The sequence below is a fragment of the Cnephaeus nilssonii genome (assembly GCF_951640355.1).
Source record: "Cnephaeus nilssonii genome assembly, chromosome: 3".
NCBI classification, from domain to species: Eukaryota; Metazoa; Chordata; class Mammalia; order Chiroptera; family Vespertilionidae; genus Cnephaeus; species Cnephaeus nilssonii.
In genome coordinates, this window is record NC_137074.1 from 1029246 (window position 1) to 1170696 (window position 141451).

Consider the following 141451-nt stretch of genomic DNA (forward strand, 5'->3'; position numbering starts at 1 on the left):
TAATCGCAGGGATTTCATCATTCTTCATTATTCTAACAATCGTAAAACGTTTCTAAAATGTCACAGGAGATCTTGCATTGAGATTGAAGCACTGTTTCGGAAAAATAAAGTTTTAATCCTCACCCAAGGATGTTTTACTTAAATCATTCATTTGAGACGGAGAGAAACAGCGACTGGCTGCCTGCTGCACGCGCCCCCACCAGGGCGAGAACCGTCCCCTTTGTGGCGTAAGGACAACGTTCCATCCGACCGAGCCGCTCAGCCACGGCTGCTGCCTCCTGGGTCGACGCTCAACCACTGAGCCACACCGGCCGGGCTCTGTAAATGTTTTTCTAAAATATATTTTTATTGGCTTCGGAGAGGGAGAGAGAGAGAGACACATCAATGATGAGAGAGAATCGTGGATCGGCTGCCTCCTGCACGCCCCACACTGGGGATCGAGCCCACAACCCGGGCCTGTGCCCTGACCGGGAATTGAACTGTGACCTCCTGGTTCATAGCTCAATGCTCCACCCCTGAGCCACGCCGGCCCGGCCTGTATTTTTAATGCTCAATAAACTGCTTAAGAGGCGTGACGTCACCGTCATTCTGCAAGTGTCCTTCCTCCCCTGACGTGACCCAGCAGTGCTGAGGGCTGCCCCGCAGGGATCGGCGAGGTCCGGAGGGCAGGGCGGGGTGTCGCTGCTCAAGCCCCTGAAATGATTATCCATCCATGAAACCTGCCCTGAAAAGGGTACGTCCTACAGCGGAACAATAACCACACTTTTCAATAACCGCGTCCCCCCTGCCTCCGGTGGACTACCGATCTGCTCCGCTCACTCCAAACATCTGGAACACGGCCTCCCGAGGGCCCAGTCCTCTGCCGGGGGCCGTCCTGGTCTGTGCTGGGTGACAGCCACGTCCCGGCCTCGCCACCCCGGTGTCAGGTGTCTCCTTGTACCTGGACAGATGCCAGCAGACCGCCCAGGTGGCAACCAAAACGCCTCCCGTCCCTGCCAACGCCCCGGCCAGGAGCTGCCGCCGGCGAGGAACCGGCGTCCTAATTTAACACAGAATGTCACCCGGCAGAGAGCCGACACCCAGCCGCCGACGCCGACTCGGCCACTTCCCAGTTCCTCCCGGACGGCCCTTCCGGAGCTCTGACCAAGGACCGCCGAGCCCCTCACTCCGCCTTGAGGAAACAGGCATGACCCCGCCTCTTATGTCAAATCAGCTTAAAACAACGTGTGGCCCGAGTGGTGCCGCTCAGCGGTCAGAGCATCGGCCCGCAGAGGGAAGGTCAAAGGCACAGGCCCGGGTTGCGGGCTGGATCCCCAGTGTGGGGCGTGCAGGAGGCAGCCGATCCATGATTCTCTCTCATCATGGATGTTTCTCTCTCTCCCTCCCTCCCTCTCTGAAATCAATAAAAATATTTTTTTTTAAAAAAAAGACTGAAGAATAACCAATGATTGAGCTGTAAATATCATCATCAGAAGCTGGAGAAGGAGGGAGGGGGGTGAGGGCAGTCAGGAAGCTGAACTACCGTTTATCGCAGCAGGAGGTCGGCCCCAAGTGGCCCAGGCACCTCAGCTTTCCAGACGGGACGATTCAAACCACAGGGACGCAGCGAGGTTCCCGGAGCGGGCCGTGGCGGGCCGTGGCGGGCCGTGGTGGGCAGTGGCGGGCCGTGGTGGGCAGTGGCGGGCGGTCGCCAACCGGGGTCCGCAGGCCACTGGGGGTCCGTGAGGTCCGAAAGGCTGGAGACCGCTGGTTTAAGACATCATCAGGGTGACAACTGACCCTCAGGGCTCAGGACTGCAGGCGGGCACACGGCACTTTTGAGAAGGGGGGGGCGGGGGGGCGGAGCACCGTGACAGCAGGCAGGACCGCGTGTCCCCGGAACGAGGGCTGGGCCTCAGGTGGGAAGGCGTGCTCTCAGAGCCCAGCGGCCGCCGCACCTGAAGGGCTCGCCTCCGGCCCTCGGGTCCAGCCTGGGTCCCAGGAGGGGGCGGGATGCACATTTCCCAAAAGGCAACACTGACGCCTCAGGTGGGTGAGGTGGGGCAGGCTCCTATTGAGTAAAGAGAAAGCCACATGGGGGGTCACGGGGGGGGGACAAACACAGCTCTGAGCTTCGCAAACTCGGCCGAGAAGCGAGTGGGAGTGAACCGGTCCGACTCTCCGGACTCCCGAGTCTCCCGCAGGAACCTCCGCGGGCCCAGCAGGCGGCCATGTACCCTCCACGCACCCCGGGGCACAGCTGGGTCACCAGAGATCCCGTCCCAGGATGTGAAGGCATTCTGAGCGGCCAGGTTGGAACGTCGTCCCCAAAACCAGGGGGCCCCAACAGGGTGTGAGGAAGGGGAGGCCAAGCGGACCCCTCCTCAGGGCCCCTGGGCCTCCACCTGCAGACCTGAAGCCACGTGCACCGGGTGCCAATTCCACGCTCCACTTCCAAGCTGCTGACACCATCACAGGGCGCACCCCACACCCGCACCCCCACTCTCACACCTGCACCCCCACCCAGACTCACTGACCTCCCACCACCCACCCCGTCGGGGCTGCCTGGGGCTCCCCAGGGCTCCCTCACCTCGGCAAAGGGCAGAGGAAGCCAGGAGCAGGAGCAGGAGGGGATCCAAGGCCAAGGTCAGCAGCTCCTGGCCAAGGAGAGGCCGCGGGCAGGAGCGCCCTGGGCTGGAGCAGCCGTGGCCGAGGGGCCGAGCACGGTGTTGGGAGGCTCTTTCAGAAACGCAACCTGAGCCCCGGCCTCACCTCCAATCCCCCCTCACCCATTCCACTGCCCCCCAATCGCATCTCACACCCCGACACCAATCCTTCAGCCCAAGGGGGCAGAGGCTGCACTTAATTTTTTAAGTTTTATTTTAAATATATTTGTATTGATTTCAGAGAAGAGAGGCAGGGGTGGGAGGTAGGTGGAAACATCAATGATGAGAGAGAATCATTGGTCGGCTGCCTCCTGCACACCCCCTACCGGAGATGGAGCCCACAACCTGGGCATGTGCCCTGACCGGGAATCGAACCCTGACCTCCTGGTTCCTAGGTCGATGCTCAGCCCCTGAGCCACAGCAGCCGGGCCAGGTACCTTCTTTTTTAAAGGAACCCCCTTCCCTCCCTTTCCTTCCTCTTCCTCAGGCGCTCAGAGCCCCGCAGACACCTGAGTGCCTTCCTGTCCCGCTGGTTTCGCTGGGGTTCAAACTGGCAGGCGGCCTCCCGCACCTGCGCAGAGAGGGCGTCCCTCTCGGGAGAGAAACTTTGTAGCAGCCCAGGGAGCCCGGGATGCGCGGGGCTGAAGGCCGCCTCCCACGGAGCCGCTCTGAATCATCCCTCTGTTCACACTCTCTGAGAGCGCCCCCCGAGGGCCCCCCTCCATCACCAGGTCGGGGGCCCCGGCTGGCAGAAGCAGTCTCTCAGCGCAGCCTCTGGTGGGACCTCCTCCCCCGACAGAGAGCGCCCAGGTCTAGAAGGATCGTCCATAGCACCCAGGCCTTTGTGAAGTTCTCCATGAGCCCCCCCCCGCCCCCCCCCAGGCCAGGGGACAGGCAGGCCCGCCGCCCAGGGGGTGAAGGGAGGGCGGAGGGCGGGAGGAGGTGGGCCGGGTGGGAGGGAGGGAGCGGGCGCCTCTTAGGAATATCTCGTTCCACTGGCGCATTGTTCCATCTTCACAACACCCCGTTCCTGGCTGTTCCTGGCTGTTCCTGGCTGCGGGCGCTTTGCTTCTGGAGCCTCCCCCGTGTCACAGTGAAAACCGTACAGGCAGGGCCCGGGCTGGAGCACAGGGTTGCTGTGTGCCCACAGCGGCTCCGTTAGACGTGAAGAGGTCGGAAGTTTGGAACTGTGGAAAGCACCACCATCTGGCTGGGGCCCGGCACACCTGCTTGTTCTGGTCCTACCCTGCAGGGAAGACAGACCTCAGAAACAGGCCCTCTACCCACGGGCTAATTTAGAAAGAAACCGTGTGAGTGCGCCCACACACGCCAGTGAAACTGTTTTAAATAAGGAGACAAATGACTGGAGGCACAAGCCGGGCCCTCTGGGGCTCAGGAATCCCACCGGATTCGAACGCGGCCCACGGGAACCAATTCCGCCTCCTCCTCCGCCTCCTCCGCCTCCCACTCCTCTCCCATCATCACTGCCTTTTAGGCGTGCTCTTCCCTGCGGTTCCCTGCGCTCCTCGCTCCCCGCAGGAAAGCAGGGGCTGAGCTCTCACCGCACCGCTCGCAGCCATCTCACAGAACGCTTCCCCTCAGGCTGCGGGCTCCGAGGCCCTGGGCGACTTTCGGACTGGCCGCCCCTCGCCAGGGTTCGGCTCAGCTGGGGTTGGCTCAGCTGGCGGCACTGCAGGAATTGGGGGGGGGGGGGGGGGGCGCGGACAGGCCCAGGGCTGCCAGTCCCTCCAGGTCCACAGGGGGGTCGGGGGACGGGCAGGAAGCCTCGGTTCCTCTTCGGATGGGCCTGGGAGTGGAGTCCAATGTCAGCTAACGAGGTTTCCTAACCGGCCCTCCTTTCAAGTCCGGGCAGCAACTGCCTCGTTCCCGACAGCACGGGGGGCAGCCTCCTTCCCACCCTCAGGGCCGGGCACCCCAGAACAAGTGCAGGAACTGGAGCCGGTGTCAGAGTGCTGACGCCCAGCGGGACCCACGCGGGCCGGCTGGAGTCTGCCCCGATGCCACGCAGGCTGACGAGGCAGGTCTGGGAACCCAGGGGTGGACAGGGGGCAAGGCCCTGCCCACTTTGTGTGTGTTTGTTTGCTTGTTTTGGCCGCAAAGGCCTCTGGGGTCTGCAATCCAAGGATGTGTTATGGACCCAGCTCAGTAATTCGCCCCAGCGGTCAGGAGGCGTTGAAACAGGAGTTTCTCCCCCAGTGACATCTTCCTCGGAGGCGAGCGGAGAGGGCCGTGTTAACCACCTCTCCGATGGCGGTTAGGGAGTTCCCTTTCTGCTTTCCCTGTAGGGAAGGCTGTCTCTCAGCCTGCAGACAGTCGGCGGGTGGGGCAGGCGCAGAGGAAAACAAGTCTGCACAGGGGCAGGCAGCACGGGGAAGCCGGCCCAGAAACCAGTTCTCCTCTCCCGGCCCCCGTTACTCCCGCCATGCCATGATTATTACTTAGCAACTCATGTTCACCACGCCAAGGCGACCGGCGACCGGCGACCGGCGACCTCCGACCTCCGAGGGGCAGGAGCACCTCACTGGGTGCAAAGAGCATATTCCAGAAGCCAGCGCTCCCCCAGCTCTGCGCGCCCCAGCTCTGCGCGCCCCAGCTCCCCGCGCCCCAGCTCCCCGCGCCCCAGCTCCTGCTCAGGCTTCTGCTCAGGCTTCTGCTCAGGCGGCTCAGATTCCACTTCCGCCAGGAAGTGCTCCCTCCCTGCCTCCAGGTGTCCCTTTGTTCAAACCTCCCTCCATCCAGGCCTGAGTCACTGTGCGCGGCTGCCATTGGTTCCCGGAGCTGCTTCCACCTGGACAGGCCCGCCCACCCCAGGCCTGGCCGCAGCGGGGCCTGAAGAAAGGGGAAGAGGAGAAACAACTGGAACCTGGAGGAAACGCAAAGGGCAGACGGAGCTGCCGGGTTAGGTCGGCCACGGTTAAACCTGAGGCCCGTGAGACGAGCCCTGTCCGGAGCCGAAGCAGCACGGGCGGGCGTGGGAGCGGGGGGAGCCGCGTCCTCAGTGAGAGTCCCTCTAGCCCAGCGGGTGGCTCCGTGGGTGAGCATTGACCTATGAACCAGGAGGTCAAGGTTTGATTCCCGGTTGGGGCTCGATCCCCAGTGTGGGGCGTGCAGGAGGCATTCAATCAATGATTCTCTCTCATCACTGATGTTTCTTTCTTTCTTTCTCCTTCTCCCTTCCTCTCTGAAATCAATACATTTTTAAGAGTCCCTCCAGCAGGAAAACCGCGGTATTTATTCCAGGGAATCCTGTGCCAGGCACCGTGCTCAGCAGATGAGCAGCCGTTCTAACCCTCCCCACCTCGGCACACCAGTGGGGCGCCCGGCTCTCCGGACTCTGACAGGGCGGGTGGGGAGACGGAGTAGGCGGCCTGGATCACGGGGACTGGAACCCAGGTGGGTCTGACCTCAGCGCCCAGCTTCTCAACCTCCACTCCAGCCCCGTCCAAGTACACCCCGTCAGCAGGCGTGGCTGACCCGACCGGCCCGCGCTGGCTCAAGGATGCCCCACAAGCTCCGCGGGCGCGTGGGTACCCCGGAGGCGGGCACGGATGGGCCAGCGTCCCGCAGGGCTCACGCGCGTCCTTCAAGCCCCGCCAGCACACGGCAAAGGCAGGCTCGGCGCGGCCTGGGCAGGTCCGGGGCCGCGGACAGAAACCGCCCTGGGAGGGAGGGGAGCGCGGCTCAGCCATCGCCCCGACGGCCGCACGGCCATCCATTGGAGAGGGACCGCAGCCCGGGCGCGGCGCCTCACGGTGCAGGGACCAGGGGCGCCATGCGCAGCGGGGACCGGAGGGAAGGCGCAGCCGGGCGTCCTTTCCCTTCAGCTTCTCGCCGGGAGGCCGGGGGAGGGGGCGTCACCTGACCGCGCGCACCAACTTCTCCCGGTTCGGAGGGGCGCGCGGCGGCCAGCAGCCGGGCAGGGGGAGCGCAGCGCTCGCCCCATGGCGAGGTCTGTAAACAAAAGCGGGCCCCACGCGGGTCCCCGGCCCGGGCGGCGAGCAGCGCGGCACGGCAGCATCCCAGCGGCCGAGCCTGCGATCGCGCGTGGAGACTCCCCTCCCCCGCCAGCCTCCGGGACCCCGCGCCCGGGCCCGTCATTGTCTGCTCGCCCGCAGGAGGCGGCTTCCAAGGCCCCCTCCCCGGCCGGCCGCGGGTCTCCGGCCCTGCGGGTCGACCCCCGCTCTCCTCCCCGCGTGTCCGATCGCCAAGGTGAGCGCCCAGGCAGCGTCACCGAATCCCCGGCCTGGAGGTGCCCAGGGCGCAGACAGAGACAAACGGCCACACGCACGCACATGCACTCCCGCTCCGAAGTTGACAAAAATCGGCCGACAGAGACCAAGTGCCGCCACCGCCGCGAGCCAGCGCTGACCTCCTGCCGCCGGGAAGACCGACCGCCAACGCCCGGACACTGTCACTTCCATTCGGCGCCAGCCACCTGGACGCCGCTGCCTCGTCTCCCTCCTCACGGTCCGAGCTCTCGAGACGTCTCCCCGCCTCCCGAGTGTGCGAACGCGAAAACAATACGAGCAGCGAGCAATCGGGGGGAGCTAGGACCCGCCGGGAACCCCGGGGTGCGGGAGACGGGGTCGGGACGTGCCCAGAGGAGCGGAGCGGCTCGGGCATCCTCTCCGCGGCCCCCGGGGTGGCTCCAGCCAGCCGGCCCGCGCACCCAGCCCGCGGTACTCACTCGCGACGCTCGTCCCGGGTGTCGGCGACGGGGACCGCGCCGTGCGGGGACGCCGGGATCCCGGGGCTGCAGGGACCGAGGCGACCCCGGCTCTGCAGAGACGCGCGCCCGACGGCGGCGGCGCTGCTCCGCCCGGCGCGCTCGGCTCTGGCGGGCGACCAATGGGAGCCGTCAGGCTGCTTCCGTGGGCGGTCCTGGGGGCGGGGCCGGAGGAGCGCGTGGGAAACCGGGCTCCGATTGGTCCGCCTGACTATCGCTCCGCCTCCGGCCGGCCAATCCGCGACGGGTGACACAGGAGCGGGGCGTTCGGAGTTGGGCTGAGACTGACAACAGGCGCACGCTGGGTGCGCGGCTGCGTCCCGGCCCCGCGCGGCGGGAAGGGTGCGGGGCCGCGCGTCCGGGGCTGCCTTCCCTCGCGGCTTTGGCGGCGCGGCGTGGGGGGCGCTGGGCAGGCCCAGGAGGCCCGGCCGGCGGGGGGCGGCCACGGCGCCCCTAACAAAGCGACTTGGGGCGGGCCGAGCGGCCTCCGCCTCCTCCCGCCATAGGCCCGCGCAGCTGCCAGTCAGCCCTCCGGGCGGAGCCGGCCTATGGTGCGCGGCGGAGGGGCTCCGCTCGGCGCGCGCGCGGCTCGGCCTCGGTGGGATTGGTCGGAGGTGGAGGGTTTTCCTGCCCCCGCGGGCCCCGGACCGGGGGGCGGACGGGGGAGGGAGCCGCCAGCCACGCCGTACCTGCGGCACGTGATCTGGGTGGAAGCTGGGGTGCCGGGAACTTTACGAGAGGAACCCCCGCTGCTCCCTCCCGGGGATGACGGGCGTGTCGGCGCCAGCCGGGCTCCGGGGAGGGCACGGCGGCCGGAGCAGCCCGGAGGCCGCACGCACGGCTGACTCACCTGCCCAGCCGGTGAACTTGGACCGGCCGGGAGCTGGGGCCTCGCGTTCGCCTCCGGGCAGAGCAGAGACTCCGCGAGCTCGCACCGACCTGGTCTCCGGCAAAATGCGAAACGACGTTGGCCGTTGACCTCCGTGAGGTCGTGGGGGACGCGGAGCCCCGACGCCGGCGGTGGGAATTCCCAGGAAAGCCCCCCTCCCCGTGAAGAACCGCCTGCTCAGGGCGCGGTCACCCCCGGGGTGCAGGCCTGGGCTGTCGGGTGGAGAGAGAAGGAGCCACTGAAGGAGGTGCCCGTGCCATGGAGGTGAATCTCAACGGGAAAACCAAGCCACGCTCGGCTCCCCTCGGTTGTCGCCGGCCCCCCGTCCAAGCCCCCTCCATCCTCACCTCACCTGCCATAAGGCCCTCCGGTCTCCCACCCCAGGCCTTCCTGCGCCTGGTCTAGTCTACACTTTGCAGAATCATCCTTCTAAGCAGAAAAACCTTGGTCTCTTCCCTCCGCCCGAACACCACCCCCGTACTTCCTCTTCACTTAACCGACCCCCCCCCCCCCCATTCCTGGGGACCCGGTGCACAGTCAGGGCTTCACCCTAGGCATTTCTTGGGCTACACTGTGCAGCGGTCTGTGGCTCCTCGAAGCTCCGTGTGTCCCGTCAGGGCCAGGGACGGACGCCCGCACCCACCCTGTGTCACATCGGGGGAAACGGCCTTTAATGATGCCTCCCGGGTCCAGGACCGCCTCCTGCTCTCCACTGCAGCCGAGGGCCTAACACAGGGCTTGGCGCTCAGAAATACCACCAGCGAGTTACAGAGGGGCTCTCAGAGGCGAGAGTACTTTAAAACATCAGTTTGCCTGGAGGACCAAACAGAAACAGGCATGGGTCCATGGGACAGACTGACAGCTGTCAGAGGGGAGGCAGGGGGAGGAGGAGAGAAGGTGAAGGGATCAGCCCAAGAACAGACATGCATAATCCACAGACAGATAACTGGTGCTGGGCCCGGCCAGTGTGGCTCAGGGGTTGAGCATCCACCTATGAACCAGGAGGTCACGGTTCAATTCCCGGTCAAGGGCACATGCCCAGGTTGCAGGCTCCAACCCCAGTGTGGGGCGTGCAGAAGGCAGACAATGATTCTCGTCATTGATGTTTCTCTCTCCCTCTCCCTTCCTCTCTGAAATCAAATAAAAAATATATTTGAAATATATATATATTAAAAAAGAAAGAAAACTGATACATAGTCACATGAAATAGCATTTGTTATGTAAACATCTGCTGGAGGCACCTCAGGCAGGTCCTGGAAGTGAGAGCGGAGCACAGTGCTCTAGACCCACACAGTCAAGTTCACATGTAACTGCTGACCCCCCAGAACTTGACTGTAGCCTGCTGTCGCCTGTCGGCCTTACCAGTGCCATACACGGCCGGTGAACACACGTTTTGCATGCTGTGTGCATTGTAAACTGGATTCTTACAGAAAGTAAGCTAGAGAAAAAAAAACTGATTAAGAAAATAATAAGGAAGAGGAAGTACATTTACAGTACTGCAGATATTTATCGGAAAGAAAATTCCGAGTATAAGCGGGCCCACGCGGTTCACACCTGTGTTGTCCGAGGGTCGCTGTGGCTGAGTCTCCGGCCTCCCTCAGCACGGCGGCGTCAGGCCCTCCCGTGAGGCGGTCACGTGGTTGTGTTAACGGCCGAGTTGGACCTCGGGTCCTCGAGTTCTGCTAGGAGAGAATTCAGAGCCAGGACCTCCAGTGCGAAGCAGCTTATCTAGAAAGTCGCAGACGCCGGAGCAGAGAGCCGGCTGGGCTGCGTGGGCTTGGGAAACGGGTTCCAGAGGCCAAAGAAGGGCCCTCGGCCACAGAAAGGAGGAAAATGTTCCCCTTTCGACAGCGGCAGCACGGACGGACCTGGAGGGTGCTAGGCTCAGTGAACTAAGCCAGAGTAAGACAAGTACTCGTACGCGGAATCTAATGAACACACTGAACTAACAAGCAAGAGAGACAGACTCAGAGATCAAGCAGACCGCTCTGGTGGGGGTGGAGCGGGTGTTGGGGTGGCGTGATTGAGCAAAAAAAGAAAGAACTCGGGGACACAGTCAACAGTGTGGGATTGTGGGGGGAGGGGCCTGGGTGGATGTGGAAGAGGATATGGGGGGGGGGGCTAAATGGTGATGGAAAAATAAAATAAAGGGGGAAAATGTTTGAATAAAATGCTTGCACCATGCACTCAAAACACACAGAGCCCTGGCCGCTGTGGCTCAGTGGATAGAGCGTCGGCCTGCGGACCAAAGGGCCCCGGGTTCGATTCCAGTCAAGGGCACGTACCTTGGTTGCGGGCTCCTTGGGCCCTGGCCCTGGTCGGAGGCAACTCACATCGATGTTTCTATCTTTCCCTCTCTCTCTCCCACTCTCCCTAAAAATCAATGGGAAAACATCCTCAGGTGAGGATTAACAAAACACACACACACACACACACACACTCACACACACGGCGGAGTTTAGGAGAAAGAAAGCAAAGGGAAGGCCTGGGACAGGAAGGGGGGAGGGGGTGGCTGTAGAGAGAGGCTTGTACTGGGTCCCTCGCCTCAAGGGTTTTTACCTGTTCTCTGCCCTTTCTTAGGGAAGGAGCTCCACAGAAGACTCACCAGCCTCCCAGGTGGGCTCTTTCAGAGCGGAGGTCTCTAAGGATGGGTTGGCACAGGGCGGGGGGGGGGAGGGGGGGGAGAGGGGGCGCGAGGGGGGGGGGGGGTCGTTACTATTGCATCTGGTCCTGAGCCGCCCTGGCATCGCTGCCGCTGCGGAGGCTGCTTTTCTGGGCCGACCGCTGGAACACGACTGAGCCTAGATGGATCTCTGGTTTGACCAAGACTCTGACTCTGTGGCCAAGAGACGGGGAGGGTCCGTCCCTAAGAGGAGGGGAGGCAGGTCAGACAGCCTCGCCCTGAGGGCCGAGCCTACGGGAGGGTCGCCCGGGGCTGGGGATCCTCCAGCCCCTTCTCCTCCTCCTCTAAGGCAGGTCTGCACGGACACACAACTGGCCGAGCGGGAGGAAGGCCACCCGGGAGAGGTCCAAGCCTAGCCGTTGTCTCTAGTTGTGCGCAGGGCTAGGCCCCGGGACCTCCCGCCCGGGAGACGCCTGCACCTGCCCATCCTCCCGCTGCCGGTCCCAGGGCCACAGGTGAGCTTCCAATGAGTCCTCGGTGGCCATCTGACCCCCTGACCCCCTGGGGCAAAGCTCCCTCTGCTCCAAAGAAATCCGGAAAGCCGTCAATACCTGGGGCTAGACGGGCTGGTTTGAACCCAGCCACGCCAGCTCTGGAGCCGAGCAGGTCCTCTCATCTTTCCTGAGCGCCTGCTCGCTCTGCCTCGGGGGTATCACCGCCTCCCCACAGGACCCGGAGAGGACTGCAGAGGGCACACACGGCACACGGCGTGCACCCACTCAGGTTCGCTGTTGGGGTTGGCTAAGTCCTGCACCTCAGTGTCCTCATCTTTAAAATGGGGTAACAGCCCTGACCGGTGTGGCTCAGTGGATAGAGCGTCGGCCTGCGGACTGAAGGGTCCCAGGTTCGATTCCGGTCAAGGGCATGTACCTTGGTTGCGGGCACATCCCCAGTGGGGGGTGTGCAGGAGGCAGCTGGTCGATGTTTCTCTCTCATCGATGTTTCTAACTCTCTCTCCCTCTCCCTTCCTCTCTGTAAAAAATCAAAATATATTTAAAATAAAATGGGATAACGCTTTGCCCAGCTGGTGTGGCACAGTGGTTGAGCGATGACCTATGAACCCAGAGGTCAGGGTTCAACTCCTGGTCAGGGCACATGCCTGGGTTTCGGGCTCCATCCCCAGTAGGGGGACGTGCAGGAGGCAGCCGATCCAGGATGATGTCCCATCATGGATGTTTCTCTCACTCCCTCGCCCTTCCTCTCTGAAATCAATAAAAATGTATAAATAATAATGATAAATAAAACTTAAGTGGCTGAAAACCCTGACTGAGACGTGTGAAGGGAATGCTCAGCCCCGCCCACAGAGCACGGGAGACCCCTCAGGCTCTCTCTGTGCCTCACCCCCACCCGCAGCAGCACGCCAGGACGCGGCCTCCGAGACTCCGCGCAGGGCAGGAGCCGCAGCACTGCGCTCGCACCCAGGTCCACGGGTCCCGCCGAGGGCCTCTGGGCCCACTTCCTGACCTCAAAAACCCGAGAAGCTCAGGCCGCCTCCCGTCTGTTCTGCACAGCACGTGGCTGCTGCACGCGGCGGCCGGACACGGCGCTTGATTAAAGCACAGCCAGTGCCATCTGGCAGTGGGCTCTGGCGCCCCGTCTCCCCAGGGCACTGCTGACATCGGGAGAGAAAGAGCTCGGACACAAGAGGAAGGAGGCACGCCAGGGAGAGCAGGCCCAGGGCCGGGCTCAGGGAGCCGGGCCGCCGAGATTCCTTCCCAGCCCGGCCGGGGGCTCGGCCGCTGAGCGTCGGCCCCACGCACCAAGGGGTCTCAGTTCGGCTCCTGGTCAGGGCACGAGTCCACGTTGTGGGCTCGATCCCGGGTAGGGGGCGTGCAGGAGGCAGCCCATTCATGTTCTGTCTCTCCGTCTCCCTTCCTCTCTCTCTCTAAAAATCAATTAAAGAAACAGATTAAAAAAGAGAGAAATTACATTCCTGGAACCTGCCCTCAACCTCAGCGATGAGTCAGCCCCTTCCCCACCAGGTGCTGAAGCCGCACTAAACAGGGTCCCGGCTGAGTCTCCTGGTCCAGCAGACACGCCCCCACACACCCCCGCCCCCCCACCCCCACCCCCCGCCCCCCGGGGCTGGGCCCTGGTCTGAGGCTCACCGCCGTCGCTGTGTCTGCAGCAGGCCCGGCACGGGGTGCGTGCAGCCGGAGCTGTGGGACGAGCAGAGGGGCCCCCTGCGCTGCCCGCCGCAGGAGTCGGGCATTTTCCGTTTCTCTCTCCCCCTTCTGAGCACGGAAAGGAGGCCGCTTAGGAAACACCAAGTCTCTGTCTCCCGCAGGGCAGGGCGCGGGCCGCGTCCCCTCCTCCCCAGGGCCGCCCCGAGGGCGCTCTCTGCCTCTGGAACGCACACTGAGCCCAGGGCTTACAGCGGGGCCTCCACTCGGACCTAACTCTGTTCAAGGGGCCATTTGTTCGAAACCCGAGTCGTTTCCCCCTTTAGAAATCATGCAAATGGAACGGACCCGTTCCCGACCCCAAAGGGCTCCGCCTTAACCTCTTACACACACACACACACACACACACACACACACACACACACACACACGGCCTGTCTCCCCGCTCAGTCCCTAAACCAGCACTCCTCCCGCGCCCTGAGGGGCTTCGTGCTGCTGAGGTTCCGCCTGCGAGGGTGGCGTCTGGGAAACAAGGTTGGCGGGACCCCCGAGACCTGCTCTCCGTGAGCCGCGTGGTCGGGAGCCGGCTGTTCAGAGGGGACGTGGGCGCCGAGGCCGGGCCATGTGGGTGCCGGAGGTGGCGGGCCAGCGGCCACGGCCAGGGACCAGGCAGAGGAGAGAGGCTTCCCATCGGCTGCTGGGGGTGGCTGACTCTCCTCACCTCCTGCCCCTGTTCCTGCCCCGGGGACCAGGGACAGGGGACCAGGGACGGGGGACAGGGGACCAGGGATGGGGGACAGGGGACAGGGACGGGGGACAGGGGACCAGGGATGGGGGACAGAGGATGGGGGACAGGGGACCAGGGATGGGGGACAGAGGATGGGGGATGGGGGACAGGAACGGGGACAGGGACAGGGACAGGGGACCAGGGATGGGGGACGGGGGACGGGGGACAGGGACGGGGGACAGGGACAGGGGACCAGGGATGGGGGACGGGGGACCAGGGACGGTGACAGTCCGGGCTCCAGGCGGAGAGAAGCGCCGTTGGGCACGCCTTCCCCTCAGGGCCTGTGCCCCTCACGTCCGGAGCCCGTGGCTCACAGGGGCCGGGCACGCGAACTCGCCGAGGCCGGGACCACAGGGGCAGAGGGAGAGGTGAGCTGCACCTGGTGGGCCGGTCAGCCACGCCGGGTCGGCTTTCCTCCGAGGTCCGCCTGTCTGGCCCTGAAGGAGGAACCGCGAGGCCGAGCGCGGTAAGGGCTGTGCGTGGATGGGGTCACCTGGAAAACCAGGGGGCTGCGCCCACAGGAGAGGGTAAGGACTCGAGGGGCTTTCCCAGCGGGAATTCTCTGGGCGGGTCCGGAGGGGAAGTTACTGGTCTTAGCAAACGGAATGTGGTCTGAGCGAAAGGAAATGTCCGTTGCAACATTATCTAAAGGTCAGTCTCCCAGGGAAGGGCAGCGATCCGCTCATCTTGTCAGACCTCACACACTCCTCTCGCGCTTCCTATGGGTTCTGAGAGACAGCGGGCGGGCGGGCCCTGGAAAACCCCCCCTGGCCTGGGTGCCCCAGGACCCGCCCACTCTGACTGCCACACCCCCTCCCTCCACAGAGGGACTAACCGTCTACAGACAGGACTCCAGCACTCGCCACCGCTGCGACAGGACTTAAAACTGGTACAAAGCACCAGGCCGGCTGGCTCAGGGGCTGAGCGGCGACCGAGGAACCAGGAGGTCACGGTTTGATCCTGGGTCAGGGCACAGGCCTGGGTTGTGGGCTCCATCCCCAGTGGGGGGCGTGCAGGAGGCAGCTGATCAATGATTCTCTCTTATCATTGATGGTTCTTTCTCTCTCCCTCTTCTCTCACATTGATGTCTCTCTCTCTCTCTCTCTCTCTCTCTCTCTCTCTCTCTCTCTCTCTTCCCCTCCCCCCTCCCTTCCACTTTCTCTAAAAATCAATGGAAAAAGTCAAAGGAAAAGAGACCGAGCAATCTGCCCAGGGCAAGAGACTGAGTCGTGCTCCTGACACCTGGGACTCTGCCCAGCCCTGCTCCCCGCCTCCTGGCAGAGCACGCAGCCCAGGTGCGGGCCCGCGGGCTGTGCTAGCCGGACCGGCAGCTCTGGGCGCACCTGCAGGCTCCGTGGCCACCCAGTGTCTGCCCGGAGGCGGGGAGCCGTCAGCTCCGAGGACTAAGAGGTGGGTACAGCGTCCCAGGAATCTCTGAGGAAGGCCCGGCTCCTCTCCCGACCCCCGTCCCACCCACAGAGGGCGTGCGGCCCCGTAGCACCTCCGGACGGCTCTGACGCACCTGCTTCTCCGCGCCTGACCCGCCTCCGAGCTCCCCGTGGCTGCGAAGCCCCTACCGCCCCCGGGGAAACGAGGGGCCGCACCGGGCGCTGGGTCAGCAGCAGGCGCGGCTCAGCGACCGTCCAGGAGGCTCTCGGGACCACCTGTGTCCCCTCTCCCGGCTCACGAAGGCCGCCCCGCAGGCCTCGCCTGGGTCCCATCCACCCTGGAATCGGCCGTGGCAGTCAGGTCTCCTCCTGCGGCCTCACCCTGACCCTGACCCTGACCCTGTCTGGGGCCCCCCACGCCTCCCCTTTCAGACCCGCGTGATGACACTGTGCCCACCTGGTACCACAGAGAAGGGCCCTGTTCCTCCCTCAGCCCATCGGCAGCATGAGTTCCACCTGCCCCTCGGCTCCTCCTGCCTCTCCCCGGACACCCCCACATCCCGGGGCGCGGAGCGGGGACATCTTTGGGGGCCGTTCTTCCCACCACCCCTGCTTCAAGGCAAGGGATGGAATGAGGTGTTTCGAGAGTGGGATGTGTTTTGTTTACTTATGAGAGAGAAACATCAATCAGCTGCCTCCTGCACGCCCCCTACTGGGGATGTGCCCGCAACCAAGGTACATGCCCTTGACCGGAATCGAACCTGGGACCCTTCAGTCCCCAGGCCAACGCTCTATCCACTGAGCCACACCGGCCAGGGCAGGTTTTATATTTTTATGGCAAGTGACGCTCCACTGCATAGAAACTTCTTTGTCCGCTCCTCTGTGGATGGGCACCGGGTTGCTTCCACCCGAGGCTATTACACATGACCTGACCTGAGCACAGAGGGGCCAGATCTCTGCACGCTGGTGCTTTGGATTTCCCCGGGTGAACACCCAGAGCGGAATCACGGGTCACAGGCAGGTCTGCTTTTTATTTTTTGAGCAACCTCCACACTGTCTTCCACAGCGACTGCCGTGTCACTCTTAAAACTCAGTCCCCCGGTAACAGCTCCTTCTGAGTAACCGCTCCTTCCCGCTGTCCCCCTGACAGGAGACAGGACCTATCACACCCCCAGTTCTAGGAGGTTTCCACCCCGAACTCACACCAGGCACAGAGCGGCATCTTCTAGGTCTTGGTGGGAACCAGACGGCCTAGACACGCCTCACACATGAACATCGCATGTACGGGCTCTCGTCCAGGCTGTCCCTCTTCTCCCCGAAGGGCTCGTCGCTGAGACCTGTTTAAACACCGTCCCGTCGAGGGCCCTGCCACCTCCCATTCCCGCTCCGCGAAGGGACTTCCTCCTCCAAGAAACCATCTGCTTTACCGTCTATTAAGTCACTGCAGCCCGCTGGGCAGTAACCACCCACACTCAGGCCACAGCGCTGCAACCGTCACCTGTTCACGCTCACCACCGAACTCCCTTCCCTCCACCCGCGTGGACCTGACCCGGGGTTACCCACCGGCCTCCTCTCCCGCCGCCGTGACCACCGCTCTGACGTCTGTCTGTGAGCTGCTTCTCGTTTTGTTTTGCAAAATTCTGAGGTGGATGAGCGGCCGGTCCTGGACGCGGGAGGGCTCCCACCGGCGCCCACAGCAGCGCTTCCCGCCCTGAGACCACGCGCACGGTCTGCTGGCCTTGGCCTTGGGGCGGGGCAACCTCGTGACAGCTCTGGGGGCAGGGGGGCCGGGAGGAGCCCCAGAGATAACTGGGGCCGCACACGTGTGGGATGGTCCCCTGATGAGATATCAAGTCCTCCCACCCCCTCAGGGATGTCCTCAGGATGTGACCGGTCCGTCCAGAGGGGTTGGTGCTGCGGGGCCTGGGCTGCGTGAGGAAACAATGTCTGCAGAGCCCGCGCCTCTCGGATCATCGTGTCCAAAGTGTGTCCGTGTCCGTGTGGCTGCGGAGAGTTCATGCCAGAAGGACCAGCATCCGCCCCGCCGGGGGGGGGGGGGCACAGCCCAACAGCCCACACCTGTTCCTGCAAAGGGGGGGCTGCCCCGCCCGCTGGAAGACGGCTGGGCGCTCCAGGCGGGTCCTCACGGTCGCGCACCCTCTCCGCACTGGACGAAACACCCCCCTCCCGGCCCCGAGAGGGAGGACCGTGGCCCTGGAGACTCCTCAGCAGCAGGCGACGCAGGAGAAAGCCCTCTGGACATCAGCCACGGGGACATGGGGGCCGACAGGTCTGTCACACTTTCAACAACGGAGACAATTTAACCATCGAACCACAGCCACTGCGCCGAGCCCCTCTGCCCGCCATCACCCAGGGGAGACCCGTCCCACCCTGAGCCCTGCACAGGCGCTCGCGCTCTCTCTGTCCCTCTCTCTCCCTCCCTCTCTCCCTCTCCCCCCCCCCCAGTCTCTCTCCCTCCCTCTCTCTCTCTCTCTCTCTCTATCTTTCTCTTTCTCCTCTCTCTCTCTCCCTCCCTCTCTCTCTCTCTCTCTCTCTTTTTCTTTCTCCTCTCTCTCTCTCTCCCTCCCTCTCTCTCTCTCTCTCACTCTCCCCCCCCTTCCTCTCTGAAATCAACACAAATTAAAAAAACAAAACAAAAGCTCTGAGAACCACCCTCACTGGCCCTGGTGCTGTGGGTGCGAACACCGAGGGGCTGACGGACACTGAAGCTGTCAAAGCTCCTTTTGGCCGAGTTTCGGGGACCCCCTGGGAGCCCCCACCTGGCCCTGGGGAGCCACGGTCCCACAGGGACTCAGTGCGCTGCTGTCACCTGCTGGCCGGGTGCGGAGGGACACGTACGCTCTGCACAGATGGGGGAACTGGTCTGGAACCCCAACACGGGGGTCTGGGGCACCTGGGCTGGGGAGCCTCCAGGGAGCGAGCGGGAGAGGGACTCAGACCGCAGCGTGGAGGGCCCGCCGGGAGACGTGAGGCTCAGAGCGTGTTCTGGAAGGTGTGCGCCAGTGACAGGCTCAGCAGAGAATTCCAGAGAGGGAAGCTGCTGCAAAGCGAGAATCCTCCAAGCATTTGGAAAGTTAACCCCCCCGAGGACACTTCCCGCTGCTTTTAGAGAGCGGAAGGGAGGGCGGGAGACTGGGTGAGAGAGAGACATCGACTGGTTGCATCCTGCACGTGCCCCAACCCGGCCAGGATCAAACCTGCAACCCAGGTGTGTGCTCTGGACTGGAAACCGAACCCGAGACCCTTCGGTGCGAGGGCCTGCGCCCTAACCATTGAACCACACCGGCAAGGGCTAAAGCAGTAATCATTTAAATACTGAAGACCCGGGGGGGGGGGGGCTTAGCCTCCTGTGACCTGGTCCCGCCCTCTGCCCCCCAGGAGCCACCCCCCCCAGGCTCTCCCATCGCTTTCCTCCTGCAGCTTTGTCGCCGCAGGCAATCATGAACCGGCCCGAAAACAGGCTCCTGCACAGAACATTGGTTCATGTCTGGTTTTGAATTTACCATCTCCGGGTCCTTGGCTGCGAGCAACAGCCGTGGATTCTGGGAAATGGGAGCCCATCACTGGGTGGACGTGGGGGCTGATGGTCCGAGGAGAAGCTGGGCCCGGGTCCCAGAGAGGAAGCAGGCCGGGGGCCCACGGAGCCGGCACCTCCAGGGCAGTGCCTTGGGGACCCGTCGCGCCCACCGTCTCAGCCTGCCTGTGCCACGGCTGACGGGCGAGTTCTCGGGTGGAGGTCGGGGGGCCGGCTCGGCTCGGGCGTGGCCCCTGAGGAGCCAGGCCGGTCCCTTGGCTTCCAGACTCACCGGGCGGAGGCGGGGAGGGCGTGTCAGCGCTGCTCCGTCAACATCCATTCTGATTGGCCGGCGGGTAAGACCCCCGTCATTCCAGTGGCTCCATAGTTTGACTTCCACCCGGAGAAAAAGGGGTGTTTTAGCTGGAAAAGAGAACGGAGCCCGGCCAGGGTGGCTCAGTGGTGAGCATCGACCTATGAACCAGGAGGTCACGGTTCCATTCCCCGTCAGGGCACAGGCCCGGGGTGTGGGCTCCATCCCCAGTGTGGGGTGTGCAGGAGGCAGCTGATCAATAATTCTCTCTCATCATTGATGTGTCTATCTCTCTCTCTCCCTCTCCCTTCCTCTCTGAAATCATTAAAAAATATATATATTTTTAAAAAGTTAAATTAGGGAAACCAAGATGGCGGCATAGGTTAAACACCTAACCGACAGCCGGGCACAACAATATCAAAAACACAACTAAAAGTCAAAACGGACTTCATCCAGAACCACAGGAAAGCTGGCTGACTGAAATGCGCACAATTAGAAGGAAAAAGAAAACCACAAGGAAAATCAGAGAAGCCGTAAAAGCTTGAGGTATGGAGACACGGGCGGAGAGGCGAGCCCGCGCGCGTGCGGGGAAGCCGGAGCCGGAGAGGAAGGGGCGGCTGGCCGCCTGGCTGGCGTTCTCTGGCGGGAAGGAGATAAAAGCGCCAGATTGTGCTGAACCCCAGCTCCGACTGCACTGAACCCCAGTGCCCGGCGAAACCCTGGGAAGCCGGGCTCATGCTGGGGGAGTCTGGGCTGTGGGACAGAGACACAGAGGAGCTGCGCCGGAGCCGCGCACGGGAATGTGCGCAGAGGAGGGTCTGTTGCCTGTGCCGCTGGATTGCCCTAGCGGGAAGGAGACAAAAGCTCCGGACTGTGCTGAACCCCCAGTTCCAACTGCACTGAACCCCAGTTCCGGGAAAGACCCGGGGAAGCCATGCTCATACTGGGGAAAGCTGGGCTGTAAGGCAGAGATGCAGAGAGGCGGCGTAGAGCAGAGCACCGGAGGCGCACACAGGATTGTGCGTGGAGGATGGGCTGTTGACTGTGCCGCTGAGTCGCCCTGGAGGGAAGGAGACAAAAGCGCCAGACTGAGGTGAGCCCCAATTCTGACTACACGGAAACCCAGTTCCGGGAGAGAATCTGGGAATCCAGATTCATTGGGGGAGAAACTAGACTGTTTGGCAGCGCGCGAAACTCCAGGGCGCTTTTCTCTCAGAGGTGTTTGCTGGGAGTACAGAGGGTCACTGAGACACAGGAACCTCATAGGGCGGGGCTGACGGGAAGCCAAGGCGGTAGGCTCCGCCCTGTAACTCCGCCCCATCCAAACTGAACACAGAGGCTTTTACAATTTTGCAAGTCTAGTTGAATGGGGCTGTCTCCCGGCATAGACACAGCTGATCCTCACAGCCAATTGGACTGGAGGTCACATCCTTCCAGTGTACCAACAGCAATCAAGGCTTAACAACACCAAGACTTTGCACTCAGCCCACAAAGGGGGGTATCAAGAGCGACCACCTAGGGAGATTGGGGAAGCTGAGCGATAGGGAGGCAGCCAAAAGGGCAAGACACCGAAACAGGTCACGAATATAAGGGATGCTGTAATTCCTGCTGAGGGGCCACAGGCAGTAGCTGACCTACACTCCATTGGAGACCCAGAAACGAAGGCATCTAGTGGTCGGTGTGAGATGACATCAGATTGCGACCACTCCCATAAGGGACACATTCAAGAGGCAGACGCAGTGAGCGCCGAAGCCTTGCTGCACCAAGACCCGGCACATAGGCGTGTCTCCCGCACAGCAACTCTTCCTTTATAGACACAGAGGGTCCGCACGGCCAATAGGCCTGGAGGACAATTCCTCCCAGTGACACCTACAACAATCAAGACTTAACTATACAAACAAGGACCAAGATGGAGGCATAGGGCAGAAGCCTGATTGCTGCCTACCACAACGGTTTTGAGACTACAACGGGAGAGCGGAGCGGACACCATCCAGAACCACCGGAGGGCTAACTGAGCGGATGCTATACAACTAGAATAAAAGAGAGGGGTACGCGGGATGAAGCTGATGCCGGTGACCCACAGACCACACTTTAAAAACTACGGCTCAGGCGACACAATGGCGGCCTGGAACGTGCTCGGCGCAGTTCCCCCAGCGGTCTCCGGCTGAGGGGAAGGCTTCACTCGCTGCCGAGCACGGACAGACGAGCCCCTGGGAGACATGGGGCGGGAGACTACGCGCTTGCTGACCTCCGAGTCCTTCAAGAATCTCAATGCCCCGGAAGCGGCCAGGTGCGCACGCTCGGCGACCGGCCACCGCTGCAGACCCAAGGGCCGACGCAGCCACCCCGGACCAGCCCGCCGCCGCGCACCGGGCACACCGGAGCTTCGCCGAGCCCGCCGCCCAACGAGTTCTGCGGTGGCTGCCCTGGAACTCTGAGAAAATGGCCGAAGGAATTGCTGAGAGGGAATTGACCAACAGGAATTGGGATCAAGAAGACGAAACTCCGCTGGGTCCCGGATCCGGGTGAAGCCGCGTGCCCCTGGGTCCGGGTGAGGCTGGGAACTGGGTCAGGGTGAGGCTGGGCCCCGGGTCCGGGTGAGGCCACGTGCCCCTGGGTCCGGGCGAGGCCATGCGCCCCTGGGTCCGGGTGAGGCTGAATCCCGGGTCTGGGCGAGGCCGTGCGCCCCTGGATCCGGGTGAGCCTGGGTCCCGGGTCCGGGCGAGGCCGCGGGCCCCTGGATCCGGGTGAGCCTGGGTCCCGGGTCCGGGCGAGGCCGCGGGCCCCTGGATCCGGGTGAGCCTGGGTCCCGGGTCCGGGCGAGGCCGCGGGCCCCTGGATCCGGGTGAGCCTGGCCCCGGGTCCGGGTGAGGCCGCGGGCCCCTGGCTCCGGGTGAGCTTGGGTCCCGGGTCCGGGTGAGCCTGGCCCCGGGTCCGGGCGAGGCTGTGGGCCCCTGGATCCGGGTGAGCCTGGCCCCGGGTCCGGGCGAGGCCGCGGGCCCCTGGATCCGGGTGAGCCTGGGTCCCGGGTCCGGGCGAGGCCGCGGGCCCCTGGATCCGGGTGAGCCTGGGGCCCGGGTCCGGGCGAGGCCGCGGGCCCCTGGATCCGGGTGAGCCTGGGTCCCGGGTCCGGGCGAGGCCGCGGGCCCCTGGATCCGGGTGAGCCTGGGTCCCGGGTCCGGGCGAGGCCGCGGGCCCCTGGATCCGGGTGAGCCTGGGTCCCGGGTCCGGGCGAGGCCGCGGGCCCCTGGATCCGGGTGAGCCTGGGGCCCGGGTCCGGGCGAGGCCGCGGGCCCCTGGATCCGGGTGAGCCTGGGTCCCGGGTCCGGGCGAGGCCGCGGGCCCCTGGATCCGGGTGAGCCTGGCCCCGGGTCCGGGTGAGGCCGCGGGCCCCTGGCTCCGGGTGAGCTTGGGTCCCGGGTCCGGGTGAGCCTGGCCCCGGGTCCGGGTGAGGCCGTGGGCCCCTGGATCCGGGTGAGCCTGGCCCCGGGTCCGGGCGAGGCCGCGGGCCCCTGGATCCGGGTGAGCCTGGGTCCCGGGTCCGGGCGAGGCCGCGGGCCCCTGGATCCGGGTGAGCCTGGGTCCCGGGTCCGGGCGAGGCCGCGGGCCCCTGGATCCGGGTGAGCCTGGGTCCCGGGTCCGGGCGAGGCCGCGGGCCCCTGGATCCGGGTGAGCCTGGGTCCCGGGTCCGGGCGAGGCCGCGGGCCCCTGGATCCGGGTGAGCCTGGGTCCCGGGTCCGGGCGAGGCCGCGGGCCCCTGGATCCGGGTGAGCCTGGCCCCGGGTCCGGGTGAGGCCGCGGGCCCCTGGCTCCGGGTGAGCTTGGGTCCCGGGTCCGGGTGAGCCTGGCCCCGGGTCCGGGTGAGGCCGTGGGCCCCTGGATCCGGGTGAGCCTGGCCCCGGGTCCGGGCGAGGCCGCGGGCCCCTGGATCCGGGTGAGCCTGGGTCCCGGGTCCGGGCGAGGCCGCGGGCCCCTGGATCCGGGTGAGCCTGGGTCCCGGGTCCGGGCGAGGCCGCGGGCCCCTGGATCCGGGTGAGCCTGGGTCCCGGGTCCGGGCGAGGCCGCGGGCCCCTGGATCCGGGTGAGCCTGGGTCCCGGGTCCGGGCGAGGCCGCGGGCCCCTGGATCCGGGTGAGCCTGGCCCCGGGTCCGGGTGAGGCCGCGGGCCCCTGGCTCCGGGTGAGCTTGGGTCCCGGGTCCGGGTGAGTCTGGCCCCGGGTCCGGGTGAGGCCGTGGGCCCCTGGATCCGGGTGAGCCTGGCCCCGGGTCCAGGTGAGGCCGTGGGCCCCTGGATCCGGGTGAGCCTGGGTCCCGGGTCCGGGTGAGGCCGTGGGCCCCTGGATCCGGGTGAGCCTGGCCCCGGGTCCGGGTGAGGCCGTGGGTCCCTGGATCCGGGTGAGCCTGGCCCCGGGTCCGGGTGAGGCCGTGGGCCCCTGGATCCGGGTGAATCAGTGCCCCTGGGTCCGACCGAGACCAAACCAGAGGGAGTCGGACCTGCATTACCACCATTTGTCCACCATCCAGAGCTGAGGGGTCACTGCCGACATGTACTCATAGGGAACTGGTGGACATTGATATTGGGTCTCAAAAGAACTGTTGGTCCAGAAAGAAACTCACTACAGACTGATTCATTTGCCTGTCAGCATAACTATTATTGCTCGTCGCACATTCAATTCTTATAAGTATATCTCTAGTGACACATGATTTCGCTCATCTAGGGGAAATGATGAACAACATAGACTGATGAACAAGAACAGAACCAGAAACAAGGAGGCATCGATCGGACTATCGGGCCTCAGAGGGAGGATAGGGGAGGGTTGGGGGAGGGGGGAGAGATCAACCAAAGGTCTTGTGTGCATGCATATGAGCCTAACCAATGCTTAAGTTCAACAGAGGGTTGGGGCATCCAAGGGGAGGGGTGTGGGATGGGAATGGGGGGATGAGGACAAATATGTGACACCTTAATCAATAAAGAAATTAAAAAAAAAAAAATAAAATAAAAATAAAAAGTTAAATTAGCCTTGGCCAGTGTGGCTCAGTTGATTGAGCACCATCTCATACACCTGAGAGGCCACTGGTTCAATTCCCGGTCAGGGCACACGCCTGGGTTGTTGGCCTGATCCCCAGTCGGGGGGGGGGGGGGGGGTAGGCAGCCGATCAATGTTTCTCTCTCACTGATGTTTCTATCTTTCTATCCCTCTTCCTTTCTCTCTCTCTAAAAATCAATAAAAAGCGGACGCTTGTCCGCTTTTTTAAAAAAATGTTAAATCAAATTTAGGCAAATCAAGAAAACTTTATGACAAGTAGCAAAGGGTGTTTTTTTTAATCCTCACCTGAGGATATGCTCAGAGAGAGCGGGAGAGAGAGATGGAGAGATAGAGACACACACAGAGAGAGACAGAGAGAGAGAGAGAGAACATCGAGTGGCTGCCTTCCATATGGGCCCCAACAGGGACTCGAACCTTCTGGTGGATGGATGATGCTCACCAGCGAGCCACACCTGCCAGGGCAGCCGGTGCGTGTTTGTAGATTCCGACGATGGTCACGATATTGCGTCAGCTAAACTGGGTTAAAATATATTTAAAATAACTTCACCGACTCTGACCCTGTGCTCCGCCTGGAGAGCCGCGAGGAGCAGGATAACCATCGAGCTCACCTGAGCCCGGCAGAGAGGAGAGTGAGAGGGTTCCGACCAGCCGGCCTATCTCCCCTCAACCTTCCTGACCCCATGCCCGCTGTCCCCGCGCCCGGGAATCCAAGGTCAGTCCAGTGCAGGGAGGCAAGTCCCTCCTCCCCAAACCCCAACATCTTCTTCCCGGGGTGACGAGGCTCAGGCGTCAGCCTGGGGTCTGAGCTCAGCTGGTGCTGCTTGGGGCGCCTTCGCCTGCCTCTGGGAAAACAGGATCCGCATTGACCCAGGGCTGACCCTCAACTCCGCCCCAGGCCCATCGAGTCCTGCAGGGGGAGGTGGGGGATGGCTCACTGTGCGGGGAGTGGGCCCGCTTAGCCGCCGCCTCTCCTTCCCGTCCCTCAGGCTCCCCAGCCCTGGACCTGCTGCGTCACGCACCGTGTCCTGACCTGCCAGGGGGCAGGGAACCAAGGTCCTCACCTCGGGATTACCACAGAGAGGGGGCCCCACCCACTCACTCTGGGGGTTACTACAGAGGGGGCCCCCACCCACTCACGCTATTGCGTCTCTAACACGGTGTGTCTCCCGCCCGAGTTGTGACAAAGTACAGTAACACAGACCCAGAGTCCCAGACGGCAGGGAGCAGAGCCGAGCCCCACGGACACGCGGCTTTACTGAGCCGAGCTCCGGGGTCCCTGCCTGCGAGTGACGCCGCCATGGGGAGCCGCCTGCTGCACGGTCGGGGGGCAGGCGTGTCAGGCCGTGTTCCGTGACCCACATGCAATGCCACAGGGGGGTGCATCTCGGGACGGGGACGCTGCGGGCCACACCGTTCAGGTCTGCGCGCGTTCAGTGCGCCCAGCAGTCGGCACCCGCTAGGTACCTGCCAGGAGCCGGCTCCGAGCCGAGCACAGTGTCTGAGTCCCTTCACCCTCATGACAGCCGTGGGGTAGGTGCTCTGTGATTCCCATTCCATGGATGAGCAAATAGAGGCTGAGGGTTACTCCAGGCCACGGAGCCAGGACAAGGCAGAGCTGGGCTGGGACCCGTCTGTCCATATGGAGTCCAGCCTCCCGGTGACCAGCGGGGCCAGAGGCACCTCCCCCCAGACCTCAGACTCCCCGCGCCCGTATCTCAGGGCGGAGTTAGTTACTGAGGAGCAGAACAGTAAGACAGAACCCAGGTGGCCAGGCCAGAACCACTGGTATCCAAACAGAACGTGTCCGCTTGTCTGACCACAAGGACTAAGCGAGGGGACCCCAGCCGAGGGCTCGGCACATGTGAGGGCTCAGCGAGGGAGTCCTTATGACAACACATTCATCCTACCCCTGCTGGCGGCCACAGCTACACGCTAAGATCTCTAGGGCAAGCGTGTCAAACTCAAAGGCTCACGCGGGCCAAACAAGGTTTAAGTGTATGTGGCCGCAAAAAAATAAAAGCTTCAGTTTCCATAGAAACATAGGTTTATTCCGACAGAGACATGTTGAATACAAAGGGCTGAAATAAATGAGTCATCGTTAACATAAAATAGAAGATTTTAATAAAAATTAATATTTTTCTTGAACATTAACTTATCAGACACTGAATAACTGCACAATAAGTGTAACACAAATAAACCTATTTTTCTTGTTCTCCCAAAGCGAAATATTTCCTGTTGCACACACCAAACAAGTCAGTCCAAGACTAATGACGTGGCCATCGGCTGCTAAAATATTCGCTGCTGGTACCTGCGCGAAAGGGAGATGAGTGCAACAGGATTATAGTAACCAGTCATTAGCGAACGTGGTAGTTCGTTATTAACAACTAGAGGCCCGGTGCATGGATTCGTGCACCAGTGGGGTCCCTCGGTGTGGCCTGTGGGGATCCGGCCGAAACGCTCCCGCTCATCCTGGCCTCGCTGAGCCTGCTGTGGGCTCGCCCAGTCGGTCCGATCGGGAGAGGCTCACCACCACAGCAGCGCTCGCCAGCCGTGAGCCCTGCGTCTGGCACCCATCGGTCAGCCGAGCGGCGCTCCCGCTGTGGGAGCGCACTGACCACCAGGGGGCAGCTCCTGCGTTGAGTGTCTGCCCTGGTGGTCAGTGCACATCGTAGCGACCGATTGTGCGGTCATTCCATTGCTTAAGCTTTTACATATATAGGTTATGTATAACAGGATAGTGTAAAAACTAAGTTACAAAATTTTTATTAAACCGTGTCTTACATGCCATTATATTGGCTGGGCTGCAAAAGTATTTGTTGTGGGCTGCGCGTTTGACATGCTTGCTCTCGGGCACCACAGAAGGAAAAATATTCAAGGAAAAATATCAACGAGAGCCAAGCACTGAAGCTGCTGCCTGGGAGGGGAAAGGTGGGGAGAGAAGGAAAGGACCTGAACTTGGTTTCCGTTTCACCTCAGTCTGCAGCGACTCCAAAATGGAATTTTCCCCAAACAGATGATGAGTCAGCCAGCAACCAAGTCACCGGGACAATGTGAGGCAGTGCTGCCACCTGCTGGCCGCAGCGCCACAATTTTGGGGCAACGGAAGGGGTTTCTTGGGGTGTGACAAGGGAAGAACGAATGGTGGACCTCCTCCTTGGGTGCTTGTACCGTGTTTCCCACACGTGTGAGCTCAGCAGTGGGGCCGCCAGATTGCGCAGCCCTCACACAAGGCCGTCCCCGAGACCCACGATGCGTCATGGGCGTGCACCCGTGTGATAACCAGGGGGACACGGACCCGTGTGCTCAGCGCGCACAGCGTGGCGGGAGGGAATGGTCTGGGAGCTGGTCCCCTGAGCTCTCATCCCGCCCAGTGCTCGCCGGGGGTCGTGGGGGGATGACGTGGCGGCTCTCGGCTCCCGTTCCTCCGTGTAAACACAGGGTTATGAACGGATCGGGGTCGCCTGGGGGCACGGCGGGTCTTGTGACTTTCCCGGTCCTCAGCTCCCTGCTCTTTCCCGAAGCCAATCTGCCCAACACGTGTGTGTCACGGGGGGGGGGGGTGTCCGGCCCCGCCCCCTTCGTGTTCACTTCCTCCCACTTCACAGGAGCATCCCTGTCACCTGCCTGCAGTCTCACCCAGTTCCCATCCCCCAGGAGAGGGGTCCCCTGGGCACCAAGGGGCGGATGCTGTACCTGTGCTGATGAGACTGAGGGACCAATGGCCGGCCACAAGCCCTGACCAACCAGGCGTTTCCCAGGCTCTGTTTCTTTTATATTTATACTTATATTTATATTTATATTTATATATATTGATTGATCTCAGAGAGGAAGGGAGAGACAGAGAGAAACATCCATGACGAGAGAGAATCACTGAGCGGCTGCCTCCTGCACCCCCCTAACTGGGGATGGAGCCCACAACCCGGGCCTGTGCCCTTGACCGGAACTGAGCCTGGGACCCTTCAGTCCGCAGTCCAACGCTCTACCCACTGAGCCACACCAGCCAGGGCCCAGGCTCTGTTTCAAACAAACTTCGAAGAGGACCTCCTTGAATTGTCCATCAACAGATCATCACAGTGAATCTTGAAGGAAGACCACGAAGCGGTTTCTCCCTCACTGGGCTACCGGAATCCCGAGAAAGGAACGGCATCGCTGTCCAACTCCTTCCATACGTCCTCTGACGGACGTGACGCTGGTTCCTCAGAACTTACAGCTTCTGGGAAACTGAATCACCGCAGACCCACCGCTGCAGACGCCAGTGCTGGGCGGAGCCCACCTGCCGTGGGGCGGGGGGGGGGGGGTGGGGTGGGAAGAGAGAGAGAGAGAGCGAGAGAGCGTGCGCCCCCCTCTCATTCCAGGATTCCCTGCATCGAGGCCCCTAGGTGGCGCCCGCTTTCAGTTTGAGCAGCAAGTAGTTTTATTTTTTAAAGGATTCCGAAAGATTAACAAGCCTCATTCTCCTATCCGATTCCATCTCCAGGCGAGGTGATCCTGCAGTGAAACCCGGCTTACGATGGGTGCCAAGGGGAAGTTGGCCTCTATCCACGGCCTCAGTTCGGCCTGGGAACGGGGCTGGGAGTTGGAAAAACACTCCACGCCCCCGACAGGACCAAGTTCAACGGGGAGGAGGCCAAGCCATCCTATGGGGTGGGGGTGGGGGGCGGACACAGACTTGGGCCCAAGGGAGCAGGGGCAGGAGGGGGGGGTGGGGCTGGGACTGGGTTGAAAAAGGTTCTCCACCCCCCCAACCCCCCCCCCCCGCTCTCTACCCAAACCGGCCGTCCTGAAGGAGCGTGACCAGGGCTCCCCAACACCCCCCCCAGGACCTCTCAGGACGCCCTTCTCCCAGCCTTCCACGGGGCGGCGCGGGCACAGGCAGTGGGTTCACTTCCTCCTAACACGGCGGAAGCTAAACCAGGTGGCGCTGGCTTCAGGCACAGGAGCGGTTCCTGGGACGCCTCACGGGGGGTGGTTTTGCCCCCCCTTCTCAGCACGGCCCAGCAGGTCCCTCCCGGAACATTCCAGTGATTCATTAGCACAGACTCACGCAGCACTCACCCATGCCAAGCCCTGGTGGGAGGGGGAGGGGGAGACAGAAAAACAAGCCAGAGCCTTGGCCGGTGTGGCTCAGTGGATAGAGCGTCAGCCTGTGGACTGAAGGGTCCTGGGTTCGATTCTGGTCAAGGGCACATGCCCGGGTTGCAGGCTCGATCCCCATAGGGGGCGTGCAGGAGGCAGCCAATCGATGATTCTCTCCCATCACTGATGTTTCTCTCTCCCTCTCCCTTCCTCTCTGAATCAGTAAAAAAGCAAAAAACAAAACAAAAGCCCACACATGAGGGGCCGTTGCTCACAGGGGAGTAAGACAGTGTCTCACGGGGAAGGACAAGGGGGGTTCCTGTGTGTGTCTGTTCGTGTGTGTGTTCGTGTGTGTGTTCCTCTGTGTGTGTGTTCGTGTGTGTGTTCCTCTGTGTGTGTGTTCGTGTGTGTTCCTGTGTGTGTGTGTTCTGTGTGTTCCTGTGTGTGTCTGTTCCTGTGTGTGTTCGTGTGTGTGTTCCTGTGTGTGTGTTCTGTGTGTTCCTGTGTGTGTCTGTTCCTGTGTGTGTTCCTGTGTGTGTTCCTGTGTGTTCCTGTGTGTGTCTGTTCGTGTGTGTGTGTTCGTGTGTGTGTTCCTGTGTGTTCCTGTGTGTGTTCCAGTGTGTGTGTTCCTGTGTGTGTTCCTGTGTGTGTGTTCCTGTGTGTGTGTTCCTGTGTGTGTGTTCCTGTGTGTGTGTTCCTGTGTGTTCCAGTGTGTGTGTTCCTGGGTGTGTTCCTGTGTGTGTGTTCCTGTGTGTGTTCCTGTGTGTGTGTGTTCCTGTGTGTTCCTGTGTGTGTGTTCCTGTGTGTGTTCCTGTGTGTGTGTGTTCCTGTGTGTGTGTTCCTGTGTGTTCCTGTGTGTGTGTTCCTGTGTGTGTGTGTTCCTGTGTGTGTGTGTTCCTGTGTGTGTGTGTTCTGCTGTGTGTGTGTGTTCTGGTGTGTGTGTGTTCCTGTGTGTGTGTTCCGGTGTGTTGTGTTCCTGTGTGTGCTCTGGTCTGTGTTCCTGTGTGTTCCGGTGTGTGTGTGTTCCTGTGTGTGTGTGTGTGTGTGTGTGTGTGTTCCGGTGTGTTGTGTTCCTGTGTGTGCTCTGGTCTGTGTTCCTGTGTGTTCCGGTGTGTGTGTTCATGTGTGTGTGTTCCTGTGTGTGTGTGTGTGTTCCGGTGTGTTGTGTTCCTGTGTGTGCTCTGGTCTGTGTTCCTGTGTGTTCCGGTGTGTGTGTCTTCATGTGTGTGTGTTCCTGTGTGTGTGTGTGTGTGTGTGTGTGTTCCGGTGTGTTGTGTTCCTGTGTGTGCTCTGGTCTGTGTTCCTGTGTGTTCCAGTGTGTGTGTGTTCCGGTGTGTGTGTGTGTGTGTGTTCCGGTGTGGGAATGGTCCCCGTAAGAAGCTGCCTGAAGTAAAGGCCTGAGAGGTAAGACGGCATCACAAATGCTGACAATTTCTGTGGGAAAGAAAAGGGGAAAACCTTGACTTGATTAGAAGGCCCGACCTGCCCTCGGAAATGCGGGGCAGCTCCGAGGAAATGAAGTGAGAGGGTTTACGAGAGAGAGAGAGAGAGAGAGAGAGAGAGAGAGAGAGAGAGAAAGAGAGAGAGAGAGAGAGAGAGAGAGAGAGAGAGAGAGAGGGGGGGGGGGGGGAGGCAGGCACGGGACAGCCAGCAGCTCCAGCCGGGCCCAGCGCCCGGTCGCATCCTGACCGCCTGGCAGCTTTGAGTCCATCGGCCGCGGCTGGCGGGTTGGACCTCAGGCCCAGGGCCGGGTCCTCACTTGGGGGCGAGCATTTGGCTCAATCAAACCTTCCTTTCAGCAAAGCTTCAGGCACAGAATGTGGCGTTGTGTTTCAGAGACGCTGCCCTCCTCCCCGCGGAGGGGAAGGCTGGGGCGAGGACGGGGCTCAGGCAGCTCCGCTGACACCCCCCCCCCCCCCCCCGAAGGTGCGGGTCCTCCTCTGGGACCTGCTCCCGTGGAGACGGCGCCGTTTCGGCAGAGCAAGGTGGCGACGAGCAGGGACTGGGCACCAGAGGGACGGAGCTCGGACGCCTAGGGGTGTGGCCTCACAGGACACTCGCTGAGCCAGAGCCTCCGTCTCACCGGCCAGGGCAGCTGCAGGGACTGGGCACCAAGAGCACAGCCAGGCTGTCGTGGGAGGGAGGGAGGGGGCGGCTGGAAGGATGAGCCGCACCCGCCTCTCGGGAAGGAGGACAGAATGTCTTCCTTCTTATCTCCCTGGGGCCGGGGCCGAGGACAGCGGCTTGGCTCACCCTCCCCCTCCCCCTCCCCCTGCCGCGGCCTCCCTGCCTCCAGAACCGCCTCCGCCTCCGAGGCAGCGCTCTGAGGGCTGGGGCTCAACCAGCACCTGTCTCTGTTCTGAAAGGACCATCCCCCACATCAGCAAGACAGCCGGCATCACGGGCTCGCTGGCTGCCCTGCCCTCTGCCAGGGTCTGACGGGGGGGGGTGGGGGGTGGGGGGGGGAGGTCGAAGGGAAAGGCAGTCATCCTCCACCCGGTCCAGGGAGGCGGGAGACCCCAGCCTGGCCGCCGGAAATGCAGAAATCCGGGCCACACCCCGACTTCCTGAGCCGGAGCGCAGACCCCCAGGTGAGGGTCCCGGGCTCACGTCTGAGGAGCGCGATTGACTTTCCTTCTCTCCACCACGAGGGGCCCGCATAGCCTTTAAGTAAATTGAACGTTAGCGTACCTGGATTTGTGACAGTGAGAGCTGTCAGACTCCTACAGGCAAACAAGGAGAACGGAGAGCGAGAGTGAAAAGCAAAGTCCTCTTCGTCCCCTGGCTCCTCCCTCCGCCTCGGCCCCTCGGCCACCATCTGTCCTGTGCCCGCTCCTCGCACTCAGCGTGACCCCCCAGAGCTCACCGGGCACAGCAGGTATCAGGGTGTCTCTCCTCATTCACACGCTGTTTATTTATTAAAATGGCTTTTACTGATTTGCTTCAGAGAGGACCAGCGATGAGAGAGAGGACCATGACCGGCGGCCTCCGCGGGTTCCCCAGTGGTGATGGCGCTGCAGCGGCACGTGCCCCGACCGGGAGTCGAACCAGCGACCTGGTGCCCCGGACGACGCTCGCCAACGGAGCCACACTGGCCAGGGCACGGTGGCTCCTTGTTCCGGTGGAGGGCATTCTGCGACCTCCGTTCCCGGCCGTGGACCCCGGGCTGCTCCCACCTCCTGGCTGTGGCTCAGGGCTCTGAGCGCGGCCGCACAGACATCCGAGCATCGCCGCCCCCCCCCCGCCCCGCCCCAGCAGCGGCTCCCCCTCTCCTTCCTGAATGATGCTCAGGGGCTCAGGGCTCTGTGCTGGGGAGGGGAGGCCACGGCTGCTGAGTGTGACCAGCGGTTTGACGCCCGTCACAAGTCCACAGGAAGTCCGCTCCCAGACGTGCTTTCAAACATGCCTCATTTCTGTGTGACAGCTTTTGTGTGTGTGTGTGTGTGTGTGTGTGTGTGCATGTGTGTGCGCACACACAGAAGCTGCACCCACACCCTCACCACGATCTCATGAGGCCCTCACCCCTCACCTCACGGCTGCACCCCAGAACCCCCACACTGAGAGGCTGCACCCCGTCCTTGTCCGTGTGCTCCCACACACCTCCCGCTCAGGCTGACGCTCCGGTCGGGCTCAGTGCCGGGAGAACACAGACACAAGGTCCTAGCCTGGCCGTGCTCATGGCCGAGCGCCAGCCTCACTCCGAAGGCTGCGGGTCCCCCCCTCCCTCCCCCCCGCCATGGGGCGCGGGTCGGAGGCCACCATCCATATGGCTCTCCCCCTCCCTCCTTCCCACGCTCTGAGAAAGCCATGGGACAGGATCCTCGGGAGGATTAACAAAGTGTCTGAGCCACCGCCGGGCAGGAGGCCAGGGGGGAGGGAGCCGCTGAGCTGCAGGTGCACACGGACCGAGCAGGGAGCGCATGCGCACGGCAGCGGAGGCTGGAATCAGGAGGTTTGGGGGTCGGGGGGCGGGGGGGGGGAGCGGGCACTGAGGGCAGGAGGGGATGAAGGCACCTTCTGAAGGAGTTGGGGGGAAAGCACGTGGACTTTAAACAATCTGTATCTCTGAGGCTTTCACACGTTCCTCAGAACGTTCTAGCAGCAAACAACGGAACACCCCACGTCCCTCCACAGGGGGACGGGCTGAACTGTGACCCGGAAGGTGAGCTGAGTCCTGGCCTCACACGTGCACGTGACCTTCCTTACAAACAGGCTCTCTGCCGACGTGATCGTCAGGATGAGGTCGTGCTGGTTTGGGGTCCTCCTAAGAGGAGGAGGGGACACCCGGAGACGCAGGGAAGAGGCCGGGGACGGGGACGAGGGAGGCAGAGACTGGAGGGACGCAGCCGCACACCAAGGGCACGGGGCCGGGAGCAGGAGCCCAGGACTCTCCCCCGGGGCTCGGTGCGGGTCCCGGCCCTGCATGTCTGTGAGATGAGAGAAGTTCTCCTACGAGAGGAGGCATCTCTGTCGTCTTCACCAACCCGTTCGATCGGACTCGGACTCGTTACAGCAGCCCCAGGACAGGCCCACGGCGGGGACTGGGTCAATAACTAACGGTGCACACGGGCCTGCGGACAGATGTCTTGGTTTTAACTATGTACATATAGGCCCTGAGTAAAACTAAAACAACATTTAAACAGTAAGTGAAAAGTCTGTTTCCCTATTACCTAGTTGTTTGGGTTTTACAAACTGATTTTAGAAAGAGGAAGGAAGGGGGAGGAGCGAGGGGGTGGAGAGAGGTAGGGAGGGAGGGAGGGAGGGGGAGAGAGAGAAAGAGAGAGAGAGAGAGAGAGAGAAACACTGACTTGCTGGTTCACTTATTGATGCATTCATTGTTGATTCTCGTATGTGCCCTGACGGGATATCGGACCTGCAACCTTGGCATATGGACGCTCTAACTGACCGACCTACCTGGCCAGAGCATGTTTGAATTTTATTGATTACACGTTAAAGCCAAAATAATAGACAATGATACTGATTCTTTTTGATAAAAATCTGACTTGGTGTGCTGAGACTGCCTGGTGTGGTAGGCACCCCCGTGACCCCCACGGAGTCTGCACAAGTGAGCAGGGCAGGCCAGGCGGCCGGGGGAACTTAGGTTGTTCGTCAGCTGACCTTAAAACAAGGAGAAGAGCTGGGTCAATGTCATCACAAGGACCCTCAAACGTGGGAGAGGGAGGCAGGAACGTCAACATGGGAGTGATGAAATGTGGGAGTGACTCAACCCGTAATTTCTGGCTTTGACTTTGAAGATGGAGGATGCGGCCATGAGCCAAGGAATGCAGGCAGCCTCTAAATCCCGGAAAAGGCCAGGGAATGGATTCACCCCAAGACACTCCAAAAAAACCCCACAAAAAACCACAGATCTGCAGACGCCTTCAGGTCAGCCCAGTGAGACCTGCCAGATCTGACCGCAGACACGGAAGGAACAATGTCCGTTTTAAACCATTACGTTTGTGCTGACGTGTGGCAGCAGCAATAAGACACAGTGCATCTTGCCACGCCCTCCTTCTGCAGAGGAAGAAACCGAGATCCAAGAACAGCAACGAGAAGAATCAGCAGCCGACCCCAGCCCTGCAGGTTAATAGGGTGCGTCCCCTGGAGGACAAACAGCCGTTCGCCTCAAACACGTTCTGTCATCCATCTCCCCGGAGCACTTAAAAATAACTGGAAAAATTCAGCTGATGAACATTTCTGGAACATTTCTCATCTTAAAACGAAAAATCCTACACAATAAAAGCCTAATATGCTAAGTGTCCGACCGTTTGTTCGACCATTCGCTCAGTCGCTATGACGTGCACTGACCACCAGGGGGAAGATGCTCCGGCCGGTAGGTGAGCTTGCTGCTGGGGTCCGGCTGATTGGGGCTGAGCGAGACGGGCCGGACACGCCCTGGAGCCCTCCCGAGGTCCCTCCCCGGCTGGCCAACCTCTCCCGGCACCTGCCCGGCCTGCCGGCCCCATCGGGACTGGGTGAGTCAGGCCGGACACGCCCTGGACAAACCCGTGCACCCGCCTCTGGTGAACAGTAAGGACCTGCGCCCCAACTTGGCAAGAACCCCCTTTCCTCCGGCTGAGCGGGGCTGGCCCGTCCTCCCATGGACAGCACTGGCGGGCTCACCTCAGACCGCTGAGGTTTTATTTGCTGTTCTTTTTAAATCCTCACCCGAGGGCATTTTCATTTGTGTTTTTAGAGAGAAGGGCAGGGGCAGAGACAGAGAGAGAGAAACATGGACGGTGACCTCCACACCCGCTGGACACGGTGCGCAGCCGGCCGCAGGCCCGTGGCTGCAGCGGCCCGGCGAGGAGCCCGCGGACAGATGGACGGACGGACGGCCCCCCAGGTGTGCGCCCACCTGCCACCTCCGCTCCGAGCTGCTCGGCGGGGGAAATGCAGCTCCTGCCGCCCGCGCCCAGGAGGTCGCCTCGGGCCCGTCCAGGTGGGGGTGCCCGGCAGCCCGGCCCTGGGACCCGCAGGCCCTGCGGGGAGGCACCCAGGCCGCTCGCTTCCCGGGGCCAAGGCGGCAGGCGCATGCGCACGCCCACAGCCACGCGGCAGCCACGCCGAGTGGCCACGTGACCCTCCCTACACTGGAGGTGGGCGTGGCCCGTGTGGTGCGCAGCAGCCAATCAGCAGCCAATCAGCAGCTGGCAGAGCAGCAGCACGTGGCCTGGGGGAAAGGCTCCGCCTGGCAGGTGGCAGGACACGTGCCTGCCTCGCCCTGGGGCCCGGCAGCCGGTCGGCGGCCACAGCCTCGCTGCCCCCGTGGTCACGCCCCACACCCCGCCCCCATCGCCATCCCCATCACCATCACCATCTGCCCCTCCACCGGGAGGCGAAGGACCCCCCACACCCTGCCCCACGGCGGTACCATCGCCATCACCTTCACCTTCACCATCACCATCTGCCCCTCCACCGGGAGGCGAAGGACCCCCCACACCCCGCCCCACGGCGGTGCCATCGCCATCACCATCGCCATCACCATCACCATCACCATCACCTTCACCTTCACCTTCACCTTCACCTTCACCGGCCACACCGGAGCCGCAGAAGGTGCGCCCGGCCGGCCCGCCCGTGGCTCGGGGTGAGCGTCCCCCTGTCACCGGAGGTCGGGGCTCAGGCGCGGGGTGCGGCTCCACCCCCAGCGGGGCGCGCAGGAGGCCGCGCACCCACGAAGCTCTCATCACTGTCCCCCCCGCCCCCCGAGACGGACGAAACACGTAAAAGGAAGCCGGCAGCACCGCGTCTCCAGGCCGCCGGCCGTGGCTGCAGCCCGGACCGAGGCCCCGCTCCGACCCCTGGAGCCTGGCCAGGCATTGCCCTGGAACCCGGGCCACCAGGTGCCCCTGAGCCGCAGGCCAGCGGGAAGGGCAGCTGGTCCCGGCCCCCCACCCCACTCTGCCTCCCGGCCCCCCACCCCACTCTGCCTCCCGGTCCCCCCCACCCCACTCTGCCTCCCGGTCCCCCCCACCCCACTCTGCCTCCCGGTCCCCCCCACCCCACTCTGCCTCCCGGTCCCCCCCACCCCACTCTGCCTCCCGGTCCCCCCCACCCCACTCTGCCTCCCGGCCCCCCACCCCACTCTGCCTCCCGGCCCCCCACCCCACTCTGCCTCCCGGTCCCCCCCACCCCACTCTGCCTCCCGGTCCCCCCCACCCCACTCTGCCTCCGGGGGCCCTGCACCAGCCGTCACTCCACACGCAGCTCCCTGGGGCCGCGCCTTCGGCAGCAGCGGCCTCCCCACCCGATTCAGGCTCCGCAGGTCCCCGCGGGAGCCCCCCAGGGCGGCGGGCCTGCACCCCTCCCCTGGGCCCAGCTCCCCGCTGCTGCCCGCACAGGCGCCCCACCAGGCACTGCGCACCCCACCCGGCCGACCCCCGCCCACGTCCACCCAGCCCCCCTCTGGCCCTCCCGGTGTGAAATGGAGGAGCCAGATGCAAAAGGCACCTATTGTATGATCTCAGGGGTAAGAAGTGTCCCAAAAAGGCACATTTATGGAGAAAAAAGCAGATGGCGGTTGCCTAGGGCTTGGGATGGGAGAAGGGATTCAGCCAAAACTAGCGTGAGGGCAATGGCTGGGCTCGTGGAAATGTTCTAAACTGCATTTTTTTAAAGGGATATTTTTCTTTTTAATATATTTTATTGATTTTTTACAGAGAGGAAGGGAGAGGGAGAGAGAGTTAGAAACATCGATGAGAGAGAAACATCGATCAGCTGCCTCCTGCACACCCCCCACTGGGGATGTGCCCGCAACCAAGGTCCATGCCCTTGACCGGAATCGAACCGGGGACCCTTCAGTCCGCAGGCCGACGCTCCATCCACTGAGCCACACCGGCCAGGGCTAGACTGCATTTTGGTAATGGTCGCCAACGCCATAGGTTTACGAAAAGACCCGCTGAAGTGGACTTGACAATGGGTGAATATTTTAATAGCAAATTATATGTTAACAAGGCTGGGGGGTTTTTAAAGAAAAAGAAAACTTGGACAAGCCGGTTGTTCAGTGGTTAGAGCGCCTGAAGGGTTGTGAGTTCGATTCTGGTCAAGGGCCTGCACCTTGGTTGCAGGCTCGATCCCCAGCCCTGATGGCGGCCCACCGGAGGCAACCATCCATGTGTCTCTCTCGTCAATGTGTCTCTCTCCCTCGGTCTCTCTGCCTCCCTTCCACTCGCTCTGAAATCCATGGGGAAATATCCTCTGAAGAGGATTAACAGCAACAACAACAAAGAAGCAGACAGACCTTGCGGGGTGGGCCCAGCAGCGGGTTCACGCGTCTTCCCGCTGGTTCCACTCGATGCCGCTTGCACACGGCCGCTCCGGGCTTCCCGCGGGGGGACGGCGACCGCATCCCGCAGCCTGCGGCCCGTTCCTGCCCCCCCCCCCCAGCTGCCGCCCCCCCTCCGGCCCCGCCCCGAGGCAGGAAGATGATGCTCCCTCCCCCCCCCACGCTCCCCCGGGAGGGAAGGTCTAGGCCAGTGGTCTCGGGCTTTACCAACCTGCACAGCATGGTGTCCGTCCGATGCAGACCCAGACTTAACAGTGACCCGGGGTCAGACCCATGTCCATGGACACGCGGAGCTTGACCTTTTGAGGCCCCTCAGGCACCCCCAGGCACCTGTTCTGAATTGAGCTCTTTACCCCTCGCCTTGCTTTCCTGGTGGGTGGGACCACCATCCACCCAGGCACGCCAGCCCGACCCCTGGGCTCACGGAGCTCAGTCTAGCTGACGCTGAGGCTCCATCTCCAGTACCTCCCCTTTTCTGCAGCCTTGGCACTGGGCCCAGACCTTATCAGGCCTCCCACGGGCCCCGCTGCCTCTGGTCTCATCCCCCCACTCCATTCTGCCCCTCCCCCCCACGACAGCCTAGGAATCACCTGTGAGCCTGACGGGCACTCCCTCCCGGGCGCCCCTGTGGCTCCTCGCTGCTGCCCAGACAGAGCGACAGAAACCGGGCTGTGCTCCTCTCATCATTAAAGGCTGCCGACCGTCCGTCCGTCCGTCCGTCCGTCCACCCGCACCTGCGAGGCCCCAGGCTTCCCCCGCTCCAGGAGGGCACCGCTGGCCCAGATCACAGACCGAAACTCCTTACGTTTTAATTCAACTTGTTTCCTCACAACATTAAACATGGAACTACCACGGGACCCAGCAATTCCACTTCGGGGTTTACTGGAAGAACTGGAGAAGATCTGGTCACCCCCGTTCAGAGCAGCGTGATTTACACGCCACGGAAGCAGCCGAGGGGGACGGGATGAAGAGAATGTGAGGTGCGCTCACACACGTGTGTATGTCGTTACATGCAATGGGAGATGACTCAGCATAAACAAGCAGGAGACCTTGCCAGCTGTGACCGCGTGGATGGACCTGGAGGGCATTACATGAAGGGCAACAAGCCAGACAAATGCAAATACTGTGTCATTCCACTTACAGGAGGGATCCGAAACACTTATGGAATCAGATCACAGTGGTGGTTGCCAGAGGAGGTGGGCAGGAGGCGGGCACAATGGTAGGGCGGGGGTGGGGGGGAGCATCAGTAAAAAGAATACATTCTGTCCACAGAAGAATGCCCAGCCTGTAGGAAAAGTTCAATGGGAGGCACACTGCGAGGACATGCCCAGAAGCAAAACCTCAACAGACAGAAAACATTTCAGAGAATGGCAGCTCGGAAGTTCATTCTAGACGGTAGACCCAAAGGGGAGAGTGAGGGGGTTCCTTACCTGAAGCCCAGGGGTGGTTAGGGGGCGGGAGAAAGCAAAGCAGGGAGACCTCTGGGATGAGGTCCGAGGGAGAGATACACGCGCTTTCCACGGGAGGGGCAGGCGTTCACAGGGAACAGTGCAGCCGCGGAGACGGCGTTCGGGGGCCAGATGACATGCGGGCCCTGTGGGCTCCGCTCTGGGCAGGGCGGGCCCGAGGGTCTGGAAGAGAGATTCTTCTTTTTTTTTTTTTAAACATATTTTTACTGATTTCAGAGAGGAAGGGAGAGGGAGAGAGGGAGAGACAGAAACATCAATGATGAGAGAGAATCACCCATCAGCTGCCTCCCGCACACCCCCCACGGAGGATTGGGCCCACAATCCAGGCACGTGCCTCTGACTGGAATCGAACCCGGGACCTTTCAGTCTGCAGCCTGATGCTCTACCCACTGAGCTAGACCAGCCAGGGTGAGATTATTCTTAATATATATACACTGAGTGGTCAGATTATTATGATCTCTGAACTCATAATAATCTGGCGTTTTTATATATATATATATATATATATATATATATATATACATATATATATATATATATATATATATATATATATTAGAGGCCCGGTGCATGAATTTGTGCATGGGTGGGGTCTGGCCAGCCTGGCCGGGGGAGGGGACATGGGCGGTTGGCCGGCCTGCCTGCTGGTCAGACTCCTGGTTGAGGGAGCAATTTGCATATTAGCCTTTTATCATATAGGATACACACTGAGTGGCCAGATTATTATGCGTCCAGAGATCGTCATCACCTGGCCACTCAGTGTACATTTTAATTGACTCAGAGAGGAAGGGAGAAGGAGAGAGAGGAACATCAGTGATGAGGGAGAAGCACGGACCGGCTCCTCCTGCATGTGCCCTGACTGGAATCGAACTGTGCCTTTTGGTTCATAGGTCGATGCTCAACCAGGAGCCACGCCGGGCGGGTGAGTTACTCTGACATCAAAGGTGAGTTTAGCCAGATGCCAAGAGACGACAGATGGGCTCCGCTGAGGTCAAGGGAGCTGAGGCCTAGGACAGGACTCCCGGCCACGACCGCGTTGGTTAGGAAGGTCCATGTCCAGACCATCCTGTGTGGTGACTTCTGGTCCCCGACGTGGCACGGCCCGCCCTGCAGCCCCCTGAGCTTGTGGGGGGCGGCAGGTGGCCCCTTGGCGTCCACACTTCATGGCCTTCTCTGAGGACGGTGAGGTTCTGGGTGGAAGCGCCTCTGGCCCTGCAGACTCTGGCCCCCGTGGGAGAGGCGGCCGGGAGGGCGGTCAGACCAGGGCCCTCTACAGCAGGTCACACCCAAAGGGCCAGATAAACAAGGTGGGAGTGTGCGTGGCCGCAAAAAAACAAAAGCTTCAGTTGTCATGGAAACGTAGGTTTATTCCGATAGAGACACGCTGAATACAAAGGGCTGAAGTAAACGAGTCATTGTTAACCTAAAATAATAGAACACTTTAATAAAAATTAGTATTTTTTCTTGAACATTAGCTTACAGACACTGAATAACTGCACAAATGAATAAGTGTAACGCAAATAAACCCATTTTTATTGTTCTCCGAAAGCGAAATATTTCCTGTTGCGCACTCCAGACAAGTCAGTCCAAGACCAATGACGTGGCCATCAGCTGCTAAAATATTCGCTGTTGGTATTCGTGGAGAGAAATGGTGCGTCTGTGTGTAAGGCGTGTAAGGGAGATGAATGCAACACGATGATAGTCATCAGTCATTAGCGAAGGTCGTAGCTCGTTATTAATAATTATGTACAACAGGATGTTGTAAAAATTAAGTTGCGAAATTTTTATGAAAACGTTTCTTACGTGCCGTTACAGTGGCTGGGCCATAAAATATTCGTGGTGGGCCGCGTGCAGCCCGCGGGCCGTGAGTTTGACGTGCTTGCTCTACAGTGTGGGCCCAGGGCAGGGAGCCCATGGCCCAAGTGTGAGGGCAGCTCTAAGAACGACCCTCAGGCCCTGGCCGGTGTGGCTCAGTGGATAGAGCGTCGGCCTGTGGACTGAAGGGTCCCAGGTTCCATTCCGGTCAAGGGCACGTACCTTGGTTGCGGGCACATCCCCAGTGGGGGGTGTGCAGGAGGTAGCTGATTGATGTTTCTCTCTCATTGATGTTTCTAACTCTCTCTTCCTCTCCCTTCCTCTCTGTAAAAAAATCAATAAAATATATTAAAAAAAAAAAAAAGAACGACCCTGAGGGGACCTCGGCCCTGAGCACACAGCCCGGCTCTGGGCTCCGGCGAGGGTTCTCAGGGCTCCGTCTGAAAGAGGAGCACCCTCGGCCCGGCCCGGGGCCACGAGCTCCTCCCTGGCCCTCACCAGAACTGAAATCCGGCTCCGACTTCCTGAAACCCGAGAAACCTTGGCCTTGGGCAAAGGCCCTTTGGCCGGCACTGGCAGGTTTATGCAACAGGGCAGCTGTGCCAGGCCGGAGAGCCAATGCCGCAGCGGGCGCTCCTGGGGGTGACAGCGCGTGTGGGGTGTGTATCCCCGACCGAGAACGCGTTAGAGTCCAAGGGTCCACACGCACAAACACACACGGACTGCAGCCCAGACGCGGCTGGAACAGCCTCTGCCTCGGCCACTCTGGCCTTGGATTAGGCCTCCGTGTCTCCCAGCCTCCCAGCTCCAGCCTCCCTGCCTCCCTGCCGAGCGCTGGAGGGCCGGGCGGGCGGGCGGGCGGGCGCCTTGTGTGGAAGGCGCTCCGGGAGGGGTCGGATCTCACAGCGCCCGGGTCTCCCGTCAGCAGGCTCGCCTTCTCCCTGACCTGCCGCCTCCTCTCCAGGACCCTGGCCCCGTGCCCCCCTTTGAGCCAAGCAGCTGCAGTGCTTGCCCCTGGGCATGAGTCGGGGGCTCTCACGTGAGGCCCAGACCGGTGGCCTCAGGGCTGCCTGGGGACGAGTGAGGGAGGCCAATCCCATCCCCACCCAGACCCACTGAGTCAGAAACACGCACCCTTGGCTGCGGCAGCCTCCGGGCCAGTTCCGCTCACGGGCGGGCAGTCAGCACCTGCGTTTGTTCTTCAGGCACAGCCTGTGGGACAGACCAGATTCCCCCCCCCTTTACCCTCCCCCACGCCCCCAGGTTCATCCACACAACTCTTCTCCCAACCAAAGTGAGTGTGTGTGTAAGGGGGGGGAGGGGGGGTGGTGGATTCTCACTCTAAGCCTTACGAATTTTGCAGACAAATGCCTATCATTGTAAACAAAACTATAAGGGAAGAACATGAAAGTTTGATTCCCACCCCCCAGGGCGCCCAGAGTCCCCTGAACAGCTTTCTAGAGGATTCTGAGCACACAATCCCGTTTATACTTAAAACACACACATCCCGCGGTAGCTGTGTCCTGTGTGCTCATTTCACGAACTGTTTTTGGAAAACCTTCCCTGAGCAGTAATGTGTGTCCCCGCGGACACGCAGTCAGGAGGCTTTGGCTGGAAATGCAGGGGAGACTCTGGAGTTTTGGAGTCTGCAATGGGCGCCGCAGCGGAACCAGAGCCGGTTCTGACCGTCACAGCCGGGTCCAGTCCTGGCCTGAGAGCTGACCCTCGGCCGGGGAGGTCCCCGCAACACGGTCCGAAGTCGGGCACCGCCCCGCTCCCTCCGCGGCCTGTCCGGTGGGGATCACATGAACTGTTCCTTCTCACTGAGTCACTTGGGCAGAAAACACACGTCTGGTGCCGCAGGATTTCAGTCTTCGGTGTGTGTGCGGGAGCTGAGCACCAACTCCGCTGCTCCGGGGCCGCGGTCCGGGGTCAGCACCCGTGCTGGGTCCTGGGGACCAGGGGGGGGGGGGGGGGTGCGGTGCCGGTCCGGCCGGCCGAGCAGCACCGGAAGCCCAGCGGGGCAGGCTCCCGGCGGCTCCAGAGCAGAGCACCCACCGCTCAGCACCAGCCTCAGCCTCAGCCTCGGCCTCAGCGCCCGGCCTGGCCCCAGCGCCCCTTCGCTCCTTCCCTCCTCCCCGCGGGCGTCCTAAGCGGCGGGACTCAGACAGGCGGGGGGCGGGGGGCAGGCGGTCGGAGCTCCGTTAGCCCGTGTGGGCGTCTTTCCGATGGCGGCCTTCCCCGTCCGGAGGAAAGCTGGGAGCACAGCACCCGCCCGGCCGGGAGCCCGGGAGCCCGGGCGCTGCCGGGGCACCTCCAGGCCCAGAGCCTCAGGCCTCGGGCCGGGCACGCGGGCCACGCCGTCTGCGGGAGCCGGGCCGCTCCTTCCCGGTCCCGCTTCCCCGGCCTGCGGGGGGGAGGGGGGAGGGGGAAGGCGGGGCTTTCACGCGCCGTGGCCACGCCCCCGCCAGCTAGGCCAATCGCGTCCTTAGGCCTCCGCAGGGGCGGGCTCCGTGCGTGGGCGGTGATTGGCCCCGGGCCAGAGGGCGGGACGCGGGCCCGGCCTATAAGAAGCCCGCGGCGCCGTCGCCCCTGCGTCGGCGTGTCCTGCGGCGTCTCCCCTGCTCCTCGCAGTCCGCTCGGCGCGCCCGCGAGTCATGACGACCAAGGCCGTGTGCGTGCTCAAGGGCGACGGCGATGTGCGGGGCACCATCCGCTTCGAGCAGAAGGCAAGGCCGCCGCCGCCCGCAGTGCTGAGTCACCGGCGAGCGCGGCGGGGCGCGGGCTGGGCCGGGGCGGGACCGCGGGCCCCGGAGCGAGGGAGGGAGGAGGGAGGAGGCCGAGGCCGCGGCGGCGGGCGGGGCTGGCGCCCCGGAACCGCCCAGCGCTCCCCGCGGGGCCGCCTCTGCGCCCTGGAGCCCGGGCCGCCGTTGCGCAGCAGGTCCGGCCGCAGAGTCGTCGTCCCCTCGTCCCCTGGGGCCCCCTCGCTCCGGGTCCGCCCCGCCCCGTCCGCCGGGACCGCTGCTGGAGCCGCCCTCGCGCCGAGGCCGCGTGTGTAGGGTTCAAGGGTCGTGAACTTCTAGGACCTGCGACACGGCGCGCGCGGCCTCGGGGGAGCTCTGACCCCGCGCCAGCCCCGCCCCGAGCCGCGATCCCTGCACCGCCGGGCCCAGGCCACGGGCCTCGCGGACACCGGGCCGCTGCGGCCGGGCTGGCGGGTGCGTGTCCGCGGGGCGTCCGCCTCCGCTGCGGCCCGGAGCGCGGAGACGGGTCGTCGGTGCTGGCGCAGAGCGGGGCGCGGACGGCAGGAGGCCCCCGGGGTCCACGCGGGAAGTCGCTCTGTTCTCCAGCTCGGTCCACCCGGCTCTCCGGGCCCCGCCTTGAAGCCGCTCTGCCGACCGGGCTCCTGAGGGCGGGAAACCGCTGGGCCCGTCTCGGGGGCCGGAGGGGCCCAGCCTGGGGAGGTTCCCAGGGGATCAGAAGACGCGAGGGACACTGTTGAGCGAGGCTCCCGCCCGGGAGGCAGGAGCGGGGGTCTGGGTGGCGCCGCCGGTGAAATGCGGGCCTCACTGCCCCCCCCCCCCGGAGGGCGCCCGGGGAACGCGCACCCGGTCCCGGTGTCTGCAGGAGGCGCCTGGCGTTGGACTAAGTTCTGCTGCTTTGTCCACCTCTCCTCGCACAGAACTCGCTGGAAGCCGGGCTGTGGTCCTGGCCCTCCGCCCTCCGGAGCTGCTTGCCCCCAGCCTTCCCGGGGCGGGGAGGGTGCTGTTGGTCCCGATAAAGGCCCGGGACGGTGCAGATAGGCGGGCCCGTGTGAGCCTGCGGCCCCGCTCCTCGGTTGGCCTGTTGAGCGCATACAATTTTGGCGTTTCCCAGTTTTAAAATCAGCATTTTCAGCTGGAACTGCAGACCTTAGCGTCCTTGGAGCATTTAGATCTGCCCCGGAGCCTCCCTCAGCCAGGACAGCCCCCGCCCCCCCCCCCGCCCCCCGCCCCCTGGTTGACTGCGGGGCCTGATGGGCTGTGCGGGACCCTTTATCCAGGAAACGAGGCGGGAGGAGCCTGCCCTGCTTTTCTTCCTGTGCTTTTTTTTTTTGTTGTTTGTTTTTTTTTAAATATATTTTATTAATTGTTTACAGAGAGGAAGAGAGAGGGATAGAGAGTTAGAAACATCGATCAGCTGCCTCTTGCACACCTCCCACTGGGGATGTGCCCGCAGCCAAGGTACATGCCCTTGACCGGAATCGAACCTGGGACCCTTGAGTCCGCAGGCCGACGCTCTATCCACTGAGCCAAACCGGTTTCTCTCTTCCTGTGCTTTTGATAAGTGGAGGATGACATTCACATTTGAAATTTTCCAAAATTAAAGCTTATCTTTAGAAGAATTGTAGTCTGGTTTTGTTTTGTTTGTTTTTTAAAATATATATATTTTATTGATTTTTTACAGAGAAGAATGGGGAGGGAAAGAGAAACATCCATGAGAGAGAAACATTGATCACATGCTTCCTGCACGCCCCCCACTGGGGATGTGCCTGCAACCAAGGTACATGCCCTTGACCGGAATCGAACCTGGGACCCTTCAGTCCGCAGGCCGACGCTCTATCCACTGAGCAACACCGGTTAGGGCTGTTTTTGTTATTTTAAGAAAGGAAAAAAGGGTAGCAGTTCCCACACGACTTGACTGGAGCCTCCTACTTGTCCAGCGGCAGGTCAGGTGGTGAAGGCTGACCCTTGGTAACGGTGTGGAGCCTGTGTGGGTTGTTAGGGTTCCTCCGCTGTGAGTGAGGTGCTGGATTCCGCATGCAGCCGCACCGTTGTCTTCTGCCTTTTAAGAGGCAAACCTGTGTATGTGCTGAACGGAAAGGGGCACAAAGAAAGCGGGGGGCTAACTAGGATGAGCTCACGTCGGGGTGCACAGTCGGGTTGTACACACATTCTCCCCGTGAGGTTCCACCTGCTCAAAAGCATCCCAGTGAACAAGAACTGCTCACGGTCCTGGCCAGGGGCAGACGCGACAGAGCCTCCCAGTCCACGTTCCGTGCTCTGCCTTCTGCTGGGGCCTGGTCCCGGCCTGGGGGTCCTGGCCTGGGGTTCCGCAGAACCAGGCCAGCACCTCCCTCCCCGGCTCCCCCTCCTGTGAGGGGAGAGGTGATGCCGTGCCCCTTCCCTCGGACCCTCTCAAACCTGTGCTTTTCTCTGAAACAGGGAAACGGGAAGGTCACGGTCTCGGGCTCCATCACAGGCCTGGCCGAGGGCGAGCACGGCTTCCACGTCCACCAGTTTGGAGACAACACACAAGGTGGGTGCGTGCGGGCGGCGGCCATTCGCGCGCTGAGCAGGGACCTCAGGCCAGTCAGCCTGGCGCCCGGGGTCAGCCGGGGCCGGGCCACAGAACTGGTTTTTGACTCTGAAGCGCGGAAAGGAAGGGGAGGGGTTGTGTTTGTTTAGATCATGACTCAGACCCGATTGTAGCCATTCAGCTCCTCCTGTCGGCGTGCTCCCAGGTGGGTGAGCGGCCGAGGGGGCACTTGCACCGGGCTGGCGTCCTCCGCCTCGTCCTGTAAGGACAGCCCACACCGGCCGGGACCCTCAGGACGGGGCACACGGGGCCGGAAGGGGAGCCGTGGCCGCGCTGCCCGAGCTCCACCGTCTCACCTGGGGCTTGGAAGCAAGTCCCGAGTTCACGGGTGGGAAATGCACGTGGAGATCCGGTGCTGCTTCTGAGTATCTGCCCTCAGGGTTTGCACTAGGAGAACGTGATTCGTTCTGGGGAACGTGTCCTGAATGTTGAAAGCTGGGCTCCTACAGAGGGCGACGTGGAAGGAGCAGATTGGGTCGTTTCAGTTTCTCCATTGTTGGTTTCACTGCCTCTGCTCTGGGCGGCCTGGCTCTGCGCTCTGATCGCTGTGCTGCCCGTGAGGGACCCTGCCCATCCCCGGGGAGCGCGGGAGCCGGTCAGTCAGAGAACTGGGGCGCGGTGGCTGCGTCTGCGAAAACGGTGCAGCAGCAGGTGCCGGGCTGGCGAGCTGCTCTCGGAGCGTGGTCCGAGCTGGTCTGAGGTCCGAGTGCCGCCGGGAGCCGTGCCGCCTGAGCTGGCGAGGCCGCCCACCCTGGGGCACAGGTGCAGCTTTGCCTCCTGCGGCCGCGGCAGGAGAGCTGCGGTGTGCTGCTGCGCTGGGTCTCGCAGTCCAGGCTTCCTGCCTTCGTACACACCAGGCCACACTCGGGACTTAACGGAACCGTGGGCGCTCAGGCCCGGGCCTCTGACCTTACGGGCAGCGGAGAAGCCCACGCCCAGAGCAGGGGTGAGCTTGCCAGGCACAGGAGCTGAGCCTCGTCCCTCCCGCCCGGTCTGCTCAGGCGCGGCCAGTTCCCCATGGCCTGGGGATCGGCACGTTCTCTGCTTGAGGGTTTAGCAATGACTAGTATAATGGATTTTGGAATTTTGCTTCATAATTTAGCCTTTTTTTTTTTTTTTTTTTTTGTAACTAGGCTGTACCAGTGCTGGTCCTCACTTTAACCCTCTGTCCAAGACCCACGGCGGGCCGCAGGACGACGAGAGGTGAGCACGCAGCGCTGAGCCTGTGGGAACGGGGGTGGGGTGGGGGGTGCACTCCCGCGGACCGCGCTACCAGAAGCGGGGCTCCCCTGCCACCCGCTGCGGGGCCGCGGGGCTGACAAAGGGGACCCTTAGAGCGATGTGGTCTGTCGCGTTACTGAGGACAGAGCTCAGCAGGCGCCAGAGGGAACACCACCACCACCAGCTCATTGGGAAGAGGGAGCTTGGTGGGTCCAGTCTGAGCGAAGGTCCCGTGTTTTCTGCGAGCCTCAGGGAAAGAGTTTTTGTGACAGAGGCCTGGCGCAGAGCTGCTTAGCGTCTGAGGACGGGCAGCAGGGCCTGGGAGCCACGATGCCCGTCAGTGCCCGGAGAGCAGAGGTGCCCGCCAGGACTCCTCGGGCTGATGCCTGCTTGTTTTTATTTCATTATAATTTTAAAACTCGAGGCAGGGTGCACGAATTTGTGCCCTGGTGGGGTCCCTTGGCCCGGCCTGCGGGGGTAGGGCCGAAACCAGCAGGTCAACACCCCCGAGGGGTCCCGGAGTGCGAGAGGGCACTCGGCAAAGCTGCTGTCGCTGGGCAGCTCCTGCCTTGAGCATCTGCCCCTGGTGGTCAGTGCGCGTCAGAGCTACCGGCCGGTCACTTGGGCTTTTATGTATATATCAGTAGCTCTCATGCTAATAATGCACCAGTAGCTTTCTGCGGGGCCTGGCCGCTCTGTGCCCGCTGCCCAGAGGCCCTCCTTGGCTGGGGTGGAACGCTTGCCTCGTCGCCACGGTGACGAAGCAAGCATTCCGCCAGGACGCTCACACTGCCCACTCTCAGCGGCTGGGACTGTGGGGGACTGGTGGGGCTGAGAGGACTGGTCGCCACCATCTTTGAGGGCGTGGCCACAATTAGCATATTCCCTCCTTATTGGCTGTGGGTGCTGCCATCTTTGTGAGGGCATGTGATGGTCAATTAGCATATTCCTTTATTAGATAGGCTATTTTTATTGATTTCAGAGAGGAAGGGAGAGGAAAAGAGAGAAACATCAGTGATAAGAGAGAATTAATGATTGGCTGTCTCCTGCATGCCCCCCATCTGGGGATTGAGCCCAAAACCCAGGCATGTGCCCTTGACTCGAGTCAAACGCAGGACCCCTCAGTCCACCTGACGCTCTATCCACTGAGCCAAACAGGCTAGGGTGGGCTGACGCCTGTTTAAAGAGCTGAGCCTGCTGTCTAACGTGGCTCCTATTCAATCCACGCTGTGCCCACATCTCAGCCGAGCTGTGTCTGACCCTGTTTATAGCTTAGTTCCTGAACCACTCTGATGCTTCCTCCGTGCTAGGCATGTCGGGGATCTGGGCAACGTGACGGCGGGCCCAAACGGCGTGGCCGAGGTGCTCATTGAAGACTCCATGATCAAGCTCTCAGGAGACCATTCCATCATCGGCCGCACAATGGTGGTGAGTGTCCGCGTGGGAAGGACGTGCACACAACTTGGCTGTAAATGCCACAAAACCAATCGCTCCCAACAGTCAGGTGTGGGTCGTTCATGGCGAACCCTGGCTCCCGAGGGCCCACATACTGGCACCTTTGGGTCCGATGAGACAAGGCTGCAGGGAAGAGGAACCGGTACCTGGGACGGGCGTGTGGCAGGTCGCCGTGGCCGTTAGACCTGCGTGGCCGGCAGCAGTGTCTCTAGAGTCAACGGCCGCAGCCCGTGCCGTCAGAACAGTCCGTCTCGGGCGGGCCCATTGTGGCCCTCGTTCACGTCTGTGCTTGGATGTCAGCACGTGTTTAGCCTGGGAAGTGGTGCCTGACCCTGGGAGCAGCGTCGGGCTGGCACAGTCGCCAGGTACAGGCGTGAGGACAGCGGCCTCAGAAGTCACCTCTCAGCGGCCACCCTGGGGCTGTTCCTCAGCCTCAGTGAAAAGCAGGAGAATGTCTGGGTGTCTGATGAGAGAAATGTAAAGTCCTACCTTCAAGGGGTTAAGCTGTTGTAAGGGTCCCTCTGACTTACCGGCTGCTGTCACTGGGTTCGCGTGAGGTCCTTTTTCAAGCAGTTGATGCTGCATGAGAGGGACCGCTGGGGGGGGTCACGGAGCTCTTCCCGCAGGGCCGGCTGCACTGGTGGCCGCGGCGGCATGGCTCGGGGCTCAGTGGTTCATTCCCAGAGCAGCGCTTGCCTCGTGGGTAGAGGTAACGTGTCTTTGCATCAAGAGAAAGCGGGGTAGCTGCTGTGGTCACTGCTGATTAAATGTCAGTCTCTGTACCGGTTCCTGTGGCGTGTTCCTGTCTAATGCGGAGTGGTTCCTGGAGAAGGCTTTGGGTGTTGGGGAGAAGGTCATGACTTGGTACCTGTCATGGTCTCCATGTTTTTCAAGGTCCACGAGAAGCGAGATGACCTGGGCAGAGGGGGCAACGACGAGAGCAAGAAGACAGGCAACGCCGGCAGCCGCCTGGCCTGCGGGGTGATCGGGATCGCCCAGTGAGCGTGCCCGCCACCTGCGTCCTGACGCCCGCCTCCTGTTGTAGAAATTTAACCGGTAAACATTAAACACTAACCTCCGGTGTCATTTGTGTCTTTTCTTAAAACTGCTTTAAGTTCCTGTAATGTGGCTTACGATCACTTGGAAGATTTGTATGATTGTGTAAATCTCATATTCAATTAAAATGTCTGTTTCAATGATCGTCGTATTTCGCCAGCCTTAATCACACACGGGCGTTACCACTGAATTGTCCAAGTGTCTTGCGTTCCTCTTCGGACGTGTAGTAGACACCCTGGACAACACTGCGCCTGGCGCCCTCTGCGGCTCAGGCCGGGCTCTCATCAGCTGGTCCTCACTTAGTGGCGTATTTCGTGAGAGCCCCGTGCTGACTGCTCACAGCTGGTCTCTGAGCAGAGCCTGGGCGTGGATCCGGGTCTCGTGTGCCGTCCTGGGCAGCTTTAGGGGAGGTCGGGACTTTCCTCGCTCACCAGTTAGCATTCGACGCAAGTACATTTACTGTGAAGCTGCGTCCTGTGGCCGAGAGCCTATAACTCAGTGAGCGGCATGTAACCACTGCCTTGGTTCCCACTGGGGTGATGCTACTGACCTGAGCATCGGGTGGCAACGCAGGCGGCACGGCCACGACGGGGCTGCACCTGCTTCTCGGTGCGAGTGCCGCGCCTGTGAGCACCAGCTGCTGCAGGAAACGCCCACCGAACTCGGGTTCGACCGGATGAGCCGTCTCAGTGGGACATTGTAAGATACGGCTGGCAGCAAACCCAGAAACGAGCTACCATTCTGAGTGACTATGTGCTGTACTTTAAAGAGGAGATCCTTCAGGAGGAAAAGATAATTCAAAAAAGGCAAGTTGTTTTCAAAGTTAAAGTAGGTGAACGACGTGCCCACAGTAAGGTCACACCCGCTCTCAGGCGGGGGCCAAACAGTCACAAATGCAGGTGGGGCTCCCACACGGACTCCCCGGGACCCAGGCCTCCCGTGGACATGCCACCCCCATTGGGACTTGGGGGAGGGCTGTCTTGTGCGCATCGGCTGGTCTCAAACTTCCAACTGGAAACAGGCTGCGAGGCCTTGAAGTCGGACCTAAGTAACCGATGTTCGTTTCTCCCCAGAGCAGCTGGTGAGGACGTGAGCTCAGAGGCCCACGTCAAGTCCAGAGCACGTTTAGAGCTCACGTCTGCAGGAGGACAGGACACGGCCAGGGCCCTCCCCCAGGGTCACCACGGCCTCGCTCAGGGCACCAGGCAGCCGGGCCAGCTCTGCCTGGAAGGGGCGGGAAGTTACCTGCTCAGCACGCCGACTGGGCCACTGTAAGCGTGACGAGAAGAGCATCCGGGCCGGAAACTCCGCCATCACGCAGGGCGGCTTCTGGCACTGGGCGGTCGACGGAGCTGCTGTGCACACGGGACAGGTCCTTCTGATGTGGCCTGCACGTCTCTACATGATCGCTCCTGGATGTCTCACCTGTTTCTCCTAATTAACCATTTTAACAGAAAAGCCCTTCACAGGTGGCAAACAGTTGAGTCCACCCCTGCCCAGACAGGAGTTCACAAAACCAATCAAGAAAGGCAATAGGCCAGCTCACAGGCAACCACAGGCTGCATCCAAGTCCTTAAACGTAAAACACACGTCCGTCTTTGTTTCAATCCCCCGGAAAGCATGGGATGATGGTAAGCGAACACTCGGCCTTTTAGTAAGGACACCGGGCAACCAGGGGGTGTGGACAACCGGCGGCGATGGCTCAACGGAAGTTCCCCCGGCAAAAGGTCTCCTTACAAATGAATCTGGGCAACATTTACCGCGAAGCCAATGGCAAAAAACCCCGAAAAAACGAAACCACAAACCTTGATTGAACCGCAAAACAAGCGTTAAACCACCACATGTGCCGTGTGCGTAAGAAGCTCACGTCTGAAGCATCACCATGAACTCCACCAACAGCCGGCTCAGGCCGGAGGGGCAGCCCAGCGCGGTGAGCGGCCTCGCCCCCGGGGCAGGGCACCAAGAACACACGTCACGCTTGTTACGAAAATAGAGTTTATTAAAAACATCCCTATTGCTGAGGAGCTTTCACGGTTAACCTTAAATTAAAAAAAAAAAAAATAGCACTTCTAATTACGATTTGTAAACTTTTTAAAGTCAAAACTTTAAAAAAGTTACAGCAAAAAGGGTAATATTTATTCATGTCTTCAGTATTTTTTGTTATTTTGTGGCTATTTTTAAATAGAAGGGAAGCAATCCAATTGCTTACAGCGCCCACCACTCCCGGGGGCGGCCGGCAGAGCCAGTATGATACAGCACATGTACACTGCGCCCAGCGTCCGTCCCGCACGGCCGGCCGGTTAGCGGGCCTCGGCGGCCGAGGGGTCCTTCTCGGGGGCTGCGGGTGAGGTAGCCTCTGCGGGCCGCTCTTCAGCAGGCGGGGCAGGCGCCGGCTCAGGCGCCCCCTTGGCGAGGTCCGGGGCTGGGTCTGTGTTCCCCGCCTGGGTCGGGGGAGGCTCGGCGGCCCTGTCGGCCCCCTCGGCCTTCTCCTTGGCCCGGGCCTCCTCCTTCTCTCTGCGGGACTCTCTATCCCTCGAATCTCTCTCTCGGTCGCGGTGCCCGCCAGCCCGCCGGCCTCTGTCCTCCGCGTCTCTGTGTCTGTCCCGCTCAGGGCTCCTCCGTCCCCACTCTCTCCTCTCCCGGCCGCTGTTCTCCCTCTCGTCGCCGCGGCTGCCGTAGCGGTCCCGCTCACTGTCCACCCGATTTCCGAAGGACCTCCTTCCAAACCTCTCTTGGTCTCTCCCTGAACTGAACTGCTGCCTGTTGTCATTCCTGAACGGCTGCGGCTGCTGCGTGGGGGGCGGCTGCTGGGCCGGCGGCGGCTGCTGGGGCTGCGTTGGCGGCGGCTGCTGCTGCTGCTGCTGCTGCTGCTGCTGTCTCCCGTCTCTGTCTTCAGGGCCCCCTGGGCCTGGCCCCGGGCCCCCGAGCCCCGGCATGCCCCCAGGCCGCACGAAGGGGCCATGCGGTGGGAAGGGGCCTTTCATTCCATGGGGCGGGGGCATCCCAAAGCCCCCTGGTCCGGGCGGCGGGCCGCGGTGCATCATGTGAGGCGGCATGGGCCGGGGCGGCATCAGGGGGAAGCGCTGTAAGTGAGGCGGAGGCATCCCGGGCGGGCGCTGCAGGGGGATCAGCCCGGGGCGGGCCCCGAGGAGACCGGTGGACGGGGCCTGGAGCCCAATCACAGGCCCAGGCGCAACTCCTTGAGATCCTGGAAGGCAAGGAGAGGGGGTGTCAGTGAGGAAGGAGAAGCCGCCTCCTGTGCAGCTCGAAGCAAAATAAAATCCCACCCACAGTCTTCAGATCTTGTGCCGTGTGCCAGTCCACCCGTCACCCAGGGTGAGGCCCGGCACCAACTGGGCATGTGGTCGGGAAGATGCCCGTGTATTAAACCACAGGCCGTGGCATACGGCACGCATCAGCCTCTGAGCAGAGGCCAGAATGAGCGGGACCAGGAAACGGATGCACCGACTCCCGGGAAGAGGGCTGGGCCTCGCTGAGGAGCGGCTGACCACTCCGACGACGCAGGGCGTCGGGAAAGCAATGAGCTGCATGCTGAGACGGAGACCGCACTTGCTCAAGACAACTGAGGCCCCCGGCGCCCCTTGGGGAGGGCCCCCCGGCCCCCAGGGAAGGCTAACACGCCTTCCTTTGACTTATTGCGCTGAGCGGAGTCCAGGGTGGTGAGCCCATGCGGCTGTGGACGCGGCTGCAGACCAAAGGCCACACGGCCGCGGAGCTGAGGCGCAGCCCCGGGAAGCAGTAACCGTGCGCTGCGCGGCCCAGAAGCCACTGAGGACCGCGCCGCTCGTCCTCCAGAGGCGGCGGGACCCAGTGCTCATGCCTTTGAAAGGGACAGACTAGCCCTGGCTGGTGTGGCTCAGTGGATGGAGCGTCCGCCTGCGGACTGAAGGGTCCCGGGTTGCAGGCTTGATCCCCAGTGGGGGGCGTGCAGGAGGCAGCCAATCAGTGATTCTCTCTCATCACTGATGTTTCTCTCCCCCCACCCCCGCCTTTCTTCCTCCCTGAAATCAATACAAACGTATTTTTTAAAAAAGAAAAAGAAAGGGGCAGACTTGCCGGCTTACGTTCCATTTACGTGAGGACGGTCTTGCTCCCGTTTGGGGTCACACAAGGTAAGAAGTATTTCTGTTTGGGCTCACACTTAAGTAACAGAAAGGCACTGTCATCTCGCTTTCAATTTACTTCCCTGCAAATCTAGACACGACGAGGCAGGTACTGTGCCGGCAGAGTGACCGTCGGGGACACGCCGGTGACTGTCCGAGGTGGTTCACGCACGAGCCGCAGAGGCCTCGTCCGGTGCCGGTGTCCATGGGACACTGACCCGAGGCCGGCGCCGCCCCCACGCGCGCTCTCAGCACCGCCCACATCCTGCCGCTGTGCGTGCATCTCCACTCCCTCCGCTCCTTTAACGGACACGCGCAAGCCCGGCGGCCCCAGGTCTCCTGTGAGTCCTCAGCACAAACACGACCGGAGTGTCCGCTCGTTTCGCTCCTCAGAGCGCGTGGCCATTGCCCGCGGGCCTCGGCGGCAGTGCCTGTGGCCGCCCGCCCGGCGCTGTGATCCTGAGGCAGACGCCCTCCCGCTTGCTGGAGACGGATGCTGGTGAGCGGGAACGTGCGAGGGGGCCTGGACAGGGCCTAGAATGCGGGTCAGACCTGCCTCTTGCTGAGCCCGGACAGCCTGACACCGGGGAGCGCCCGCCTGGCCGGAGTCCGCGCCGGGACGCTGTTCCACACGCGGTGCCGACCGCCGACAGGGACCCCGACAGGGACCCCGACGCACAGCAAGCACCGCGCTCATTCCCGTCGCTAAGTCACTCCGCAAACCAGCTCCCTTCCCACAGCCTCCCTCTAGGCGGCTGAGGGAGCCAGAGCGTCTGCAGGCGCACGAGGCCCCAGCAATTTAAGGCCACTCGAGAGTGGCAGGGGTTCAAGGCCCTCTATCACCAGAGAACTGGGTTCCGGCGAGTCTGAGAGGAAACAGTGACTGACCTCCTCCTCCTGACCCCCGAGAAATGAGCCGTGATTCTCCACGTCCTTTGAACCGTGGCTGAGGGTGCCCGCAGATTCACCTCCCAGCTCACTTACACTCAGACGGAAGCCACCCACACAGCACAGCAGGCCTGACAAAGAGCGTTTCCTCCTCGCCTCGCCCGCACGGGGGCTGTGCACTGGGATCGTGGACTTCCTCCTAGCCCACAGACTCCTGAGAGAACATTCCCACAGTCCCCCATGTTGGTCTCCAGGCCACAGAAAAGGCTAAACCGAGAACTTCTTTCCTCGTCTGACTGTCGTGTGCAGTGGCCGTGTGTTGCTTTCACAGCAGGAGCCGTATTTCATTCAAAAATGGATCAGGGGGTGTCGGCCCTTGGTAGGCATGCCGGCTGAATCTCCCGTGTTTTCACTGGGAAGCTGACATACATCACCCGCACCAATGGGACGGAGTGCGTGTCCAGCTAAAGGGCGTTCACAGCACGAATGCGTTTCACCTGGACACGTGCACAGCCCCACTGACCAGTGTCCTTGAGGCACAAGCTCATTCACATGTGCATCGAGCCCCCGCTCAGGAACCGTTCCGTGTGCTGGGCACAGGGAGAAACACGCATGACTTTTCCCTTCAGAAAGCAGGACGCAGCGCAGGGAAGACAGAGGGTGACAACGGACCTGCGGCGGCGGGAGGGCATCGGCCGGGGTCTGCGGCCTCGGGAAGGACAGCAGGCCGCACGCAGGGACAGAGCTGGAGTCAGCGAGGCAGCTGTGTCTGATGAGAAAGAAGGTGCGATGTGCTGCACACGCGGCAAGGACGAAGGTGAGCTCGATGACCCGCGACTCTGAAAGGGCACGGTGACGGTGAGCAGGTGCGGGGCGGGCAGGAGCTCGGAGAAGTCTGCGCAGGGAGGACCCTATGCTCACTTGGGAAGGGTCTTCTAGAAGGAGTTCCAGGTGAGCAGGTGGGAGGGGACGGAGGGCAGGCCCACGGGCCTGGGAGACTCGGGCACAGCTCTGCGGGGACCTAGGGAGGAGCCACTCCTCATGAGACAGGTGACGGGGCCACACAGAGCCCGAGGGCCTGCGACCCGGGGGACGGCTGGAGACGGATTCCTGTGCGAACCTAGAGCTCGAAGGGAAGTCACCCCAGAAACAGGGACCGAAAGGGAGGCGTCAGCCCCGAGGAGACTGCCCTTGCTGGCCTAAGAAACACACGGCCGCTGACCCAGAGTAACCCCGACTCCACTGGCATTTCCCACAGGAGCCGGACCGGCGGGTTCAGGGTCAAACGTCCAGGTGAGAGGTCACTGCTGTCCAAGCAGAGACGGGCAGAGTGACTGAAGCAAGCGGCGTGTCCCAGGGCCAGCGGCCGGCGGGGACCTGGAGACCTCGGCAGAGTGCAAACCGGGTGACAGGTGTGCGCGTGGGTCCGAGGGCGTGGTCAGGGAGGCAGCACCGTCCTAGGGTTCCCATTGGACACTCGGGGGGACCCCAGCATCCTTCCAGAGGACGCACATTCAAGTGGGATCTTTAAAGAAAAGCCAGGTTTGGCTCTTGCAAGGGGGAGGGAGTGGGAGGACGGGCAGCAGAGCAGCCGGAGGGCAGTGGGAAGGGCAGGGCGGCCTGTTGGTGGCCGGTGACCATACCCTCCCTCCACGGCCCCCAGGAGTCCTGGCTCCTCGTTACAAAGAACGGCATCACCTCCAGGTGCTCGTCTGACCGCCTCGGAGCCACCTTCAGGCCTCCAGTCCCCCACGCCTTCCAGCTCTCCGTACCTGCCGGAGCGCCGTCTCCCTCCCCGCGTTGGCCTACCTGCCACTCTCCTCCCGAAGCTCCGCCTGCGCGAGGCTGGGGCCGCCTGCCCGCCCCTGCTGACGGGCCCTGGTGTAAGCGTGTACCCACACCCGCAGGCGCCCCTTAGTCCCGGCCAGCAGCCCCATTCTCCTCACTCATTCTCACGCCACACGAATCCACTTCACGGTCCACACTTGCACTGCGCAGCTATGGCCCTTTTGTTGCCCAAATGGAAGGTTTGTGATGGCCCTGCATCGCTCAAGTCTGCCAGCGCCACTAACCACCTGCATCTGCTCACTGTGTCTGTGTCACATTTTGGTGACCTTGCGATATTTTAAACCTCCTCATGATTAATCCTGGGGACCTGTGACCCTTGATGTTACTATTATAATTGTTTTGGAGCATCCAAATAGCGCCCATTAGGAGAGTGAACAGCCCTAAGCTGGTTTGGCTCAGTAGACAGAGTGTCGGTCTGCGGACTGAAGGGTCCCAGGTTCGATTCCCAGTTAGGGGATATGCCCAGGTTGCGGGTTCCATCCCCAGTGGGGGCATGCAGGTGGCAGCTGATCCATGATTCTCTCTCATCATTGAGGTTTCTCTCTTCCCCCTCTCCCTTCCTGTCTGAAACCAATAAAAATACATTTAAAAAAAACAGACTGAACATAACCCACACCTGTTGTGTTCTGGCTGCTCCACCGACCGGCTCCTGCCTCTCCCCCCTCCTCAGGCCTCCCTCGTCCCCGAGACCCAACCATCACCAACTGCTGCCCACGAACAGCCCTTAGCGGCCTCCGGAGCGCGAGGGGAAGGGAAGAGTGGCACATCTCAGAAGAGAAACAGGTCAACGTTGCGAGGAAAGCGCATCAGCGCTGAGGTGGCCGTGAGCTGGGCTCCGGCGGCGAACAGGCACGCTGTGCAGGCAGAGGGCACGGCTCGAGGGCACCAAGGGGAGAAGTGAGGCAGCCACTGCCCGGTGCCCGGCGGGAGTGTTGTGGACAGAGGGCCACGCCAGCCCAGCACGCCCTGCCCCAAGCCCAGCCCGGCCTGGCCCGGCTCGCGCTCTCGGCACGGCGGTGGAGGCTGCGAGGCGAGGAGGCTGCAGGGAGAAGGTGCCGCTGGCGGGGCTGGGCCAGGGGTTAAGGGTTAAGGAAAGGAGCCGCCTCCGTAAGAGAGGGCAGGCGAAGCCGCAGGTGCGGGTGGAGAGGCTGCGCGGGTCGCCCAGGAGACCCGCTAGGCGTGAAGGAAGCAGATGCCACTGCAGATGGAACCGCCTCACACCGCAAGATGCCACCCGTGACAGAGCGTCACGGCTGAGTCCCTGCCGGAATGCAAAGGTCAAAGGGCAGGCTGACCTGGCGGGGCCCCAGCAGCTGTGACGTGGAGTTGAAGCCGATGCCCACCTACCACCTGGACCCCGGGCCCTCAGGCTCCCTCACCAGCAGGACACACGGCGGACAGCTCGCCTGCTCCCGCCTCGGGCCTCCTGCTCAGGAGGGAGACGCCTTTCCGAAGGCTCTGGCTCACCGACGCGCCTGGTCCCGGCTCGGAGGGCGTCCAGGGTACGGCCGCTCTCCCGCCCGCTAACATCCGACCTGCAGCCACGGCTCAGGAGTAATTCCACTCTCAACACTCTTACTCCTCACGAGGCGCACTTTGTAGGACTCCAGCTGCCACAGGCGGGACTCCTGCGATGGATCTGGGCAAGGTCAACGGAAAGCCTTCTGGGAAGGACTCCCGCTGCAGGTGCCGTAGGAACGTGCGCGATGCCCGGGACAGGCAAACAGCAGCATCACGGGGCTCGGAGGAAGGTGACCCAGCCCTCAGGATGACCGTGAGGGGCCAAGACCTCAGTGAGACGTGACTGCAGCGTGGGGGGACAGTGAGAGAGGGACCCAGAATCCGAAGTGGAGCCGGAGCCCGGACTGACCGCTGCACGCACGACGGGACGGAGCAGCAGCAAAGAAAGGGCGTCCGAGATGGACGGACGCCAGCGGAGGCGCCGAGAAGACAGTCGGTGGCAGCAAAGGACTCGGGGTGCTCCTTCAGCTCAGCTGAGGCAACAGCGCAAGGGTTTCAGGAGAAACGGGTCAACTGATGAGGCACACTCCCCTGTCGTCCTAAGAAACTGCCACGGGGCCAGCTGCCATACCTCCGAGGCGAGACCCTCCCCCAGCCCGACCACGGCTCCCTGCAGCCGCAGAGCGGCGCTGCTGGACAGACGGCGATGCCCGGCCCTACAGGGCGTGTGCGTTCCTGCGGACAGAAAGCTGCGCTCAGGAGCCCACAGCAGTGTGGACGCCCTTCCCCCAGGGCGCCCTCTGCTGCGCTGTGGTGTCTGCCACCAAACCCACAGCATCTCCGGGCACCCAGCTTCCCGGTTATTACCAAGTCACATTCCGTTCTAGGGACACCCGCCTTCTGTCCCAGCTGGTTTATCATTAAAAACACAGACTACAGGAAAAGACTTTACCCCCACCGACCCCCTGCACCGTCCCCATCACCGCCCACCGGGGGCATGCAGGTGCTCTAAAGGGCACGCCCTCTGCTCACACCCGAGTCCCACCCTCTCCCCAAGCGAGGCCACCAACCCGCAAGGGTTTCTCCCTCGTGCACCAAACTGTCCCTCCCGGGTTTTCCGGTCACACAGACTAAGTCCACCACCTCTCAGACAGAAAACCAAACCAACTCCCTGGCTTTGCTTCTCCTCTCAGCCACGCCCGTCTACTAGTCCCATGTAGCCAGTCCCGTGCACAGAAAACCTCAGGTGTCCCCACCACCGCACGCGTCTCCCCATCCCGCGCTCCCCTGGCCTCGCTGTCACTGGGCGCTGGGACCAGCACTCCAGGGGACCCATTCCGGTCGCCCACACGCATTCCGCTGAACACAGCTGTCAAGTCACCCTTTGGCCCGAGAGCGGAGCTCTCCCTCCGACCCAGGAGCCCTCTGCTTGGTCCCAGAGCACCACCCGCCCTGGCCCCTCGCCCACGGCCGAGCCCGGGTCCTGCCTGGACAGACACCGCGGGGCAGGTTAACACGTGGGTGTGGGAGGACGCCGCCTCCAACCCGAGCTCTGCCCAAGAGCTGTGACTGGGGACAGGCCCCTTCTCTGTATGCCTCGGTTTCCCCATCTGTAAAGTGGGACCACTGGTCTCCTGCACGCCTCCAACCCGAGCTCTGCCCAAGAGCTGTGACTGGGGACAGGCCCCTTCTCTGTATGCCTCGGTTTCCCCATCTGTAAAGTGGGACCACTGGTCTCCTGCACGGGGGGAGGGGGGGGGGGTAAGGCTCACATGGCTGATCGGCACACGCTCCTGGCGAGTTCCCAGCATGCACGTACCCGTTAGTGCTCAGGGTCCAACTGCGCGGTGCTGGCTCCCCGCCCCAGCACCTCCCTCCTCAGTGCCCTGCAGGCAGGGCCGTGCTGACACGGGATCACAGGGTTCCCGCGGCATGTGCCCGGGCACCAAAGTCGGAACCCCGGCCCTGTAACCTGCTACCCCCGACACCCACAGCTCCTCCGTCCCTGCCGCTCCCCGGAGCGGCAACGACACCCCACCAGCTCCTCAGCCAGGACCTCGGTGACTCCTTTCTCCCGCGCCCGTATTTCCGTTACAAGCAATTCTAAGGCCCCATCAAGATAAATTCAGAACCCAACACCCACTGCCTCACGCACCCCAGGGAGTCCCCACCTCTTGGACTACAGCGCATTCAAACCACCTCTTCCACGCTCCCCACTCGTCCGCCTGTTTTCCACGTGAAGCCATGGGAACCCTTACGTCAATGGGATGACGACCCTCGTTCAAACCCTAGACTTCCCACAGCCAGGTCCTCGGCCACTTTCCTCAACTCATGGCCCCCCCCCCCCCCGCGGCCCCTCAGACGAGCCGTTCCTTCTCACCAGGCGGGGGCCCCTCCGCTGTTCCTCTACCCGACACCCTTCGTGCTCCGCAGGCCGTCCCTGTCACCCTGTGGACACAGCGCATCCCAGGGGACACTCCCGCCCTGAAGGGCCCCCAGCTTCACGCCCCACACCTCCAGGCGAAGGGACTGACTGACTTGTCACCCACGTCCCTCGGGGACCACGGGCTCCAGGGAGGCAGGCCGGGCGGGCTCCCGACAGGAGCTGAAGGCACGCGCTGGGGCGCACTGGGCGGTGGCGGAGGCAACGACCCAGCTCGAGGAGAAGCCACCCGAGGGCCAGGCCTCCCCCACGGCCCCTGGCTGGGCCCCGGCCGCCCTACCTGTGCTGAGTGGATCCAACAGAAAGGCACCGTGGCGTTTTGCACGAACCTCACACAAAATTTCCCGCTCCCAGGGGAACATCCCCTCCCCCCCGCTCTCCCCCCGCGGCCCGGAGACCCCAGGTGGGGCTGTGTATTCATCGATGTTCTTCACTCCGTACTTCAGGAGACGGAAACAGTACAACCCACATGGCGCCTACTCTTGCCTGGATTCACCAATCAATATGTTTAAGGCGGCATTACTTTGCCTCCCAGGCATTTCCTACAGAAGGCACAGCGAGAACAAGGAGCTAAGTTGTAAAGCATTAAAGCACGTTTAGATTACACAGTCCTCGGGTTATGTCGGACCCGACGTACGTCGTTTCCTGGTTACGTCGCCATCTCCATTTATTAAAAAAAAAGTTCCGTCATTTCGACGTCTGTACATACGTGCTTAATGTTTTTTATTATTTATTTACCACAAGTGAAGGTCAGGAATTGTTCTCTCTCTTTTACATTGTTTTTACTGTGTCACTTCATTGCTGCTGTGTCTGTGCTCCATGTGAGTGACGTAGGTGCTTATGTAGGTGGGTTACAACTTACAGCGAAAATCGCGTTATGTCGCCCTAACCGGTTTGGTTCAGTGGATAGAGCGTCGGCCTGGGGACTGAAGGGTCCCGGGTTCGATTCTGGTCAAGGGCATGTACCGTAGTTGCGGGCACATCCCCAGTGGGGGGTGTGCAGGAGGCAGCTGATCGATGTTTCTCTCTCATCGATGTTTCTAACTCTCTATCCCTCTCCCTTCCTCTCTGTAAAAAATCAGTAAAATATATTTTTAAAAAAAAGAAAAGAAAATCGCATTACGTCGCCGTAGGAATGGATCTCCAACGTAACCCAAGGACCTACTGTATATGAGATTATTATTTAGATCGTGCTTAGAATGTTGGATTTTTAAGAGAAATTTCAGTTTTCAACAATTATAATGTGGTATACTGAGATCTATTTTTAGCAGAAGGTACACTTTGATAAAATCTAATGCATGAGAAGCAGAATGTCAAATAAAGAGAAATCAGAGACTATTATCACTTTAAAATGACTTGGTTTTTGTACAAAATAATGTGCGCTCGGTTTTGTCCGATCATTTCCCCATTTACTCTGTCGCTTCCTGGAATTCCAGTTCATATAGTGCAGTCATCGCTGTTTAGCCACGATCACAGCTGTGACTTCAATTTAGGAGCTGCGCTACCAGAACCAAGAAGTCTGAAGTGTAGGGTGGGGGTGGGGGCAATGGTAAGATATGTACACATATAATACCTTAATAAAAAAAGAAGTCTGAAGTACAGTTCCCCTACCACTGAAGGAGACCACTGTCACTGTTAGCGGCAGAACAAGTCTTACCTGAAGTTCTTCATAGCAACACCTGTCTAACCAAACCACCCAGCCCCGAGCGCCTGCCCCTCCCCCTTCCTCAGGCCCCAGGCCTGTTCCAGAGGTGAACGTGGGGGCGCAGGGCACATGCAGGCAATCAGGCCACGTGAGGGGCAGCTTCTCAGTGTTTGCACAAGACCCCCCCCCCCCTGGTTTGTTTTGTTTGAAGTGCTTCACCTTATGAGAAAATGCAGTGTATTCGTGCATAAATCCCTGTCCAGGCCACAGCCGGGTGGAGTACCTGCTGTTAACTACCTGTGAGAACGTTCACACTGCAGTACCTGCTGTTAACTACCTGTGAGGACGTTCACACTGCAGTACCTGCTGTTAACTACCTGTGAGGACGTTCACACTGCAGTACCTGCTGTTAACTACCTGTGAGGACGTTCACACTGCGTGCACTTCCCACCTCCCGCCGACAGAGTAACGTGCTGCGTCCTTCAAAAGCTCCCAAAGGAAAGCCGCTCTCTAGGATCCCAACGGGCTTTTGTTGGTACCAAACCCAACACCTGGCAGGTCCTCTAGCTTACAATTTAACAGAACCAAACATCACAACAAAATTCGCAAGAGTCAATAGTAAAATGCAAAAATTATATTTAGAAAATTCAATGTTATCATTAAAAAGACTTTCTGGGATCGTCGTCCTCACTTCCTTCAAAAGTTACTTACACTAGCACATTGGTGCTCTAATGCTCTGATTTAAATGTTAAAAACTAGTAACTATAAAAAAGTTCTGGGCACAGAAATCCAAGTAAAATCACTACAAATCAAATACCAATTTTAAAGTTAGCTACAGAAGTCAGTGGTAGAGTTATTTACCTTCGAGGCAGTTGTAAGCAGTATAATAGGCTGCGATAAAGCAAAGCCAGCTGTTCAATGTAACAATCCGCAGACCAACGCTGCCCACATGACTCCGTGTCCGCACGGGAAACAGCAGCCCTGTGCGCAGTGCGCCCGGCGAGGCCCGCGAGCCTGACCGATCGGGCCGCGGGCTGCAGCCGCCCGCTCTGCCCCCTGCTTTAAGCCTGAGGTAACGAAACGATGGGCGAGTAGGACGCAGTCCCACAAATACCCAATTCTTAGGTGTCAGGGCCACCACCGCCACAGCAGGGGAACGAAGCGGGGGAGACTCTCTGTATGTTAATCATTAAATGCACTTGGTAAGAGGCTTTCATTTTCCACAAAAGGAATGAGTCCACCTTAGAGTAATTTTTCCTTGAAAAGACCTTTTAGATATATTGGTAACAGTAGAGATATGTAACACAAACAAACATTTTTTTTTGCATATTTTTATTGTTTGGAACACCATAGTAGCCCACATTTCACATTTACAGTGAACGTTTTAATGAGATGTGCTGTACACAATGTTGTAGACACAGGTCATACAGAGCAAACATTGGCACTTACACAGCCAAGAGGATGACTCCATTGCCACCCTCCTTCCCATCCCCCTGCCGGCCAGCACGCCAGGCTTGGCCCGGCGCTCACTGACCAGCTGTTCTAGCTGCCAGGAACCGTGAGGACTGAGAATGAATTTCTTTCCGTCAGTCATAATGAATTATTGTATTACTGTGGACCAAATACTTTTATATTTCCAGATTGTCAGTTACTAAAACATTCAGACTCTTAAAAGATGGGAGGTTCAGTTCTCCACCATGTGGCCCTGTGGGCACCCCCCACCCCCCAAAGCAGGCAGCCACGGTCCCAAACCAACACCACGCGTAAGTCTGATGATCAGAATCCTTCAAGTCAAACCACCCGTAAAGCACACCACTGCCTCCCGCCAGTCCACCAGGCCCAGCACAGACCGGGGGAGACCTGTTGACCATGTGCCTGGCCCTGCTGCTTACAAGTACTGCTGCGCTGCTTCTGAAACTAAGATCCTGTTAGTTACGTCTCTCAATGACACATTCACCGTCACTGTAGAACGACGTGAGCGTCATTACTGGGAAGAATACGAGGATCAGCTGTGCTACAACCCCCCCCCCACACACACACACACACTTCCTCCGTGAGCCAGCTGCCCGACGGCAACGCTGTGCGCGGGCACTGGCATCTGGCCTAGTCCACCTGCAATCACCTGAGGCAACGAGACAAGACACATGCCCATCCCCCCAAAAGTGTGTTCCCTCCGTCTGCTAGAAAGGCAGCCGTTACAGTCACAGGGAAGAGGAAGACTTCGGGCTGCTCAGTATTGCCCCCGCCCCACCCCCCCCCCCCCCGCCCGTGTTAGTGGTTTTACGTACATTCGCCCCGTCATCACAGCACGCGGCAAGTCGCTTTTATCGTCCTTTTCCTGCAGGAACGAAAGTCAGCACCCCGACTTATCCTGGGCTACGTCTCTGGCCCAGCACCTACTTCTGTCCATTCCCACGAAGGAACGGGAGCGCACAGAAGACCGCGCAGCACCCGGAGTTCCGCGTCCACCTTCGGGCAAGACCAGCCGTGCCCGCCGCGGCCCCGCACCCGCGGACCTGCCTGCCTCTAGCACAGGGCGGCGTGGGCTAGTCGTTAGGGGAACTCCCCCTCGCTACACAGACTTTACCAAGTCCCATTCTCTGGAAGGTCACCCTCATGGGACGTCTTTTGGAGCCTTCGTCGCAGGGACATGGAAGGCTTTCCTTCTGATTGAAACTGCATTTTAGTAAAAACTACTTATTTTAACAAGTTTTCATTTTTATGTCAAATGTTAACCTTTCCAGATTTGGAATCGTCTTCAATGTCTAAACCAGGCGTCCTCAAACTACGGCCCGCGGGCCACACGCGGCTGTTTTTGCCGTTTTGTTTTTTTACTTCAAAATAAGATATGTGCAGTGTGCATAGGAATCTGTTCATAGTTTTTTTTAAACTATAGTCCGGCCCTCCAGCGGTCTGAGGGACAGTGAACTGGCCCCTGTTTAAAAAGTTTGAGGACCCCTGGTCAAAACTGTGTTTTAAAAGTTACAAGAATCACATGGGTCAAGTGCAAGCAGCAAGGCACTGAAGACCGCCCCCCCCCCCCCCCCCCCCCCCCGCTGATGTGACCAAGGTCCCTCTCTCAGAGCTTCCGTTCCAGTGGGGATGCGAGGGAGGAGGGGAGAATGAACAGAGGGACATCCAGACAGGTATGACCGGTAACAATAAACCCTAAGAAATTTGTTTTTCTAGCAATGCTTAGCTTACCAAGTTTATTTTTCAAGTGCACCAACTTTTGATCTGTGTTTTGTCTCACATGTTGGATGCAGAGTTTAAATTACACATTTTAGTAGCGATAAGAAAAAAAGGGTTGAATCTTTTTTTTTTTAAATCCTCGTTGAGGGTATTTTCCCGTTGATTTTTAGGGAGTGGGAGAGAGAGGGAAAGACAGAAATATCGATGTGAGAGAAGCCTGCAATCAAGGTACATGCCCCAGACTGGAATCGAACCCGGGACCCGTTGGTCCACAGGCTGATGCCCTCCTCTGAGCCAAACCGCCGGCAAGAGCAGAATCTTCACGACCTGACGTGAGGCCAGAGGCAGGCCCCTGAGGCTCCAAGGGCGTTGGGAAGTGGTGGGTGTCAGACTCGGGAGAGAGTGGCATCTTCTCGCTTAGTCAGTGACCTCCTGAAGCCCAGAAGGAAGGTGTGAATGCACACCTGCTTCTGCAAATGGCCTCAGGTGCCTAGAACATTCCATCTCATACGGAATTCACAACAGGAGAGTGGGGGGCAAGGAAGGGTTGATGGGAAAAGTCTATCCAACTCAGGTTCTGTGGTTCTTGTGAGCCATCTTATCACAAACATGAAAACAGACAGACAGACAGACAGAACTGAGAGGCACAGATGTTAATTTCCCAGCTGCCAGTCCGACGTTCCTCCTATCATATGGCTTCCAGGGCACAGGCCTCGTGGGCAATCCCCTCCTTAAACCAGTGCTTTGCCACCACGATGATGACTACTGCTACGTTATCTGCGACACGTTTTGATCCCACCTCCTCTCTCACTATTGCTGAGCCTGTGTGCTAGGGAAACCAAAGTCAAGTTTATCATCAGCCAAAACCCAGTCTGGGAGAGGCCAGAGGAGAGCGAGCCATTGAAAAGAAAGTGATTTTAATTAAAGTGTACCACAGGCACCAAGTACAAGTTCCCAGCAGGCTGACAGGTGCAGGTGCAAAGGAAAAGCCCTGCAGCGCAAACCGTCCTGCTGCCCCACCCGCCAGAGGGCCAGTGCGCCCCCTCCTAAAGGCGGAGATGGACGCAAACGTGCAGGCCCCCCCCCCCCCCGAGAACACAGGGCTCGCGGGCTGGACCCGGAGGACGGAGTGGCCGCCCCTTGGGAGAGTCGGGTTAATTGTACTTGGCAGGACCACCGCCAGGGCAGCAGCGTCTTCCTTAGAAGACGGCCAGTCTGACAAGGACACGACGTGCCCACCTGTAACTCGAGGAAGCCAGCCAAGGCCTCCCGGCTGGGCAGTGTGACCCTCCTCCTCCTCCAGGGGTCCCGCTGTCAGCGAGCCCCGAGGACGTGGCAGGAGGGAACGGAGGGGCCTGCCACGCGGGCAGCAGAGCACTTACTGCCCCGCATCGAAGACATCCTCTTAGCTAGCCCACAAAGGAGGACACCAGGCCCAGGGTTTAAAGACACAAAGACTGGTCCAGACCGGGGAAACCTGCGCTGTCAGAGAAACGTTCTCTTGTAAAGCTAGGACACCGGGGGTTATGCCAGTCTTGGACGTTTACCAAGTCCTCTTCCCAGAGATCAATCACTCCGATACCAGAGTAAGAGGTGGAGCCCCAAACGTCCGTTCAGGACAGACAGACACAGTTCCCCACGGAGGCTGTCTCCGGACGACTCGGTGAAGACCAGAGCACACCCTCACTTAAGAGGAGGCTCCTCCTCCAAGCGAACAGCCTCAGAGGTTTTACCAAAATTACCCGTTTAAAAACCACAAAAAACAACGGGAGAGGAATGAAAACGGATGATAGGAAAAGGCACTTACCCAGAAGTGAGACGGGCTGGGTGACCGGAGGGGTGGGCAGACTCGCGGGCGCGGCGGGCGGTGCGGCAGAGCCATACATTTTCACACTGTCACCAGACTCGGCGTTTCCTCTAGCCCCCGATACCACTGTTGGAATGGGATTTCCAATAGGTAAGTCTTTTGTAGGGTCTTCACTTATACCAGCGATAGTAGCTAAGGAATACAATCACATCAACATGTGAAGCTGAGTAACTAATTCTCTCCCGGCCACACTCTAGACCTAGTACTAACCCGTTCGCCCTCCGCTCCCGCCTCCACGGAGAACTGAACACCAAGGAAAACATGCTTACAGTTTGGGATGCTTATTGGCGGAGTGTGCGGAGGAGGAATGGACACTGGCGGAGTTATAGGAGGTGGGGGTCCGGGAGGAAGGAAACCTAGGACGAGAAAAACAGTCACTTACGCTGCATCACTTCATCTCAGACTCAAAAACAACGTCTTCGCAAACAACGTGGTGTACCTGGTGGTAAATGCATTGGGTTGAATCCTGGGCGTAGAAAGGGTGGAGGAGGAGGCGGCGGAGGAACGCCAGGACCGAAGCCCGGCGGCGGAATTCCCAGAGGCGGCGTGAAAGTGGGCGGCTGGAGCGCACCGACCACAGGAGGCCCCGGCTGATGGGGGGGGACCTGGAGCGGAAGGAAGAAAAATGAAGCCACACATCTAGCCATTCTCCCACCGACAGTGAGCAGAGACAGCGGAAGTATCTTGTTGGAAAAACAGACGTTTCCAAATCTGTTCTTCCTCTGTGAGTAACTTAGAAAACAGGTGGCAATCTGCACCTGCCCCAAGGACAGAAACCCAGTGTGCGCTCTGCTTTATGACCGCAGATCCACACGGCCTCCCAGCGCCGGCTGGCGACCCGGCAGCATCTGCCCCACTCAAATGAGGTCCCATGACCCGCCAGGAAGTGTGAGACTATAACCTAAGAAAGGCCACCCCACTGATCCACAGGGTCTGACCGCAGTCAAACTGCTGGGCCAGCTCTCGGACCTGAGCAAGCGCCCACTCTCTAGACCTCAGTTTATTTACCTGTGAAATGGAAAAGTGCCAACCTCAATCATCATGGGGATTAAAGAGTTATAATGCATGTTAAGTGCTAGTGCCTGGCACTTAATAAACACCCAACAAATAAATATTTGCTATTGTTTAAAAAAAAGTATGAACGATTTTAACAAACGAGTCAGGTTTCTTAAATGAATGCTTATTGACTCTTATTTAAAATGGACACTGAAGGGCATACCTAAAAGGTCGACTACCGAGCGACCACTTAGGAAGTCCCTTTATAAACTGTCACAGCTACAGCAAGAGGCGAGGAACCCCACTTTTGTTAGTGCGGATTTACCTGGGGGCTCAATGTAAGAAACAGAGAAAGGAAGGTACTGAAAGACAAGAAAAATCTAGCAGGTAATATGGAAACCGTGGGTCAACTACTGATAATTTAACCCAAAAGGTTTTTGACTGAGATGAGGTCACAGGAAGCCTGCCGAGCATTGGACACGCCCTTTAACCCCAAGCCAGTCCCACAGAGCGAGGCCAGCGGCAGAGCCAGGAGAGGGCACCTGCAGATTTACACAGGAAGGGTGCTTGGGGCTCGGCTACTGCCCACGGCCAACGGGGTTGGGATTGAAGCTCTGATCTACCAGAACCCAGCCCTTCTCTGAAGTAACAGGACAGCAAAGACTCTCTAAGAATATACCTTCATGTTAAATGGCACTCAGTTTATGTTTTAAAAAATTCATGATAGCACCACCCAAACCAAAGATTTAGAAACATCTTTCCCTTGAAACAGCTGCTTGTCGGGTATGAATCCAGCTCTCTCAGAGCCTAAGTCCATGAAGAACAAAGATCTGATATGAAAATAAGGTAACAGTAAAAAGAGTAGAAGAAACGAACAGGTTTGCATCTCAGGTCTGACACATCCTAGTGTAAGATATTCTGCAATCTAGACAGATGTAAGGCAATATGAATGCATCCTGGTTTCATGAACATTACTTAAAAATGTGTTACAGAGCTTATAAGCAACAGGTTGGACATATCAAAATATGACAAATTCACCCACGTTTACGACTCAGGTCTTGGACTAGGACTGTAGACATACAGCTACGTAAGGCCTGGAAAGGCGTATTTCAGAAATGTGCGAGCTGAAAGAACGCCCGAGGCTCTCACCTGTGGGGGAGGTACTGTGATGGGTGCGGGCACGGGAATGGGAGGGACAGGCACAGGCAAAGGCTTGGGTACGGGTGACACTGGTTCTGCATGGGAGCTTTCTGCCCCTCCGTTCTGAGCAACTTCGTTCTCATGCTTCTTGGTAATTCCTTTCCACTCTGCGGGAATCAAAGAAATTTAACAATAGCAGCTTACCATGTTAGGTTAAAACTTTAAATCCAGAAGTGATTTTTGAAATGCTGATTATAATAAAAATAAAAACACCCAGTGGTCTAATTATTAAGGAACTGCCCATGCTAACCTTACAAATAGTATTTAAATGAGCAGCTGCACAAAGCAAGTGCTCACTGTGTGCCAGGCACTGCATGCACACACACACTAGCAGGCTAATGCTCAGCTCCGCCTGCAAGCAGTTCTGCTACGATGTCTCCCACATTACGGGAAAACAAAGACAACCTGTCCCAGGGCCCGTACGAAGCAAGCGGCAGAGCTGCCGTTCCCTGACACATCTGGCCTCGTCTATGTTCTTGTTTGGACAAAGCAACGGGGAGGGAGGAGCCTCCCAGAATGCCGGGCACACAGCAGACCCCGGTCCCCGTGGCCCCCGACACGGCTGTGAGTGTAAGTGAAGGCATCGTGCACCGTGCAGGGAGGAGGGGCCTGGGAGCAGTCAGCCGGCACCGACCGCCTCCGGTGGCCCTCCAGCCACAGCTCCCGCTGCACACTCCCCCACCGCCCACTCCCCGTGCCACGCCAGCCTGTGCTCCTCGCTCCCCCTGCATCAGCTCTGGTCCCTCTCCAGGCCATGCCCAGAGCTGCTGCCACTTTCCCTGCAATCCCACTTTCAGTCTGGCATCTCTAATAGTCCTGACCACAGACAACGGCACCTCCTTGCCATACACACTTACTTCCCACGACTTCTCTGGACACTCACACATTTTCAAAGAAATTACGCCAGCCAGCGCTGCGTTACCTGGGTTAAGCGTGTCGCTGTCCAACATGCCTCCTTCACAAAAGCTCTCCAGCTCCTCAGGCTTGACTTTGTCCCAAGGAACGTAAGTCACCCCCAGCTCCACGTCCCAGTACTGCTTATAGTCGGCCTTGATGCCTTTGTTTAAGGCCCAGGCAATCTGTTTCACCATTCATTAAAGAGAGAGAGAGAGAAAGGGAGAAAGAGAACAGCCTAAGTTTCGAGAGTTCAGTTCCCGCCATTCTACTCACTCAGACTTGGGCAGCTGGACTCGCTGTCCTGGGCCTTATCTGCCGCCAGGAAATCGGTGCCCCTTTGTCTCACTCTGTCTTACAATGGGAATTTAACTGGCACCACCTCCTTACCCACTTCCTCCAAGCACCCCCTAACCCAGTCAGCATAAAACTTAGAGAAAAGACAAATGTTTATCAGGGCAATTGCCAGCTTCCCTGGAAGACCCAGCACAGACAGAGCCATTCTGCGGCCCCACCCGGGGCAGGGTGATGACCCAGGAAACACTGCCGTGGCCCTCGGGGAAGAAGACCCATCATCTCCATCTTTTCCCCGGGCTTCGCTGAATATTCCCCATAGTGAATTCCAAGATGAAATGACAAACTTTAAATCCAAAATTTTTGAAACAACAAGATAAAATATTTTACTAAATATTATATTTAAGCCAGCCAGTGTTGCTCAGTGGTTGAGCGTCGACCTATGAACCAGGAGATCATGGTTCGATTCCCGGTCAGGGCACATGCCCGGATTGTGGGCTCGATCCACAATCAGTGGGGGGCGTGCAGGAGGCAGCCCATCAAGGATTCTCTCATCATTGATGTTTCTATCTCTCTAGCCTTCTCCCTTTCTCTCTGAAATCAATAAAAATGTATTTAAAAATATAAATAAATATTATATTTAAGGCACCAATACCTTGAAGGCCTGTTCTATCTACATTAAAAAAAAATAAGTAGAAATTCTACCATGAACCTAACATTTAAAATTTGGTAACCTTAACAGATAACCTTTTTTGAAAAGATGCATATGAACTATGCTTGTGCCCAGAAGTACAGTTTAAGAAATGAAGCCTCAGGTGGAACAAGTACCTTTATGGACTTCTGGTTCACTTTATAGTTTCCGCGGCTCAGCTTCTGCAGGGCCCGGTAAGCGTCTTGCCGATGAACCATAACAATATAGGCACAGCCTCTGGGAGGAATCATCTGCTCCAGAACATTTCCGTATTAGAACACATGGTCACAACATCAAAGAACAAGATATAAGTCACCCGTTCCAACAACCCCAACCATACCCATCTCCCCAGTCAAGCCCGTGCTCCATCGCCCGAGATTAAATACCTCGTAAACGGGCAATCTAAGTTTGGTCTCAATTGCCAGTTATTAACGAGCCTGCAGTCCCCTAAGCTTTATTACATAAAGACTTTTCTAGAAAAAGGTTTTAAACTTGGTTATTAAAGATACATGATTAGAAGCAGAGAATGCTAAACACGGACTCAGAACCCCTAAAACTCTAGCCACGCTGTCTACAAACCTGGGCAAATGTTAACCGAGGCCCCAATCCTTGGTTTTATGAATGACAATCACATCTGCCCACTGCCGTTAAGTAACTGAATAAACACTCACATTAATCGATTCAATTGGACCAAACTCTTCTAAGAGACTGGCAACGTCCTGCTGAGTCGTCCTTTTGTCCAGCTGTCCCACCCAGAGTGTAGTGCTACAAACTGAGAGTAAAACCACCGTCATCAACACGCACACCTGACAGGGACCCACACTGTACCTGACGTGAGAAAGCCACGACAGAACCAAGCACGAGTTACATCATGACACCGCAAGCTTGAGGAGCAAGTCCCATACGCTAGTACACGGAAACATTCCGGAAACTGTGGTACTGCTTCCAGAATTGAAACCGGAACAGTGCACACACACAGCGTTAAAACACCGGCCTCGTGGACAGACCGAAACTCGGCCCTAAGCCGGATCCCAGCCAGTGCAGCGCTTCCGTTCACCGTGTGCAGCCGCCCCCTCCACCTGCCGAGCGTGCCCAGGCAATAAGCTTTACGAGCCAGAAGTTTTACACCTGCCCCGGTCGTATCAATTACAATCTCAGATTAGCTCTGGATGTATAACACACACTGTTAAACATACTTTAAGCACACATAGAGATTCAGGAAAATAATGCAAGGTAATACCGTCTGTAAACAGGAAATCTTTAGAAAAGTAAGAGGGTATTAGTGATTCTGGGGAAACAATAAATAAAACTTTCCCATTGTGTGTGACAGTTGGCTAGAATTTGTATTTCTCATACTCACTCCTTACTGCCGTTGCACAGCTGGCTTAGCGTGCAAAAGCAAACCCACGCGTGTACACTACACTAACGAGACATGATAAAGCAGTATTTTGCTAACGATCAGGAAGGTTTTAAATCCACGACGTGAAGAACTAACGCAAGAAGCCCGACTGAAAGGGGAGCTTACCGCTCGCTGTCTCGGACTTGACGGGAGGAAGGCCCTTCTGCCGGCGCTCTCGCTCTTTCTCTCGGTCCCGTCTTTCTTGGGACCGAGAGCGAGGAGAATGGCGGCGTCTGTCCCGGGACCGAGATCGAGAGCGTCGATGCCGAGACCGTCGAGATCTAGAACCAGACCGAGAGCGCCTCCTTTTTGGTGACCTAATATTTTCGGGAGGAAGAATGGACAGCACACGAAGAAAAGCTTTTAGGCGTGTAAGCACGTGTGAATTTGAAAAAGACACAAAAACATAAAGCAGGTAATTTAATGTGTGAACGTGTAAGAGACCAACAGCAGGGAGAGTCTACTGAAATGAATCAGGGAAGGCTGACAGCTTATGGGGTGCTCATCGCCGACGCCTCAGTGCTGCGCCAGCTCCATGCCTGCCGCCACAGCTGTCACCTACCTCTCAGCCAGGCCCTTCTCTGCGGCTACTACAGTGCGTGTAAGCGGTCTGTGCACAGGCGCCACGGCAGCGCCCCGGGAACACACGTGGGTAAGACCACTGACCTCAGGACCGTTTGCAAGTACTTCTGCTCCAACTCACACATGGGCACACAGTACACCAAGTGCTACTGATTCACCCAACTTGGAACCAATCCAACTCTATGCCTCCTGACACGTAGGATTGGAAGAACATTTTCCACAAATTACCTGGATGCTGACCTAGATCTCGACTTTCTGTTATCAGACATGTGCCGCTTCACCTCTTGAATACAAGGCTGTTCTACTTTCATTTCCTTTAAAAACAAAACAAACAGCTGTCATTAAAAGAGAAAAGGGAAAATTATAAATAAGGCACAGGACAAAACCTAAAAACATCACATTACAACTCTCTTGTCCTGAAGCCGTTCTCTTTTGGTTACTTGAGACCAAATTACTAGTTTAATGATCACTGGCCTTCAGTGGCAAAAACCTTCATACTGTTTCTAAGGCTAGAGAAAATACTCTCCTTTTGGAAATCACTTCGGGTAGGTGACATACTGTTCTAATAAGCCATCGTTAGGGACTCGTTAAGCATTCTAACTCTATCTCAATCCCCAAGAACCTTATGGAAATGGGTAGTAACATTGCGCCCATTTTACAGATGACAACTGGGCACAGAGAGGCTAATGTGTGTCCACGGCCAGTCTTCCTTCACATTCAGAGATGACAAGCAGATAGGCAGGAACCAGCACATCAGTCCCGGCAGCCAAAGGTCGCCAGCAGCGAGGAGGGAGCTTGTACCTGATGTGCTTTCTGTGTGAGGGGCTCGCTGGGGGCCGGGAAAGGAGCCTGGAACGGCGGCTGCACGGGCGCAGCTGGAGGAAGCACAGGCGGAGCCAGGGCGGGGAACGCAGGCGGGGGCAGGAGGCTGAACCCCGGCATCTGTCCGTTAGGAGGAAGCGGAACCTTGGTTTTGAAAGAAAGGGTGTGAGTAGATTTTAAATCACAGCTACGAAAAACAAATTTTAAAGCCCCGACTTTCATATGAAACTAAAATACCTTCAATAAATTTTTATCAAGGAAAAATGACGATACACAACAGTAATTAACAAATTCCACAGTTAATCATTAGTCAAAGAACTGTTACATATCCAAGTATATATGCAGGTTAAAAATCCCATGACTCATTTTGGGGAGAAAGAGGCTAGAAGCACTGGCTTGTAGGTTCATTCTTTAAAAAATGAAAGTCTCTAAGGAGACTTTCACCTAACATGCCTACCTGTAGGATTTCAAATATAATAATGAGAGTAAACCACAACTTAACATATTTCCAATGTCAATACACTTACAAATATAATTATAATGTCACAAAAGAAGTATTCTTTCTAAATTATTTATAAACTTTCTGCAACTGTTAAAACATTTGGAAATAAGTTCATAGGTTTTCCTCATATTTTAAATAGGCTTATAAAGTACTTTTCAAACTTCACCAACAAGTCATTAAAATATCAGTATCAACTTCCCATTACCACCTGTCTAAATGGACTGAGAGTGAAGTGAGTAAGATGAGTTCCGTCTGGACAGATTTCTGAGAACCTGCCTGCACTCGGGCCGTCAAGTGTATTCCCAGGACCAGCTGTACGGCAGAATCACAGCACAGCCAAGACCAGTCTCTAGAGTCACTGGAGCACGGAGGGCCGGGATCGGCACTTTTCAGAAAATGTTTTATTGAATTTAGAGGGAGGGAGAAACAGCGACGAGAGAAACATCTCGATTGGCTGTCTCCTGCACACCCCCTGGGATCGAGCCCACAACCTGGGCGTGGGCCCTGACCAGGAATTGAACTGGTGACCTCTGGGTGCATGGGTCAATGCTTACCCACCGAGCACACCATCCGGGCAGGATTTGCGTTTTTTAAAATGCCCCTCTCCGCCCCCGTTAACTGAAATGCAGAGTCGAGCTTAAGCAACTCTCCATTAGAGGATCTGCTACAATAAGTCCAGTGAACACATCTCTCCTGCCTGCCTGCAATTCTCCTGTGTGCCATGCTCTTCCAGTGCAGACTCCCAGCCCCGCCTGCCGGCCGAGCTGAAAGCCTCGAAAGCATCTCATCGCACACTGAGCAGAGGCTCCTCGCGGGAGGAGCGCTGCAGCGAACAGGCCAGGTCCCTGACACAGGGCCAGGGGCTGTCGCTGTCTAGACTACTTTACAACCATTAAATTAGGAGCATGCAATGTTTGGCACCCATTTCAATTAAAGCAAAAAGCAACTCAAATCCGTTATGTGCTCAACAGCGTTTACTGCAGCCGCAGCGCTCCTTATCCAATCACGCGGCTGAATGGGGCTGTGAAGTGCAGCCCGCAGGCTGGAAGGAGCATCTGTAGACCTAACCCTCAGCTGCAGGAAACACACCTGTACCTGATGGTGCCCTGGGTCCTGTGGCATTGCCATCATCGGAGGCGGAAACGGATCCATATTTTGATGCTGGGGATACGCTGGTTGCTGCATGCCATCTCCAGGATACCCACTGAAAAAGCACGAGCGAGCCTTTTACCAGTCAGACACACACGCGATTCTTAGCCCCACTTACACAGAAATACCAAGGATGTTCTCCAGGAGTCACTGATAATCGACAATTTTCTGAATCGTCTATTTGCCCACATACTAACTGAGCACCATTCCCAACATAAAAGCCACTTTTAAAACATTTTTTAGGACCCCTTCCTCATGTGGGAGAAAACCCAAAATACCAGTATTTAAAAAGACAAGGACTGTATAGGACAACGATCTTGCCACTCCATGTTCCTATGCTGTGCCCGTGAACACGCCGACTCCACGCGCGCTGAGGGATGGAGACTCACAAGGGCGCCTGTGGTGGAGACGCAGCGGGCACGGCAGCAGCGGGCGGGGCCGGGGCAGCAGCAGGTGCGGCAGCAGCAGAGGTGGTACTGGCAGCGGCGGCAGCGGCAGCAGCATCTTCTTTCTTTGATTCTTCCACAGCTTCTGGCTCGTCGTCATAATCAAATCGATCAAGTAGCTTCTGCAACAGGGATGTCGGTATTCCACTTTAAAATTCCGACAGCATTCAGTGCACAAAAACTTTACAAAAACAGATGCTCCCACCACCTCTAATGCCACCACACTGTCCTGTACAATCTCATTTTCCCACATGCCCGAGGAGCTGGCTCAGAGACAAACCATGGTTACACAAACGCCGCTTGAAACAGAGCGCTTCTGCTCTGCTTTTCTTCCCTGGTTATTTACACAGGCGCTGCCTTCCTCCTGACCGTCGTCTAAATGCTTCCTTTATTAATTTAGCAATAGACGTCTTTCACTGAAAGTCATGTTTCTAGACAGAACCCTTTGGAACTTGGCACACCTGACAATGGTGCACATTTCAGCAGGCTGCAGAGACCGTCTTATCCAACTGCTATGAATGCCCACAGAAAAGTGCTCAAGGCTGCCGCCCACGATGCTCATAAGAAAAAGCGACAGGCAGACAGGGCTGCGTGGAGCAGTCTCCCCACCCGCGCACCAGCCTCTTTCCCAGAACGCCGCTCCCTCCCGGTCACCAGGCACGTCCACAAGAAAAGGACGAGCGAGCAGGCACTTCACCAGGTCACATGTCTAGCAGAGCCATGTAAGCTGGGATCACATTTGTTCAGAAAGGAAGGAAGCTGCACAATACACACCGCTACTGTGTGTTGGTAGATGGCACACACTTCACCATCACGAGAAGCGTGCAATGTAGACAGATTTTCTTCTTCTTACAAACAAGAACACTAAAGCTCAGGGCATTTAGAAACAGAACCAGGATAGTACAGTCAGTGAACGGTAGACTCAGGAGGTAGACGCGGTCTTTTCGACTTCAAAGCCCCGTCTCCCCTCTTAAGCTGGGTCCATTCTGTTCACGGATTTCCAGCCTCAAATTCCTAAGCTGGCGGTGCTCTGTGGTAGTTCTGCTAGAACGTTACTGAACGGAAGACTTCTGAACAGGAAGGGACAGCACATGTTTCTTTCTTTGTCCCTCGAGGCCATGTGATTCAGGTTACCGGACCTGAGTGGTCCCACATGACCCGGCACCTTGCTGGTTTACACACATTGGCTTATGCAGCCCCAGCGGCAATCCAATATAGGCGCTACCATCACTATCTTTAGAGTGGTGCACACTGACTATCTGCGTAACTCAACACCAGAATAAAGCCAAGTTTAAAACTCGGGTCTAAATTGTCTACAAAAAAACACACCTATGATCTCTAAAGTCTATCACATATAAATGTGTATTTGAAGTCTTAAGGTCTATACCTATTGCTTTGGGAAAGATTTAAAACTATTAAAAAATCACAATAAGATCTATCCAAAAATACATTTTTGTTGCTTTTTAGGCAACTGAAGATCTATGAATCAGCTGAAATAAACAAACTGTTCAGTTTGACTAGCTTAAAACGAACATTTTTAGCAGTAAGGAAGGCACAGAATTCCTTTTTCCAAACGTGATACAAAAACAAACACTGACCATCCCACTGAAGGTCAAACATTAGAGGAATTACAACTCAAAGGAAGGAGACAGGGCGGCCACCGGCACTGCCTTCCTCGGCGTTCTCCGGGAAGGCCTGGCCCAGTGCATTAAAGGGGAAAGAGCCAGGCAGAGATGTAGAAGAGGAAAAGTAAAAAAAGCAGCTACCTACAAAATCAGAGAACCAACTGTAAAATTAGGTGTTTAATACCATGACCACTTTATAGGATAAAATAAAAATCAATAATTTGTGCACTGTCATCATTAACCAAATGAAATGTTATGAAACACTAAACCTGAAAAATACCTAAGAATAAATAAAACAAATGTACAACACATACAAAAAACGACATTGCGGTCTATGGAGACTATAAAAACCCATCACTACTTCTTAAATTAACCCACAGACTCATGAATGCTAAAACGCGTGCCAAGTCCACCGAGCAAAGCATGCTGCGCTGGTTCACTGGACGTGTCATCGAGGCTGGGTTACGGTGTCCAGCTGTTTGGTCAAGCATTAACCTCGATGAACTGTGAAGGGATTTTTAATGTGACTCACATTTCTATTAGGGGCTCTGAAGGAAGAAATACCCTCCATCATTTGCGTGGCCCCAACCAACCAGCTGAACTTAGGTTTCCTGAAGAAGGAATCCTCAGGACAGCAACCCAGAACCGTGCCCTTCGGGGTGCAGACTCCAGAATGGAACAGGAACTCGCACCGAGTGTCCAGCTCCAGCCTGCCCTACGAAGGCCAATCTGTAAGCCTCCACAACTGCCTGAGCCAGAACCTCAGAAATCAACCAACCAGTCCTTCCCGTTCTCTAGTGTACGCTGTGTGTATAAAGTTGGCTCGGTTTCCCTGGAGAACCCTGACTATCATCTTGGCTCAAGAATAGCTAAAGAAAACCTGGGGCGGAGGGGAGAGAGGGGGATGTGATACCTGGAAATAAAATATGATATGTAAGTTACAAGTACTTAAATTATAATGCAAAATAAACAAATACATTAGTGGGACAGAACAGTGTCTACAGATAGGCATAGAGACAAATGAGAATGTAGTCTCAGATAAAAACAGTGAGGGAAAATTAGTTCTTTCTAAAACAAAGATTTAACTATCTTGAACCGTATTCTAAAGTAGTTCCAAAAGAACTGAAGAGACAAACGTAAAAAACAAAAATACAAAACCACTAGAAGAAAATATAAAATTTAAAAAAATACAGGTGGGAGGAGGTAAAGTAGGAAGTGAGTAAAACACTATGGAAGCATTCACACCCACATGCACGTGGAAGTCGTTCTGAACAGCACACACCCATCTGCTCGGAGAAGGGGGTTAGAGCATCTGCATTATTTGTGTTCCCCCTCATACGTGGAGGCCTTTGCACTCAAAAGTTTTATCCAACCTTCTAATCAGTAGTCACTCACAGATGACCAAGACGCAGCCCTGGCCAGGTAGCTCAGCTGGTTAGCGTCGTCCCGCTAACCAAGGCTGCAGGTTCAATCCCAGCCAGGGCCCATGCAAGGACCAACCAAGAGCGCATGCATAAGCAGAAGAACAAGAGGCTGTGTCTCCCCCTCCTCTCTAAAACACATCTATAAAAATAAACAAATAAATAAGTCACCACAACACAGTGACAAGCAGGGTTCACTGCACGGAGTCTTAATTTGAACCACCAGCATATTTTACATAAAATATAATGGAAGTTATTACATCTTATCATTAGAATGCTGGAAAGAAATCAGAAATCTCACAGATGATGAAAAGTTATCATTTATTTCTAGGACCTTCAAACTTGTGCTTTTTGTAGTGAAACCCGTAAAACGAAATAAAACGTTATGTAGCCATAAGCCCACAAAAAGAAGAGAGAAGACGACAGGAGTGGAGTTGTCTGGGTTACCATGTCACCCGAAGCTCGGAGCTGTGTACTCAGCACATCCACACCCTGAGCGCTGCCCCTCGAAGATGCGAGGCCAACAGAGCATGAGGACCTGCACAACCGACACCCTCGTACCGACGTGGTCACCAGGGTTTCTAACACAAAGCCCGGGAAGCAACTTCAATGTCTACCGAAAGGGGGACAGCTGAACAGCGATGTGCCCAGGCAGCGGACTATGCCTAACAAGCGAAATGTAGACCTAAATCTGTTAACCTCGCAGCACCAACAAAAAGACGAGGTAAGATGAGTAAAATCAAAGCAAGTGAGCTGAAGGCATCCAGCCCCAAGAAGTAAATTCTGAGGAGACGCACAGCACGACGTTACAGCAGTTACTCCAAGTGCGGGGTTTAATGGTACAGGTCTGTGTACTTCCCTTTACACTGTTCGCTTTTATGTTTTTCCTTTATTTCCTGAAAAATTCTGCACTGAGTATGTATATTAAATTTGTAGCAGAATTAGAACCATGTGTGATGCTGTGGGGACACCTGAAAGCACAGAACAATAAAACCAACAGACACAGGTGCTAGAGAAGGGCCGGCTCCAACATGCCAGGGAGGGAGGGCCGCACGGGCTGCTGTGGGAAGCGTACCTTGTCAAACGCCGTTGCCTTCTGCTCTGGCGGCGGCGCCGGCGTGGTCTTTAACTGAGCAGTGATGGCCTGGACCTGAGCCATCACAGCGTTGTCTATGGCGGGAGACTGTGGCTTCGGAGGCTGCTGAAAAGTCTGAAGGATCTGCTGAAGCTTAAAGAATGGGAAAACCGATAAACCACTAACAAAGCGTAATCATCGTATCAAGACATTTTACTAAAAAATCTTAAAGGTTAACTCAAAATAGCATAGGCGCAGAGTAAACTAGAAAAAAGAATCAACATTTTAGTTCTGGTTAAGGTTGCTGTGAATAAATATAGCAAGGCTACCATCTGTGTTGCTTAAAGTGAAAAATGTATGTTGACAGCCGACTGGTAGAAAATAATGGTCAAAAAGAAAAGCACACCCACTGACAGGTGAGCAAGGTAACGATGTTTCCGGGAAACGCAAACATCATCTCCAATTCGAACGACTGTGGAACCAGCCTGCGATGTCAGAACGGTGAGCAGCACTGGCCGCTGGGCGCCCTGCAGCTCTCTCTCCTCCCAGGGCCCTGCTGCTCGGTGTGCCCAGCTCACCTCTCCACACCCCACCCGCCCGCGCCGTCCGTCTAGTCAGGCTTTTCTACTGGAGAGCACCGCTTCCTCCCTCGCATGTGCTCACTGTCAGGAAGAGACACAAGGACCCCACCAGTCCCCAACGGCAAACCCTTCCTCTCGGTCCTTTACCTGTTGCCCTTGGGTTGTCTGAAACAGCTGGGCCACAGCAGCAAACGCGTCCGAACTGGGCAGCTGCTGCACGGGTGGCACAGAGTTTGTGGTGACCAGGGGGGGCTCAGAAGAAACTTTGACTGGAGGCGGCGGTGAACCTAAACAAGAAGAGGTCATGAAGGCCTAAGAACACTTTAACCTGCCCGTTTGCTTTACCCTCTGTTAAGCTTCTTCACCAAAACAGCGTCCGTTCCGTTTACCAGAGACAAAGAGAGACCGCGCTGCTCGAGGGGAGGCTGGGACGAGCGCGGGAAGGGCCGAATCCTCCTTACGAACAGTCGTGGGAAGAAGCCGTCCCCCCACGAAGCGTCCCGCAGGCGAACAGACCCGCTCCGCCCACCCACAGCTCAGAGCCAGCCTCACCTTCATTGTTGGCGACGCTGTCCGCCGCCGGCACGGCGCTGCTGCTTCCCGCGGCCATGTCCAGAAGGGGCTGGATAATTTCAATTTTGAAAACTCCATTTTTTTGCCAAAGGTTCAGCACACGAACTATTTTACTCTGTTATGTGGGAGGAAACATGAATACACAATTAGTATTTGCATACGTAATTTATTACACCTCACCAAAAAAAGGAGAGTAAAACAATAACCTTAAGTCGATTTTTCCATACTAAACAGTTTTGTGTGTGTGTGTGTTTTTAAATATATTTTTATTGATTTCAGAGAGGAAGGGAGAAGGAGAGAGAGAGGGAAACATCAATGACGACAGAGAACCACTGGTCGGCTCCCTCCTGCACACCCCACAATGGGGATCGAGCCTGCAACCTGGGCTTGTGCCCTTGACCGGAATCGAACCTGGGACCCTTCAATCCGCAGGCCGATGCTCTATCCGCTGAGACAAACTGGCTGGCTAGGGCCTAGGAAAGTAAAATCTATTGTCAGAATCACAGCCTCGTTAAGCTAACCAGCCTTTCGTCAGCAGTGTTACCTACAATACGAAACAGAGAAGGGAAAAAAGGAAACAGAAAAATCATATAACCTACAGAATCAAAAGAAACTATTTAATAATAGAGAGGTGGATTAGAATGCTCATACTGTATGTATGGTTAAAAAGAAACACCATGCCCTGGCCGGTTTGGCTCAGTGGATAGAGTGTCTGCCTGTGGACTGAAAGGTCCCGGGTTCGATTCCGGTCAAGGGCATGTACCTTGGTTGTGGGCACATCCCCAGTAGGAGGTGTGCAGGAGGCAGCTGATCGATGTTTCTCTCTCATCGATGTTTCTAGCTCTCTATCCCTCTCCCTTCCTCTCTGTAAAAAATCAATAAAATATATTAAAAAAAGAAGAAGAAAAGAAAAGAAACCCCATCCACCACTGACAAAAAACGTGACAGAACTGAAGCACTCATTTAGGATGATTCCAACAACTGCGATGGTTAGGAACTGACCAGTAACTGAGAGGCAAGCGGTTTGGGACAGGTGAGCAGGAAGGAGGCCTGCGAGGTGTGACTTAGGGTGACACTCTCGTCTCCTCCTCAAGGACGAGGCTCTGCTTCTCCTCGTGTGTCCTTTCCCACAAAAGCACCCCTCCACTATGAACACAGAACCCACAACACTCCAATGTATGTGCTGTTTCCTGTAAAGGCCTCCCAACAGGCTCTCGGGTGCGTGGCTCCCGCCTCCTGGAGTCCCTGCCTGGTGGAACCAGCCACACACGTGCGGAATCGGACACTGCAGTCTGACCGCTGACGAATGTCACTGTTGCTCCCGCACCTCTGTATGCCAGGCAGCGGCAACCAGCACTGCCCCTTCCTTCTGGACGCACCGCCATCTGCGACGAGCCTGCCTTTCAACCACAGAACGTCCTGATCACTCAGCTACAAGTGAATCTTTCCAACAACGTCACCTTTAAAACACAACGGTCCTGCCCAGCCAGTGGGGCTCCGTGGTTGAGCGTCAACCTATGAACCAAGAGGTCACGGTTCAATTCCAGGTCAGGGCACAGGCCCGGGTTGTGGGCTCCATCCCCAGTAGGGGGTGTGCGGGAGGCAGCCAATCAATGACTCTCTCTCATCATTGATGTTTCCATCTCTCGCCTTGTCCCTTTCTCTCTGAAATCAATAAAAAAACATTTTTTTAAAAAATACAAGCAAAAACCACAATCGTGCTTTCATATTTCAACAGTATGATTTTCCTAAAGGATTTTACAAGGAAGATAAATATGAGGAAAAAACTAAAGAAAAAACTGGGTTTTGTTTCAAGTTCGGAGATTACGATGATTTCTTTCGAATACTACAGGAGGCTTCAAATATCTAAAATACATTTACATAGATCTAGATCCAAATAAATATAAATGAAAACAAAAGTTTTAATTAAAAAATTAACTATGTTAACTATACCTTATCTTCAGATGGACAAAGATATAAGTATTGGAATGTGGCGGTTATGTTTTTAGAGAATCTTGGCCCAAATACGTCTTTATCAGTTCCAAACTGATGACGAGACTGTCGTACAATTGAGTCGATTACATATAACCCTGGAACCTTGTATTCTGGTTTACACTACAAAGATAAAGATGTAAAGTCAATACAAGAAAGCAATTTGACACCCATCAACCTCATGTTAATGAAACTCTGTATACTAATGGTTCTTTCTATTTAGAAACTACCTGCATGTTTAGCTGTCTTCATGGCCAGCTTGTCCAATTCCCAGTCTACAGAGCTGCTATTTTCTTGGTACTTCAGACCCCGTACTTTACTTTTCTCTGATGCCCTACCTCCCACAACAACTTCCCAGATTCATCATTAGTTCACCAGTCCCTACACCAATTCCACACAAATCCAATTCATCCTGCTCAAAAAAATAAATTTTACCTTTTAAAATTTCGAAAAAGGTAATTTTAACAATGTATCAATTTAATTCTGTCCAAGTACAGTACCAGAAAAACAAAAACCAAAAGGAAAGGTTTTGGGCCTATGAAATGGAAAAAAATAATAGACAAACAGATACCTACATATTCCAGGGGTATAACCTTTATGGAAGATGATTTGCAGTAAACGCAAAGCCACATTTAATCCAACAATTCTACGTCTAGAAATGTGTCCTCAGAAAAACCATTACGAGGCATCTGATTGCTCCACAAGCCAGGCACGGAGTGCACTGTCCCCTCAGGGAAGCGGCTGAGTAAGTGGGGGAAACAATCACGCAACAGATCACGCTGCACATGTTTGATAAACCCAGCGGGGAAAGCAGGTTACCAATCAGCGCGTGTCCTTTCCCTCTTATTGGTGCCCATGGACATAAAAAACAGGAGCAGATCCAAATCTGGCATCGGTACACAGTGGGTGCGGTGGTGCCTGCAGTGCCTGTAAGCTCCCCCATTTTGCTTATTGGTCCTGTGATTTGCTACTCCACCTCTCAGCCAGTATTCACAGGCCACACACGCTTACGAGTGCGCCACACGGCACAGCTCCCGGTTGGGGAGAAGACAAAGATGCCTCAGTCTCCCTTCTCAGGACTCTGCAGAGACACACACGTGCTAACCACACGGCTGTAAACATACTACAGCACTGTAACTCAAGAACATGTAATTATGGGGGGAGCAGGGGGAAGCTGTAAAAGCTATACAAAGTGCTTCCACTTGAAATGCTCCCAGATGAGTTAAATGCCACAGAGTAACAGGGCAAAGGGCAGGAGCACAAGGCTCGGTGCGCAGGCAGCTGCTGGCGACGCCCGCTCTAAGCTCATGCCCAGCCAACAGCACTGCTCTAAAGTGCTCCTGTTTCTTTAAAAACCCTCGAGGGGTTTAAAAGAACCTGCGGTGACAACTTTTTGTGTAGTGGCTTTACAAGCAAGCATCCAAATGACAATTTAGCAAGTAAATTACAAATACTGAACATAAATGAAATGAGGTAATAAGTAAACGGATAGTTACCTTTTTGATGAACTTTTCTACTATTTGAACTACATGCTTATAAAGCTGAAAAGAATGAAAAGAAAATTATTTTCCAGTGTACATATTTCTACATTTCCTGCAATGTAATTAGAAAATACTTAAAACCTTGAAATTTGCATTATTTAAATAATTCTCAAGATATAAACACCATATATGATTTCACTTTTATGTGGAATCTAATAAACTAACCTAACAACAACAAAAAGATTATACTGAATAAACCATCAAAAATAATCTAGCCAATGATTGAAAAAAATCAGAAATTAACTAAAGCACAAAACTACAACCGTCCAACCCCAAAGAGAAGGCTTTCCCTTAGATTTTTAAATCAATAATCCTTCACAAAGCAGCATATCAAGGCAACTTTATGAGAGAGCTGAGAAAAATGGAACTGGAACTAAATTATGCAGTTTCTAAAATTAGGTGTGATCTTGGGTAAGAAACTTAATTTCGTGGAGCCCAAGTTTTTGTTTTAAAATAAAAATGAAGCTAATACTCAGGTGATTTATGACAAGAATGAAATGAAATTTTAAAAATGCGTGCACTCTACCCTCTACTTCTGGGAGTTCACGTTTTTTAGGAGCACACGGGTGCCACCTGAGGAGCTGGGGTGCTCAGCAGCGGGACTGTGGCCGTCGTTGAACAATGCGATTACCAATCATCATGTTTTATTACATACTAGTAGCCCGTTTGCACGAAGATTCGTGCAATAGACCTTCATTCACCTGGCTGCCTGCACCAGTTTTCTGCCGGCACCGGGGACCCAGGCCTTGGCTGTGGCCACCGCCTTCTGCCTTTTTCAGAGTCGGGGCTTGGCCCCGGGCAGTGGCCTTGGGCTCGATGGCACCCAGCGTCCCTGCTACCGATCGCAGGAGCCGACCCCCAGTGGTTTCCTGCGATCGGTGCAGGCTCCCCTCTGGTGCCCAAGGCTGGGAAAGCCTTGGGCGGCTTTCCCGGCCTTGGGCTCGGCCGCACCCAGTGTCCCTTCTACCGATCGCAGGAGCCGAACCCCAGTGGTGCAGGCTCCCCGCTGGTGCCCAAGGCCCGGAAAGCCTCCGCCCCAGGCTTTCCTGGCCTTGGGCTCGGCCGCACCCAGCGTCCCTGCTACGGATCGTAGGAGCCGACCCCTGGCTTTTGCCTGCGATCCGTGCAGGCTCCCTGCTGGTGCCCAAGGCTGGGAAAGCCTCCACCCCGAGGCTTTTCCGGCCTTGGGCTCCGCCACACCCCAACGTCCCTGCAAGGGTTTCCTGGTGGGCGTGGTTTGTGGGCGTGGCTTGGGCGTAGCGAAGGTGCGGTCAATTTGCATATTTGTCTATTATAAGGTAAGATTATTAAATACTTGTAATTCTTATTTAATCACACCTCAATAAAACGGGAAAATATACCAGGGAAATACTAGTAACAACAAAAAGAAAGGGAAAGCTGTTTGGAAACAGCATTACAATGCAGACACACCACACAACTGCCCTGCACCCTCAGCAACAGCTGGTGAGTGCTCTTTGCTTTAGGCCTGAATCAATTCACAAGGTGAATTCTCTTGTTTAATAAATTGCAAAATTTCAGACATGTTTCAAATTAAATGTGTTTATTTTACTCTTACCTTAATGGCTTTAATAGCAGCTTTTGTGATGAGAATCATCTTGGCTCGAGAGATGGGAGGTTTCATATCCATAAGTGAAAAGAGCTTAAAAAAATAAGAAAAAAAATTTTTTTAATTAAAGGTAAAATTAGAGGTCAATTCACCAGTTCTACAAGATGTTTGCAATGTATTAACTAAGAGAGTAACAAACTTTTGGAACTAAGTTTAAAAATCCTCTCTAATAAAATGGTAATATGCAAATTAACCATCACTCCGCTACATAAGCCACGCCCACCAGCCAAGCCACGCCCACCAGCCAATCAGGGTGAGTATGCAAATTAACCAAATCCAAGATGGCTACAGCCACAGAGAGCAAGGTTTCCCAGGTAACAGAGGAAGCCAAGCTTTCCATAGCCATTGCAGGCCTAAGCCTCCACTCAAGCTACAAAGTTTCAATTATAGAAGGTAAACAAATTCAAACAAATGGCGGCAGAATGGAGCTTGAGAGAGCAGGCCAGGGTTGCCGGCAGCAACAGGGGAAGCAAAGCTTTCTGCACACCCTGGCCGGGCTCACCCGCTTAAGGCTACAAAGTTTCAATTGTAGAAGGTGAATTAACTGCCACAGAAATGGCTGCCACCCCGGAGGGAACAGCAGGCTTGGCTCCGCCCCAGGCTACAAAGTTTCAGTTGTAGAAGGAAAATAAATTCCAGATACCAGGGCCACCCCTTGGGTTGCCAGGGGGCGTGGCCAGCCTGCAAACCACCACAGGCCCCTCGCTCAGGCCGCCCCACACCCCAAGGGAACCCCCACCCTTATCTGGGACACCCTTCAGGGCAAACCAGCTGGCCCCCACCCCTGTACCAGGCCTCTATCCTATCTAATAAAAGAGTAATATACAGATTGATCATCACTGCAACACACAATATAGCTGCCCCCATGTGGTCAAAGATCCTGCCCCCATGTGGACACAAGATGGCCACCACAAGATGGCCAGAAGGAGAGGGCAGTTGGGAGGCACCCGGCCTGCAAGGAAGGGCAGTTGTGAGGGACCAGGCCTGCAAGGGAGAGCAGTTGGAGGTGATGAACCCCGCAGGAGAGGGCAGTTAGGGGTGACCAGGCTGTCAGAGGAGGGAAGTTGGGGGCAAACAGGCTGGCAGGGGAGCAGTTAAGCATCAACCAGGCTGGCAGCGGAGTGGTTAGGGGGTGATCAGGCTGGCAGGCAGAAGCGGTTAGGGGCAATCAGGAAGGCAGGCAGGCAAGCAGTTGGGAGCCAGCAGTCCTGGATTGTGAGAGGGATGTCCAACTGCCCGTTTAGGCTCGATCCCACCAGGATCGGGCCTAAACGGGCAGTCGGACATCCCTCCAGGAGTCCCAGATTGGAGAGGGTACAGGCTGGGCTGAGGGACAACCCCCCGCCATGCACGAATTTCCTGCACCGGGCTTCTAGTTTGGCTAATAAAGAAAAATCAAGAGCTTTCCTACATACCTGCACTGCCACTTAGGAAACACAATGGGAAAAGATCACATTAAAATAGAAAAAACAAAAAAGAGCAAAAAGGCCCTGGCCAGTGGCTCAGTGGTTAGAGCGGCAGCCTGGGCACAGAAGGGCGAGAGCTCCATTCTCAGTCAAGGGCACGTGCCTGGGTTGCAGGTTTGCTCCCACCCCTGGATGGGGTGCATGCAGGAGGCAACCAGACAATGTGTCACTCTCACACTGATATTTCTTTCTTCCCCTAACCCCGCCCCCGCTTCCACTTTTTCTAAAAAGCAATGGAAAAAACACCCTCAGTTGAGGATTAACAACAACAAAAGCAATAAAAGGCAAAAAAGGTAAAAAACATTACGAAATTTACAGAACCTATACTAGAAAAAAATGTATTCCACCTTACTGACGGGCACCGTTTTCCTGAACTGCAAGTGGCAATAGTGTGATTCCATATATAATATAACTTCAATCCAAACCTCACTGAGATTTTGGAGAAGTCAAACAATCGAAGATTCATTTGGAGAAACACGTATTAAAATCAAACAAATTTAAAATGCCATTTTAAAGCTGGAATCCACAATTTCTTGACTTAGTCAGGAATAACAACCACTATTAACAATAAATCCACACTACAAACCTCACTGAGATTTTGTGAGAGTTTAAATCCACCCAGACATAATGAACCCACAGGTTATAAAGATAAAATCCTGACATTAAGATCCTTATATATAGCTTCCTAAATTGTTGTTTCTGTTTTGCTTAATCATAGGCACATACGAGTACGTGGGATTTCTAAAAGGGTATTTGAATTAAGCATTATCAACCTTATATGAATCAGATTTCTTGTTTCTTCCCAATTAATGTTAATATTTCAAATACAGGATTTCCAAGATACAGACTTTACTACGAGACTGCTTCTAAGAAGCTAGCCTAGCCCGGCCGGTGTGGCTCAGAGGCTGAGTGTCGACCTATGAACCAGGAGGAGGTCATGGTTGGATTCCTGGTGGGGGCATGTGCCCGGTTTGTAGGCTCGACCCCTGTGTGGGGTGAGCAGGAGGCCGCTGATCAATGATTCTCTCATCATTGATGTTTCTATCTCGCTCTCCCTCTCCCTTCCTCCCTGAAATCAATAAAAATAAATAAAATAAATAAATAAATAAAGCTAGCCTAAAGAACAAAAGTCTCATTTCCCAGAGGAATATCCCTACTTGGCAACATATTCTAAAATGTAGAATTTTTTCATAAATAATATTAAGACACAGAAAATAGAAAAAACAAAGATTCTAACACAGAAATCCATTTTTTTTAAAAGAAACATCTAAATAAGTAAGGTCGTGGTTCTTTATTATTTTATTTACCAACATAATAAAAATTCTTGAGAATGATCACTAATTGAAAAACAATTAGAAAGAAGATAGTAATCTCAGATTATATAAATCAATTGAAAAACAAGAAAAATGTAAAATATTTCAACTTAAATACAAATTCTAAAAAATAAAAATAAAGAAAATTTTAAAAATTTTAAATATCAATACTGTATAAAATATACAAAACACATTTATAAAGGGAATATTCTGACCACTTATCCTATCTCCGTGGTCGGCAAACTGCGGCTCGCGAGCCACATGTGGCTCTTTGGCCCCTTGAGTGTGGCTCTTCCACAAAATACCTGGCCTGGGCGAGTCTATTTTGAAGAAGTGGCGTTAGAAGAAGTTTAAAAAATTTGGCTCTCAAAAGAAATTTCAATCGTTGTACTGTTGATATTTGGCTCTGTTGACTAATGAGTTTGCCGACCACTGTCCTAATAAAAGAGTAATATGCAAATTGACTGTCACTCCAACATACAAATGGCTGCCCCCATGTGGTCAAAGATCCTGCCCCCATGTGGACACAAGATGGCCAGCAGGGGAGGGCAGTTGGGAGCGACCGGGTCTGCAGGGAAGGGCAGTTGGGGGGGACCAGGCCGGCAGAGGAGGGAAGTTGGGGGCGACCGGGTCTGCAGGGAAGGGCTGGTGGGAGGGACCCAGGCCTGCAGGAGAGAGCAGTTGGGGGGGGACCGGCCTTCAGGGGAGGGCAGTTAGGGGCAACCAGGCTGGCAGGGGAGTGGTTAGGGGGTGATCAGGCTGGCAGGGGAGTGGTTAGGGGGTGATCAGGCTGGCAGGGGAGTGGTTAGGGGGTGATCAGGCTGGCAGGGGAGTGGTTAGGGGGTGATCAGGCTGGCAGGGGAGTGGTTAGGGGGTGATCAGGCTGGCAGGCAGAAGCGGTTAGGGGCGATCAGGAAGGCAGGCAGGTGAGCAGTTGGGAGCCAGCAGTCCTGGATTGTGAGAGGGATGTCCGACATCCCTCGAGGGGCCCCAGATTGGAGAGGGCGCAGGCTGGGCTGAGGGACATCCCCCCGTGCACGAATTTCATACACCGGGCCTCTAGTAAATTATAAAATTTATTAGGACAGTTTTACTCTTCTATTTCTTTCTTTGTACCTTCAAGTAGAGAAAAGAGGATGCAAAAAAAATTATACTATATGGGTCTTAAGAATAAGCAATAGTGAAAATTACTTGTCTGGCCATTAAGAACTTAGAGGATCATTTTAATGAAGCCCACGCCAGAACTAATATTCATTTAATGTCCCAAACAGGACTTTATTATTTCAGCAGTAACTTGCCATTAAAAAAAAAACCACACAACAAAAAACAGCCAACTGAGCTTACAAGACAGACCAGATCAGTGTATCTTCTGATGAAATACCCCACCTAATCTATACATTTCAATCATCATAATTTGTTTTAAAAGTTACAATACTATACAGACTATTGTACCATACAGCAGTATCACGTTCCAGGCGAAAACGGCCAGCGAGAGGGCCTTCAAGTGCTATCATTCCGATGCAGAGGAAGGGTGGTATCACACTGCCTAAAGCAGCGGTCCCCAACCGGTGGTCTGCAGACCACTCTGGTCCCTGAGGTCCAAAAGGTTGGCAACCGCTGCCCTAAAGAAGAGACTTGGGAAGAGGCAGCCAGCACGTGAGAGCCTGCTATGAATCAGGAAGAACTGAGTTTGGAGGTACGCTATTTTATTGATTTACTAGAGGCCTGGTGCATGAAATTTGTACAGGGGTAGGGTCTCTAGGCCTGGTCGGCGATCAGGGCGAGCTGTGGGGCGACTGGCAGGGTGATCAGGGGCCCCTGCTGGCACCCGCCTTGGCTGGTTGGGGCCTGCAGGCTGGGGGAAGCTCCTGCGTTGAGTGTCTGCCCCCTGGTGGTCAGTGCACATCACAGCGACAGGTCATTTCACCAGTTCCGCCGTTCGGCCAATTTGCACATTAGGCTTTTATTATACAGGATATTAATAACGACCATAGATGCCGTTACACTTGTTTTGAGATGATACTCAAAAGGGTTACATCTGTTTTAAATGATGCCCAGAGAGTGGTCTCAACTAAAATTTGTTGAAAGCTCATTCATAATCCCTAATAGCACACGCCATGCCCTTACAGAATGTTGCTTACAGAATACACACACAATAACAAGCAGGCATCCATGCCTGTCCATATCCTGCACTGGTCCAGGGGTAACACAGTGAAACACACTGAGTTTAATTTGGGAAGCCTACTGAATACCCAGGCGGAGACTGGAACGTGGATCTTGAACACAGAAGAGAGATCCATGCCGAGAACTGAAAAGTCACGAAATCAAAGGCACGAGGACAGTGAGAGGACCTTATAGTGAGAAGGGGCTGGGAACGTATGCCCTGCCAGCGTCCATACCAACAATGCCAACGCGGCATAGAGAAGGGCTTCTTGAGCCAGCACCAAGAAGACGAATGCCAGAAAGTAAAGGCATTTGCAAGGACAATGCTGTGAGGCTAGGACCAAGCCTTGTTCGTGCCCTTTGACAATCAGGTGGCTGAAGTGATGCCAGTTCTTGAAAAGTGATTTCAAAGTTCAACTGGTTAAGGAGTAAGTGGCAGGTGAGAAAGCTGAAGTGCAACATTGGGTCATTTTTCCTTCCCTCAACAACTATCTGAGAGCTTAATAATGGGTGGTATTGTAAGCTCCGGGTTTGGCACACAGAGGAGACAGCCATCTTTCAGATGACCATTCTCAAAATAGCTCTGACCTGTGAGCATTAGAAGGCTCCCATCATATTTAAGTTTCTCTTTAGATGCTGTTTACTTTCCTTTACCAATGTCTTTCTTAAGTTTTAAACTTAAGAATTTGTAATTGATATAGGTAATTTATGAAGAAAAACACTAGGCAAATATAGAAGTTTCGAAACTGGAGGTTTAAAAATTACCTTTAAAAACTCAATAAATGTTACTAATATTTCATTGACTTCTTGAAGGCACAAATTCAGCACACAGGTCCCCTCATATTTAGATCAATGCCTTCATTAGATAGTGATCCTGAAATTATGCTGAAATTGATATATTTTATAGTAACTATGCAGATTGACACTTACTTGGATAGAAAAATTAACAGCCTTTATGATGAGGTAGATACAATTCCACTTTACAGAAGAGAACACTAAGGCACAGAAGTTCCAGCATCTACCCAAAGTCATAAAGCTAACTGATAGTAAACTCCATCTGTGGCCTCTATTTCCCAAAGCTCAGATTCCTTCCAAGAAGCACCTAACAAGAAGGAAATTACTTTATACTCTAATAATGTTAGCACAGGAGAACAGGGTAGATAATACAGACTACACAGCAAAGAAAAAATATATGCATTTAGACCCAATGAAAAGGTAATAAATACCAAAACATAATTGTTATAAGGGAGTGGACCTAAAGATTTTCTTAAAAAATATTTTTATTGATTTCAGAGAGAAGGGAGAGGGAGAGAGAGATAGAAACATCAATTATGACTGAGAATCATTGACTGGCTGCCTCCTGCACCCCTCACGCTGGGGTTCGAGCCTGCAACCAGGGCATGTGCTCTCATCGGAAATCAAACTGTGACCTCCGGCTCATAGGTCAACACTCAACCCACGGAGCCACCAGACTGTGCCCCAAGATTTTTTAATATCAAACAGTAAGCGGCACAGAGGTAAAGTGCTATGTCCAGCCCAGCAACAACGTAGGGAGAATGTACTGATCCAGAGCAAGACTGCAATTTGATAACGTTAAACAAAAAGTTACGTCAAGGCATCCTATAATGGCCGAGATAGGAAGCCCACAACCTTGTGGTAATCTAAGATTTTATTATTTTTTAAAATATATTTTTATTGATTTCAGAGAGAGGAAGGGAGAGGGAAAGGGAGAGGTAGAAACATCAATGATGAGAGAGAATCACTGATCTGCTGCCTCCTGCACGCCCTGCACTGGGGTACAAGCCTGCAACCCAGGCATGTGCCCTGACCAGGAATGGAACAATGACCTCCTGGTTCAACCACTGAGCCACGCTGGCCAGGCTAAGATTTAGATTATGATGACTGAATTTCTGAAAACAATCCATTTCTTTTAGAGTAACAACCAGAACGCAGGCTCAATAATGAATTGCCCAGGAAATCCTGGCTCTAGCACGGCTGGAAAATTGTTTCTTCGTCTGTAAAATGAGGGTTGATAGTCCCTTACTTACTTAAGAAAGTTTAAGAACTAATTCAAACAATACATATAAAAGCACTTAATGTAGCACCTGGCACAAAGTAGATGGTAGCTAGCTATTTTTACTACTACTACTACTACTATTACTACTACACATAATTGTGTTGAAAAAAGGAAGAATGCTGGCAATAACCCCGAGCAGTGCTTTTCACATTGCAGGTAGAGAATATATTAGATTAGCCCTAGCTGGTTTGGCCCAGTGGATAGAGCGTCGGCCTGTGGGTTGAAAGGTCCCGGGTTCAATTCCAGCCAAGGGCACATGCCCAGGTTGTGAGCTCGATCCCCAGTAAGGGGCATGCAGAAGGCAGCCGATCAATGATTCTCTCTCATCATTGATGTTTCTCTCTCCCTCTCCCTGCCTCTCTGAAATCAATAAAAATATATTTTTAAAGAAGAGAATATATTAGATTATAAAAATGAGCTTAGTGGGTGTGACCACACAGTAGGGACATAACAGTCCTACACCCAGCAAAGGTGGCACTGTTTGGTGAAACACCCCTCCTGCAGGTGTGGAATGCATGCGCACGCACCCGCGTCTCAGTAAAATCGACTTCTTACTGAGGGGTCATGGTAAAAACGTACAAAGACTATTATTCAGAAAAATGATTTTGCTTTAGAAATGACCATTAAGCCCAAACTAACCGCTGGTCACCTTTCAATAACGTGCGGAGTCCTGAACCCACTAATGCGTTGCTTATGGACAAGCTGCGGGGGAAAACAGCACTGCCAAGTCAGAAAAAACTTCATACTTTTCAACGACCTTCAGACTGCACATAGTTACAAACTAGACTCCAGCCTTTTCTGACCAGAATCTAATCTCAGTCAACAAACTTTACGGAAAATAAAACACAAAAAAACCTATCAGCTTTATATGTAAAGCTTGAAAACTATAAAACTTAATATAATTCCAACAAACTCTACTAATGAAAAAAACCAAAAACAAAAATAGCCGGACAATGTGGTATTATGGAACAAGTCAGACAGACCTGGTTTTGAAACCGGGTCCAAACATGTGACGACCGTGACAACCTAACGACCGGTCGCTATGACGCCCACTGTGGCCAGCGAACCACCTGATCAGGGGGTGAGGCCAGCCGGCCAACCTCCCGCCATCTCCTACTCCCGACAGGCCCAGCCCCCATCATCCCCGATTGGGGCCAGGCCAGCCAGACCCCATCCATGCACGAATTCATGCACTGGGCTTCTAGTCCTGTCTAATACAAAGGTAATATGCAAATTAACCATCACTCCGTCACACATATGGCGGTGCCCAGTCCTCTCAGCCCCGTCGGAGTCCCCCAGTCCCAGGGGGTGGCCACTGAGAGCAGGCAGCATGAGCGGCCTGGCAGAATGCTTGCTTCATCGCCGCGACGATGAGGCAAGCATCCCACCCCTGCCGCGGAGGGCCTCTGGGCAGCGGGCCCTGAGGCTGCATGGCGCTGGGCCGAGGCGGGGGACCTGAGGCTGCAGCCCCCGCCCAGCGGGGCTTGACAGAGGAACTCAAGGCACGCCTCCTACCCCAGTGACGGGCCACCTCAGGCCGTGCCCTTCGCCCCGGGCCGAGGGACCTGAGGCTGCAACCCCCACCCAGCAGGGCTTGACAGGGGACCTGAGTCTGCGCACCCCCGCCCAGCATGGGGCCGGCTGGGTCTGGTCTCGCGTGATTTCGAGGCGCGCACGGGTGGTCAGGGACTTGACCCTGGGTCCCGCGATGCGCCCCAGACTCTGACAGGAGGAAGATTTTCATATACATTTTACTAATTTTCTTTCATCTCTGACACTTCTATTATAGAAAAAGAGCAAATAGCAATATTTGCACCGGGCCACTAGTCCTATCTAATAAAAGAGTGATATGCAAATTGACCATCACTCCAAGACACAAGATGGCCGCCCCCATGTGGTCAAAGATGGCTGCCCCCAAGTGGACACAAGATGGCCACCACAAGATGACCTGCACAGGAGGGCAGTTATGGGTGACCAGGCCAGCAGAGGAGGGCAGTTGGGGGTGACCAGGCCGGCAGAGGAGGGCAGTTGGGGAAGACTAGGCCAGCAAGGGAGGGCAGTTGGGAGGGGGGGGACCCAGGCCTGCAGGGGAGGGCAGTTGGGAGGGACCCAGGCCTGCAGGGGAAGACAGCTGGGGGGGACCAGGCCTGCAGGGGTGGGTAGTTGGGGGGGACCAGACTTGCAGGGGAGGGCAGTTTTTGGCAATCATGCCAGCAGGGAGGGCAGTTAGGGGTGACCAGGCCGGCAGAGGAGGGCAGTTGAGGGAGACCAGGCCAGCAGGGGAGGGCAGTTGGGGGTGACCAGGCCAGCAGGGGAGGACAGTTAGGGGCTACCAGACTGGCAGGGGAGGGCAGTTCGGGGTGACCAGGTCAGCAGGGGAGGGCAGTTAGGGGCAATCGGGCCAGCTGGGGAGCAGTTAGGCATCAATCAGGCTGGCAAGGGAGTGGTTAGGGGGTGATCAGGCTGGCAGGCAGAAGCAGTTAGGGGCAATCAGGCAGAGGGAGGTGAGCGGGTGGGAGCCAGCAGCCTGGATTGTGAGAGGGATGTCTGACTGGGATTGGGCCTAAATGGGCGGTCGGACATCCCTCAAGGGGTCCCAGATTGGAGACGGTGCAGGTTTGGCTGAGGGTCACCCCCGCCCCCCGTGCATGAATTTTGTGCACCGGGCCTCTAGTCTATATATAAAACTCTGAGCCCAGGATACCTGACATATACCTGGCTCAGTCAATAGAGCTATGCCATGCCCTGGATGGGATTTTTGTTATGGCTCACCATACTGTCTGTGTTATACCTACTGTCCAAATGCTGCCTCTAGAGAAATCTTCTCCATAGTGAAAATGTAGCAGTATCGAAGACTTTAAAGCTGTACAGCACGTCAGTACCTACTCAGCAGTCATACCAATTTCATATCCACCTTTACAACATCGATGGCAGGTCCCAGCTAGTGAAAAGGCTTAAAACTCATCAGCTCCAATGGCTGCAGCATCTTCGTACTACTGTCCCTTCGGATATCTCCCCTCCAGACGTATCCCCATGTTAATGGGACCCATAAATTGTTTTGTGCTAGTTCCCCATTTCTGCAGTAACACAGCACAACCAACTGTGCATCGTAAAACAAGCAGTGTGTTATCTGCCCGTTTTGGAGGCCAGACTCTCACTAGTCTCAAGTCAAGGTGCTGGCAGGGCTGCATTCGGGAGGCTCTGGGGCAGAATCTATTTCCGGCCCTTTCGGCGTTCAGAGGGCGCTTCCATTCCTTGGCTCAGGGCTCTTTCTCCACCTGCAGACCCTCCAGCAGTGTGGGGTCTTCCCTGCTCCGTGACCCTGCCTCCTTGTCATGGACTCCCCTGCCTGCTCACAGAAGGACCCTTGGGTTACACTGGGCTCATCGGGACAACGCAGGATAATTAACCCATCTCCTTGACTTAGTCACATCTTTTGCCATGTCAAACACTCACAGGTTTGCCCTGACCAGTGTGGCTCAGTGGACAGAGCATCGGCCTGCGGACTCAAGGGTCCCAGGTTCGATTCCGGTCAAGGGCATGTACCTTGGTTGTGGGCACATCCCCAGTGGGGGGTGTGCAGGAGGCAGCTGATGGATGTTTCTCTCTCATCGATGTTTCTCACTCTCTATCCCTCCCCCTTCCTCTCTGTAGAAAATCAATAAAATATATTTAAAAAAACACTCACAGGTTTAGGATTCAGAATGTGGACACCTGGGGACAGGCATTATTGGTGTTTAAAAAGCCTGCCAAATCTATCGTTAACTGACCTCTATCATCAACTGAAACCCTGACGTTTTCACGGGAATCTATCTGGCTCTTCCTGTTGCCTTTCCGTTGGATTCAGCGAGGCTTTTCTGCGGCCTGGCGTGGCAGCGATTCCAACCGCTTGGATATTTCATGAGCCCACTTTACACGCCTCCCTCCAACTCAATGGTTTTTGTTTTTTCTTCAGTGAGGGACAATAGATGTGCCTTTATTTGTAACTCAATGTGTTTTTTTTAATTAAAAAGAACAGGACCTACTTGCGGAATGACCTGACACGACTTGGACATTGCCAGTTAGCTAAAGTTCACTTAACAATACGTTCTCATCCTGCCTCCATTTTTCTAATTTATTCATGATGAAATCATGACCGATATTATTCTGAAATATGTGGTTTACAGTCTTCACTAGACAAAAAACATTTTACAAAACGAAAGTTTAATTTGGTGTATTATAAATTGTGAGTAAATTTGTTCTGGCTCCCAGTGACTAGAAATTTCTAGAAAGTCATAAAAGAAACTAACAACTGGCAGAGATCAAAGTTACTGGCATCAAGCCTATGATTTCTGAAATACGTCTTTTCCTATTTTTTGAAATTGAGCTGTCAAAGCAATGCAAAGAATTAGACTATATACTAGTATAAGTAAATATTTTAACCTTTTAAATCCCTCAAGCAATATTTCCTTCCAGCACCTCTTTCAATGTGATGCCCTACCATTTCTTTCTCTAAACTTTAAAAATACAGTGACAGGCTGGTACTCAAATCTCCCCCAATAGACACAGGTATCAAAGAGTTTAATTCTACAGTCTTTCTTCTTCTGTTCATTTGACTCAATATATCAGACATGCTGACTTCAACCAAATCAAGAGTTAAGTCCAACATAACTTGAATGTTTATTAGTAACATATAAAAACATTATAAAAGTACACATTAGATTTTTTCCAACAAAAGGTATTTTGCCCTGGTGGGTGTGGCTCAGTTGGCTGAGTGTAGTCCCATGGACCAAAAGGTAGCCAATTCCATTCCCAGTCAGGGTACATGCTCGGGCTCAATCCCCATTGGGGGGCATGCAGGAGGCAGTTGATCAATGTTTCTCTCTCTCCCTCCCTCTCTCTAAAATCAATAAGAACATGTTTTTAAAAATAAAACAATTTTCCTGCAAAGAGGCTTTGACCGTCTCATTATTAATTACAGCCTGAAGACAATTCCTAAGACTCACTGCTAGAACCATTCGGTGAGGCTTTACAGTCCCTCCTTACCTGACATTCTATCTTACGCCTTTACATATCCATTCTCAAAGGTTTGTCTGAGCTAATGCTTTCTAACTACTAGAAAATCAATGTGCTGAGGGATGCAGGATGGGGGCTAAGGGCTGCAAACCAACCATTTAAATAAGTACCATTATGCCAAGCAGAATACAGCGAGTTAATCAATATGTACAAACAGATACTAATGAAATTGAAGAATGTACAGGAAAGGAACTCAATCACCAGAAATAACCCCATAACTGATTAATAAACACAAAGTTCAACCTTACCAATAACTAGTTAAAATAATGAGAACCCGAAGCAGGGAGGCATGAACAGACTGACATACCTCAATGTGGGAGTTGTAGGGACAAGGAGAGATAAACCAAAGAACTTATATGCATAGCCCATGGACACGGGCAATAGGGTGGTGAAGACCTGGAGGGGTGGGTAGGGGCTGGGAGAAGGGGGAAGTGGGGGAGGAATGGTTGACATCTGTAATACTATCAACAATTAAAATATAGATATATTAAAATAAAAATATAAAAATGAGATATAATTCAATTACCTAACTGGCTTGAGTGTAGATTAGCATAAAGCAAAGAAGATACTCTACTGATGAGACCTAATGGGCAAATTTTAATTTCAGAGAAAACTTCGAAGCTATATATCAAAAACTAAAAAATATCAAAATATTTTAAATCTAATACTTCCATTTCTAGAAATTTATATAAAATAGTCATATGTTCTCAAATTCTCCACGATGGCAATTTAAAATCATGTTGATCAATTGGTTAGACATTGTCCTGACACACCAAGTTTGCATGGATCTCCAGTCAAGGGCATATACAAGAAGCAACCAATGAATGTATCAGTAAGTGGAAAAACAAATCAATGTTTCTCTCTCTCTCAAATCAATACATTTTAAAAATAATAATTTCCTGTTATTCAACAATCATACAAAAATTTCCAAACAAAAGTAGACAAGAAAAAAAGACTGAAATACTCTAAAATATTAATGGTATTTGGTGGCATATTTTCTTTATTTTCAAATTTAAGTTTACTTAACTTGCATTAACTTTAAAATGAAAAAAAATTTTAATTAGTGTCTGAGACACAAAATGCATTTCTCCAACTTTTGATTACAAATAAATGTATACAATTGTTATCAGATAAAACTTGTCCATGGAGTCAATTTTGCTTTGTAAATTAAGTTATGTCTAAGTCAATGGCTTATACATTTTTTAATTAAGGAATTATTTTATTTTTTTAAATATATCTTTATTGATTTCAGAGAGAAAGGCGAAGGGAGGAGGAGGAGGAAGAGGGAGAGGGAGGGGGAGAGGGAGAGGGAGGGTGGGAGGGAGAGAGGGAGAGGGGGGGGGAAGATCAATGATGAGAGAGAATCATTGATCAGCTACCTCCTGCACGCCCCCTACTGGGGATCGAGCCTGCAACCCAGGCATGTGCCCTTGACCGGAATCAAACCCAGGACCCTTCAGTCTGCAGGCCGACGCTCTATCCACTGAGCCACACCAGCTAGGACAGCTTATAAATCTTTAATAAAACTTTTCAAAATTACTAAAACAAATATTTAAAAATAAATTTACCCCTTTAAAAATCTTTATAATAACTGAAGCTCTTATGAATATAAAACACAAATCTGAGAAATCACTGTTCAAATGCAGCAAATTTACAAGGCTTTTTACAAAATACACACATACAAGTGCAAATATCCACTGTTGATACTAAACATGGAACCACTGTTGGGTTAATTATGTCCATGTGTATTTAAGAAAATAGAATACAGCAATGTAACAAGCAGTAGTTTAAACTTCATCTGTGTTATGTCCCACTTTCAATTCTATCACCAAACCCTAATTCTGTTACCATTTGCTGCTGGCAGAACTAATTTTCTGAACAGTTAATTTCTGATGATTCACCGTATAAAGTATGCCCTCATGTTTTCTTTATGTGGCCAACTCCCCTCCATTTCCCTGGGTCCACACTTCACTGAGACTTTCCCCTGAGGACCAGGGCTGCCTCCGTCCTCCCTGAGTTCCAGCAATAGGTGGTTTTCTAGTCTTCATGGAATACTCGTTCACTGACCGGCCGTCAATCCTCAACTCCTTCCTTTCCATTTGCTCAAGAAACAGGCCAGGAGGTGATTTTAGAAAATGTCAAATGTTTCCTTCAGTCCATCATTCTATTCTACTAGCACAGATGCCGGCTCTCAAAAGCACTGTTACTGTAACCTGGCCGCATAGCTCAGTTGGATAGAACATCATCTTGATATGCCCAGGTTGTAGGTTCAATCCCTGGCCAGGGCACATACAAGAACCAACCAATGAATGCATAAGTGAAACAACAAACTGATAGATCTCTCTCTTCCTTTCTAAAAACAAAACAACCCGCACACACACATTAAAAAAAATCACTTTTCCTGTGCCTCACCAGTGAACTTTGTTTACCCCCCAAAGTTGATGATAAAGCGTTTTTGTGAATTAAATATTTACCACTAGACCCCAATAAGAAGTGAAAATTGGTTCCAGGACATACCCCCATTTGATTAGATGAGAAAAGAAAACTTCCCCACCTTATGTGTTTTATTTAGACCCGGTTATTTCCACAAAGTGACAATGACTGGATCTATGCACAGGCAAGGGACTAAAACTGAAAATGTCAGCATTAACAAAATCCCTACTCAATTTACAATTGTTATTGTGAGTATAAACCAGTAAAAGAAATATCAATGCCTAAAGGCACATCTGAAGTTTTAAACATTGATTCTATCTATTGCATTATGCAGATGACTTAAAACTAAACAAACTTGGACAAATTCTTCCAAAGTATACATTATAGTGCACTCGCTACCATGCTTTCAAATGTACAAGAAGTTGTTTAGAGAGGAGCCCTCTTATTTGTAAAACTTGTGTTTGCATTTATCAAACAATGGCAAAGACGTGCATAAAGGTCTGAACCCCAAACTTGGCTGTCCTTTCTAAAGTGATTTATCACTGAGCATCCCTTAATTAAGATGAACTAGATGATACGTGACTATTAAAGTTTAACAACTATTTCATGTTTCCTAAAGGCTCACAAGGTGTCCTACCGCAAATTGCCGTATTATAGGTTCCCTTTAAGAAGGCTACTGTCCTTCTACTTCAGCTAAAACAGCTCTGACGAAGGTAAAAGAGGGAGTCTACTGGAAGGCTCATGAGGCAGTGCGGAAAGGTACACTGGGGCCCTGGCCGGCGTGGCTCAGTGGTCGTCCTGTGCACCGGAAGGTCGGTCCAATCCCAGTCAGAGCACAAGCCCAGGTTTCGAACTTGATCCCCAGGAGGGGGTGTGCAGGAGGAGCCAAAACTTGTTTCTTTCTTACCCATGTTTCTCTCTATCCCTTTCCCTTCCTAAGTATTAATAAAAATGTATTTTAAAAATGTTCTGCCCAAAGTAACCTTATGTTTAAAACTTCCCAACTATTTGTAGATCTGCTGCTTCACGTACAACGTTTTGTAATTAACACGACTAACAAGCCCGGCTGGTACGGCTCAGTCGGTCGGAGCATGGCCCCTGGCACAGAAGGTCTTGGGTGTGATTCCCGGTCAGGTGCACACGGGAAGCAGCCATTCTGTTTCTCTCACTTTGATCTCTCTCTCTAGAATCAAGGAAAAACATGTCCTTGAAATAACAAGTGTTCTGCCCTGGCCGGTGTTCTCAGTGGTTAGAGCACCGGCCTGCACATGGAGAGTCTTTGGTTCAATTGGTACCTGGGTTGCAGGTCTGTCCCCATCCCGTCTGGGAGCAACCAATTGACGTGTCTTTGTCACATCAATGTGTTTCTCCCCCCATCCCCTTCCACTCTCTGCAGGAATAAATGGAAAAAATATCCTCACTCCTCGGATAAGAATTAAAAAATAGTAATGATGAGTGTTCTACAATCAATTATGGGTGAAGATAAGATCGACAAGTCTGGCTGTAACTGTCTACCGAACACAAATATGTGAACATCAACTTTGACAGTCATGAACAAATATGCAGAAGTTAAGGCTTGAAAAGAAACTAGTGTATTATTATTCGTTATTGGCATGTAGATAAGTTTTTCTACTTTTTCCAAAAAAGTCTTCATGCAGTTAAAAATATTAATCAGCTTCTTTTTTTCATTGTAACATTTATTTGTAACTGGGGTGAAGTTCAAATTTTGTTCCTGGCTGATTCTATGACTATATCTGAAAATAATTTTGCTGTAAGAAGAGGGTTGTGCTTAAAAAAAAAAAAAAAGGAACTATTCTGCTCCAGATGTCACATATGCTGGATAGGTCTCTTCCAACTAGGATTACTGACCCACATGGACTTATACCAAAAACCACCATTTGTCCAAACACAAATCAGAACTTTCCAGAGGTAACTGGATGGTCTTCCACTTTTAACTGAGCCCTAGCAGCCATCTTTAGTTTTTCCCCATCAAAACTGTGCCTTCTAATTCTTCACTCCACTCCAGAGTTACACTGGGTTTCTTGCTGAATTCTCTACCACCTGTCCAATGCATCATTAGAATATCAACGTTTCTAGATATATTTAGCTATCTTTTCACAAGCACCAACAAAGACCCCTGACTATAAAGCAATGAGACATAATCAATAAGTCATGCAAATACTGAATAGAATGGTAACCAGGGTATAAAAATTTATAATAGTTTGTGAAATCTTCTAGTTCTCAAATAAAAATCATAACAGGCCCCGGCTGGGTAACTCAGTTGGTTAGAGCGTCGCCCCTATACACCAAGGTTGTGGGTTTGATACCTGGTCAGGGCACCTATAAGAAGCAACCAGTGATGCATAAATAAATGAAACAACACATCGATGTCTCACTCTCTCTCTAAAGTAAAATATATATATAGTAGCACTACACTGTTTTGTTTTGGTTTTTTTTTTTTATATTTTTTATTGATTTCACAGTGGAAGGGGGGGGAGAGAGAGAGAGAAACATCAACGATGAGAGAGAATCACCGATCGGCTGTCTCCTGCACACCCCCCACTGGGGATCGAGCCTGCAACCCAGGCACATGCCCCTGGCCGGAACCGAACCTGAGACCCTTTGGTCCAAAGGCTGACGCTCTATCCACTGAGCCAAACCAGCCAGGGCACTACACTGTTAATTACACTTTATATTAACACAGAAATGTAGACGTCTCTCCTAGCCTAAGCTTTCAACAGATCTTGGTCAGGCCTAATCCTAATGCAAATTTAATAATTATTAATTCTACCTTTTCTGTAGTTCCACAGGAAGAGTATTGTTAATCAATATTACCAAAATTTTGAACTTTTGACAGGTAAGCTGCTGCTTCTATATACCTGATGACATAGCTTGTTTATCTCATCATTAAAGTTGTATGGTTTGCTCTGAAGTGTGCTAAAAAAAGAATTCAGCATATTATCTCTACGATTGTTAGAACACATACTAAGGCTCATCATTTATGTGACAACGTTTTTCATACCGAGTTACCAAGGTGTATTTAAAGTGAGGTTTGAATGTGTGCAGTTATCTACAGAAAAGTTACCTGGAATATTGAAGTGAACAGCATTCACTTGCACTCCATGACAGAGAATAACATATAACAACCTATAATTTACATTTGGTAAACCCCCCTCCCCGCCCACACACACACAATCAACTACTATTTTGTCAACTTTCTATTCGGTAGTTTTATCTCCTGAACTAGAGGCCCGATGCACGAGATTCGTACAAGTGTAGGCCTTCCTTCCCCAGGCTGCCAGCACCGGCTTCCCTCTGGCACCCGGCAGGCACCTGGGACCCGGCCTCCCTCGCAGCCCCAGCTTCATCCAGAAGGTCTTCCGGAAGGATGTCCGGTCTAATTAGCATATTACGCTTTTATTATTATAGATTGTTTCACAAGATTTTATAAGCCAACTTTTCCATCTTCCCAATCTTCCTCTGAATCAGCTCCTTATCATGTGCCCATGTAATTTTTTCCTAAACAAAATCCTTTACAAAATGATAGCCAAGGAGGGGATATTTTCAACATGAACAGAGGTGACAGCAGCTGTGCAAGCCAGCTGCATGCCACTCCCCGTGACGCCAGACTGCTGCTGCGGAGAACCAGAGCTTAACTCCCAACGTCCGTCCGGACTTCCTGGATGACAGCACAGCGTGGCCAAGCGAGGCGGAGAAACACCAGCCTCTTCCCCGGTCCTGGTCTGCCCGCCTCCTCCTGCGCACAGGAGCCCCGTGCCGGCCTTTGCATTTCTTCAGACAGACCTCAGAGAAGAAAGGAAGGACCAAACAACCGAAGATCCACATCACAGGTAAAGGACAACGTTCTCATCATGCGACCTGACTGCAGAAGACACCCACACCCAGTAGTCAAAGGTGAAACAGACAGGAAGCCATACACAGCCATTTCCAGCGGGGACTCAACTCTTCTAATGTATTTTGTTTAAGGACAACAGGGCGGCTCCAGACTGTCCGCTCCTGCAGTAAGTGCACGCCATCACGGCCCATCACGTCCTCACAAAGCGCACGTCTGGCTTTAAGGACACCAGTGAGATGAACGGGCTGAAAGCACCCCGTCTGCCTCCTGCACGTCCATGCGGCATCCATCATGTCCACACCACCCAGCGCTGCACTCTTCAACAAGTACCCACGGGTCTGGGCTCCTCCACGTGGTTTGTGAGGTAGAAGCTGTTTGCACACCAATACTAAGACATTTCCCTTTTCATTCATTTTCTCACAAGGCCTTAGCAATTTACCAGAAGCTATATGATGTGTATAATGCAAGAGACAGAAGTCGTTGCTAAAAATCCAGGTTCTATTAAACCAAAATTTAAATGAGATTTGCAAAATGTAAAACAATGCCACTCTTCTCACTAACTTTTTTGTTTTGAAAACAGTTTTCATTAAAAATGTCACTTATACCCTGGTCGGTATACTCAGTTGGTTAGAGTGCCATCCAATATGCCAAGGTTGCAGGTTCAATCCCCAATCAGGGCACATACAACAATCAACCACTGGTGTGGCTCAGTGTCTGAGCGTTGACCTATGAACCGGGAGGTCACAGTTCGATTTCCAGTTGGGGCCCGTGCTGGGTTGTGGGCTCAGTCCCCAGTGGGGGGTGTGCAGGAGGCGGCTGATCAGTTCTCTCTCATCCTTGATATTTCTGTCTCCTCTCTCTCTCCCTCTCTTTTCCTGTCTAAAATCAATAAAAATATATTTTTAAAAAATCAACCAATGAATACATAAATAAGTAGAACAACAAATCAATGTTTCTCTCTCAAATCAATACATTTTTTAAAATGTACTTATGTTTCCATGCAACAGGTTATTTTCAATGCATTTTCAGCTTAAATTTCTAATATGGTAAATATCAATAGATATAATCCATAGATACAAAAGCTCTCTGTGATCCTTAACTTTGATGAGTTGAAAGGAGTCAAAATCCAAAGTTTGAGAACTCTTACACAAGGAGATGTTTAAGAATGGTCACTGCAGTGTTTGTCAGCAAAACATGAGAAACAACCTAACCGTTTATCAACTGGGGAACCAGCTAAATAAGATGCAATTTATTCAAAGGATGGCATATCACACAGCAGTTAGAATGAACTAAATCTTATTACATAGTATTAATGTTTGAGCAAAAAACCACATTGCCAAATATATGCAATACACTACCCATGTGTATCAGAACACAGAATAATGTATTTTGTTTAAGAACCACAGAGATTGATAATCCATTATTTGCTTCTGATGGGGAGTGGTGGGAGGAAGTAGGGGGCAGATCTGTCCTTTTGAATTTAGAGAAGATTGATTAAAGGCTAAAAATGCAACCGATGGATTAGAATATCCCATTATAAACTTCATTCATTCAACAATGGGAGTGCACAAACATCGCAGAACACAACTAAGAATTGGCCACAACTGATCACTGACCTTTTCATCTTTACAACATTTAACACTGTCTTACCAAAAGGTGCTGTAAATGGGCGTCTGTGATAGCCTCTCCTTTTTCATCTTCTTTCCACACCAGAAGCTGACCTGTTTTACCTGAGCTTCCAATCTCCTTCCTTAGGCACAACTCCGCTCCACGTTACCCACCCTCTTGTTTCTTTAAACTACGCTTTTCTATACTTGCCTCCTCCAACATCCCAAGTTCCCCTCCGTCTAACAGACACCACTCACTAAGCCAGACCTTGGATCCGTGAGCATACACAAGGCCAGCACCAGTGCCACTACACTGCTAACCGCTCTGCCTTCCCTTCGTCCTTGAATCCCTCACAATCAAACTTTAAAGACTACTTTACCTTTGCTACCTTATTTCTTCATCTTCCCCATCACCATGTCACCTTCAACTTCAGATCCCATTACGCTAAAAAATTTTAGACACCCTTTTCTTAAGTCTTAACCTGTGACCACTCTCCAGATACCACGCGAACTATCCTCTCCAGGTAACAAGCATGACGGGAGATCTGCATTCAAATCCCAGTATGCCCTTGGGCGAGTCATCACTTCTTTAAAGATCCGTTTCCTCATTTATAAATGGGTGTCTAGGTGAGGTTGTAGAAATATTAAATTAGGTATGTATAAAGGGCCTGACATCCCATCGATGCGTATTCAACAGTCATTCCTTCTCTCCCCGCCCCAATTTTCCTCATGGCACAGGTGAGTGACTCCGGGAGTCTGCCTTGAGCTTTTTTGAATGCTTCCAAGTTTGAGTCCTAGATGCCCAACTGAAGGCCAAAAGTTCCACATGACTTTCCAATGTAACTGCTCCAAAACCAGACACACACCCTCCGCTAACTATGCTTTGGTGACCGCTTCCCTGTGTCCGTGGCATCACCTCTCCCCGCACTGAGAACGTGGGCAAAGGTGCTTCCTGAGCCTACAGATGCCAAGGTCAGGGGTTCCTCTGGCCACCAGTGCCTCCTCCACTCACACCACAGCCAGGCCGCGCTCAGAGTCTGTGCCACACTTCCCCACACCTCTGCCCTCCACCAGACACACTACAAGTCAGCAAGTGTCATGATTGTATCATTCAACTTACAGCCTTCAGTTTGTCCACAGCCCAAAAAAGGAGTTCAAACACGAGACAAGAAACTTGTCAGGTCACCAACTACTTCACCATCCTCACTTCCCAGTAGTCAGCCGTCTGGTCACTTATCCCAGCAGTGGCCCCCCTCAATTGCGATTTCTACACCTTTTTCTCTTGTCAAGTCCTCAGTGTTTTATAAAGGCCCCAAAGAAAGCTGTTCTAGCACACATTAAAAGCATTCCCTGGTCGGTGTGGCTCAGGTGGTTGGAGCATTGTCCTGTATGCCGAAAAGTTTCGGGCTGAATCCTCGGTCAGGGGAGGTACGGAAGGCAACAGATCGATGTGTCTGTCTGTCTGTCTGTCCCTCTCTCCCTCCCTTTATTGGACTAGACTCCCCGGGGGCCACTGGTGGTGCCACGGTGTCAGGGCACAGCTGCGCAGCTGAGCGGGCACCCTAAAGTTTGTGAAGTGAGATAGGCTTGGGAGAGTTGAGGCTACAGAGCACTGATCGGTAACATTCGTGAATGGGGAGAAATACTGTGACTCAAGCAGGCACAAGATGGACTTTAAATTCAGACTAACTTCTCCAGAGGACAGTTTTCTCGAGAGGAGAGTTGGAATTGACAACATAACACCTGACATAATGCAACTTGAAGTTCATAAAGACTAGAACGGAAACGAGCATTATTTGAGAAAAATGAGCAATACTCAAATTTTTATGTTGTACATTTAAAAAGGATAAAATACCATTTCCCTTTTTCATGAAGTCTATATCATTCCTATTTTTGATTTTTTGAAGTAAAAGCTATAATCATCACTTTTTCAGAACATGAGAGCCTTTTCTTAATAACTTCCATAATGCCTACGTCAGAATTAAGTACTTCTCATCTTTTTTTAAAAATAATTTTTTTAGAGAGAGAGGAAGGGGGGAGAGAGAAACACTGATTTGTTCCACTTATTTTTGTGCCCATTGGTTGATTCTTGTACGCGCCCTGGCTGAACAAACCTGCAACCTTGGCGCATGCAGCCGGCGCTCTAACCAACTGAGCCGCCCAGCCAGGGCAGAAACACTGCTGATCCTGATACACTAGAACGGCCACTGAAAGTGTTCGTAAGCGGTGTGCTCTCTCCCTCCTGGGAGCACACCCCTGCCTCTCCTTCCCCCACAGGCCAGCGTCTCCTAAACTCTAAGGGACCCCACCATACTTGCAATCAGGGGAGCAACGGGGCGTGGCAGCTTGTCCAGCTAACCCCCTACATCTGTCTCCGAGGCTCCCTTTGCTGCCTTTCCCAAGCCAGTCCCGTTTCGCTGTCCACAGCCGTAACAAACGTGCTCTCAAAATAAAAACAAGAGCCCGGCTGGTCTGGCTGGTCTCGCGCAGTGGACAGAGCGTTGGCCTGCCGACTGGGGCACAAGCCCGGGGGGGGGGGGGGGGGGGAGGGGCCGGCTCCATCCCCAGCGTGGGGCGTGCAGGGGGCAGCCTGACCAATGATTCTCTCTCATCATGGATGTTTCTGTCTCTCTCTCCCTCTCCCTTCCTCTCTGAAATCAATAAATATGTATTAAAAATAAATAAGTAAATAAATACCCTGTAAGTTTTATCTTGGGAAAGAAGTGAACTCATCTTGAAGAAACTGTTGTACCATTTGTGTAAACTCTCCTGCTTTCCACAAGCACCTGCTGCAGGGCGGGAGCAGGAAGGAGAGGGACTGCCTGGCCTGGTGACCCGGGAAACCAAGTCAGCTTCCAGCCCTGCACCTCCGGAGCCCTGTCCCCTGCTCCAGCCACAAACACCAGGAAACACAGAAAAACCCTGCAGAGCCTGACGGCGGGCCCTCGGTCAGTTATATAAATGTCTCACCGCGCCGCTGCACACCCAAAACTAATCTAATATCGAAGGTCAACTGTAACTGGAAAAAAAAACAATACTTTTTTTTTTTAAAAAAAAAAAGGAACTATTTCATCGCTTTGAAAAAACAACACTACCGAACTTTGCAAGACCCCGTCCACCCCCCGCGGCAACCCTGCGGGAACACGTGGAAGACAGCCATCTCCGGCGAACCCCGCGGGCGGGCCGGCCTCCCCTCCCGGCGGCCGGGGACCGAGGGTCCCCATCGGGCTCTCCCCGCCAATCAGAAGTTCTCCCCGCGCAGGTGGGGAACCAGCCGGCCCACGCGACCTCGGGGGAGGCGGCAAGTTTCCGACGCCCCATAGGACGCCTCGGACCACCGCGTCTGGACGTTTAAACGCCGGTCAGTGTGCAGGACCTGCCGGGGGAGAGCCCACTGCCCGCGGCAGGCTCCGCTCGGGCCGCCCTGGGGCACCGGCCCGCCGCCCTCCCACTCCCGCCCGGGAGACGCGGGTGAGTGCAGTCGAAGGCCGGGGCCGGGGCCGGGCCGGGAGGTTTCCGCCGGCAAAGGCTCCGGGAGACCGGGGCGGATTAGGCGCCGGGGAGGGGCGGGCGGCGGGGCCGGCTCCCGGCGGACTCGCGTCTCCCATTCAACTTCGGGGTGTCACGCCGGGCTCCGGAGCCCCCGGGGGTGCGGCGTGCGCGACCGCACAGGACCGGGGACCCCCGTCCGCCCGCCGGCCCCGTGTCCCGGGGGCGCGAGGCCAGCGGCAGGAGGAGCAGCCCGCGCTTCCCGCCCGGGATCAGAGTCCAGCGGCCGCGGCCGAGCTCAGGAGCCCGGGCCGCGGCCGCTCCCGCCCCGCCTCCGTCCCCCGCGCCGCGCACGGGGCCGCCGGGAGCGGGCAGGCGAGGCGCCGCGCGGACCGGGACGCGGCCGAGGTCGCCGCCGGGCCGTGGGGGAGGGGAGGCCCCGCCGCCGCCGCCGCCGCCGCTCCCGGGCCGCAGCCCTTGGCGCGGGCCCGGCCGCCGGAGCCGGAGGCGGAAGCGTCCCGCCGGCCCCGCCGCAGCCCCGGCGCGGGGAGCGGCGCCCGCCCGGCCTCACCTCCTGGTTGAAGGCGTTGACGGCGTCCATGTTCGCGCTGCGGCGGCGGCGGCCGGGCCGCGGTCACATAGACCTCGCGCGGGGCGGAGGGGCCGGCCCGGCGGGCGGGGGCGGAGCGGCGGGCGGGCCGAGCAGGAAGCGGGGCGGCGGGCGGGCGGCGGGCCCCTCAGCGCCGTTCGCAGGCGGAGGAGCGGGCGGCGGCGGCGGCGGGTCGGCCCGCGCCCACACCTCTGGCCACACGGCCTGGCCGGCGAGCGGCGGCCTCCTCAGCCTCCGGCTGCGGGATGGCGGCAGCGGCCCGAGTCCACGCCGCGCGGAGCACCCTGGGACGGCTCGGGCCTCCCGGCGCTTCCGGTGCCCGCGCTGGCCCCGCCCCAACGCGCGTCGGCCCCGCCCGGCCCTGCGCGCCGCGTTGCCGGCGCGTGACGCCGACCCCGCGCTTTCCCGCCCGCGGGTCGCGGGACACCGAGGCGCCTCCGTGGGAGAGCGCGGGGCCGGCCCCTGCGGCGGCGGCGGCGCCCGGCATTGCTGAGCGCGGAGCTGCCGGCGCTGGTCCTGCTCCCGCCGGGCCGTGCGGGCGCCGAGCCCGGAACAAAGGGCCGGGCCGCCCCCCAGCCCGCGGGCCGTGCGTCTGCGGCCCCCGCAGCCCTGCGCGCCGCCCGGGGCTGCCGCCGGCCTGGCTCCTCCGGGCGAAGCGAGGCGAAGCGCCGGGAGGACTCACGGCCTGAGGGGGCCCCCGCCCCGGGAGCAGCCGGTGCCGCCGGGGACGGGGCTCGCCAAGCCCGGACGTGGACGCCGCAAACCGCCTGGTTTCTTTTCCGGTGGAAGGACCTCGCCCTGATTCCCTGCCCCGCGTACCGGCCGTCCCCCCGGCACCGGGCTGGGCTGGGCCTGTGGAAATGAGAGACGATGTTCCTGCCTTCACGGCTCCGTGAGTGGAGTTGGCAGGCACAGGAGCGGATGATAGCGCTCAGGCGTGGTCAGTGTCCGGGCAGAGACCCCGGGGCCAAAGACGGGGGTTCGTCCGGCTGGAAGTCCAGGAAGGCTTCTCGGAGGAAGCGGCACCTGCCCCGCATCCGGAAGCAGCAGCAGCGGCGTTTGGGAGACATTCCAACCGAAGGTGGACAAGTCCTGTGGCATCAACGCACCCCCAAGGAGGACCTGCTGAGCCGGGCAGTGAGGGGGGCCAGGTCCTGAAGGCTGTGCCACTCCGAGGAGTTTGGATTTTGTCCCCAAAGAGGTGGGGAGACCTTGGAAGGATATGAGAGAGGTGGTGTCCTGCAACGGGCTCTTTTCCAAGGAAGGCGTGGAGCGGCAAGAGTGGGGTCTGGGAGAGACTAGCCCTAGGCCAGTGGTCGGCAAACGGCGGCTCGCGAGCCAGATGCGGCTCTTTGGCCCCTTGAGTGTGGCTCTTCCACAAAAGACCTCGTGCGGGCGCGCACGTACAGGGCGATGGAAACTTCGTGGCCCGTGCGCAGAAGTCGGTTTTCGGCCTGGGCGAGTCTATGTTGAAGAAGTGGCGTTAGAACACTCAAGGGGCCAGAGAGCCGCATGTGGCTCGCGAGCCGCCGTTTGCCGACCACTGCCCTAGGCCCACGGGGTGCTGAGAGCTCAAGGCACTGGGGCGAAGGAGAGACGAGGTCAGATGTTGAAGAAGTGGAATGGGGGCCATGTCGCCCAGTTGGTTAGAGCGTGGTCCTGCTACACCAAGGCTGTGGGGTCGTCCGAGTCAAGGAACATACAAGGAGACTCAACCAGTGAATGCATGAATAAGTGGAACTGCAAATCGATGTCTCTCTCTCTCTCTAAAAGCCATCAATTCATAATAAAAGAAAAGTGGCCCCGGCCGGTTTGGCTCAGTGGATAGAGCGTCGGCCTGTGGACTGAAGGGTCCCGGGTTCGATTCCTGTCAAGGGCACATGCCCGGGTTGCGAGCTCGACCCCCAGGAGGGAGCGTGTAGGAGTCAGCCGATCGATGATTCTCTCTCGTCATTGATGTTTCTATCTCTCTCTCCCTCTCCCTTCCTCTCTGAAATCAATAAAAATATTTTTTAAAAGAAAAAAAGAAAGATGGTCAAGGTGCTGCCTTGAACGATGTGGTGGTTGGGTTTCTGTCCATTTGGGGATCTGTGGGTTTGTGTGAAGGCAGGGTAATAGTTAACACCTGTGCATCGCTCACACGGGCCAGGGTCTATCTGACATGCTACTCTGTTATTTAATCTCCCTCCCAGGCTTCTGTATGCGTGAGTGGCTGAGGGTGATACCCCTGTGTTCCACGTGAGGAAGTGGGGCCCCATTCAGTTAACTAAAGTGAATTAAATGACTTCCTTCTGGGGCCTCTGGAGTTTGAGTTGTCCCTGGGGCAAATAAAGGAAGATGTCTGGGAGGCAGCTGGGTAAGGCAGGTGGAGCCCGGAGAGGGCTGTGAGGAGGCAGAGCTCTGGCAGTGTCAGCGCGCAGGTGATGGGGGAGGGGGCCCTGGGGGCACAGGTACGCAGGGGTCTGGGCAGGAAAAAGGCACGGAGGAGCCGTCAGCCCCGCCCATGCTGAAGGAGGAGTCAGCAAGGTAAGGCCGGAGAGGTACCTGGGGGCACCTCAGACTGCACCAGGGAGAGCAGAAGGCCAACCCATGTGCTCTCGAGAGGGGAAGGCGGCGGGCGGGGTGCTGCAGAACCTCGGCTAGGGCAACGTGGAAGGCGCCAGGGGAAAGCTGCCAGGCCAAGGGAAGGGCTTGTTTCTTTTAAGACGAGACCAACGAACTCTTTTTTTACAAAAAAACAATATATATATATATATATATATATATATATATATATATATATATATTTTTTTTTTTTTACAGAGAGGAAGGGAGAAGGATAGAGAGTTAGCAACATCGATGAGAGAGAAACATCGATCAGCTGCCTCCTGCACACTCCCCACTGGGTATGTGCCCGCAACTACGGTACATGCCCTTGACCGGAATCGAACCTGGGACCCTTCAGTCCGCAGGCCGATGCTCTATCCACTGAGCCACACCGATCAGGGCCAAAAATATATTCTTACTGATTTCAGAGAAGGGAGAGGGAGAGAGGATAGAAACATCAATGATGAGAGAGAATCATGGATCCGCTACTCCTGCACACCCCACACTGGGGATGGAGCCCGCAACCCGGGCCTGTGCCCTGACCGGATATCGAACCCTGACCTCCTGGTTCATAGGTTGACGCTCAATAACTGAGTCACACCACCCGGCAAACGTACTCTTAATTATAGAAGGAACAAAGTAGACCCCAAATATCCTTCCCAACAGCCTCCCCTCTCCCCCGTCATCTACTTCATAACATTACCATTTTACTGGTAATCTCTCAGCCAAACTATCATGTTTTTCAAACCCATTTTGCTTCGGTACGAGTTGTCATCTGTAGGACCACTAACGCTGGGTTAGAAGATGCAGTTTTTAGTGTCCCACTCCCTTAGCTTTCGGATAACCCATTGTCTGCCAAACACTATCCTAGGTCCCGCTCCGTTTCCAGCCGACCGCCCGGTCATTCCCTGGACGGGTCTGGGATGGACCGGTCGGGCTTTGTGCTCATGGACAGTCCCTTTCTGCTCCTCCCCGTAAACAGGCCCGTTGAGCATCTGGTTGATGTTCAGACATCACCTCCTTTCACTTATTAATCACTTGCCCGCACCTACTCCGTGCCGGGCACTGCCGACAATCTGCCCCCTCCTCCCAGCCAGACTCACTCTCCTCCCCATGCTTCCTCGGCCCGGTGTCTCACCTTGTGCTGCTATTATCGGAAATAAAGTCTGCGTGACCCCAGCATGCTCTGCCCCCACCGTCCTCTGCCCTTTCAGTGAACAGGAGTAAAACTTAAGAATGGGAGCACAGACCTAGCCGGTTTGGCTCAGTGGATAGAGCATCGGCCTGCAAACTGAAAGGTCCCAGGTTCGATTCCGGTCAGGGCACATGCCCGGGTTGTGGGCTCGATCCCCAGTGGGGGGCGTGCAGGAGGCAGCCCATCAATGATTCTCTCATCATTGATGTTTCTATCTCTTTCTCTCTCTCTTCCTTCCTCTCTGAAATATATAATATGTTCTCTGAAATCAATAAAAATATGTTGTTTTTTTTAAAGAATGGGAGCACAAAGCCCCAGGGGTCCTTCCCCTCCATTCATATAGGCAGTCTTCTTCCCCCCCCCCCCCCCCCCCGAATTAGGGGAATGGATGTGGTAAGTTTGAAATATTGAGCCGGAGTGGGAGAGGCTTGTGGGAAGGTGGCGGGTTAAGCCTCAGACAGTTTGCATATGCGGTTCATCTTTGCCAGTAGCTAATAAAGGAAATCATTTCCCTCGGCCGTTTCCTGTCCTACTTAAGAATTGGGGTCTAGCCGAAACCGGTTTGGCTCAGTGGATAGAGCGTCGGCCTGCGGACTCAAGGGTCCCAGGTTGGATTCTGGCATGTACCTTGGTTGCGGGCACATCCCCAGTAGGGGGTGTGCAGGAGGCAGCTGATCGATGTTTCTCTCTCATCGATGTTTCTAACTCTCTATCCCTCTCCCTTCCTCTCTGTAAAAAATCAATAAAATAAAAAGAATTGGGGTCTAAGCCCCAGGCCGGTGTGGCTCCGTGGTCTGGCGTTGTCCCGTGCGCCAGGAGCTTGCCAGTTCCACTCCTGGGCAAGGGCACGTGCCTGGGTTGTGGGTTCCATGCCGAGGAGGGGGCGTGCAGGAGGCAGCCGGTCAACGTTGTGTCTCACATTAATGTTTCTCTCACTCTTTCCCTTCCCCTTCCTCTCTCTCTCAAAATCGATAAACTATCATTTAAAAAAGAATTGGGATCTAAGTTTCTTTTTCCAAAATTGGAAGCATTAAAATCAAGTCCCGACTGAAGTGACGTGTCACTTTCCAACACCACACGACCCGCTCTAACATTCGTTCATTCACAGAGCGCACACGGGCCCCCGCTAAGGACGGGCGCCGGCGAGGGGCCACCCTGGGCTGGGGGTGCAGGAATCCTGGGAAGCAAAACCGCTCCTTCCTCCACTCCTCAGAGGCCAGCGGCTGCCCGGATGCGGGCATTTGCTCACATGCGAGTTGGCCAGAAGCACACGCTCCTGTCCTGTTGGAGGAAAGACGGTTTCCTTGTGGTCTGGTCGCTGTTTATGCCTGTGTTTACTTTTCTTATCTCCAGCAGGAGGCTGAGGGAGAGGGAGAGTGAGTGGGCACCTCTATCTGCTGGGCCATCTCCAGGCAAACATTCCTTCTCGCTGCCGGCCGCTCGCCACCGGCTGTCTCCGAAGCCCTGTCACAGCGGGGAAGTCCCCTTCCGGTACTTGCTGAGAGGTGGCTGTTTTCTCTCCTTTTAAATCATGGGTGGGTGTGGAACTTGGTCCGATGCTGTTAGCATGTCTATTGAGCTGCTCATCGGGTTTTTCTACTTTATTCTGTTATGTGGGTGAATTACATTGATGTTTGTTGTTTTTTTTTAAATATATAATTTTTAAATATATTTTTTATTGATTTCAGAGAGGCAGGGAGAGAGAGATAGAAACATCAATGATGAGAGAAAATCATGGATTGGCTGCCTCCTGCACGCCCCCTACTGGGGACCGAGCCTGCAACCCGGGCATGTGCCCTGACTGGGAATCGAACCTGGGACCCTTCAGTCCGTGGGCCGGCACTCTATCCACTGAGCCACACCAGCCCGGGCTCCTCCATCTCTTGAATAGGTTCTTAGCAATTAGCACCCTCGACCCTCTGGTGCGATTCCTCCCGTGTGACGCTGGGCATGGATGTGCCGTCTTGGTTTTGAAATGAAATCTACAGCGATGAGACGGACAGGTCGAGATGTTCCACTGAGCCTCCCAGGGGGCGGGGGCTTCCCGTCTCCTCCTGGGCTCCGGCAGTTTCTAGAGGACGATGCCTTCTCTACGGGGCTGGTTAATCGACCTGGAAAGCCCCCGAACCTGCAACCCAGGCACGTGCCCTTGGCCCGGGACCCTTCAGCCTGCAGGCCAGTGCTCTAACCACTGAGCACTGGCTGGGCTGGCCGATTCTTCGGCTGGCGAGTCTCTGCTTTCACAGGCCAGCATCTTTCCCAGGAAGAAGCCGGGCCAGGGAGCGGGGGAGCGGGGGAGCGGGGGGGGTGAGCCCCCAGGAAGGAAACCCCCGCGTCTGTAAGTCCTGGGCTGTGCCGTGAGCAGCCGGAAAGGCTGCAGAGCGAGGTGGAGCGCAGGACCTTGCAGGCGTGAACAGGACAGACGCGTGTCAGGCACGGAGCGGAGCGGTGCTTTCCTGCATCCCTGCCTGGATCCGCCCAGAGCGGCCGGTTGCTGGTCTGGTGCCGGAGGACGCAGCTGAGGCTCTGGTGCAGAGCAAAGCTGGGCTCATCCGGCGCCTGACTCACCCGGGGCTCCCTGGTGCTGCACCTTCCGCTCCCCGGAGCGCAGCGGCCAAGCTCACGTCACATCAGTGCCTGGTCTTTAGACGTCATCTCCCTCCTCGGAGCCTCCGTGTGGTCGTCTGTGGGGTGGGGTGACGGTGGCCCTGGGCGCCAGGCCCTCCCGCATCGCCTCGCAGACCCATGGAAGAGGGTCGGGTCGCAGGAAGGCGAGCGCTGGGCTCCGCCGATGTCAGCCACGCCGGTGTCTCCGGGGGAGACGGCGTTAGGCTCTGAGCCTGGGAGACCTCTCGCAGCAGCTCGCGTCTGCAGACTAAAAATACTGCTCAGTCACACGGGAGATGTTTGCTGCTTCTATTTTAAGGGTTCAACTTTCTCTCCAGCATCGTCTGTAGGTGGGCAAACCTCAGCAAGCTTCGGTTCCGCAAATCAGCCTCCCGATTTGCATGGGGGGGGGGGCGTGTTGAGGGAGCTCAGTTTACTGCGGTGCAGCCTGTCATGGTCTTTGCTGGGAGACCTCGGGGGTTCTGGGGGGCCCGGTGGGTGGTCCCAGCTGGGATGGAGCTGAGCCCCGATCCGCAGCCACGTGACCTTGGCCAGGCTATTTCATCTCTGTGCTCTCGGGCTCCCCCTGCATGATGGGGCTTTTCCCCTAAGGCCTCCCCCCGCCCCCCCCCCCCGCCTGACACACACACACTACAGCTTAACAATCATCGCCAACCATGTTCAGCAAAAGTGAGCACCTGCTGAAAGGTCTGCATCGGAGCTCCGCCCGGGGGTCCGCGCTGAGTGGTGTTGGACAGTTCTCTTTCTGCTCCAGCGCTTCCTGCCGCCCGTTACCTGTCCACGTCCCCCCTTTTTTAAATAAATTTTTACTGATTTCAGAGAGGAAGGGAGAGGGAGAGAGAGAGAAACATCAGTGGTGAGAGAGAATCATGGATCGGCTGCCTCCTGCACGCCCCACACTGGGGATCGAGCCCACAACCTGCTGGGTATGTGCCCTGACTGGGAATTGAACCGTGACCTCCTGGTTCATAGGTTGATGCTCAGCCCTGAGCCACCCCGGCCAGGCCACCTGCCCCCCTTTCTGCTCTACCGATGTGGGTGAGATGCCCGTGGGCCTTTCGCTGTGCGGGGTCCTGGGCCAGAGATTGGCAGGTAGAGGCCGGAGCTGTGAGAGGTACATTGGGAGCCGGCGGGCTTTGGAGGCAAAAAGTGTGAGTCGACACGTGATAAACAGGAGCAAACGGCCCTGACCGGTGTGGCTCAGTGGATAGCGCGTCGGCCTGCGGACTGAAGGGTCCCGGGTTCGATTCCGGCCAAGGGCATGTACCTTGGTTGCGGGCACATCCCCAGTGGGGGGCGTGCAGGAGGCAGCTGGTCGATGTTTCTCTCTCATTGATGTTTCTGGCTCTCTGTCCCTCTCCCTTCCTCTCTGTAAAAAATCAATAAAATATATTTTTAAAAAAGGAGCAAACCGCTGGAAAAGGGGGGAGAGGATGTGCATCTAGGAAGAGGCCTGACACACAGGATAGTGAAAAGGGGGTGCTGGGCCCCAGTTAGCAATCCCCAGACACCAGCAGGGTGTCCCAGAATTCAGCTCGACTCTGGCATTATGTACCTGGAGCTGGAACCCTGTTCCGCAGGTGAAGGGCTCACTCCCGTGAGGCCGCCCTGCACGCGGACGCCGGTAGCCAGGTCACCGGCGATGCTGACCCACTGGCTGCAGATTGGAGCCCTAACGATTCCCGCCGCGGTCCGACCACTTTGCCAGAATGGCTCACAGAACTCGCGAACGCCTGTGTCCTCGCTAGTTTAGCGACTAGGTCCACAGGAAATGGAAGGCCACGGATCCACAGGCAGACGAAGAGATGCAAAGGGTGAGCGCCTGAGCTACGGAGCCTCTGTCCTCGTCCTTGGGGACATGATGGCACGGGGAAGCACCCCTCCCCCCAAAAAAGGGCCAACGGACTGCCCTGCTGGGTTTTGTTTTCTTAAAATGTATTTTTATTGATTTCAGAGAGGAGGGAGAGGGAGAGAGAGAGAAACATCAATGAGGAGAGAGAACCATGGACCGGCTGCCTCCTGCACGCCCCACACTGGGGATGGAGCCTGCAACACGGGCCTGTGCCCTGACCGGAATCGAACCGGCGACCTCCTGATTCCTGGGCCGGGCTGTCCTGGGTTTGCAAGGGGGATTCATATAGTCATGACTGACCAAGTCATTGCCCTGGTGACTGACCGCCATCTCCTCCCCTCGCCCCTGCCCAGAGGCGGGGAGGGTGGGGCGGGACCGCAGGTTCTCAATCTCTAATCACAGGTCGGTTCTCCTGGCAACCAGCCCGCACCCTTGAGTGTGGTCCCTGCTTCACCTGGTAACCGCGCAGCAGACACCTCCGCACTCAGACGCGTAGGAAACCCTTGGGGTGGAGGAGCGGGGAGCAGGAGCCGGGGATGGAGACCAAACAGCTTCTACATCTCACATCCAGCTGGTTCCAGAGACCCTGCGCGGGGCTCCGGAGGCCCCGCCGGCCTGGCTGTGGCCGGCTGACACTGCATTTTGCTGCTGTTCATCCTCCCCTGAGGGTATCTGCCCGTGGATTTTTAGAGAGCGTGGCAGGGAGAGAAACATCGATCAGCTGCCTTCCACATGCCCCGACCAGGGCTGGGGATCGAGCCTGCGACCGAGGTACCTGCCCTTGACCGGGATCAAACCCAGGACCCTTCGGTCCGCAGGCCGACGCTCTTTCCACGGAGCCAAACCGGCGAGGGCTACATGTTAAGAGGAAGATCAGATCGTGTCGTTTCCCCGCTTAAAACTCTCCCGGGGCTGCCGTCTGAGATGCTGGACGTAGTGCAACGTCAAGCTGGTTCCTCAGCCCTCCTGCTGCCATCTTGGTCCTTGGCTTCTGACTTCTGAGCTCTGCTCTGTCCTCCGGCTTCGCTCACCCACAGTCTCAGCAAGAAGTGCTTCTGCGAAGGATGCAGGGAAGGAACCTGTGGATGAAGTGTTACCTTCATCTCCCTTCGCCGGGCGGGGATGGGGGGAGAGGGAGGGGAGGGGCGGGAAGGGGGTCCGTGTGGATGGGTGCAGAGCCCTGCCAACCAAAGGAAAGCGGTGGCTCCTTCCTGCCTCTCCTACCATCTCTTCCCACCAGCAGGGCGGACACCCGTTAACCACAACGTACTTGCTTGCTCCCCTTTTACATGTAAGAAGTAACCCCTGGCTGGTGTGGCTCAGTGGATAGAGCATTGGCCTGCAGACTGAAGGGTCCCAGGTTTGATTCTGGTCAAAGGCACAGGCCCGGGTTGTGGTCTCGACCCCCCAGTGTGGGGTGTGCCAGAGGCAGCCGATCCATGATTCTCTCTCATCATTGATGTTTCTATCTCTCTCTCCCTCTCCCTTCCTCTCTGAAATCAATAAAAATATAAATAAATAATAAATATCCTAATATATAAAGAGCCAGGGTCCGTAACGTCCAAAACGACCGAACGCCAGGCTGCACGCAGAGCAGGCTCGGGTGGGCGGGGACTGGCAAGTGGGCTGAACTGCTGACCTCTCGGTCCCTCCTGGGTCGTGGGCACCGTGACGACACAGCACTGACTGCCGCCAAGGCGGGTGCGATGCGATTGGTCGGGGGGGGGGCCGCCATCACCCCACAATCGCCCTGCAGAGGGAGGCCCAGGCCACCGGCCGGGGGGGGGCTCCACAATCACCCCAAAGAGGGAGGCCCAGGCTACTGGGCCGGGGGGCTCCGCAATCACCCCAAAGAGGGAGGCCCAGGCTACCAGGCCAGGCGGTGGGCGGGGCCTCCCTCTGCGGGGCAATCAATCGCGGGCTCCCGGATTGTGAGAGGGCGCAGGCCGGGCTGAAGGACCCTCCCCCCGCCGAGTGCACGAATTTCGTGCAGCGGGCCTCTAGTAAGAAATAAGACATTGCCGAAACCGGTTTGGCTCAGTGGATAGAGCGTCGGCCTGCGGACTCAAGGGTCCCGGGTTCGATTCCGGTCAAGGGCATGTACCTTAGTTGCGGGCACATCCCCAGTGGGGGGTGTGCAGGAGGCAGCTGATCGATGTTTCTCTCTCATCGATGTTTCTAACTCTCTATCCCTCTCCCTTCCTCTTTGTAAAAAATCAATAAAATATATTAAAAAAAAAAAAAAGACGTTGCGGATAGAATGGGAGTTCTGTTGCTTCCTCCCAGCCCCTGCAGCCTCTCCTTCTGCTGTGAATTGGGCGAGTCTCCTCCTGGCCCGCCAGGAAGATGTGGTGTGTGCCCGAGGAGAGAGTGACGCGGGGACTGTGGGAAACGGAGTCACGTTAGCCAAGCGGCTACAATGATTGACATCCCGAAGGCTGAGTGGCTCACATTCTAACTCGCCTGGGAACTGGGGCTCTTGAACGTTCCCGTCCCGCCTCCATGCCTGGCTAGAGGTCTGCACCTCAGGGAGACGGCTCGTTCCCTCGGAAGGGCTCACGCACCCAGACCACCTGCCCCCCCCCCCAAAGGACTCCATCCACCTGCCATCCATCATCCAGACCCCTGGACGTGACCAGACCTCCTGGAGTCCATGTTCCTACCACCCGGCACCATCGCCCTGACGCCTGGCGGTGACCGCCTGGGCCGGCCCCGGGCTGGGAACACGGGGCTGAACGTGCTCCGGCCGCACTTTTTGCCGTGAGAACCTGTAGCGTTTCTTCCCTCTCGAGCACTCCGGGCCTTTGCCTGGCTGTGTCTCCAGTTTGCAGACTCTAAGAGCACGAGTAAGCCTGTCACTTATTTTAGCAAAGCCTGCAGACGCTGAGCTCGTTCGGCGGATCGTTAAGCATATGTATACCTTTAACCATCTCCCAGAGATAAAATAGAGCATTATTGTATGTGCCTATGAAACAGATTCTACACCAAATGTTCATTTTAAAGCATACTTTTCCCACTCCGTACTATATTTTTAAGCACTAACCACACACACACACAGATCTAGTTAATGTCTATCGCCGTGTCAAATTCTATCCTGTGGATATATCGCATTTTATTTGTCTATTTCTTTTTTTAAAATATATTTTATTGATTTTTTTAACAGAGAGGAAGGGAGAGGGAGAGAGAGTTAGAAACGTCGATGAGAGAGAAACATCGATCAGCTACCTCCTGCACACTCCCCACTGGGGATGTGCCCGCAACCAAGGTACATGCCCTTGACTGGAATCGAACCTGGGACCCTTCAGTCTGCAGGCCGACGCTCTATCCACTGAGCCACACCGGTCAGGGCTATTTCTTTTTTAAAAATATATATTTTTATTGATTTCAGTGAGGAAGGGAGAAGGAGAGAGATAGAAACATCCATGATGAGAGAGAATCATGGATCGGCTGCCTCCTGCACAGCCCCACACTGGGGATGGAGCCCGCAACCCGGGCATTTGCCCTGACCGACCGGGAATCGAACCTGGAACCCTTCAGTCGGCAGGCCGCTGCTCTATCCACTGAGCCACACCGGCTGGGCTCTATGGCATTTTTTGTCTATTTCTGCACTGAGGGTTCCATGTGGAGGTGGTGCTGGGTGTGGCTGACAGGCAGGCGCGGCGGCCGCGGCCTGGTGAGCAGGTCACGCCCCCACTTTTCCTGGTGGCTTCCTGCTCCCAGAGATCCCAATCCCGAGTCAGAACACCTACCGGCACCGGCGATTTGGGAGGATTGCCCTTTAACACGCTCCATTCACAGCCAGGGGGGCGCGGGGAGTGCTTTTCCTCGCCTGCTGCCTGGCAACCTTCTCCAGGGGCAGCTGACCGCCACGGCAGGAGGCAGCGGAGGGAAGGTTCTGGTGTCATCAGAGGCCAGATGTGGTGGCTGATGGAGATGAGATGAGGCCAGGCCTCTGTGGGCACCTCCAGGCCTGCACGGGGAAGTGGCCTCTGGGACCGGCCTCCCTCCCTCCCTCCCTCCCTCCCTCCCTCCCTCCGGGTCCTGTGGGCCCTCAGGAGGCCAAGGAAGCCGGAGGTTTGGGAAAGTGCTGTGGAGACTCACAAGGCCATTAGTGTAGTGGGTGCAGCGGTGGCCCGCCCGCCTGCCCAGCCGCTCCCTAAGGTGGGCGTCGCCTGTGCTTAAAGAGCCCCCGGGAACAGCACCCCTGGCTGCATAGGTGCCAGGCCTTTGCCAGGAGTTAGTTGCTCTGTCTCCCACATAACAACTCTAGGGGGACCTGGTGTAGGGGGGAGGGGGAGGGGGGTCAAGATGCGAAGGACCTTGCCTGGGACCAGATTCTTCTAACAGAGGCAGGGAAAGAGATCCGAATCCCCAGCCTTAAAAGTGTGGCCCCGGAGGTGGTTATGGGGGTGGGGGGCGGGGTGGTGGTGGTAATGGTGGCAGTTGATGCTTAAAATATCACTAGGCTAAGGTCAGGATGGACGGATGGGGGCAGCTGCCAGCCTGGGGGTATAGCCAGCCCAGGAGGAGGAAGACGATGGTACAGGTAGGCCTGCTAGGGAAACTGTTCGCTCTTGTTGTTAATCCTCACCGAGGGCATTTTCTCCATTGATTTTTAGAGAGTGGAAGGGAGGAAAGGGGAAGAGTGAGAGAGAAACATTGACTGGTTGCCTCCTGCATGTGCCTGGACCTGCAACCCAGGGACAGGCCCTTGATCAGGAATCGAACCCACGGCCCTTCGGTCCCAGGCCGTTGCTCTAACCATTGGGCCCACCCAGGGCACTGTTTGCTGTTGATGATGAAAGTGCTTCTCGTGATAGCTGATGCAGCCGCCTCCCCCCTCCTCCCACTCAATGTTTTCTCTTTCCCGTGACCCTCCCGGCTGAGGCCCGTGGGTGTCTGACGTGAGTGGTTGTGAGAGCGCCTGGAGGACCTTCTTCCTCCGCCCCCGCCCCCGCCCTGCCCTGCACACGCCTGCCACACGCCTGACCCTGTACGTCACTGCCCTGCACACACCTGCCACACGCCTGACCCTGTACGTCACTGTCCCATTAGTGAGCCTTCTGGGGTCCCCACAGCCAGCCAGTGAAGGCGATGCTGGGGCCTCCACCCACCCTCCCCCACCTTCACGGCCCCCACCCACCCTGCCTCCCCCACCTTCATGGCCCGCCCTGGAGTGCTGGGTCCTCGGTGGCGGTGCTCCTCCGTCCGGCACACTCTCCACGGGTTTCCGCACGTCTGTGTCTCAAGGACCAATTCGCACCCTCGAAGGCATCTCCCTCCTGTCTTAACTTTTACTTTAACTTATTGGCGTTAGAGAGGGAGAGAGAGACATCGGTGTGCTGTCCGCTCGCTCACGCCCTCACTGGGTGCCTCTTCCTGGGCCCTGACTGGAGCACGAACCTGCAGCCCTGGCGCCTCCGTCCAGGCTCCAACCACTGAGCCACCCAGGCCAGGGCTGACCGAGCCTTCCACAGTCCGCAGCTGAACCGGGGCTGGTGGATAAACCCACTGACCAGCAGAGGGCTCTGCTGCCCGGAGCAAACCTTCTAGCTGCTCTGACCCAGTGAGGACACGGAGCAAACCGCATCCTGGCCGGGCGCCTCCGGGCACAGCCCTGAGAGCAGTCAAGCGCTGGTGGCCACGCCAGCCTGCTCGTCTGTGTCCTGGGGCTGTGGACAGGAGCAAACGGGGGCGCGGCACCTCTAAAGCCAGGCGCACAGGAAAATTCATGGTTAATCAGCCCGGCTGGGGTGGCTCAGAGTTTGAGCCTCGACCAATGAACCAAAGGTTCAGGGTTCGATTCCCGTCAGGGCACAGGCCGGGGTGCGGGCTCCATCCCCAGGGCGGGCAGGCAGGAGGCAGCCGGTCCATGACTCGCCACCAGCTGCTCAGGCCAAACAATCAGATCCCCGGTTCTGCTCCCCTCCCACTCCGGGACCCGCACAGCCCGCCCTCTCTCCTTCCCGGACACTGTCCTCCCTCCTCTCTCCGCCCCCCTGCTCCGGCCCTAACCCTAACCCTAATCCTAACCCTAACCCTAACCCTTCCCGGACACTGTCCTCCCTCCTCTCTCCGCCCCCCTGCTCCGGCCCTAACCCTAACCCTAACCCTAACCCTAACCCTAACCCTTCCCGGACACTGTCCTCCCTCCTCTCTCCGCCCCCTGCTCCGGCCCTAACCCTAACCCTAATCCTAACCCTAACCCTAACCCTTCCCAGACACTGTCCTCCCTCCTCTCTCCGCCCCCCTGCTCCGGCCCTGCCCGGCCACCAGGACTGCTGGCCTGGACTTCTGGCCCGAGCCGCCTGCCTCCTGGTCCCTGCTCCTTCTCTGACCCCTTTACCCACCCCTCAAACACAGCCAGTGAGCTTTTAAAAAATGTTTAACTATTTAAAAAATATTTTTATTGATTTCAGAGAGGAGGGGGGAGGGAGAAAGAGATAGAAACACCAGTGATGAGAGAGAATCATGGATCGCTGCCTCCTGCACGCCCCCTACTGAAGATTGAGCCCGCAACCCGGGCGTGTGTCCTGACCGGGAATCGAATCCTGACCTCCTAGTTCATAGGTCGAAGATCAGCCACGGAACCACGCCGTCCGGGCCAACCAGTGTTCTTAAAAGAAAATCACGTCAGGCCAGTCCCTTGCTGGAGCCACCCTCCCCCCATGAAGGCTTCCCCACCCCCCGAGGTTGCAGACGCCTATGCCGCACCCCGGCTGCGGCGGACACTGCCCACCTGGGTGCCCTCCTCCCGGCGGCTCCTCTGATGGAGCTGGTTCGTGGCTCAGGTGTCACCTCCTCAGAGCGGTCCTCCCCGCCCCCAATCCCAGCGGGAGAGCGGGTCGCTCACTCGTTCTCTCTGCCTGACCCCGGACAGACGCGCCCCCTCTGACGTTGCCTACGACCTCCCCTCCGTCCTTCGTGAGGCCGGACACGCAGTCCCCTCGGCGGACGCCATCCCCGGAGCGTGTCAGGGACGACGGAAAACAGAGGAGCATCTGATGCTTCAAAAGCCAAGCAGGTGCTGCTGCACCCCGGCCATGCCGCTCCGAAGAGGAGGGTTAAAGCTCAGGAAGAGAAAACAGACGGGTGCCAGGTGCCAGGTGGTCAGTTAATTTTTTTAATATTTGTTTATTTTTATTGATTTCAGAGAGGCAGGGAGAGGGAGAGAGAGAAACATCCATGATGAGAGAGAAGCATTGATTGGCTGCCTCCTGCACGCCCCCCACTGGGAATCAAGCCCGCAACCCGGGCCTGTGCCCTTGGCTGGAATCGAACCTGGGACCCTTCAGTCCACAGGCCGACGCTCTACCCACTGAGCCACACCGGCCAGGGCAGATGGTCAGCTATTGAAATCAACCGGGGCCCTTCAACAAAGCAGCCTGGGGAGTGGGCGGGGCGGCGGCCAGGCTCTGGCCTCTCCGTGGCCACGTGTCCCCGGAGACGGCGTCTCTGACAGGGCCCCCCCCCCCCCAGACGGCGTCTCTGACAGGCCCCCCCCCCCCCCCGCCCCACCGGAGACGGCGTCTCTGACAGGGCCGCGGGCACACAGCGCTGCGGCCGGAGCTGCACCGAGAGGACAGAGAGCCGTCAGGGCCGCCCGCAGCGTGAGGACGGCCTTTCGGAGCCTGCACGCACGGGGAGGGGGGTGTGTGGGAGGCTGCCGTCGTGACCAGGTTTGAACGGGGGTGACCGTGATCTGCAGGGACAACCTGAGCCGGGGGAACGCACGGTCCGGGGAGCGCTGCGGCAGCATTTTAAGGAGAGAACCCGCCGTGGTCCTGGGAAAATGGACCCGCCGGACAGGCCAGCGGCAGCCTCCGGGGAAACTGGCATGGCAAAGGAGCCTGGTGCTTGGAGCCCTCCCACCGCAGACCCCTCGTTCTCCACTCCCCGGGCCTCTGCCCTGTGGAACCCTCCAACTACAGCAGCCCCCCTCCGGGCCTGTTCTTCTTCTCCCCTCCCCCCCAGATGGTCCCCAACCCACCCCTCCCTCCCCACCTCCAGTGGAAACTCCAAGCAGTTCAGTAACATTCCGTGAAGGTACTTCACACACACGTATGATTGACTGACAGCCTCCACTTACCAGGTTCTACTTTTCCTCTGGGAGAGAACTTAACGGCACTCTAAATAGCACAGCCATTAGGAATGTTCATTTAATCTCCACGTGAGAGCCGGGTGTTAGGAGCCTCTCCGCTGCTCTCCACTCACTAGCTGTGCTGTCGTGGGCAAGTGGCATAACCTCTCTGTGCTCCAGTTTCCTCATGTGTGAAAGGGGATCATAGAAGTACCTACCCCACAGGTGGCTGTATTGCCCCCCAGAGAGTTTTTTCCACAGGGTGGGCAGTTGCTTCCGCCTGGGGGCTAATTGTTATTATTATTCTCTTAAGTGGCCTCAGGGCGAGGTGTTCTCCAATAGGGTGTGTTCTCTGTCTTCCCCCCAATGCAGGGCTGATGTCTCTGTGGGAAAGATGTCCTCCGCTGTGTGAGGGAATGACTGAGCCCTGGAAACTTGGGGTGTCTGCCTTCTGAGCTCTATCCCCCCGAGGCCCCAGTCCTGGGTTCTGCTCTCACAGCTCCAGTCCACTTCACCCTCCCTCTGCCGGAGCACAAGGTGGGTGGCTCCACAGGGAGTTTAGGGCGTTGGCCCTTTAAGAGGGTGCCCGAACTTTCAGCTGCCACTCCCTGGCAGACAGCACCCCACGCTTTTCCCAGCCAGATGTTATGTGGGTACCCTCCTCAGTTTGGTGCTCTCTGCTGGGGAGCCCGGCTTGGGGATTAGATCCCAGAGTTCTCCGTGGCACCCCCCACAGCTGAGATATCTCTCCGGGACTTCAGTTGCCATCTGTGGGTGCCCGGCCAGCCCTTTTGTGCCTCCGCCCCCCCTACCAGTCTCTGCGGTCTCCACCTTCGGTCCTTGGCTGTAAGGGTTCTCTCTCTCCTGTGCGTTTTCCATTGATTATTCAGGAAGCCTTTCCATTTCAGTTGTAATTCCAGCTTGTTCCTGGGAGCATGTCCGTGCAGCAGCCACGTACTCTGCTGCCTCCCCATAGGTTGTTATAAAGATTAAATTAAAGCATTTGCAACAGAGCCAGGCGTAGAGAAATGCTACATACGTATTAGCTATTACTGCCATCACCACCACCATTACCATAATCACTGCCATGATCACCACCATGATCACCACATCTTCATCACCATTACACCATCATCCTCACCATCACCCCCATCATCACCATCATCATTATCACCACCATCCTCACCATCACAATCATCATTATCATCATCATCACCATCATCCTCACCATCACGACCATCACCACCACCTCCATTATCAACCTCATCACCACCACCATCCATACCATCACAATCATATCATCACACTATCCTCACCATCACCATCACCATCACCATCACCATCATCATCACAATCATATCATCACACTATTATCATCATCACCATCACCACCACCATTACCATAATTACTGCCATAATCACCACCATGATCACCATCATCATCACCACCATTACACCATCATCCTCACCATCACCCCCATCATCACCATCATCATTACCACCACCATCCTCACCATCACAATCATCATTATCATCATCATCACCATCATCCTCACCATCACGACCATCACCACCACCTCCATTATCAACCTCATCACCACCACCATCCATACCATCACAATCATATCATTACACTATCCTCACCATCACCATCACCATCACCATCATCATCACAATCATATCATCACCACCATCATTATCATCATTTCACCACCACCATTCACCATCATCACCACTACCATCACCACCATCACAATCATCATTATCATCTTCTTCATCACCATCATCATCACTACCATCACCATCACAATCATATCATCACCACCATTATCATCATATCCCCATTATCATAATTTTCATCCTCATCACCACCATTATTACCATCACAATCATTATCATCATCATTGCTGCCATCATCATCATCACCACCACCATCACCATCACAATCACTTCATCACCACCATTATCATCACATCACCATTATCATCATTTTCACAATCACCACCGCCATTATCACAATCATCATCATCATCATAATCATCACCACCACCACCACCATCAATCATCACCATCACAATCATTATCACCATCACCATCAATCATCACCATCACAATCATCATCATCATTTTCACAATCACCACCGCCATCAATCCTCACCATCACAATCCTCACCATCACAATCCTCACCATCACAATCCTCACCATCACAAGCAGATACAGCACTTTTCCTTCCTCAGCAGAAGGCCTTAGGGCAGCAAGCTGCTTCCTACCATCTAACTTTCCCGTTTTCCTCTGTAAATCCAAGCTCAGGTGAGTTGGTTGTTTAATAACATCCCAGAGGTCAGACTGTGAGAGGGAAATGTGGTCTAAGTTAAAGGTTGGAATTTTTATCTGATTCCTGATTTTGGCACTTTCTGTGTATAAATTCCTCCAGGCTGCTCCTCATCGCGTACTTTACATGTCTGCTCCCCAACTCGTGTTTACATGTCTGCTCCCAACGTGTGCTTTACATGTCTGCTCCCCAACGCGTGTTTACATGTCTGCTCCACAACGCGTGCTTTACATGTCTGCTCCCAACACGTGCTTTACATGTCTGCTCCCCAACGCGTGCTTTACATGTCTGCTCCCCAACTCGTGTTTACATGTCTGCTCCCAACGCGTGCTTTACATGTCTGCTCCACAACGCGTGCTTTACATGTCTGCTCCACAACGCATGCTTTACGTGTCTGCTCCCCAACGCGTGCTTTACATGTCTGCTCCCCAACGCGTGCTTTACATGTCTGCTCCCCAACGCGTGTTTACATGTCTGCTCCCCAACGCGTGCTTTACATGTCTGCTCCCCAACGCGTGCTTTACATGTCTGCTCCCCAACGCGTGCTTTACATGTCTGCTAAGCAGTGCTATATTTTTTCTGTTTCTCTGTCACAGGGAGCTTCTCTTGTTCAGGGAAATACATATGATTGTGAATAATTGGACCCAATGTTTTTCTTTTTGCTCTAAATTCTGCAATGTTTAGTGAAATGTGGAACATGAGCCGAATATAAGTGAGCTGCGCTTTTCCTGCCAATAAGCCATTTGGACGTTGGGCGTCAGTCACCGGTGAAGGTGTCCGAAGTCAGAAAGCTCGCCGCTGGGCTGCCCCCGAGGGCGTCGCTGAGCGACTGGGCGTTCTTTCCTGCGACTCCACAGGCCGCAGCTCCCTCTCCACCCAGGCTGTCAGCCGTGGGCCACCAGAGGCACGGCGGCAAAGCGATGCGGGGTCCCTGGGACGCTCTCCTCACCCTTCTCCCGTCACAACCCATTGGCAGCCGGGGTTTGATCAAGGCCTCCTGTTTTAAGAAGAACATTTGTCCAATGATGCTTCATTGGGGAATTTAAAGTTGTGCACCAGCTCGGCTGGTGTGGCTCAGGGCTGAGCATCGACCTAGGAACCAGGAGGTCACCGTTGGGTTCCCTCAGGGCACAGGCCTGGGTTTCGGTCTTGATCCCCAGTAGGGGGCGTGCAGGAGGCAGCCGGTCCGTGATTCTCTCTCATTGATGTTCCTTTCTTATTTTTCAAAATGTATTTGTATTGATTTCAGAGAGGAAGGGAGAGGGAGAGAGAAACATCAGTGATGAGAGAGAATCATGGATGGGCTGCCTCCTGCACGCCCCCCACTGGGGACTGATCCTCACCACCAGGGCGTGTGCCCTGCCCGGGAATTGAACCTTGACCTCCTGGTTCACAGGTTGACGCTCACCCACATCGGCCAGGCTCTCATCGATGTTTCTATCTCTCTATCCCTCTCCCTTCTTCTCTCTCTAAAATAATCAATAAAAACATATATTTTTAAAAATTGTGCACCGAATGCGGAGGGGAGTCGCAGTGAGTAAAAGAGAATCGTATGGTGGCATCAGCAAGAGCATTTGTAACACGTCCTGGAGGGCAGGGGACACGTGAGGGGACAGAGCACCAGGCTCCGTTAGGCCAGGGAGGGAGGGAGCTAGGCCGGGACGGGGACTCTCCCGTGGACGGGGCGGGCTGTGGCCCCGTGGGGCTGAGGGCGTCCCCGAGGCCTGGGACCAGGCAGGGAGGCCTAGGGAGGGCCCGGCTCAGAGGCCCTCATGTTCCGTAGCTCGTTTCACTGCAAACTGGGGACACTGGCGAACCCACAGATATAACTGTGTAAAACCCAGGGCCGTTGAAGGGATTCGTTCTCAAAGGCATGTGTGAGAGTGTGTGCATGTGTGTGAGCATGTGAATGTGTGAGTGTGTGTGAGTGTGTGAGAGTGTGTGTGTGGGGAGCAGCACTGACTGAGGGAGAAGCACTGACTGAGGGAGAGGCACTGACTGAGGGAGAAGCACTGACTGAGGGAGCGGCACTGACTGAGGGAACGGCACTGACTGAGGGAGAAGCACTGACTGAGGGAGCAGCACTGACTGAGGGAGCAGCACTGACTGAGGGAGAAGCACTGACTGAGGGAGCAGCACTGACTGAGGGAGCGGCACTGACTGAGGGAGCGGCACTGACTGAGGGAGCGGCACTGACTGAGGGAGAAGCACTGACTGAGGGAGCAGCACTGACTGAGGGAGCGGCACTGACTGAGGGAGAAGCACTGACTGAGGGAGCAGCACTGACTGAGGGAGCGGCACTGACTGAGGGAGCGGCACTGACTGAGGGAGCAGCACTGACTGAGGGAGAAGCACTGACTGAGGGAGCAGCACTGACTGAGGGAGCGGCACTGACTGAGGGAGAAGCACTGACTGAGGGAGAGGCACTGACTGAGGGAGAGGCGCTGACTGAGGGAGCGGCGCTGACTGAGGGAGAAGCACTGACTGAGGGAGAGGCACTGACTGAGGGAGAGGCACTGACTGAGGGAGAGGCACTGACTGAGGGAGAAGCACTGACTGAGGGAGAGGCACTGACTGAGGGAGAGGCACTGACTGAGGGAGAAGCACTGACTGAGGGAGAAGCACTGACTGAGGGAACAGCAGTGACTGAGGGAGAGGCACTGACTGAGGGAGAAGCACTGACTGAGGGAGAGGCACTGACTGAGGGAGAGGCACTGACTGAGGGAGAAGCACTGACTGAGGGAGAGGCACTGACTGAGGGAACGGCACTGACTGAGGGAGAAGCACTGACTGAGGGAGAAGCACTGACTGAGGGAGAGGCACTGACTGAGGGAGAAGCGCTGACTGAGGGAGAAGCGCTGACTGAGGGAGAAGCACTGACTGAGGGAGCAGCAGTGACTGAGGGAGAGGCACTGACTGAGGGAGAAGCACTGACTGAGGGAGCGGCACTGACTGAGGGAGCGGCGCTGACTGAGGGAGAAGCACTGACTGAGGGAGCAGCACTGACTGAGGGAGAAGCACTGACTGACGGAGCGGCACTGACTGAGGGAGCGGCGCTGACTGAGGGAGAGGCACTGACTGAGGGAGAAGCACTGACTGAGGGAGCAGCACTGACTGAGGGAGAAGCGCTGACTGAGGGAGCAGCAGTGACTGAGGGAGAAGCACTGACTGAGGGAGCAGCACTGACTGAGGGAGAAGCACTGACTGAGGGAACGGCACTGACTGAGGGAGAAGCACTGACTGACGGAGCGGCACTGACTGAGGGAGCAGCACTGACTGAGGGAGAAGCACTGACTGAGGGAGAGGCACTGACTGACGGAGCGGCACTGACTGAGGGAGAAGCACTGACTGAGGGAGAAGCACTGACTGAGGGAGAAGCACTGACTGAGGGAGCAGCAGTGACTGAGGGAGAAGCACTGACTGAGGGAGAAGCACTGACTGAGGGAGAAGCACTGACTGACGGAGCGGCACTGACTGAGGGAGAAGCACTGACTGAGGGAGAGGCACTGACTGAGGGAGCAGCAGTGACTGAGGGAGAAGCACTGACTGAGGGAGCAGCACTGACTGAGGGAGAAGCACTGACTGACGGAGCGGCACTGACTGAGGGAGAAGCACTGACTGAGGGAGAGGCACTGACTGAGGGAGCAGCAGTGACTGAGGGAGAAGCACTGACTGAGGGAGCAGCACTGACTGAGGGAGAAGCACTGACTGAGGGAACGGCACTTACTGAGGGAGAAGCACTGACTGAGGGAGAAGCACTGACTGAGGGAGCGGCACTGACTGACGGAGCGGCACTGACTGAGGGAGAAGCACTGACTGAGGGAGAGGCACTGACTGAGGGAGCAGCAGTGACTGAGGGAGAAGCACTGACTGAGGGAGCAGCACTGACTGAGGGAGAAGCACTGACTGAGGGAACGGCACTGACTGAGGGAGAAGCACTGACTGACGGAGCGGCACTGACTGAGGGAGAAGCACTGACTGAGGGAGAAGCACTGACTGAGGGAGAAGCACTGACTGAGAGAGAAGCACTGACTGAGGGAGAGGCACTGACTGAGGGAGAGGCACTGACTGAGGGAGAAGCACTGACTGAGGGAGAGGCACTGACTGAGGGAGAAGCGCTGACTGAGGGAGAAGCACTGACTGAGGTAGAGGCACTGACCGAGGGAGCGGCACTGACTGAGGGAGAAGCACTGACTGAGGGAGAGGCACTGACTGAGGGAGCGGCACTGACTGAGGGGAGCGCTCCTGTGAGGACCCGTCTAACCCCTTGTTTTTATCCCGAGAACAGGAGAGCCCGGCGGGAGGTGACTCCTCCGGGCCCGCTGTGGGCAGAGCTGGGCTCCAGCATGACCCTCAGAGCGCCAGCCACTGCGCTTCCCACCGCCAAGCTCATCCATCTTCTGAGACTGTTGTCCTGCCCTTTTAACCCCCAAGAGACGCCGAGACCGGTTTGGCTCAGTGGATAGAGCGTCGGCCTGTGGACTGAAAGGTCCCGGGTTCGATTCCGGTCAGGGGCATGTGCCTTGGTTGTGGGCACATCCCCAGTGGGGGTTGTGCAAGAGGCAGCTGATCGATGTTCCTCTATCATCGATGTTTCTAACTCTCTATCCCTCTCTCTTCCTGTCTGTGAAAAATCAATAAAAAAAATTTTTGAAACCCCCAAGAGGCGGGTTTTGACCTTCAGAAGGTGTTTAATTCTCTTGACTAACTAAGTACACTGAGTGGCTAGATTAGTATGTGTTCAGAGATCACAATAATCTAGCCACTCAGTGTCTATCTGTCTGTGTGTTCCTGCACCTTAGCAGTGATTGCAGTCATTGGATAAGGTGCTCACATGGCCCGGCCGCGTGGCTCAGTGCTTGAGTGTCAACCTAGGAATCAGGAGGTCACGGGTCGATTCCCGGTCAGGGCACAGGCCCGGGTTTCGGGCTCGATGCCCAGTGTGGGGCCTGCAGGAGGCAGCCGGTCCATGATTCTCTCTCATCGTTGGTGTTCCTCTCTCTCCCTCTCCTTTCCCCTCTGACATCAATACAAATATATATATTTTAAAAACCAGTCGTAACATCTTATGTTAAAAAAAGATGCTTACCTGGTTTTGCTGCATTTGCTGCGTGAGGCACATAGTGGGACGAGAGGCGAACGTCTGCATACACGTGGGTGACACTCAGGCAGGGGTGTGGTGTGGAGATGATGCGGAAAGCTCGGCCGCGGTTCGGAAAAGATCAGCTGAACAATGAAGAGGGACGTGGGAGCAGCTGCCCGGGGAGCTGCCCCCGTGGCCAGGCGGCTGGAGGAGAGCAGGCGCCGGGACTTCCTGGATCATCTCACGGCGACAGAGGGACGGACCGTTCCAGCCGGGGCCGTCCGAGCAGATGCACGGGGTGCGGACGCAACGGAGAAAACACCTCGTGCCCGCACTCAGGGGTCCCCTCCCGTCCCCGTCCCCGCAGGCACGCGGCCCCAGGCAGTGCGCCTCCACGTCGCCCGTGTGCACTCCCAAATAATCTCATACCCGCTGCACTATCGCTGCAATGAATTCATTTTGTGAAATAGTATGTAACCCGTTTTTAATTAAATATTATGCGAGCACTACAACATGCTGGGGTCTTTTCTTTAAATATATCTTTATTGATTTCAGAGAGGAAGGGAGAGGGAGAGAGAGAGAAACATCCGTGAGGAGAGAGAATCACGGACCGGCTGCCTCCTGCACGCCCCCCACTGGGGATGGAGCCCACAACCCGGGCCTGTGCCCTGACCAGGAATTGAACCCTGACCTCCTGGCTCCTAGGCTGACGCTCAGCCGCGGAGCCGCGGCGGCGGGCTGAGCCGTTTTCTTTGTGCTCAGAATGAAGGTGGGGACGAACAAGCCCTCCTTGTCCTGTGACTTCCGTGCTCTGCGGAGAGCTGCACCTCCCCACCGCGCTGTGTCTGGGAGACGAAGCTGGCGGCACCCAGGAGACTCCACAAATGGGAGTCGCTCAGAGTGCTCCTGCTTTGGTGTCGCCGGGACAACTGTGAGGGGAGAGGAAGGAATACTGCGAGGGCCTGGAGGGCGCCAGCCCTGAGCGCGCACGTCTCCTCAGATTCCTGTTCTCGTTCCCAGAAGCCGGAACGAGGAGGCAGAGATGTGATGGACACGAGAAAGGCAGCGAGGCCGCCTGCCAGCAAACCCGGGCCCGAGAGAGGCTCTGGCGCTCACCCAGGGGTGGGGATGGGCAGGACGTGTCTCAGTTAAAACCAAGTGCTTAAGGGAGTCTGTGCCTTTTCTGTTTCCTTTTCTCAAACGGCTGTTCGCTGTACGTCTTTTAAATCGGCAACCGATAGCCCGGCCGGCGTGGCTCCGTGGTTGAGCGTCAGCCTATGAACCAGGAGGTCACGGTTCGATTCCTGGTCAGGGCACAGGCCCGGGTTGCAGGCTTGGTCCCTGGTTGGATGTGTCCAGGAGGCAGCTGGTCCATGCTTCTCTCTCATCATGGATGTTTCTCTCCCCCTCCCTCTCCCTTGCTCACATCAATCTATATAATTAAGAGGTAATATGCAAGTTCACCATCACTCCAACACACAAGATGGCTGCACCCATGTGGACACAAGATGGTTGGCAGGGGTGGGCAGTTAGGGGTGATCAGGCTGGCAGAGGAAGGCAGTTAGGGGCAATTGGGCAGGCAGGGGAGCAGTTAGGCGCCAATCAGGCTGGCAGGGGAGTGGTTAGGGGGAGATCAGGCTGGCAGGCAGAAGCGGTTAGGGGCAATCAGGCAGACAGGCGAGCGGTTGGGAGCCAGCAGTCCTGGATTGTGAGAGGGATCCCAGATTGGAGAGGGTGCAGGCTGGGCTGAGGGACATCCCCCCCTCCCGTGCACGAATTTTGTGCACCGGGCCTCTAGCGAAGACATATTTAGAAAGCAGGTGGTTGGGGTTTTGATGGGAACTGCATTACCATGGTAGATCCTTGGGGTCAGCTCTGGCTCCCCCTCCCGGTCAGGACTGGGAGGAGTCTTCTCACCTGACTGCAGGGGGCGCGCCTTGGGGCTCAGCCAGGAGGCTCAGCAGCTGCCCAGGCTCTGTGCCCCGAGAGGTGAGCCTGGGACGGTGAAGCCAGGGGGGTGTTCAGTGCCTGGCTCCCCGCAGCCCTGCCCAGCGCATCTCTCCAAGCAGCACCTCGCTCGCCATCCGCCCCGCCGGGGACCACACTCCGCACCCGCCGCTTAGTGGCTGGTGAGTCAGCACCCGGCCAGGGCCTGGAATTGGCCCAGCCGGGAGGCGCCGGGAAGCAGGCACGGGACTGAGGCTGAGCTTCCCAGCACGCTCCCCACGGTGCGGATGTGTTCCGTCCGCTTGTACTGAAATGTGTCTAAAAATTCCGCAGGGGTCCGCGGGGAGGGCGTTCCGGGCCCGCAGCACAGCTTTGTTTTTCTCGCACAGTGAGACGCTCCGGGGGGTGGCTCCCGGCAGGAGCCTGGCACCGAGGCCGTCTGGTTGGCATCTGTGCAGCTCTTCCTGCCTCCGCGCACCAACTCAAGATGGTGTCACCACCTCACACACCACACGTGCATTCGTAAGGGGCGGGGGGGGGGGGACACCCCGGAGCTGACACAGGAGGCGGGCGCCGTCTGGAGGCCGGGCTCCTGGGAAACGCGCTGGAGGAACTGTGTCCGTGGCACAGATGCAAAGGACCCGGGGTCCGAGGACAGGATGGTAGCCTGGCCGCGGGGGCGCAGTGGTCAGGTGTCGGCCCATGCACCCAGGGTCCCGGGTTCGATTCCGGTCAGGGCACATGCCCGCTTTGCAGGCTTGATCCCCAGTAGGGGGCGTGCAGGAGGCAGCAATGGATGTTTCACTCTCACATCAATGTCCCTCTCCCTCTCTCTCCCTCTCCCTGCCTCTCTCTCTCAAAAATCTTAAAAAAAAGAAAAGAAAAAGGTTACAGTGACCGGCTTCAACCAGTGCTGGCCCATCCATTGCTTGGAGCTGACACAACACCTTCCCCAACAAATTGGGGTTCCCCGGGCAAGGGGCAAGAAGGAGTGGGCTGGGGGCGTCCCAGGACCTGCCCACGGGTGTGCGTCACGTCACCGCTGTTTCCCGAACACTTTCCACCTCCTGATCCTGTTCCCGTCCCCGCGGCTGAGAGGACCAGGGCACCTTGTCCCCCCATGTCCCTCCGGTGATGTGCACGTGGGGGGGGCCGGGGAGCAGGGGCCTCTCAGCAACAAACGGGGGGTCGGCTCCTCCGGGCGAGTCCACGCAGGAGAAGCCAGGGGGGTTCCTCCTGCTGATGGGTGGGGGGTTCCTCCTGCTGAGGGGTGGGGGTTCCTCCTGCTGATGAGGTGGGGGGTTACTCCTGCTGAGGGTGGGGGTTCCTCCTGCTGATGGGGTGGGGGGTTCCTCCTGCTGAGGAGTGGGGGTTCCTCCTGCTGAGGGGTGGGGGTTCCTCTTGCTGAGGGGTGGGGTGTTCCGCCTGCTGAGGAGTGGGGGTTCCTCCTGCTAAGGGGTGGGGGTTCCTCCTGCTGATGGGGTGGGGGGTTCCTCCTGCTGAGGGGGTGGGGGGTTCCTCCTGCTGAGGGGGTGGGGGGTTCCTCCTGCTGAGGGGTGGGGGTTCCTCCTGCTGAGGGTTGGGGGGTTCCTCCTGCTGATGGGGTGGGGGTTCCTCCTGCTGATGGGGTGGGGGTTCCTCCTGCTGATGGGGTGGGGGTTCCTCCTGCTGAGGGGGTGGGGGTTCCTCCTGCTGATGGGGTGGGGGTTCCTCCTGCTGATGGGGTGGGGGTTCCTCCTGCTGAGGGGTGGGGGTTCCTCCAGATGATGGGGTGGGGGGTTCCTCCTGCTAAGGGGTGGGGGTTCCTCCTGCTGAGGGGTGGGGGTTCCTCCAGATGATGGGGTGGGGGGTTCCTCCTGCTAAGGGGTGGGGGTTCCTCCTGCTGAGGGGTAGGGGTTCCTCCTGCTGATGGGGTGGGGGGTTCCTCCTGCTGAGGGGGTGGGGGGTTCCTCCTGCTGAGGGGTGGGGGTTCCTCCTGCTGAGGGTTGGGGGGTTCCTCCTGCTAAGGGGGTGAGGGGTTCCTCCTGCTGATGGGTGGGGGTTCCTCCGTCCATGGAAGTCCGATGAGGTTATCAGGGCGGAGGAGGTGGGAGTAGCCTCCTGTGAGGCGGGAAGCGCATTGGACGGGGTGGCCGGCTGTCTGCGCCCTGCGCCCCGCGGCCCGCGCTGTGCTTCCTGATGCCGGCTCTGCGTGTCGCCAGCGCCTCCTCCCTTGCCCTTTAGGGGAATCTGTGCTTCAGTCACTCAGCTCGTCATCGATTCCATCAAAGATCTGTCTTAACTGGAAGACGAAGAGAAAAATATCCCCCATGAATTTGGGTACATTTCTACAGTTAATTTACATTTCCAAATGTGGATCTCAATTAAAAGGCTAAATGCTTAAAAGTCAAAAAGATTCCTGTTTGACATTAAAGTCAGCAGCTCGGTCACGTGTGCTGATGGAGCCAGTCAGAGGCACTAACGGCTCAGGCATTCACAGGCAGATGGAGCTCGGATGAGTCCCCCCCCATCCGAGTGGCGTGCTGTTCCCACCAGCACACGCCTGCCGCCCTGGGTGGCCCCGGCCCTGGGAGAACACGGAAGCGATGTGTGTCAGCTTCGCTCACGCGTCCCCGAGAAAGAGGGGGCTCACAGATCCCTAGACTCAGAGGGAAAAATACAGAGCCCAGTTCCATGTTCCTGCTTCTTCCTCACTCATAGAGAGAGAGAGAGAGAGGAACGTCAATGATGAGAGAGAATCATTGACTGGCTGCCTCCTGCACGTCCCATACTGGGGATCGAGCCCGCGATTTGGGCATGTGCCCTGACCGGGAATCGAACCTGGGACCCTCCAGTCCACAGGCCAACACTCTATCCACTGAGCCAAACCCATTGGGTCATGCACTTTTTTTTAAAAAATATATTTTATTGATTTTTCACAGAGAGAAAGGGAGAGGGATAGAGAGCTAGAAACATCGATGAGAGAGATACATCGACCAGCTGCCTCCTGCACACCCCCCACCGGGGATGTGCCCGCAACCAAGGTACATGCCCTTGACCGGAATCGAACCTGGGACCCTTCAGTCCGTAGACCGACGCTCTATCCACTGAGCCAAACCGGTTTCGGCATGCACTTTTTTTTAAAAAATATGTTTTTATTTATTTTAGAGAGAGAGGAAGGAAGGATAGAGAGATAGAAACATCAATGATGAGAGAGAGAGACATCATTCGGCTGCCTCCTGCACGCCCCACTGGGGATGGAGCCTGAAACCAGGGCATGTGCCCTGACAGGGAATTGAACCTGGGCCCTCTTGGTTCATGGGTCGATGCTCAACCACTGAGCCATGCGGGCCAGGCTTTTTTCATTTTCTTTTAGCACTTTTAAAAAAATATATTTTTTTATTGATTCAGAGAGGAAGGGAGTGGGAGAGAGAGATAGAAACATCAATAATGGAGAGAATCATTGATTGGCTGCCTCCTGCACGCCCCCTACTGGGGATCTAGCCTGCAATCAGGCATATGCCCTTTACTGGAATCGAACCCAGGACCCCTCGATCTGCAGGCTGGCGCTCTATCCACTGAGCCACACCAGTGAGGGCTTCACTTTCTTTTTTTAAAAAAAATATATTTTATTGATTTTTTTACAGAGAGGAAGAGAGAGGGATAGAGAGTTAGAAACATCGATGAGAGAGAAACATCGACAGCTGCCTCTTGCACACCCCCTACTGGGGATGTGCCCGCAACCAAGGTACATGCCCTTGACCGGAATCGAACCTGGGACCCTTCAGTCCGCAGGCCGACGCTCTATCCACTGAGCCACACCAGCGAGGGCTTCACTTTCTTGATGGTGTTCTTTGAGGCACAAAAGTTTTTAATTTTGATAAAGTCCAATTCATCTACTTTTTTTTTTTTTTTTAGGGGCGTTGCTGATTCATAGATCGATGCTCAACCACTGAGCCATGCAAGCTGGGTGAGTTGCTTGTGCTTTTAATGTCATATTTAAGACACTAAGACCCTAGGAAATTCTCACCCATTTTATATTCCAACTAGAGGCCCAGTGCATGACATTTCGGCATTGAGGGGGTCTCTGCACCCTCTCCCAGTCTGGGACCCCTCGGCGGACATCCCCTGAGGGGTCCTCAGTGCTGCTGCAGAGCCATGAGCCGGGCATAGCACTTAGGGTTCCTTAGCTCTCGCCAGCTGTGAGCCTGGCTTCTGGCTGAGCGACACTCCCCTTGTGGGAGTGCACTGACCACCAGGGGGCAGCTCCTGCATTGAGCGTCTGCCCCCTGGTGTTCAGTGTGTGTCATAGCAACCAGTCGTTCCGCTGTTAGGTCAATTAGCATATTAGCCTTTTATTATATAGGATATTCCCCGCTCATGATATTCTGAGGTCAGATCTCGTACCCACTCTCCATCCGTTTTTCTT

The 141451-nt window shown here is 56.0% G+C and overlaps 2 protein-coding genes across 12 annotated transcripts; one reads left to right on the forward strand and one right to left on the reverse strand.

The window, feature by feature from the left end:
• The first annotated feature begins 43872 nt into the window (after nucleotides 1-43872).
• On the forward strand, nucleotides 43873-50536 carry SOD1 (superoxide dismutase 1). Its single transcript, XM_079766565.1, has 5 exons — nucleotides 43873-44031; nucleotides 46507-46600; nucleotides 47794-47863; nucleotides 49192-49309; nucleotides 50231-50536. The coding sequence occupies exons 1-5, from the start codon at nucleotides 43960-43962 to the stop codon at nucleotides 50336-50338; spliced, it is 462 nt and encodes a 153-aa protein (XP_079622691.1). The 5' UTR covers nucleotides 43873-43959; the 3' UTR covers nucleotides 50339-50536.
• A 140-nt stretch (nucleotides 50537-50676) lies between these two features.
• Nucleotides 50677-111504, reverse strand: SCAF4 (SR-related CTD associated factor 4). Of its 11 annotated transcripts, none has more exons than XM_079766555.1 (20): nucleotides 111301-111504; nucleotides 87220-87303; nucleotides 85599-85643; nucleotides 84064-84225; nucleotides 82090-82225; nucleotides 81685-81824; nucleotides 80957-81103; nucleotides 76779-76957; nucleotides 76336-76444; nucleotides 74718-74882; nucleotides 74157-74230; nucleotides 73461-73651; nucleotides 72607-72707; nucleotides 72073-72186; nucleotides 70979-71135; nucleotides 70006-70163; nucleotides 68300-68465; nucleotides 68130-68216; nucleotides 67801-67992; nucleotides 50677-53600 (listed from the first exon to the last, which is right to left on the reverse strand). In XM_079766555.1, exons 1-20 carry the CDS (start codon nucleotides 111328-111330, stop codon nucleotides 52693-52695), a joined length of 3345 nt encoding a protein of 1114 aa, XP_079622681.1. In that variant the 5' UTR covers nucleotides 111331-111504; the 3' UTR covers nucleotides 50677-52692. The 11 variants fall into 11 exon arrangements, with proteins under 11 accessions (XP_079622681.1, XP_079622686.1, XP_079622684.1 ...); XM_079766560.1 differs by having other exon boundaries at nucleotides 74145-74230; XM_079766558.1 differs by having other exon boundaries at nucleotides 74145-74230; nucleotides 76330-76444.
• Nucleotides 111505-141451: the final 29947 nt, after the last annotated feature.

What these genes read in the sequence shown, in the direction of transcription:
- SCAF4 (XM_079766554.1), bottom strand. Translation starts at nt 111,330, where the DNA reads ATGGACGCCGTCAACGCCTTCAACCAGGAG. An exon ending in TAGAAAAGTTCATCAAAAAG is followed by an intron (nt 84,226 to 85,598) that starts GTAACTATCCGT and finishes TTATCTTTGTAG; the next exon opens with TGTAAACCAGAATACAAGGT. An exon ending in TGAACCAGAAGTCCATAAAG is followed by an intron (nt 71,136 to 72,072) that starts GTACTTGTTCCA and finishes ATGGTGAAACAG; the next exon opens with ATTGCCTGGGCCTTAAACAA.
- SOD1 (XM_079766565.1), top strand. Translation starts at nt 43,960, where the DNA reads ATGACGACCAAGGCCGTGTGCGTGCTCAAGGGCGACGGCGATGTGCGG. An exon ending in GTTTGGAGACAACACACAAG is followed by an intron (nt 46,601 to 47,793) that starts GTGGGTGCGTGC and finishes TTTTGTAACTAG; the next exon opens with GCTGTACCAGTGCTGGTCCT. An exon ending in GGGCCGCAGGACGACGAGAG is followed by an intron (nt 47,864 to 49,191) that starts GTGAGCACGCAG and finishes CCTCCGTGCTAG; the next exon opens with GCATGTCGGGGATCTGGGCA.